The sequence below is a fragment of the Nyctereutes procyonoides genome, unplaced genomic scaffold (assembly GCF_905146905.1).
Source record: "Nyctereutes procyonoides isolate TBG_1078 unplaced genomic scaffold, NYPRO_anot_genome, whole genome shotgun sequence".
Lineage (NCBI taxonomy): Eukaryota > Metazoa > Chordata > Mammalia > Carnivora > Canidae > Nyctereutes > Nyctereutes procyonoides.
Window position 1 is genome coordinate 67,858,893 of NW_026575046.1, and position 127,187 is coordinate 67,986,079.

General features: G+C 41.1%; 2 protein-coding genes and 1 long non-coding RNA gene across 5 annotated transcripts; 1 reads left to right on the forward strand and 2 right to left on the reverse strand.

Moving 5' to 3' along the window:
• Positions 1-14,351: 14,351 nt before the first annotated feature.
• On the reverse strand, positions 14,352-45,402 carry VPS26A (VPS26 retromer complex component A). 2 transcript variants are annotated; one of them, XM_055325463.1, is made up of 9 exons: positions 45,271-45,402; positions 38,979-39,128; positions 27,841-27,916; positions 26,539-26,695; positions 25,810-25,974; positions 23,420-23,526; positions 21,025-21,093; positions 18,427-18,569; positions 14,352-16,117 (listed from the first exon to the last, which is right to left on the reverse strand). In XM_055325463.1, exons 1-9 carry the CDS (start codon positions 45,271-45,273, stop codon positions 16,004-16,006), a joined length of 984 nt encoding a protein of 327 aa, XP_055181438.1. In that variant the 5' UTR covers positions 45,274-45,402; the 3' UTR covers positions 14,352-16,003. The 2 variants fall into 2 exon arrangements, with proteins under 2 accessions (XP_055181438.1, XP_055181437.1); XM_055325462.1 differs by lacking the exon at positions 45,271-45,402 and adding an exon at positions 44,644-44,847.
• Positions 45,403-45,663: 261 nt separating this feature from the next.
• LOC129509900 (uncharacterized) lies at positions 45,664-109,735 on the forward strand. 2 transcript variants are annotated; one of them, XR_008664432.1, is made up of 5 exons: positions 45,664-45,806; positions 73,950-74,071; positions 100,795-100,950; positions 106,308-106,487; positions 107,268-107,535. It is a non-coding gene; the product is annotated as an uncharacterized LOC129509900 (long non-coding RNA). The 2 variants fall into 2 exon arrangements; XR_008664433.1 differs by lacking the exons at positions 106,308-106,487; positions 107,268-107,535 and adding an exon at positions 109,421-109,735.
• SRGN (serglycin) lies at positions 65,462-80,174 on the reverse strand. The gene is made up of 3 exons (XM_055325801.1): positions 80,022-80,174; positions 70,366-70,510; positions 65,462-66,399 (listed from the first exon to the last, which is right to left on the reverse strand). The coding sequence occupies exons 1-3, from the start codon at positions 80,095-80,097 to the stop codon at positions 66,144-66,146; spliced, it is 477 nt and encodes a 158-aa protein (XP_055181776.1). The 5' UTR covers positions 80,098-80,174; the 3' UTR covers positions 65,462-66,143.
• Positions 109,736-127,187: the final 17,452 nt, after the last annotated feature.

The following is a 127,187-nucleotide window of genomic DNA, read 5'->3' on the forward strand; positions in this document are numbered from 1 at the left end:
GCTTGTTGAAAAAAAGTTTTGAATAGGTGCCTGTGTGGCTCAGTTGGTTGCCAACTCTTGATTTTGACTCAGGTCATGATCTCAGGGTCCTGGGATTGATCTCTGAGTCAGGCTCAGTGGTGAGTCCCAGAGATTCATATTCATTCTATCTATCTATCTATCTATCTATCTATCTATCTATCTATCTATCTATCTATCTATCTATCTCTATCTCAAATAAATCTTTAAGAAAAACTGTTGGGGTCCTACTGCCACAGTTTCTGATTCAGGAGGTCTGGTGTAGAGCCCAAGAGTTTTCATTTCTAAATTGTTTCCAGGTGATGTGTTTCCCTGCTGGTGTGGGGGCCACACTTTGAGAACACTACCATGGATTATAGCTCCATCAGGGTAGGTGGGGCCAAGAAAACAGCATATACAGTCAGAAAACATGCTGAATATATGCATAAATACCGAAATAAATGGGGGAGAGGGAAAGAAGTGGAGAAAGTAAATATAACTCAGGTGGCTGGGAATAAAATAAGCAAGTTCCTCTGTCCTTTGCCTTTGGTATTAACAAAACCTGGTATAGAAGGTTTCACAAAGCACATCCTGATATATTTCTCCCCTCATATCTTGCCTATACCAAATTATGTCGTGTCTAGAATTTTTCCAATGTAAGGTTATCATGACCTAAATACTAAATTGCTTATCCTAAGTGAATTTTTAACATTTTTCTTAGAATCATGGAATATTAGAGCAACAAGGGGTCTTAAAGATGATCTGGTCTGGTTTCCCCAAACTAAGGAAAGGGCAACTATCAGATGCATTTGTGGGACTTGTAGATAGCACCATTATGGCCCTGCTCTGCTCTTTCTTGCTTTCCCTCCCAGGCCCAATAAAACTAGACTACCTAGTTTGTTTCCTTTATTCTAATGCTGAGGTGCATAATAATGCTTATCCATAATTTCATTACATTTGGACTTATTTACGGATTGTTGACCATGATGGCCAAGAAAGAATTCTTGAGATATTCTACAGTACAACATAGTAAATTTATTTAAGTAGCACAGGGACAGGACCCATGGGTAGAAAGGGCTGCACTTTTGCTGTATGAAGCTGGTGGTTATATGTGTAGTACTCAAGGGGGAGGGAATGTGCAGGGAATATTAGATCATAACTGTTTTCTTCAAATTTCTACTTGTAAAACTACTTTTGAAGATTTCTCCATTGCTTCTCATTCAACTTGGTATTAACTCCTGATGAGATGTACAGGCAGTCATGAGACCCTTTAAGAATGTAGCAGCCAGCACATATGTGATCCTTATCGAAACTGCACGCCATAGGTCAGCTTTCTGGGCTAAAGGTGAACATTTTTCTGTTTCTGTCCCTCATGATTTCCCTCCTATTAATTTTTGGTACTTAATTCTTTAAGGTGGTTGGAGGACAATGGGCTCATCTTCTGTAACTTCTTCAAGCTGACAGGGGTCATAGAAATGTCCCTACACATGGATCGAAATGAGTTACTGTCCATTTCCACATGTAACTATTACAGAAGACAATTGTAGAGTACAAAGGTGACATCGGGGTGAATTTGTTTCAAGTAGTAAGAATCATCTGCCGACTGGGCAAAGGAGTTGGGAACTGCTTGTATGTATCTCAACAATAGGAGAGAACAAGGTAAAAGACAACATATTAAGATTAATATAATAAGGGACACCTGGGTGGCTCAGCAGTTTGGCGCCTGCCCTCGGCCCAGGGCCTGATCCTGGAGTCCCTGGATCGAGTCCCATGTTGGGCTCCCCACATGGAGCCTGCTTCTCCCTCTGCCTGTCTTTCTCTCTCTGTGTCTCTCATGAATGAATAAATAAAATCTTGAAAAAAAAAGATTAATATAATAAAAATAAATGTGATAAGGTAAACTATAGTCCACCTCTTACCCAGGAATTCAACCAATCATTAAATGACAATGCATGGGGGTCTTTAAGAGCACCAATTTGATTATTCCTGTCAGCAATTCTGTTATATTTTTGTCATAATCTGGAATGTAGACACAACACTCCACTTTAATAATGGCACCTGTTTTTCCTTGTGCTGCTCTAAGACATCTAATGCCATTCTGTTTTGTAGAACTGTGTTACACAGTTGGATCATTTTAGTGTTTAATAATGCTATTTTGGGGGTTAAGGCCTTAGTTGTATATTTGCCAAGAGCTCCATGTGCGATATGACATCTAAACTTACTGATGGAAGAAAGATAGATGCCAGATGGTCAGACCAATGGAGCACAGATCTGTCATTGTCTTAGATATGGAAAATTAGCTGGATTTGTGCTAGTCTTATTACTGCTATGACTGTGCATCCAGGCATAACCTATGGTACATCTTCCAGTCCAGCCTAGTGGAAGCCATGGCTACAAATTGGGCCCACATAACCACTGCATTCCATTAGGGGCTAGCCATCTGACGCCTGGTTTCCTGTTCAGTCAGTAGCAAACTAATTGGTTGCCTGTAAAAAGGCTTCCAGGGAGAGCCATCCCACTTGGCAAGTATATTGGGCCATGAACCAAGGGTATGGTTTTTCTGTTCCCAGCATAACAGAGCCTTTGGCTTAGCTGTCCTATTATGGGAGTGAGCCACATATATCCATCCCATATTTGATATAATCTTTCCTGAGTATATTGATGAGAGGTACTATGTTTTGATAAGCCTATCACTGGTTTGGCATATTCAGTTAAAATTTTGATAGTTTAAGGATAAGAGAAAGGCTTCTTATGGCCTGGAGAGTTCCGTGGAACATTTAACATAGACCAGAAAGAAACATTCTTTTTAGTAATAGAAATATCCCTCTATGTGTTGGTGTTGGGGTGATGTGCCATATCAGCTATGTATTGATGTAAATAATGCCAATCTGTACCTTATGGTGGAGAAACCCACCAAGGGAGGTCTGAAGTGCTTGATACAGGCAGGAAGCCACAAATATAATGCAAAGATTGGTTTTGTAGCTCAGTGTAATGTTGTGGCCATTGTAAAATAGTTATTACTTGGGTAGGATGTGCATGTCTGCTAAAACTCTGGATACATCAGCAGAGTCATCTGGGATATATATAAAGCATTTAGTCTTGATATTAGCATAATAACTTTTTCTTTGACTTGCAGTCAGGATATCAAGGGTCGTTAGGTTTTGTGGTGGTTTTTTTTTTGGGGGGGGGCGGTTTGGGGAGGTTTTGGGTTATTTTTTAAAAGATTTTATTTATTTGAGAAAGAGCAAACAAGCAGGGGGAGTGGGAGCGGGAGAGGGAGAAGCAGGCTCTCCACTGAGCAGGAAGCCTGACGTGGGTCTGGTTCATGACCTGAGCTGAAGGCAGATGCTTAACCCTGGGCCATTAGGTTTTGGAGGGCAAGTTTTCAAATTTGTGGGTGACTTCATGTTGGTTTTGGTTAAAGGTAGCTGCTGTATACTTGGCTAAAGTCTCTGTTGGTAATTTCACATCAATAGAGGTGGCTCCCAGGACAAAGATGGCTAAGGGATACAACCATTAAAAAGTTTTCTTTGAAAAAAAAAAGTTTTCTTTGCCTGATGTCTAGTCTTAACAATATCCTAATCATGAGGAAACGTTGGCATGTGGGATATGACTTGTCTGGGGAGGTAAGGGTGTCCCCAAGTGTATTCTCCAATCCAGTTATAGGGAAGGTGGGGCCATCCATTATCTCCAAAGAGTAACAAGCGAGAAGATTGTCTGTATATGAGCTTTTATGGCAATCTCTGAAGTTTACCTTGTTATCTAGCTTAAGAAAACAACAAACAGTTAAAAACTAAAATGGAACATCAACAAAAGAATGTTATTGAAATACAATTTTTCTAAATTCACCTTACCTCCAGAAATAGCCAAATCAAGACTAATTCACTTGTAAAACAAGTCCAGTTTTATTTACATAAGCTCAGCAAAAATAGTGATTGATCATGTAGATCCCTTAAAATCTGCTTTGCTGGAACTTTTCATAAGGAATCTCTAGATTGAATTTTTAATAGCCTCTTAAGGCCAGACCCAACCGAAATACTTGTCATTGGACTTGCCTGTAATACCTGAAAATTAAGATGTATTCCTCTTCTTGAGGTCCCCAAAATATCCTAAAGTTCCTGGACCTGCCAGAAAGTGACATTCTTTACTCACCTGGTAAGGCTGCTGGGAACTCTAAGCAAGATATCAAACCAATATTTCCAAGGGGCTCAATGGGCTCCATAAAGTCTACTAATTCCTTAAAGCTGTCTGGTCATACCTGAGTCTATGTATGTCTCTCTCAAATATGACATTCCAGTCAAAGTCTTGGTAATATAACCAGTATTTCCAATGATGTCCTGTTATAAGGAGAATAGATTCTTACTGAACTTATGCAAATAACTGTAATTGCCATGAAAGAAAGAATACTCACTGAGAATTTCTGAATTCTGAGGGTTCAGGTAGGGAGAAAAGTTTAAGTGCTTCAATTTGTACACATTTCTGTAAGTCATGGGTACCTTAAGAGAAAATTTCTGGGACACCTGGGTGGCTCTGTGGTTGAGCGTCTACTTTTGGCTCAGGGCGTGATCCCGGGGTCCAGGGATCCAGTCCACATCGGGCTTCCCACAGGGAGCCTGCTTCTCCCTCTGCCTGTGTCTCTGCCTCTCTCTGTGTGTCTCTAAATAAATAAATAAATAAATAAAATCTTTAAAAATAAATAAATTTTTTTTTAAAAAAATCCCTTAAATCTGGAAGAACAAACATTAGAGAACCAGCAATGTTTCATACTTCAAAGAGTCACAAGGGGCGCCTGGGTGGCTCAATTGGTCAAGCATCTGACTTGATTTCAGCTCAGGTCATGCTCCCAGGGTCCTGGGATGAAGCCCCATATCAGGCTCTGTACTCAGCAGGGAGTCTGTGAGGATTCTCTACCTCTACCTCTGCCCCTCCCTCCCATGAAGTAAATAAATCTTTAAAAAAAAGTCACAAAAACTATAATCATCTTCCTCAATTCAGTTAGTGCCATATTACTAATTCTAGTGGTTTGGATGCAGCTTTTTTGTTTTTTGGTTAGTTCTGGACATTCTTACCCAGTTTATTTTTTAATACTTTTCCCAGTTTAGTTTTATGATTTTAAAGATACAAAAAACCGTCATTTATTTCTTAAGGTTTTATTTATTTATTCATGAGAGACACAGGGAGAGAGGCAGAGACACAGGCAGAGAGAGAAGCAGGCTCCCTGCAGGGAGCTTGATGCGGGACTTGATCCCAGAACTTGGGGATCACACTCTGAGCCAAAGGCAGATGCTTAACCACTGAGCCACCCAGGAGTCCCAACAACCTCCATTTATTAAAAGTCTTTTTAAAATGAATCTCCTGCGATCCCTGGATAGCTCGGAGATTTAGCACCTGCCTTCGGCTCAGGGCGTGATCCTGATGTCCCAGGATCGAGTCCCACATCAGGCTCCCTGCATGGAGCCGTTTCTCCCTCTGCCTGTGTCTCTGCCTCTCCCTCTCTCTGTCTCTCTCTCTCTCTCTGTCTCTCATGAATAAATAAATAAAATCTTTAAAAAATAAATAAAATGAATCTCCTTGAAGACAAAACATGCTCTTCAAGAGCATTAGAACGATAACTATAAATAACAAAAAATCTGAAATGAACATGGTTAAAGATCTCGTATAAGAATTAATTATAATGCAATCGACAAGGAAATCCACTTATTTCTGTGACACAACATTTCAATAGTTGAAGTAGTGACCTTATACCAGGGCATATTAAAAGTTCAGGAATTTTATATATATATTTTTAAAGATTTTATTTATTCATTTTTTCATGATAGAGAGAGGGGCAGAGACACAGGCGGAAGGAGAAGCAGGCTCCATGCCGGGAACCCGATGTGGGACTCGATCCCAGGGCTCCAGGATCACTCCCTGGGCCAAAGGCAGGCACCAAACCGCTGAGCCACCCAGGGATCCCCAGGAATTTTATATATTTTTAAAAAGGTTATAGCATTTACCCATATAACACAACGTAAGGCTTATCATCATTGGTTTGACAATGCTTCCCATGTAATTTAACATAACAAATTAATAAGCCTTAATAAGTCAAAAGACTTCATTTACCATTTAAATCTCCAGAATTTTGTTAAAAGCCTTAGAAAGTTTTAAAGCACATATTTAAATAGGATTACAGATCATTATAAATATAATATTTATATTTAACCAAGGTGACAATAAGGGATTCTACGGGAAGTTAGATAGTTGTTAGCAAAACTTAGGTCCTTTAATATTGAGAAGTTTTATCTTTAATCAAAGACCTGATACAGACAAAATGTAGAAGCTTTGGTTTTCTGGGCAGATAAAAAAACTTCATTTACATTTTCTTAACAAGAACAGGCCAACAGGGGTGCCTGGGTGGCTCAATTGGTTAAGCGTTTGCCTTTGGCTCAGGTCATTATACCAGGGTGCTGGGATCGAGTCCTGGGATTGAGTCCTGCATCAGGCTTCCTGCTCAGCGGGGAGACTGCTTCTCCCTCTCCCTCTGCTCCTACCCTGTGCTTGCTCTCTCTCAAATAAATAAAATCTAAAAAAACAAAACAAAAAAAAACAAAAAAACGACCAACAATTCAAGAAAACTTTGTCTTCTTAACACAGAGAAATACAGAGTTTCAGTCTTATTATCAGTGTACTTTTAAAATCCATTCATTTTGCAGTGCCTGCCTGCTCAGTCAGTGGAGGATGTGACTCTTGATCTTGAGGACATCAGTTTAAGCCCCGTGTTGGGGATGGAGCCTACTTTATTTTTTTTAAAGATTATTTTATTTATTTATTCAGAGAGAGAGAGAGAGATGCAGAGACATAGGCAGAGAGAAGCAGGCTCCATGCTGGGAGCCTGACATGGGACTCAATTCCCCCCACCCCCCAGGGCTGCAGGCGGCGCTAAACCGCTGCGCCACTGGGCTGCCCTGGAGCCTACTTTAAAATAAAATAATAAAATCCACTTCAACCTTAATTCTCACCATACATAAAATTCTTTTCCAAGTATTTCCCTTCATAAACCTTCTGCAGTTTTCTTTTTTATTCATATATTGTCCTAAGCCTTTTTTCTCTAAACAACTCGTCCCATCTTAGGACAAAATTACTTTCTTTTTCTCTCAACAAAAGGTATTCCCATTCCTTATAACTTTCTTATATATCTCCTACTTTCCTACAGGCAAAGTTGATTTCCTTATTTCCTCAGTCTTAATTACATTTAGTAAATTTTTAACTTTTAGAAACCTTTGTCTCTAGTGAAAATTAAGTAATAACCAATTGTGAACTGTTACCCTAGGATTCTTTTAGAGCTAAAATCTAAATTGCTAAAAACATAAGTTTTTCCATAGTACAATCAAAAGAATAAAGCACATTTACCAACAGACTCAACTTTCCTAGGTTTCTCTGCAATAAGAGGCCAAAAGCAGACAAACCTGTGTTAACCAATGCTTTTTTTTTTAATTTTATTTATTTATTCATAGGGACAGAGAGAAAGAGGCAGAAGCACAGGCAGAGGGAGAAGCAGGCTCCATGCACAGAGCCCGACGTGGGACTCCATCCAGGGTCTCCAGGATCACACCCTGGGCTGCAGGCGGCCCGCCAGGGCTGCCCTAACCAATGCTTTTGTATTTTATCTTATCTGGAAAAGACTTAGATAGATATTCAGTGAATTCAGTTTATCATTTAACTTAGCAAAACTTCAAAGTTTCAGGTTATTACCAAAGACTTTGAAAGCTATTTAGAAGTTTTACCTATAAACCTTTTTATTTAGCCTACTTATTTTTTTAACAATTATCCATGAAAACTCTGATGAAGCAAACACAATTAACCCTCATATTAAGTCATTTTTTGCTGATGACTTGCAACAGAGATAACGAGCTTATTTGACCTTTAGTAAACCTTGGTACAAGAAAAGTTTTATATTTAATGCTGATAACTCTAGAGACATGTCTACCTTAATTGAATTACCAAATTTAAATTAGCTTAAATACCAAATATACTACACCTGGGTCCACTAAAAGTCAACAAATTTGCTCCCCACTGTCAAGTTTTTACCTGGGGCACCTGTGGAGAAATTTGAAGTGGGCAGTTTAAGTCCAGGGTGGGGTGCTCTTGATAGAGCAGGAGGAGCAGGAGCCAACGGTGCCAAGGGCATGGAGGGTCGTATAGGAGCCAGTTATGTAAGCCAGCCCATGGTGGTGCAGAAACAGGGTGGGGAGGTGGAGGCAGAGTAGGTAAGGTGCTACCAGCAAGCCTGGAGGTAGATAAAAGCCCACAGGGCTGAGAATTCCTGGTTCTGTAGATCCTCAGCTCTAATGGATGAGCAGATGGACGTTTGCTTTTTTCAACCAACAGAAAGTGAAAATAGTCCATGTTGGACCAGAGAAGACAGGGAACCTTCACCAAAACAAAGGGAGTTTTGGCAGTTGCTTGGGAATATTCCATAAAGTCCCCACCCCAAGGTAAACTAACCAGACAATTGATTCCAATTATCACAGCTATTAATCTGGGAAATGAATGATGGTGAAAACCCACATGCAATAAGAGTCAGACAACATTCGTCCACTCGTCTCAAGCATATGTTCCAGATCTGACACACAAAAGAAGAAGCAAACAAAGAGGAAACTAATGACTTAGGATAAACAGGCAGGCAGGTAAGGATCTTGGCAGCAACCTGTTTAAAAGAGAGCTATGTTGGGCAGCCCGGGTGGCACAGTGGTTTAGCGCCGCCTGCAGCCCAGGGTGTGATCCTGGGGACCCGGGATTGAGTCCCACGTTGGACTGTGCATCTTGGGGGTTGGGTTTCTTTTATAGCCGAATAGTTTGGGGGGCTTTTTCTTTAAATCCAAATTGAGTTCGATATGCTAGGAGACAGCCCAAGAGGGAATCCTTTGGGATGAGGGAGCTGATCTCATAGTCCATTCCTATAAAACGAAGACAGTACATGCCTAGGAGTCCATTTCCCAAATCCCCTTCAGCTTCTGAATGGCATCCCATCAGAAATATTGCCAAAAGTTCCAGAGGTTCAGAGTGGTGGTAGGCAACCATCTTCTCGACCACTCTGAGACCTTTGTACTACCTGAGAAGGGATATTGACCTCCCTTCCCTTCCCTTCCCTTCCCCATTGCACCCTAGACTATAACAGAGGCTGATGAATGGACTGAAACACCATACAGATTGGGGCTGCCTCTTTCCATTTTGGGGGAGCTGATATATTTGGTGATCAATGATAATATCCTTTGAAAGCTTCTGGATCTAGTAGCAATGGGAGGGGTAGAGGCCCTGGCCTTTGTTAAGAAGGGGCCGCTATTTTATATTAAGTGTCATATATCTAAGCTAGAAGTACTTTTATTCTGAGAGCAGGACTGAGAATGCCAAACAGCCCATGGGTAAGGACAAATGAGGGACATAAGAAAATGAAAGTATGAAGCAACTTTGAGGGCTCTAGCCATCATCTAGTCCCAAGGGAGTGGTCCCCATCAGGTGAGTGCCCCAACTGGGTAATAGCTCTGGGTCCCTTTCAGGAAGCACACAGACCTATCTCTGACTTTCATGCTTATCAAGAGATCGCACTGAGTTATTTAGGAAGAAAACTTACATAGCAGTCTTATGATTGGCGGCCATGCCTGAAAAGAATTCAAGTATTAACAGGTAAAACAGGGAGAGCCTGATTTCTAAGCCTAGTGCCATTATGGCCAAGGTACTGGTGTCCAGTCAGGTGGCAGGAGTTTGTCCCTCCCCATAGTGTAGGCAATGGGCAAGAGGTTCTCTCCTGAGCATTCCACAAAGACTTGTTCCAAAGGGTTGTACTATTGAGGACATTTTTGGAAAGGAACAAGTAAAAAACAGACTGGGGATAAAGACGACTTACCAAGCCACATCAGGGCTCTGGGATTCACTCCATAATCCCTGTACACGCCACCAAAAATGTGGGATTGTTGAGCTCCACTGCCAAGAAGTAATTCTTGGGACGTTTTACGGTGCAACTTAGTAAGTTTAAATAGCACGGGGACATGACCCCTGGGCAGAAAGGGCTGCACTTTTGCTGTATGAAACTGGTGGTTATATGCTTGGTGCTTAAGGGGGTAGGGACATGCAGAGATCAAAAGTGTTTTCTTCGAATTTCTTCTCATAAAACTACTTTCATAAGACTTCTCCGGTGCTTGTCATTGAGCTCGATATTAACCTGATGAAATGTATGGGCAGTCATAGGACTTTTTTTAAAAAAATATTGCTTACTAGGGAGAGAGAGAGTGAGCAGAGGGAGGGGCAGAAAGAGGGAGAAAGAATCCCAAGGCAGACTCCCTGCTGAGCAGGGAGCCTGACTCAGGGCTTGATCCCAAGAACCCTGAGATAATGACCTGAGTTGAAATCTAGAGTGAGTTGCCTTGAGACCTTTTAAGAACATAGCAACCAGGGGCACCTGAATGGCTCAGTGAGTTAAGCGTCTGCCTTCAGCTCAGATCATGACCTCAGGGTCCTTGGGATCAGGCTTCCTGCTCAGCGGGGAGTCTGCCTCTCCCTCTGCTGCTCCCCCTGCTTGTGCGCTCTCTCTCTAATAAAATCTTTTTAAAAATGTAGCGAGACTCATGAGACTGTTTTCTAAAGGAGGACACCTAATTTTATAGTCACTAGGAAAATAAGGTTCAATTATTCAGATATTGAGTGTATATCATGTCATAAGCACAAAGTACACTAAAACGAGACTGAGCCAAGAGGCTTAAAATCCATAAAATTAAAGTCTTTTATAAAAGTGTGCTAAGCACAGTCCTGGAGGTATGCATACCCTGGCAGCATGATAAAGAACATCAGGCACTGACTTTGAGACGGAAATGGTGTCTGGCAAGACTGGCTAGGGGAGCCTTACAAAAAGCTGGCTGGAGTTCAGGCAGGAAAGCGGGCATTCTCCAAGGGGTCTAGAATAACTGGAGCTGTTTATAAGCATGGAATGTAAGCTTTCTCCTGGAATCAAGTCCCTAAAAGATTTTAGATAGAGACATAAGAATTATGCTCATAGAAGGCCCCAAGCAGGGTGGTGCCTGGGTGGCTCAGTCGGTTAACCACTTGCCTTTGGCTCAGGTCATGGTCCCGGAGTCCTGGAATCGAGCCCAACCCACATCAGGTTCCTGCTCAGCGGGGAGCCTGCTTCTCCCTCTCCCTCTGCTGCTCCTCTCTCCTGCTTGTGCTCTCTCACGCGCTCACTCTATTAAATAAAATCCTAAAGAAGAAATCACGTGTGTCCTTCACCTCCTTTCCCCTACCAAGATCATAAAAGGGATTCCTGGGTGGCTCAGGGGTTTGGCTCAGAGCATGATCCCAGGGTCCTGGGATAGATTCCCACATAGGGCTCTCTGCAGTGAGCTTGCTTCTCTCTGTGTGTCTCTGCCTATCTCTCATGAATAATTTTTTTAAAGATTTTATTTTTTTACAGAGAGCGAGAAGCAGAGAGAGATACAGGCAGAGGGAGAAGCAGGCTTCCCCCAGGGACCCCGATGTGGGACTTGATTCGGGACTCCGGGATCACGTCCTGAGCCGAAGGCAGATGCTCAACGCTGAGCCACCCAGGCGTCCCTTTTATGAATAAATTTTTAAAGAATCATATAAAAGGCCCCAAATTCTAACTACCCCTTTAAGTAACATTTTTGTGAACTCCCTCAGTCTTTTCTCCTGCTTGTCTTTTGTCAGCTTAATCAGCAGGCTCCCACAGAATCTAAGAAAGTACAAGAGAAGTTTTTCCTCCCCAACAATTCAAAACACTGCCAGCCACTTATTTCTATTATATATTTTCCCCCTTTTATGATTTCAAAATAATAAAACTCTTTTAGGGACTGCTTCTCAAATTTAATAGAGCCTAAGGTAGAATTGGTTAAAGTATTCTAGTTTTTAATCAGACAAGTCCACTTAAAAGGAATTGTGATTCTAGATTTCTGTAATTTGTCACTGTGGTTTCTTTAAAAGCCCAGGGTGCTGGATTTACACTCTAAAAACCTTAGTTTAGGGCAGCCCCAGTGGTCCAGCGGTTTAGCACCACCTTCGGCCTGGGGTGTGATCCTGGAGACCCGGGATCGAGTCCCACATCGGGCTCCCGGTGCATGGAGCCTGCTTCTCCCTCTGCCTGTGTCTCTGCCTCTCTCTCTTTCTCTCTCTCTATCATAAATAAATAAAATAAAAAAAATTAGAATTAACATCTTTTAGATGTTAACACAACCATGTTTATGTATAACTGAAAAACCTTAAATATGACAAATTAATGCTTTTTGGTACTTAGAATTGAGAATTGCAAGGTAAAGTAGGAAATCTGAGAGTAGGGAAAGTAGATAATTTACCAATAATTATTGAAAGAAAACTTGTATAAGATGGTGTAAACTGAGCATAACTGATCAGAAGGGTTAAGAATTACTAAAATTTTAGTTTTCCTAAAAACTGATTTGACTGTTTTTTTGTTTTGTTTTGTTTTGTTTTTTAAGATTTGGAGAGCAAGAGGGATCCCTGGGTGGCGCAGCGGTTTGGCGCCTGCCTTTGGCCCAGGGCGTGATCCTGGAGACCCGGGATCGAGTCCCACGTCGGGCTCCCGGTGCATGGAGCCTGCTTCTGCCTCTCTCTCTCTCTGTGTGTGACTATCATAAATAAATAAATTAAAAAAAAAAAAAACAAAACAAAAAAAAAAGATTTGGAGAGCGAGAGACCGAGCATGAGTGGGGCAAGGGGAGGGAGTAGGTTGGGGCAGAGGGAGGAGAAGCAAACTCTCCACTGAGCAGGGAGCCTGACGTGGGGCTGATCCCAGGATCCCAGGACCCTGAGATCATGACCTGAACTGAAAGCAGGCGCTTAACCGAGCCACCTAGCACCCTGTTCCTGGTTTTTTAAGATTTATTTTTAGAGAAGAGCACGTGTGCACGTGAAGGGCAAAGGCAGAGGGAATCTCAAGCAGACTCACCACTGAGCCCTAAGCAGGGCTCAATCCCAGGACCCTAAGATTATAACCCGAGCCAAAATCAAGAGTCAGACACTTAACCAACCAAGCCACTCAGGCACCCTCATGACTTTTTAATTCATGAGGTTCTTGCTATTAGATTCCCTAACAAATTCAAAATGACTAAACGATGTCCTGTATTTTTTTTTTAGTTCTACTTAAAAAAATAAAGTTCAGGGGATGCCTGGGTGGCTCGGTGGTTGAGTGTCTGCCTTTGGCTCAGGGCATGATTCCAGAGTTCCATATTGGGCTCCCTGCACGGAGCCTGCTTCTCCCTCTGCCCGTGTCTCTGCCTCTGAGTCTCTCATGAATAAATAAAAATCTTTAAAATAAAAAAAATAAAGTTCAGGGGCGCCTGGGTGGCTCAGTTGGTTAAGTGTCCAACTTGATTTCAGTTCAGGTCAAGATCTCAGGGTTATGAGATCAAGCCCACTGGGCTCCCATTCGGAATGGAATCTGCTTCTCCCCCTCCCTCTGCCCTTCTCCCTGTTTGCATGTTCTCTTTCTAAACTAAATCTTACAGTTCAAAACTTAAAAAAAAAAAATTACTAGTGACGGAAGCAACCATTCACTTGGTTTGGACAATGGTTCTCAACCTGGATGGTTTTCTGTAATGCTCATACCCTGGCCTCTGAAATTCTGATTTTATTGGTCTGGGTAGGAAGGACCTGGCATTGTTATTTTAAAAAGTTACAGTGATTTGAACATCAGCCAGGATTGAGAACCACTGGATTAGATATTGTACTTTTTAAAAATTAAGTAATATCTGCACCCAACATGGGGCTCAAACTCATGACCCTGAGATCAAGAGTCACATCTTGGGTCACCTGGGTGGCTCAGTTGGTTAAGTGTCTTCAATCTTCATTTTTGCTCGAGTCATGATCTCAGGGACCTGGGATCAAGCCTCACATCTGGTCCCATTATCAGCAAGGAGTCGGCTTGAGGATTCTCTCTCCCTCTCCTCCTGCTCACCCATGCTCTCTCTCAAATGAATATTAAAAAAACAAAAGCCATATGCTCTACCAACTGAGACAGCCAGGTACATCTGTCTTTTCAATAAAGACACAAATTTCTCAGTTTATTTCTAATTAATTGGCCAAGTTTTTACTCAGTTCACCAAATATTTCATATTTTATTCTTGGTTATGCAACAAAGTCTTGAGCAAAGTGAATAAGCATCCTATTTATAAGTTTTAAGCCACCTAATTAAAAGTATTATATAACTATTTGAAATTGGAACTGACAATATTTATAAAAACTTGTCACAAATATAGCTTCCTAAACTATGAGCAATCCTGTCCTCAATGATAAATCTGACCATGAGATTTGAGAATAGAACTATTTTAATCATTCAAATAGCAAGCTCAGGATCATTTCAAATTCTTTATTATACATCATGGTTGCACAATTTGAGGCTGGTTAAATACAATTGGTTTTCAAAATTTCGAATATTTCCTAGATTACTACATGCAAGTGACCATGAAAATATTTGGCATTTTTAAATTTTGAAACTCTGAACAGGCACTTACATGAAGGAAAACATTACCATTCACAGATAGCCACGTTTAAAATAGATGCTCCAGCACATCGTACATGGAACCTTTTGTCAGTAAAGTTGGTTACTGACCATTTTATCAAAGTGCCATAGTATAGTAAACAGGTTTAAAGAAATGTAATTTGGGTTACTTAGCTTACTCAGAAAGTAAGGTTAACTGACAAGACTTGCACTGAAGTGTATAAAAAAATATTGGTACAAAAACCAGTGAACCCTAAGTGAAAGTAGTTTCACACAGCAGGCTTCATTTTAGTTCCTACACTCCACATTTAGTGTATCTGGGATCAGACCCCCATGCATATGAACAGATGATTAAAATCATCTTTTTGGAGACTTTGAATAAATGACTTGAATTTAGTGTTAACAAAATTTAAACAAAATGGGTAAAATTACATTCAAATTTGAACTAGCCAAAGTTCCAGTTTAACAAACATGAAATTGTCCAGATCTAGATAAACTACATGCTTCCCAGGTCCTCCTGAGTTCCCCATCCTCAAATTTTCCCTGGAAAGAGATGAGAGTATTTATGAAGGCAAGAAAATTATATTTGTATGTATGTGGTAAAAATATGCCCTAAATTTTTAAAAAATTCAAAGTATTTATGGAAAAATTATATAGTTTTAACAAATTCTAAAATGCCAACATAGTCAACTCTACATTGCAAAAAACATACAGTGGTACCTGCTGGAAAGTAGTAGCAAAATAGTTACTTAATATGGCAAAAAAGAAAGAATGAATGAAAGAAGAGAAGGAGAGGAGAGGGGAGGGGAGGGGAAGGGCGGAGCAGCAGCAAGCGTCAACAGTGACAGGCCACATAACCTCAGAGACAAATTTTACATTCCCACCACAGAAGATTTCAAAGAGGATACAATTCAGGAAGTCATGGAATGGTAGAATCAAAAGCACCTACAGTGAAACCCTCTGTATGCATTTCTCGAACACACATGTAGAAACATAAATGTATTTCTCAAAAATATTGAGATGCCATATTTTAAATCTTTCCAGGATGTTAAGGCCCACTCAATTTTTCTATTTTTATTTGAACACAAAATATTTAATTTTTTGCATGTAGAGAATAAGAGGTAATTATTAGCATGAAAAAGAAGTATTTATAATTAACATTACGAAGAAAGCAAAATTACAAATACCAGCCTACTCACATGAAAATCTTTAATGTTTATGTTGATGCATATAGTGCTCATCATCAAAGTGTGCAGTAAAAAAAAAAAAAGAAAAAAACGGCAGCTTAAGAAATTTCCAGTGTTTCAAAGAAAGCGCTTTTTTTAATGTATATACATGAAGAACATTTAGTTGTATCATAAAATAAATGCAGCACTGTAAGATAAAGGAAGACTATTGTAAATGGAGTTTTGGCCTTTCCCCCCCCTACAAGCTGCAACCATCTTTAATCTGCTGAACTTAATGGATATAGGAGTTTTTTGCTTTTCTTTTTCTCTCCTATTCAGTTCACATTTCAGGCTGTTCAGGAGATGCCTGTGATTCTGGTGATTCAAATCGCTGGTGGAAGTTTGTTCTCTGTTTCCTCAATTTTTCTGGAGCTTTTCTCCATAAAATGATCTCCTAGTAAAACAAATGGAAGACATCAACAAATTAATATTCTCATATCATGTCTTAAATCTTCATGGATTTATGGAAATAAATGCCACTTTAATGACATCAAAATTAAATTCTTCCCAAGGAAAGCTGTTCTCTTTGTTGAGTGACCTACTTTCTTCCAATTCTAAACTTGGACCACCCGTTCTACCAGCCCTGGTCCCCTCTCATCAGCACCTATGCACACCACCACCACCAATCCTACCTATCTGGCACAAAATCCTAGCTCTCACTGCTTTAAAGAATTCCTAAAACCTGTCCTTGGTTTGCTGTTCTGCCCTTATCCACATTCAAACCTTTGTCACTTCAACCTTAGACACTCAGAACTTCTTGGTAGATGCTCTGCCTCTAGTGCCTGAGGCCCCTTTCTAATCCATCTTCCAATCACTACCAGATTAGTCTAAAACATTGCTTGGATTGTACTTCAGTAGTTCTCAGCACCTCTAGGATAAATATCAAATCAGACATTCGATATCCTTTAACACCTTTATCCAATTTACCAATATCACTGTGTTCCCCCCACCAGCCAGTTAACTCTCTGCTCCCAATGCACTCTAAATACACTTGCCCTAAAATTTCTCCTAAATATTCTTCAAATATTTATTCCTCTATCAAAATCTTGCCCTAACCAATCCATCCTGAGATCTCTTTTAAATTCCTAAAGTTAAAAAAAAAGTCCTAAATTTGCTTCATAAAGTCATGACAGGCTATCATGGTTATCAAACATCCAAATGAATGTCCATGGGAATCAATGTACTCATTTTCAACAGGGCTACAAATATGTGACTGATTGTAAAGTTTGTATAATCTTTTTTTTATAGACAGAGTTGAGGGGCAGAGTGAAAGGGAGAGGAAGAATCCAAAGCAGGCTCTACACCCAGCAGAGATCCCAATGAGAGGCTCTATCTCACAACCCTGAGATCACGACCTGAGCTGAAATAGAGAGTCAGACACTTACCCAACTGAGTCACCCAGGTACCCCTATTTCATCTATCGTGAGCTACAAATTGCCTACGTTTAATTTTACAGCATTACGACAATATTAGCAGAAAAGGTTTGCTCTCTTCTATTGTCAAACTATAAGTTTTCTGTAATTAGCTTATATATCTTTCTCTTTCCACACATATGCAATGTGAGGACCTTGAGGTCAACCTATGTTTATAAAAGATAGTTTTTGCACTCTTCACAATACTCAGTGCAGAGTAGTTTTTTTTAATTTATTCATGAGACACATACACAGAGAGAGACAGAGACATAGGCAGAGAGAGAAGCAGGGAACCCGATGCAGGACTCGATCTTGAGACTCCAGGATCACGCCCTGAGTCGAAGGCAAATGTTCAACCACTGAGCCACCCAGGCATTCCACTGCAGAGTAATTTCTAATTTAGTTCTGAATACTCAACTGACATTCAAATTTTATTAATCCGATTCATAATACAAAATACCATTCCAATCACAATCTTAATTGAAAAATTCACCAATTGCTTTTAATTGATTTTCAAATGAGAACGAGTTTTATGATAAACATTTTATATAATGAAAGTAATTATTAGATTTTGGTCATCTCAGTTACCTTTGTAACAGAATGGAAACCCCAGAATCCATCAAGTTAGTAAAATCATTCCAAGTGATAACAGAAATCTACATTTGTTGATAAAGATACTCAAAATACTACTGAATGAAAAAGCAAATTAAAGAACAACACACATAATATGATCTAAATGCACTTATGCAAGTTTGTCTGGAAAAATAACCACAATGGGGATCCCTGGGTGGCTCAGCAGTTTAGTGCCTGCCTTCCGCACAGGGCATGATCCTGAAGTCTGGAGATCGAGTCCCACATCAAGCTCCCTGCATGGAGCCTGCTTCTCCCTCTGCCTGTGTCTCTGCCCCTCTCCCTATGTCTCTCATGAATAAATAAAATGTTTTTTTTAAAAGAAAAAAAGAACCACAATGGTGGTGGAATTTTTGTTGACTATTCTTTATTGCCTGATTTTTTTAAACAAACAGTAGGTATTTTTATAAAAACAAACTTTCAAAAGAAAACTGTAGGTATTTTTTATAAAAACAAACTTTCAAAAGAAAACTAAAAGCTCTGTTAAATGACAGCTCATTCTAGAGTCCTGTGTAATGACAGGGAAGAGATCTGTCCTAACCCTATTCCATTCACACCTACTTCCTTATCATAAAAACCCCACTTGCTTGGTACTGTAAAGCTCAGAAAAGTGTTTTCATAATTGCTGTAGAACAAAACATCAGTCCAACTGGCACCATACCTGCTGCTTGAAGTACCTTCTGTCTTCCTCATCAACAAGGACTAGATTCAAAAAGTACCTTACTGAAAATTTTTTGTTCACATCTCTCATTGTTGGAGTTGGGTCATATCCCGCTAAAAATAGTCTTATTGGAATTGATTCACCTGAAAGAAAAGCAAAGTCCATTTAATTCTAAAGATGATTAAATATAGTCGCATAACACTTAAAACTAAGCATTATACAGAAGACACACTTTAGTTCTTCATTAGATGGTAGCATAAAAAAAACTTTAGACCAGGGTTTCTCAGCCTTGCAATACTGACATTTTGGGCCCAATAACTTTTTGTTGTAGGTAAGTTCCTACACACTGTAGGACATTCAGCAGCATCCCTGGCCTCTACTTTCTAGATAGCAGCATTCCCCAGCATCCCTGGCCTCTACTTTCTAGATAGCAGCATTCCCCAAGTGTGGCAACCAAAAATAACTCCAGGAAACAGCAAATGCCCAGGGGGTGGCAGGGGTAGCAAAACTGCCCCTAAATGAGAACCACTGCTCTGGAGTCAGAATGCCTAGATTCAGAGGCCAACTCTACAACTCACTGGCTATGTGAATTTGGCCAAGCCATATAACCATTGTTTCAAGTTCCTTTTCTGTGAAATGGAGAATACCAATAATATCTGTCTTACAGAGACTTGTAAGGACTATATGAGTTAACATATGTAAAAAGCTAGGAATAGTGCCAGCAAGTAAGTGCTGTTTTAATAGTTTTGTTATTCTTTCAATGAAGTTTACCATAATTTCTAATCATATGCATAAGTTCTTCAATACTTATTAACTAATTCATCCAAAGCAACAAACTGTTCCGAATGATGATTATTCCTTCGTTACCAAAAAGATTGCTATTCAGATTCTCATGGCTTCTTTCCTAAGGTAACTATTTGCATATTCTGTCTTGAAACTTTTATATGTAATACTTTTCTGATGCACATCCATTTCCTGAAAGATATATGACCCATTACTTTACATAAAACTTTGTAGCTGCTGAAATTTTACAAAGTAATGTTGTATAACAGGAGTGTATACACACACACACACACACACACACACACACAAACGCAGGTCTTGAAGTCAGAAAGGCTGGGGCTCAAGCTCCAATTCTGCAATGATTAGCTATTGAAGGCAGATTATGTCACCATAAAATCTGCCTCTTTGACGTAAAAATTATTTTGAGCTGAAGGCAATTTAGAAGCAGCAAAAAGCAGAAAAGACTCCTCATATTCTGCCTAAAGGCAGCATATAAATTCTCCCTTTAATGAAGACAGAGTCTCATCAGCCCCGGGATGGCTGGCTGGCTGATCAGGAATCAGCAAACAAACCTTACTCCAGCCATTTCCTCCCTTAGATTTAGCTTTGCACAGCTTGTCACAGCCCTGGAAGCCTACATCTGCTTTCCTTTGTCCAATTAACTCTCCAAATTTATTGTTCTTTTGAAGATGCCATACCCGCTGAAATTCTAAGCCACTATTTTGAATTATTTTCTGTTCAGGTTTCTCCTGTGTGACATGCACTGCATGCAATAAATTTTTTTTTCCTTTCCATCAATCTGTCCTTCTGTTAGAGTCCCAGCTGAAAATCTAAGATGAATAGAAATAAAGTTCTGCCTCCCTTACGCTTTACCTTTAACAAATTTTTTGAACTCTTTGTATCTCAGTATAATCTGTAGAATAAGGGATGTCATACCTAACTCAAAGGAAACATTAGAGCACCTCAGACTACAATGCCTAGTCTATAGTTGACACTCAGTAAATGATAGCTACTTTTTGAAATAAATACTAACAAAGTGAGAAAAGCCAAAGATATAATTATAAAATGATAAACAGTGAGGTGTATGGCTGGCTCAGTCAATAGAGCACGTGACTCTTGATCTCAGGGCTCTAAGTCTGAGCCCCATGTTGGGTGTAGAGATGACACACACAAAAAGGTTAAAAATCTTTCTTAAAAAATTATATATACTGGCTTCATTATCTTGGATACTGAAGATAATAACAGAATTGCTTATTTTCTTGGGGGCCAAAAGGACTACCAAATCGCACAGAAATTAATGATCAGCTACAGTGCACCATGTATTCAGCATGAGTAAAAAAGACTTACCAAGATAAACTATTGTAGCAGAAGACAACCAAAATATTACAAACTCAGAACTAGAGAGGAGATAATACAAACAAATGTGTCTTATAAATACTAAATTTAATTTTTTTTTCCTTTTCTTTTTGTTTTAAGTTGGCTCCATGCCCAGTATGGAGCCCAGCTCCGGCCTTGAATTCACAGCCCTAAGATCAACACCTGAGCTGAGATCAAGAAACCAAGTGAGCCATCCAGGCACCCCTGAATACTAAAATTTAAACTGAATAAAAAATTAAACCTTACTTCAGACTAGGAAGTACTATTACAGTCTTTCAGTATGTATCCAAAGATGATTTTAAAAATATTATCATAAGAATCAATTAAAAATCCACAAATACATTTACACTACATAAATATTTTCAAACTAAACTGCCATGAACACTACTATTTGTACTACCTATCACACAAAAGTAGTAAATGAAAAAAGTATGTTACCTTTTACGGGTGCACCATCCATTATTTCATATTTTGCAATTGTTTCTGTTTCTGTGGTGGTACTGGGTCCTAGCACAATAATGTAAATAGCATTTAAAAAAATAATGTAAATGACATTAAATATTTCCAGAATATAATTTCCAACCTTTTATCTTATTTTCCAACTACATTATTTTAGTTTATTATTTTAATTTATCCTCCCATTTTGTGAAAATGTTGGTCATTTTTTTCTCTCTCTTTTTTAAGATTTTATTTATTTATTCATGAGAGAGACAGAGAGATGCAGAGACACAGGCAGAGGGAGAAACAGACTCCATGCAGAGAGCCTGACGTGGGACTCGATTCAGGGTCTCCAGGATCATGCCCCGGGCTGAAGGTGGTGCTAAACCGCTGAGCCACCCGGGCTGCCCTTTATTCTATTTCTTGATCTACACTTAACATACTTATCACTCAACTGAATGTTTCACTCTTCTTCCCAAATATATAGTTCAGAAAGAATCTTCTCCATTGAGTTCCTTCTATCATTTCTAATATCTACTAAAATAGAAACCAGCAATACACATCAGAAATAACCACCGTCATATGCTAGGTTTCTCTGCAATATCCAAACTCTTCTTTCAGTTAGTTAACTTTAAATGGAGAAAACATCAAACTGAGTTCTGAGAACTATTGATATAGTTCTCTTAAATTTGGGTATTTGACTTTTAAGAGATTTGACCCCAGTCATCTGCAAAAACTCAATGATATGATAAATAAAAAAGCATACTGAAACATACATTAATGATCCCAATGTTGTAAAATATATAATATGCAAAGACTAATTAAACTCTGTTCTGAATGAGTACAGATTATTTTTTATTTAAACTTTTCTAGAATCAGCACAATTTTTTAACCAAAACAATATTTAAATAATTTCTTTTTAAACAACGAAAAGGAACCCGACATTTTTTTTTGACATTTGAATTTAATATCTTTAAATCATTTAAACTTTTATTAGCAGGTGAAAATGGAGATTAAGAAATCACAGATGTTTCTAATTATGACTCCAATTATAAATTCTTAAAAAGTGTTGCCTAAAATCATTTTCAGCAAAAATCCAACAAAGAAAACAAATTAAATCTATACACTAATTAAAGTTAAAAAGCAGTTAAAAATAATTCTGGGGCAACTGGTCAGCCATCTGGAAAAAACTAAAGTTGGATCCCTATCAAGATACATTCCAAATAAATTAAAAATTTAAACAAAATCTCAAAACTATATTATTTTAGGAGAATCAAGCACAAAAAAATTATATTTAGAACCTCAGTGTGAAAAAGGTCTTTCTGTGGCACAAAACCTAGAGAGTATAAAAGGAAAACCTGGTAAATTTTACTACACAAACAAAAAGAACTTCTACATGGCAAAAACCATCATAAGCAAGACAAACAAGGGAAATTTTTGCTGCTTTTAATACAGAAAAAGGAACTGCTTTCCCTAATATATAGTTTCTACAAATCAGTAAGAAAAGACCAATAATCCAATAGAGATAGAACAAAGGATATGGATAGGCAGTCGGTACAGAAAGAAATACAAATAGCTTTTATATACATGAGAAGATGCTTACCCTCATTAAGAATGAGAAAACTAAATTAAAACTACAACAAGCAATTTTTTCCCCTACCCATCAGATCAGCTAAAAAATTTTATAATGTGTTGGTAAGAACAGGAGGAAAAGAGGTACTCTTCTACATTCCTTGCTGGTAGTAATGCAAACTGGTACAACCCTCAAAGAGGACAAACTGGTATGTATCAAAGTCACAAAAGAGTATACTCCTTGAAATAACAATTCTACTTTTAAGTTTTTCATCTTGCAAACACACTTGCATACATGCAAAATGACATTATGAAGCACTGTTTGGAATAGCAAATGACTGGAAACAACCTGTAGCAGACTGGTAAAATTCTAGTAAACCCACAGAAAGGAATACTACAAAAAAGATGAGAAAGTACTCTACACACTGATATGCAAAGATCTCTAATATATTAACTGAAAAAGCAAAATATACATTGTACATAAACATTTAACTTAAAGGGGGGGAGGTATAATATAGAGATACTTTGTATACGTATAAATATCAAGAAACATTTTAAAACTTATAAACATATGACTTATGATAAATGGAGTACTACAAATAGGATGCTTTTTACTATATATATATAGTCTTTTATCATTTATTTTTGAACCATGTGAATTTATAACATTCAAAAATTAATTTTTAAAACAGCATAAATATTAAGCAATATTAAGTATCAAAGTTAGTATTAATATGTATATTTATGTTATGTCTAAACAATATTTGAAGATTTAAAAAATTTTAAAACAGGAATTTTAATTCAAATATTCTTTTTGACTTACCAATTCCTGTGATCTCTTTTTTGATCAGCTGCAACTCCATATGTTGGATTTTTATTCTTACTAATAAAAAGTATATTTTTCCAACAATCACATCCTTTAGATGATACCTTTGGGGAAAGAACATACCTCATTTACTAAAAATCAACTTAAAAAATATGAAAACATAGAGGGGCACCCGAGTGGCATAGCACAGTCAGTTAAGCATCTGACTCTTGGTTTCAGCTCAGGTTTAATCGGAGTCGTGAGATCGAGCCCCACATTGGACTTTGGGCTCAGTGTAGAGTCTGCTTTGGATTCTCTCTCCCTCTTTCTCCCTCTGCTCATGCACGTGTTCATTTGCTCGCTCTCTCTCTCAAATAAATAAATCTTAAAAAAAAAAAAAAAAAAAGGTGAAATATGTCCCGAAAGGCTTTAGCAGACATCTTTAGGGCAGTAACTAGGAACAAAATACCATTTGGGGGGTACCTGGTTGGCTTTGTTGGTTAAGTGTCTGACTTTGGCTTGGGTTATGATCTCGGGGTCCTGAGATACAGCCCTATCTCTGGCTCCTTGTCAGCAGGGAGTCCACTTGTCCCTGTCCCTCTGCCCTTCCTCCTGCTCATGCTCTCAAATAAATAAAATCTTAAAAAAAAAAAAAACCAACCCAAAACCATGTTCTTTTTTTTCCATCATTTTACTATAAAAATAGGAATCAAGCTTTTACCTGACCATCAATATACCTCAAAGAGAAGAATTAGCCTGATTAACTGAGGGGTCATTTACTTAGAGATTAGTTTCCAAAGAATTTAAGCACAGAAAATTAAGATGGTTATGCTTGCGATATTTATTTGGTGTATAAAGATGTTTCCGAACATTAAAATTCTACACAAGAGTTTAGTGTCCTGTTACTCTAAATGCTAGGATAGTGCAGCTAACAAAGCACTTGCCCACAAAAAGGAGACTCCACAGGTTTATTGCTATGATAACAAGTCATCAAAGTCCTTTCCCACAAACTCTGAAATGATGTGGTAATAAACCTGGAAATTACAATACCTAGAGGGCTTTTTAACCTTCTCCCAGGTTTGGATCTCAGAATAATATCCCAGGAGTTGACCAATGTAATTATGTCATCCTGAAGGGAGGCTTCCAGTGACAACTTTTTAGGTCCTAAACAATCTGATAATTTTATTAACGATATAATTTAAGACTCTGAAGGCATACTTATATCACATTTTTAAAAGTGACATAAACTGGCAAGTGGCAACTAAAAAAAGTCATGTAACAGAAGGCTGTCTGTCAAAAATAGATGAATAAAAGCTTTAAAAAAATAAAAAATAAAGATTTTATTTATTTATTTGAGAGAGAGAGAGAATAGTGGGAGGGGTAACCGAGGGAGAGGCAGGCTCCCCACTGAGCAGGGAGCCAGACATGGAGCTTCATCCCAGGACCCCGGGACCACGACCTGAGCTGAAGATCAAGGCTTAACTGACTGAGAGCCACCAAGGCACCCCATAAACTGAAAGAAATTTAAGAGTCAAACAACCAATGTGTCTGGATGCCATGTATTTGAACAAATTTTGTCTGGATACTGATTTGAACAAAGCACATGGGAAAAAAAGACATTTATAACAGTATTATAGTTACATTAAAAATGATACACAATCAAAAAAATGATACACAATCTTTATGGATAAAACTCTATGTCTGGAATTGGCTTCAATATTATCTCGTGGGAGTGTCGGGGCTGGATCCAGATAAAACAGATCTGTGTACTGACAACTGCTGGAGCTGAGCACTGAGCACCTGAGGATTCACTGCACTGTTCATGTACTTTGGACTATGCTTGAATTTTTTCATAATAAAGTTTAAAAAGGCATTAAACAATAAACAAAACAGGAGCCCACTTCTGTAAAAATACAACATAATACGTATCTTTCCCTCTCCCATGGAAAGATATACAAGAGATATACAAGATAATTATGACTAAGTGGTAAAAATAATAAACATATCAAATAAAATTTAAAACGTGGTTTTTTATATTGCTAAAATTTTCAATAATGAAAACGTATTGCTTATGTAGGCAGAAAAAAAGTATTTTTGTTTAGTTTTAAAGAGGTAACTAGGCTAAAGTTCTATCAACCCAGAAAGGTAAATTTTTTAGACAGAAGGGATAAGTTGCCTTTTGAGATGATAAGATCCTCTACAAAAAAATCACTAAGCACAGACTTAAGAAATGAATATGAAAGACACCTGTGCTGAATCTGAAAATACTTTTTTCACTCAGAGAGTCTGTTGGACTATTAACATTAATTTCAATTCTATCCTTACTTTGACCAATTTACAAAGACCTGCAAAGCTTATTTCTTCATTTTTCCCAAACATTTAAGTTATCTATTGTTAAAAGTACTTACTTTGATTTATTATATTCAAATTCTATGTGTAGACAATCTTCAATACCCACTTCCATCTTAATAGAGTTGTTAACATCAGGGTATGTGGCAAGCTGGTGAACAATAAGATCATATTCTTTTACCAAGTCTGTCAGTCTTCTTACTATTGTCACTTTAAGAAAATACCTACAAAGTCAAAGAAGAGATAAGTTAAATCTCGTATGATAAATTTTAGTGTTTTAAATAAGCAAAAATTAATTGCAACCCAGCTTTCTCCTTGCTGATCCTTTGGGATCAACTTACTTCATGAAAGAGTTCTAATTTTTAAATTCCCCTACCATTAAAAAAAAAAAAATACAAAGTGCAGTATTAAGAATAACGTACATACTTTTTAGATGCGTTTGAAGTGCTATGGTCATGCCTACCTGAGGAAATCTCATCGCTTCTTAAGTATATGTCAAATGAGATTTGCTGGGAAACGAATGGATTTTGAGGTAATTCTGTTTATGAGACAAAGGAAGTACCTGGAAGAGGATTCATACCAAGGAAGTATATGACTAAAACTTCTCATGATGAAAGGCTCTTATTACCTCAGATGAGCATTAGCTAGACAAAACTATTTGGCAGAATTCTTAAAAATCTGAAGCATATCAGTCCAGAATTGTAATTATAAGTTCTAATAAGACATTTGATAGTAGCCATTACTTTCTGGTTTTGACACCAACTATAGCTGTTAATACACATTCATACCTCAAGCGGACATTGGCACCGATGTAAGATTCATATGGCTTTTCAACTTGCATAAATTCAAAATCATAGCTTCTGCTCTGAGTCAATTCTCCAGGCAAGGCTAGTTCTTTCACTAGGTTTACAAATTCATGAGTATTACTCTTGTCATTGAAAAGTTCTAAGAAATTTTAAAAAACAAAAAGGACCAATTACATTTTATATCTATTTCATTAAAACCCAAACTTCTACTTCCAAAGCAAATAATTTTTACCAAAAGAATTAGTTGGACTTGTCTCTAAGATACTAGAGCTATGATATAAATTCCATTATCCTCCTCATTATGCTCCACCTAAGCATAAAAAAATTCAAGGCGCACAGCACAATGAAAATATCTATCATAAAAAATTTATTCATTCCTTTAACGTAGTAGGGTTTGTCCAATATGAAGCTGTTTTAACAGAAACATTTCCAGCAATTATCTGAACTTCCTCCCTTCAAGGCAAAAAGCATTTGTTGTTTTGCTTTAGTTAGGCAAATATGTTACCTTGATAAAACTATAATATACAAAAGACTTATCAACTATCAATGAATTATTATTATTTGCCCCTCAAGTATAATCTCATCTGTAGTAGATGTATAAACAAATATCTACCAATTCTAATTTTGGTACTTTAAAAATGTAGATCTTAGAAAGCTAGATTTAAAATCTAACTATGTACATGGTATTAGAAAGACCCATTTTCTTTTCTCTTCTTGAATGTGTAGTACCAAAAGATTTATCCAGTTGAACTCCTACTAAACCAAGAATGCCTCTGAAATACATGTGTGGAAATGTACACAAGCTGATCTAAGTCAGGAAGAAATTACACCTTTCCTTTTCACATAGAATTTTCTTGACAGGTGAGGCTGGCTATAGGCACACTAGGTTAGGAATACAAATGGCATGGGTAATTAGAAGGCGAAGGATGAAGGTGACACTGGTAATTGTAAAGCTGGTGAAAATTGTAGGCAGATGGAAATTTCAGTGAGTCGACTAATTTACTTGAATTATTTTCCAAGGCTGGTAGCTTACATAATTCCTTTCATTTTTAGTAATTAAGGTTAATAACAAATAAAAGCAGGATGAGTCAAATATCATTTAACACAACTTAAAAAAACATGATTTAGTGTTTATAAAATAATATTATCCTCTTTTTTATGCAAAATCAATTCCTTCCTTCCATAAAGCTAAGCTCTAATTCAAGTACTTAAGTGCCAAATCCAACCCTCTTCAAACTCAGTTATCATTAAGGAAAAAAAAAAGTAATACTATTTAAAACTCACCAATTTGACCTACAAATTCAATTCTAATTCCTTGGTGCTCTAGCCTCTTTCCAGGTTGCTTAAAGGCTAGGTTTACCTGCCAAAACATGAAATTGTAAGATGTTAACAATCCTTTGAGTGGGCCTAATAGATTCCTTCCAGATGAATGTGATATTTAAGTATTTCAGATACTCATTTCTCAAGTTTGAGATACCACCACATTCCTAGATCATTGTGACTTTATAGCACCAGAGAACTTATAACTTACTCATACACAATCACTCATACATGTGCTTTAAAAAGTACCTGTTTTGTTAGGAAGGAATTCTTTATAAGCTGGAGAACTATACAGACTCAAATCAAAAAAAGGGAAAATTTGCAACTAATCAAATGTATTTTCTGGTCAAATAGTTAAACAATTCTACACAATAGCATCTTAATGTAATCACTTATTTGAATAATTTACCTAAAAAATCACTTTTAGCTCTTTACAACCAAAAATATATTTTAATTCCTAACCTTAAAAGCAATGTTTATTCCACTGAATCTGCTACTAACGCTAAAAACAGAATGTCTAAAGATTTGAGTATGACTTAGCTTACATATTTTTGAAGTAAAATATATAATCTGGAAATCCCTAAATTCACATCTGCCAAATGGAAACCTTAATTTTATCATTTTTAAAAATTTTATAAATTTTTAATTTGACTAAATATCTATAAAGCACATACATATTAAAATTTTTTCCAAATGTTTAAGGATTAGCTAACATACAAAAAAGTGTACTTTCAGATTTATTTTTTTTTAATTTTATTTATTTATTCATGAAAGACACAGAGAGAGAGGCAGAGACACAGGCAGAGGGAGAAGCAGGCTCCATGCAGGGAGCCTGATGTGGGACTTGATCCGGGGTCTCCAGGATCAGGCACTGGGCCAAAGGCAGGCGCCAAACCGCTGAGCCACCCAGGGATCCCTCAGATTTATTTTTTACTATAAAAAAATATTAACATGACTCTTAAAAGCTTTTTTAAATAATGCTTCTCTAAAGGTAACAGTAATCAAGGGCCAATAAAAACAAAAATCCAATTACGTCCTTCTGTAAACTATACTAAAATACTCACTTTTCTCTATCTTCCATATCTGTACCCAGAACAAGTTAGTTACTTGCCTTCCAAATTAATTTCTCAGAAAAAAAGAAGTAAATAAATAAATTGTGGTACATCATATGATGGAATATTATTAAAGTTTAAAAATAATAAGATCAAAGAATTTTTAATGATGTGGGAAGATGTGCATGATATGTTACATGAAGGAAACATGGTCAAATTTTTTTTAAAAGATTTTATTTAATAAATTATTCATGATAGACACAGAGAGAGAGAGAGAGAGAGAGGCAGAGACACAGGCAGAGGGAGAAGTAGGCGCCATGCAGGGAGCCCGACGTGGGACTCGATCCCTGGTCTCCAGGATCATGCCCTGGGCCAAAGGCAGGCGCCAAACCGCTGTTCCACCCAGGGATCCCAGCATGCTCAAATTGTATACAAGCATAACGCCAATTAGATTTTTAAAAACTACATAAAAGAGATACTCTTAAAGCAATTATTTCTGGGATATATAATATGAGTAATTTTGTTTTCTTCTTTGTAGTTTTTAAGATTTTGGGTTTTTATAATAGGCAAATAATACTTTCAAAGTCAGAAAAATACTTAAAGGAAAAAAAAAGTATACCTGCAGGCTTCACATACACTAACAAGTCGCATTTTAGCTTTGAACCACAAATTAAACAAGCCTAACTCCAAGTTATTTCATAAGCCAGGCAGTAATTAGAGCTATTCTTTAATTTATACTAATAAAGCACATAAAAACAATATACTTTTTTAAATGCTATTTGGCAACAGTTTTGGGAAATGTCTTCATTTGAACATGGCTGTGTCTGATATTTTTAAAATATTACAGTTCTTCAAAAAACACTTTGAAATCCTATTTTTAAGGTAGAAATAAAAGTTATTCCATTTTTCTACCAAACTGCCTAACCTCTGAAATTGTCCTTGGTTTCCTGCCAATGTAAAAACACAATTGCTTTTAAGACTAATGCAAGATATTCTGGAATCTGAAGGATCCCAGAGTTGGAAGGCATAATTAAGCATTTTTATTTAAAAGCTGTTCTCCAAGGGAACACAGAAACATAAATAAAACTATGACTGTGACCTGAGTTAAAGAATTTTAATACTAACTGTTATACTTTTATAACTTTTATTGTAATTCCAAACTTACAATGTAGTTCCAGGAACAGCACAAGGAAATCCCACATAACCATTATTTAGATTCATGTTTGTATTTTGTCCCACATGATTTATCATTTTTCTCTACATATATATGCATGCATACATATACAACTTTTTTCCACAACTGAGAATAATTTGGAGACGTCATGCTCCTCTACCCATAAACACTTCATGTGCACCTAAGAAAATAATCTCTTACATAATTACAGGGGAATTATCAAAATCAGGAAACTTATAACTCTATAGTTTATATTCAAATTCCAACAACTGTCCCAATAATGTACTTTACACCCTTTCCCCCTCCTGTCCAGGCTCCAATCCAGGATCATGTTACATGTAGCCATCTCTCCTAATCTCCTTTATTATTTTTTTAAGATTTATTTTATTTATTCATGAGAGACACAGAGAGAGGGAGAGACATAGGCAGAGGGAGAAGCAGGCTCCCCAATGAGCAGGGAGTTGGATGCAGGACTCAATCCCAGGGCCTCAGGATCACGACCTGAGCCAAAGGCAGACACTCAACCACTGAGCCACCCAGGTGCCCCCCTTAATCTCCTTCAATCTCAAACATTCCTCAGTCATTGCCTTTTTTTTTTTTTTTAATTTATTTATTTATGATAGTCACAGAGAGTGAGAGAGAGAGAGAGAAGCAGAGACACAGGCAGAGGGAGAAGCAGGCTCCATGCACCGGGAGCCCGATGTGGGATTCGATCCCGGGTCCCCAGGATCGCGCCCTGGGCCAAAGGCAGGCGCCAAACCGCTGCGCCACCCAGGGATCCCTTTTTTTTTTTTTTTTTGAGAGAGCGTGTGCACAAGCAGGCAAGGCAGGGCAGAAGGAAAGGGAGAGAATTTTAAGCAGGCTCTATATACTCAGTGTGGAGCCCAACATGAGTGAGGCTCAATCTCAGATCCCAGAAATGATGACCAAAGCCACAATCAAGAATCAGACACTTAACCAACTGAGCCACCCAGGTGCCCCCAGTCATTGCCTTTCTTGACCTTGATATTTTTTAAGAATACAAGTTACTTATTTTTTAGAACATCCCTCAATTTGGGTTTATTTGATATTTTATCACAGTTAGACTCAGCTTATGCATTTTTCTCAAGAATACCACAGAAACGAAGTTGTGTCCTTTACAGTGTATATTATTATGAAGTACATGATGCCAATTGGTGATTTTAACTTTGAGTTAGGGTAATCTACCAGATTTCTTCAATACAAAGTTACTATTTTTTCCCTTTACTATTAATAAGTAATTTGAGAAATGTGAGACTATGTATACATGTTTAAAAGGCCATGAAAGGGGACATCTGGGTGGCTCAGCGGTTGGGCATCTGCCTTCGGCTCAGGGCGTGATCCTGGCATCCGGGATCGAGTCCCACATCGGGCTCCTCGCACAGAGCCTGCTTCTCCCTCTGCCTGTGTCTCTGTCTCTCTCTCATTGTCTCTCATGAATAAGTAAATAAAATCTTTAAATAAAAAAAAAGCCATGAAAGATGCCTGGGTGGCTCAGTCAGTTAGGCATCTGCCTTTGGTTCAGGTCATGATCTTGCGGTCCTAGGATCGAGCCCCACATCAGGCTCCCTGCTCTGTGCGGAGCCTGCTCCTCCCTCTCCTTCCTGCTCATGTCTTTTTTTTTAAGAAAGGCCATGAAACAAAACATAGGGAAACAATCTGGATATAAAACATATTCACTGCTCTAACAAGCCAATCTCAAAGCTCATTCTTCAGCATATAATATTTTGTAGATGTCTCAAATAATGCTGTCTTCAGAAACTGTATAAGGAATAAAATTCATCTATATTGTATTTAAGACAAACATCTATCAATGTACTACATACCATTTATAGTATCATTTATAGTGAATTGCCAAGATATTTGCACTTTATTGTTGCTGGATATTGTGGTTATCCAAAATTAATTTCCAACTGCTGCCAGAAGAATATGGTCCATATTCATTTTGGTGAAAGATACTGCAATAATATTCTTTGTTTAAAAAATTAAACTATAAATCCCTATAATCTCAGAATAAGCATATGCCTGTGTTCACTTTTGTAACAAGGAATAGAGTTTACGTTAGGTGACTTGGCACTAGCACCACCACTTTAAAACAATCACTAACCAATCTAAAAGAATGTTAAGGAATTATATCTTATGAACCCACCAAAAATATACCCAAATTACTATGAAATTTTTCACAATTATTGTAACTCAATAATTAATCAGTAAGACTTTCAGAATTACTCAGAAGGTATAGTGATACAAACTATATTTTTAAAAGAGGAAACCCAGCTTAAATATATTCTTAAAGCATAAAAAAAATTCAGGATATAGTCCAACTGTTCCAGACTTAAGGAAGATTTGCCACTTGAACATGAACCAAAGCAGTAAATAGTCTACCTAAGGGTTAAAAAAAAATCTAAGTATCTTTTAAGAATTTCTCTATCTTTTAATAATCTAAATAGTCCAATTTATCTTAAGAAATGCTCCAAAAACTCTCCAAAAAACTTTTAACAGATAGCAATTAATTCTAACTTTAAAAAGTATATGTGGGACACCTGGGTGGCTCAGCCGTTTGGCGCCTGCCTTCGGCCCAGGGCATAATCCTGGAGACCCAGGATCGAGTCCCCTGTCAGGCTCCCTGCATGGAGCCTGCTTCTGTCTCTCTCTGTCTGTGTCTCTGCCTCTATCTCTCATGAATAAATAAATAAAATCTTTATTTTAAAAAAGTGTATGCAAAAAAAAAAAAGTGTATGCTATGAGAGTCCTAAAACATTCTTTTTAACAATAGTGCTAGAACTGAACGTCAACATACAAAAGAATGAAGTTGGATCCCTACCTCATGCCATATAGAAATATTAACTTGAATGGATCAAAGACCTCAATGTAAGAGGTAAAATTACAAAATTCTCAGAAGAATGTATGGGTGTAAATCCTCACTGCTCTGGATGGGCAGTGATTTCCTAGATAACACCAATGCATGAGCAGTCAAACAAAAAGACACAAATTTGGACTTCATCAAAATTTAAACCTTTAGTAATTCAAAGACGTGATGGAAAGGAAAAAGGAAAAAGGAAAAAGGAAAGGAAAGGAAAGGAAAAGTAAAGACAATTCAGAGAACAGGAAAAAATATTTGTGGAATATAACTGATAGTGGACTTGTATCCAGCATATATAAAGAACTCTTACAACTCACAATAAAAAGTCAACCAAATAAAAAATGGTCAAAGCATACAAATAGACATTTCTCCAAAGATTTCTCCGGCAATAAGCATGTGCAAAGATGCGCAGTATTAGTCATTAGGGAAACGCAAACCAAAACCATAATGAGATGCCACTTCATACTCACTAAAATGGCAATAAAAAATACAGAATATATTTAGTACTGCCAAGAAAGCAAAGAAGCTGGAACCCTCATACATTGCTGGAAAGAATGTAAAATGGAGCAGCAGCTTTGGAAAAGATTAGTGGTTCTAAAAGTTAAACACAAAGTTAACATATGACTCAGCAATTCCATTTCTATACCCAAGAGAAATGAATACATACATTCACGCAAAAATGTGTACACAATGTACAGCATTATCTGTAATAGTCAAAAAGTAGAAAACCAAATGTCCTTACATTCTCTGAACTGTCTTCACTAAGTTATTGTTTAACAAAGGTTCTGTTTGGGGTGATGAACAAATTTTGTAAATAGTGGTGACTGTACAACCTTGTGAATGTAATTAATGCCACTGAACTGTACACTTAGGAATGGTTAAAATGGCAAATTTTATTATATATATATATATTTTTTACCATTTTTTTAAGTAAAGGAATGTACTTTTAAAGCATCACGCTAAATCAAAGGAGCCAGACATAAAAGGCTACATATTTTGATTCCATTTATATAAAATTCCAGAGTAGACCAATCCATAAAGAAAGAATCAGATTTGTAAATTAGTGGTTACCAGGTGTTTCAGTTCATTCAAGCTACTGTCACAAAATACTGTAGACAGGGTGGCTAATTAACAACAGAAATTTATTGCTCACAGTTCTGGAGGCTAGGAAGTTCTAGATCAATGTACAGCAGAACTCTCTTTCTGGTTCACAGATGGCTATCTTTTCACTGTGTTCTTATATGGCTGAAGGTACAAGGGATATAAGAGAACTAATCCCATTCATGAGGGCTCTGTCCTCATGACCTAGTCATGCTCCAAAGGTCTCATCTCCAAATACCATCACACTGAAGATTAGGTTTCAACACATGAATTTTATGATGACACAACTATTCAATTTATGGCATTAAGGAAATGAATGTTAATGGTATGGTGTTTCTTTTGGGGTGATGAAAATGTTACGGAATTAGAAGTGATGGTTGCACAATTCTGCAAATACAGTAAAAACACTGATGTGCACACTTTAATAGGGTGAATTTCATGGTCTGTGAATTATACTCAATAGGCTATTTTTTAAAAAAAGAAAAGAAAGTAAATGTTGCAAATAGACCAATGAAACAGAAAAGAGAGGTTGGAAAAGAAACACACAACCTCTGTTTATGACAAAGGTGATATTGTAGTACAGTGAAAGAAAGGATTAGAAGTTTTGGGTTTGTGAGATAGCCATACAGAGGAGTAAAAAAAACCAGCTTTAACTTCCATGTCACACAGACAAAAGCAACTCCAAGCAAACTAAGGATCTAAATGTGAAGTGTAAAATAAAAAAAAAAAATTTTTTTACAGGAGAATATCTTCATGCCCATAAGGTAGGCAAAGATTTCTTAAATAGGATACAAAACACACTAACAAAAAGGAAACATAACATTTGCAGTATATTAAATTTAAGAATCATTCATCAAAAGATACTAGTAAGATAGTGAAAAGTCATACCAGAAAGTGAGAGAAAATATTTACAAAACGTATACAAAGGACTCTATATAGAGAAGCATAAAAGCCTCTTACCAAGAACATACAAAAAAAATATTATGCATCAATGAGAAAAAAAGTCAACTGAGTAGAAAAACGAGCTCTCCTCACCATCCCCCCAAAACTTGAATAGGCACACTTCATAAAAGATATCAAATGGCCAATAAGTCTCTGAAAGGTTGCTCGACTTCAGTGGATGTCAGGGAAATCAAAATTAGTATCAAGAGAATAAGACCATGAGAAGACAAGCCATAGACTGAGAAAAAAATGTGCAGAAGACACATCTGATAAAGGACTATAATCCAAAACATACCAAGAACTCTTAAAATTCAACAGGAAAACAATCCAATTTAAAAGTAGGCAGAAGGGATCCCTGGGTGGCGCAGCGGTTTGGCGCCTGCCTGTGGCCCAGGGCGCGATCCTGGAGACCCGGGATCGAATCCCACGTCGGGCTCCCGGTGCATGGAGCCTGCTTCTCCCTCTGCCTCTCTCTCTGTGACTATCATAAATAAATAAAAAGTAAAAGTAGGCAGAAGATTTGAACAGGCACCTCACTAAAGATGATATACACTTGGCAAATAAACATAGGAAAGATGTTCAACATCGTATTACCATTATACACCTATTAAAATGGACCAAATCCAAAAGGCTGACAACACCAAATGTTGGCAAGGATGTGAAGCAACAGGAACTCTCACTCACTGCTGAAGGAATACAAAATAGTAGCACTATGCTGGAAGACAGCTTGGCAGTTTCTTACAGAGCTAAAGATAGGCTTACCATACAATCCAGCCAAGCACACTCTTAGGTACTCATTCAAATGGGTTGAAAACTTATGACTGTACAAAAAACTGCACAAAGATGTTTATAGTAGCTTCATTCATAACTGCCAAAAATTGGAAGCAATCAAGATGTCCTTTAGTAGGTGAATGGATAAACTGTGGTACTTCCTGACAATGGAATATTATTCAACACTAAAGAAAAATGAGCTATAAAGCTGTAAAAACATAGAGGCACCTTCAAAGTATATTACTACGTGAAAGAAGCCAATATGAAGAAGCTAGATACGGTATGATTCCAACTACATGACATTCTGCAAAAAGCAAAACTATGAAGATAGAATTAAAGGTCAGGGGTTTGGGAGGCAAGACGGAAGAGATGAAGAGGCAGAACAAAGAGGATTTTTAGGGCAATGAAATACCTTGTATGATATTATAATGATGGATGTACATCATTATACATTTGTCCAAAGCCACAGAATACCACCACCAAGAGTGAAACCTCAGGTAAACTACAGACTTTGGGTGATTATCATGTGTCAATATTGGTTCACCCTTGGTAAGAACTGAAGAACTGTACCATTAAAAAAAAAAAAAAAAAAAAAAAGAAGAACTGTACCATTCTGGCAAGTAATGTAGATAATGGTAGAGGCTATGCGTGTGTAGGGGCAGGAGGCATATAGGAAATACCTGTACTTCCCCTCTCAATTTTGTTATAAACCTAAAACTGCTCGAAAAAAAAAAAAAAGAATTCTTAAAAAAAAAGATCTAGAAAAAAAGTGTGCAAGCAGAAATTCACATGTCAGGAATATCATAAAAGGGATTTATTCTTGCTCTGGGTGGGAGGTCAGACTTTCAGAACTTCAAAATTATATCTAAGGTAGAAAGCATTTTTATATAGAGACATCATAATACAAAGCCAAGTTTGGAAACCAATTATTCAGTCCAACCTCCTTAATTTTAAGGTGAGATCCAGAACGTTAAATGACTGCCCAGAGTTACCTACCAAGACAGTGGTAAGGTCAAGGCTAGATCTGCCAATTCGAACTCAATGATCTTTTTATTATACTCAGATATTTCAGAAAACCTAGACTTGTTCTTAGTGAATGTTACCTTAATTGGCCACAGGTAACCAATGCTTGTTTTCTTCTCTTTCTTTTAAGCTTTCTTTTCAAAGTACTCCTAAGTCATCTAAAGGTATGCCAGGAATCAATATTAACAGCAGCTACATCACTTGCAAAGAAGAGAAAATCAAACATCATGTACCCCTCTGATAAAAAAAACAAAAACAGGGATCCCTGGGTGGCGCAGCGGTTTGGCGCCTGCCTTTGGCCCAGGGCGTGATCCTGGAGACCCGGGATCGAATCCCACGTCGGGCTCCCACTGCATGGAGTCTGCTTCTGCCTATGTCTCTGCCTCTCTCTCTCTCTGTGTGTGACTATCATAAATAAATAAAAATTAAAAAAAAAAAAAACACAAAAACACACCACCACATATACTCTTGCCAGAAGAACTGAATTTGACTCTGATCAAGCTTCTAGATACATCTACCAACTTATAGTCAATAACTGTATCATGAGTATGCAATCACAGAGAACTCTATAGTTCAAGTCTCCCAACGTTCTTCAAAGTATAAGAAAGGCATGAAGAGAAAATTCGAGATTAAAAGATATTTAAAAAGCCATATCAATCTTTTTAAGGGAGCAAGACTAAACAAGAGACACGAAGAATTTTATTATTATAAAAGCATAGTAGTTTCTTTTAAAAGGAAGAGGCTATGTTTGGATCAGACACAGGGGTAGCTGGCAAAATTCTCCTTCTTTACTTGAATGGTGATTACAAGAAGATATGTCTTATGATTATTTGTTTTGTGGTTTTCAATATGTGTTTTATTTTACAATAAGAAGGTTAAAAATGAAAAAAATATCAGGCCAATAAATAATCAGATTCCCGGTAGAGTACCTTTTGAGCAAAAGAAAATATTTATCTATAAAAGATGATAAATATAATCTAAAGGCCCACTATTTTTTTTATAAACCACACTGAAGTAGCTTTATTCCCCTTAAACATTCCATCTTCCTTTATTTGTCCTATAAACATCAGCCACAAACTCCTAACTACCCAGATAACCAGACAATGAGTGTTCCCTACTAGACTTAAAAACAACCTAAAAGGGGTACCTTGACTAGCTCAGTCAGTAGAGCACATTACTTTTTTTTTTTTTTTTTTTAAAGTAAGCTCCAGGAACAACTGCGTGGCTCAGTGGTTGAGCACCTGCCTTTGGCCCAGGGGGTGATCCTGGAGTGCCAGGATGGAGTCCCAGGATAGAGTCCCACACTGGGCTCCCTGCAGGGAGCCTGCTTCTCTCTCTACCTGTGTCTCTGCCTCTCTCTGTGTCTCATGAATAAATAAAATCTTTAAAAAATAATAAAGGAAGCTCCATATTCAGGCATTCACCCAACACTTGAACTCGTGACCCCAAGATCAACACCTCAGCTGGGATCAAGAGCTGGTTGCCCAACCAACTGAGCCATCCAGGCACCCTTACAGACTCAACTCTTAATATTAGTCAGGGTCATGAGTTCAAGCCCCGTGGAGCCTACTTAAAAAAAATTATGATTAATGAGTATTAATCATAGTCGCTAAGGTATAAGATTGTTTTTATACATCAATCAATAAGGAAAAGGGGTAAAAGTGAAACCTTACAAAAGGAATCACAAATATACTTTACCATGTATAGATACATTCCAAATGTACACTAAGTTGTCTATAGAGTACCAAGAAATGAGATCAACAGACAGAATGGTAGTAGGATAGAGAGATAAAGTACAAAGAATGAGAAAGAAACATTTAAAGGTATGCTAAAGAATTATCCTCAATCTCTCTAACCCAACTTAATGTAAAAAGAAACACAAACTCAATGAATCACAGCCCTATTGGAGAAACTGAAGCAAAATAGTTCCATAGTCACAAACATAAAATTCTGCTTGCAATTTTAGACCTTGCCTCTGTAAGCCTTCCAGTTTTAAGAGTCTTTCCTGTAGAAGTTCTAATGAATCAAGGATTTTAGCTAACCCTCGCCCCCAAAAAAACTTTCTACCTCTAACAAAATCATTCAAATTTAGAAACAGCACAACTTTGATAATTCTAATATCCTACAACTAGATACTTCTCACAAGCAAAAGATTTACCTTTCCTGAAACAGATTCTCCATCATAGAAAAGATAGTGTTTTTCTACTTTGCCATCTTCAGTTTTCATTTCAGCCATTTTTCTGGTTTCCCCATCATTAAGGACAACATCAATCTCACAAATGGGTCCAAAAAAGCCTCCAAGAAAACTCTGAAATAAAAGGAAAATGCTCATAATTATGTTTTGTCAGACACCACATTTTGTAATTCAAGGCTAATTATCTATGACCTACAGTTAAACAGACTGCAAATCTGTAAGTCCAACACAGAAATAAGAACTTACATCAAATTTTACATCAAAACTAAACAAATTTAGTATAAAAATGTACATACAACTAATACTGTACTGTACACTAAAATGTGTTAAGAGGACAAATTCATATTGTATGTTTTTTACCACAGTTTTTAAAAAGACAAAAAGAAAACTAAAATTTAAACATGCTATAATTTCAGGGACACCTGGATGGCTCAGTAGGTTAAGTGTCTGCCTTCAGCTCAGGTCAGGATCCTGAGATCAAGCCCTGCGTTGGGCTCCCTACTCAGCAGGGAGTCTGCTTCTCCCTCTCCCCTTCCCTGTCCCTCTGCCTGCTGCTTCCCCCCTCCCCGCTTGTGTTCTGTCAGATAAATAAAATCTTTTAAAAAATAAACATGCTATAATTTCAATCATTTCCATAGGTAACCACTATAAATAATCAATTACTATACACCAGTAATCTAAAAAGTTAATTAACATCTAGATTTGAAAAGTTACCTTCAGTTATACTTCTATGCTGTTATTTCATAAAGCCAAACTCATACAATCCAAATTACTTGTACAAATCCAAATGAATTATTATAACATACTGGTTACTATTAATGTACTGCTTTACAGGTCTGAACAGGATGTGTTACATTGTATAAATCCTTGGAATAAAACTGTCTCTAATGGAGGAGACTAAGTTTCTATTAATTTTTCCAAAAAAAAAAAGCATAAGCCTTGTTATGTAAATGCTGAATAGGACAGAAACATAAGGGGCAAAGATCAATTGCTTGAATGCCAAAACACATCAGTTGATTATAATATAGAATCCATTAGCAATTCCAATATCAGATATAATTGTGTATCATTTTTGTCACTATAGAAAGCTAATCTTCCAGCCTTTATTAAAATTTCCATTAACAATCTCCTATACTATCATCCTACATCCCTTCTTAGTCTGCCCTACACAACCATAGTAATCTCTTAAAAACAAAAATCTGATCATATTCTCTGCTTAAAATCCTTCAATGGGCTGGTAAGAGTACAAATTCGAACTACTTTAGAACAACAGTTGGCATTACCCAGTAAAACTAGAGATACATATCCCATGACCCAACAATTACACCCATAGATATCTTTCTAAAGAGAAACTCTTACCCACATGAAATAGGAGCAAATATAAGAATGTTAATATAAGAATGTTAATCATTGTTCACAAAGCCTCAAATAGGAAACAATCCAAATATCCATCAAGAGAATGGATACAAAAAAAAAAAAAAAGAGAGAGAATGGATAAATCTTATTCTAAAAAAATACTTTATTTTCTATACAGTACACAAAGGAGTAAAACACAACTATAGATAAGAATGACTCTCACACACACTATATAATTCCATTTATTAAAAAGCCAAGAACATGTACATTATAGCATTAGAAGTCAGGAAGTGGTTAGAAAGCACAGAGTTTCTGGGGTGCTAATTACATTGGTTTTTATCTGAGCGCTTCACACACAGGTGAATTTCACATGCTCATTTTGTGAAAATACGTCAAGTTTTACACTTATTTGTGCATTTTTCTGTACTTCAATGTTATTTTAAACACACGTGTGCAAGTGCTCATGTACACAAAAACACACAGACACAAAGACACACACTGTATTCCCTAACGTGGCTTACACGTATCTGGCTCTATCCATCTCTCCAGCCACACCAGCCTCAAATTATCCAAGTTAATCAAATCTGACAGGTTCCTTCTCATCCTAGACCAAGTATCCTTAACCTAATTCATCCTCTGAGACTCAGCCTGACTCATTTCCATAAAGAGGCCTTCTGTACCTTCCTAAATTGAAACTAGTGTCTCCAAATTTAGGCTTCACAACACCATGTAGTTTTATTACTTCACCAATTGTTATAGACGTGTACTTATTCAATACCTGAATTCCTGACTCAACTGTAAACTCCATGAGGATAGATACATCTTTTGTTCATCACTGAAGACATAATAGCTAGGGATAGTATGTGGTATGTATGTAGTAGAAAGCACTCAAATACCTTTTGAAAGTTAAATTGATTTTGAAAAAAACACATACTGCCCTAACAAAAAAAAAATGGATACACAAAAGAAATGAGTTAAATCAGAAATATCTGAAAAGACTAGACCTCCCCCAGAAAATTACCTTTGGTGCAGTAGCTAAGTCTAGAGCGAGGAACTTGCATCAAGCCTCAGTTTTGTCCTAAGGTGGCAGAATAACATCAGGCAAGCTAATGATCCACTCTGTAGGTCTACACAGTGATAACTGCCATCAAAGACAGTGTTTTCCTAAATTCTGAGCTTGCTTTTTTTTTGTTATTATTAATCCTATATTAACAGAAAGATTATAATTTCAAGAATCAACTCAAAGAAATGCCAGATTCGTACTTCTGACATACTACAAAGACACAAAGAGCATTTTTTTCCCTTTCGATATGTTTTAATCTTTCCTGGCAACATAACAAATAACAAAGTCAATTTTAACCAGAAAATTTAATTTTAATCAGAAAATTATCCTGAACTTCTAGTGGAAAAAAAAAAAAATCAATGATGGTCACATTTACTGTACCCAGTTAGCTTTCATACTTTCAAGCCTCAGTTTTAAACTCAAAGCTTGCACAAAAAGGTCTATTTTTTTCTAAAGGTTACAGATATGAGAATGTACAGCTCAAAATCAGGCTGCTGATATTTACTAATTATCAACCATGTACAAACTACAGAGCCAGTCAGGGTGGGGGGAAGTTGCTGTGGGAAGAGCAATTATAAAAGGGTAGAAGACAAGAGCCTCAATTAAGATATAAAATAGAAGCAGGAAAACAAAATTTAATTTTCTCACTCCGCCTTAATACATCCCAGAGCTGCTTCTGGGAGAAATGAGATTTGAAAACTATAAAAATTGTTCCATGGATAAAAGAAAATATTATGGTAACTTTTTCCACTTATGGATACTTAACACACAGAGCTGAACTTAGGATTTGAAAGCTGATATTAAAAGATCAAGTAGGGGATCCCTGGGTGGCTCAGAGGTTTAGCGCCTGCCTTGGGCCCAGGGCGTGATCATGGAGTCCCAGAATCGAGTCCCACGTCAGGCTCCCTGCATGGAGCCTGCTTCTCCCTCTTGCCTGTGTCTCTGCCTCTCTCTCTTGCTGTGTCTCATGAATAAATAAATAAAATCTTTTTAAAAAATAAAAAAAAAATCAAGTAATCAAAAATAACAAAACCGAAATTGCCACTAAATAAAGTGATGCCGGGCAGCCCAGGTGGCTCAGTGGTTGAGCATCTGCCTTTGGCCCAGGGCGTGATCCTGGGGACCTGGGATCGAGTTCCGAATCAGGCTCCCTGCATGGAGCCTGCTTCTGCCTCTCTCTCTCTCTCTCTCTTAGTCTCCCATGAATAAAATCTTTTTTAAATAAATAAATAAAGTGATGTAAAAGAGACTCAAGTCTTATAAAACTTCACAATAACACAATAATTGAGCAGTCTTATTTTGACACCATCAGTAAAAACGAAAAATTACTAGACGTTAAAAAATGTGAAAGCTATGTGCTATCTTCTATTACTTTCTGTATGCACAAAGCATTTCATAACTAAAAATTTAAAAATAGACTTACTTTTCAACACAATCAAAACACTAAGATGGGGAGAGATCAGAAGCTATTTTAAAAAGTCTAGTTATGGCACACACATGATACATTGACTAATAAGCCACAATACTTTAACAAGGTTAACACCACCATTAGAATTTAGCACCAGGTTAACATCCAGTTTTTCACACGAGGATACATAAAAAATGAACAAGTCTTACCAAAAGCCACAGAAAACTGTTCATGTCTTACATTTAATAAGCAAATGACCGAAAAATATCTGAGAAAAAAGTCTGTCTTTTTTGTTTTCCTTCTAGAAGGAGTTGAAAGAAAAAGATTTCTCTACCCAAAGTGCTGCTTTTTAAGTTTTTATTGCAAGATGTGCTTCTGTCATTTCAAACAAAAAGTCATAAAATTAAAATCTTTTACTTACAAATTATAATTCTCGTGATATGTAAAGAGAAAACAAAATACATAATTGACAGAATAGTGAAGACTAGTAGGAGGCGGAAAGGAATGAAAATTGTAAAGGTTAGGATACATTAGCACAAACTTCTGCTGAAATTACAAGAGAGACACTTTAAAGCGAAAGATTACCCAGTTCTGGCAAAGACATCTTCACAGGAACATATAGAATGAGAGATTTTCAGGAGCATCATTAGACAATAATACAGAAGTCAAAACTCAGGTAGACTTTAAGTAACTAAGCTGCAAATATCTATGACTATTAGATGACAGCATTGTTTTTACGGTTTTCTACTTGTGGCATAACCCCGGGACCACCTTTGGGTTAATTTAAGATTTTTCATATAATTCGTAATTCTGTATTGAGCATTACCATCCAGCAAAATTACACGTGGGTATGTTAAAAGTCCACAAACTTTCTAGCTCACACTCAAGAAATTTCACTACTTCCAGTGGATGTAAAGAAATGCAACTCAAGGTGAGTGGAAGAGGAGGCTCTCAAAATTTACACAAGCAATGAAACAGCAGATTTCCACGCATAGATTACATTTATGCCCATTTCAGCATTATTAAGCTTTACAATTTGGTTTGATGAGTAACTAAAGTGCTCTTAAACTAATCCAAAAACTCATTAAAAGCAGTAATTTTTAAAATAGACAAAAGATGGGAAGGCCTTTTGAGTCTTCTTGGCAAATCATATTCAATTAAAGAAGACTTCCCTAACTCCCTGGCTAGGCAAGGTCTCTCAATACTTCCTGGTTAGGTTTAGCACAGCTGTTAATTTCCACGTTAAATAATTACACAAAGAGATGTTTACCTCCCTCTAGATTGTAAGCTGCAAGACAGCAAGGGCTGTTTCAGTTTTGCTAGTGGCCCTTGAATACGTCTAAGTAATTATTTGCTGCATGAAAAAAAAGAGGCCCCAAGTTTAAGAATGGATATGGATATGCCTGTCTTTACTTTTCTGATTTTTAATCAAATCAACACGCCTTCTGAGTTTAAAATGTATTTACTCAAAACAGCTTTTTTTTTTTTAAAAAATAAACCTAGCTTCATCTTCAGCCAAAAGCCTCAAGCAGTTTACTGAACTGGTGAGCTCTGGGGAGGCTGACAGTCGCAGGAGCACACAGTAGGCGCCCAACGTATGCTCGCTACATCAAAACCATGGAGGGAGCCAAACGAGATCCAACCTAGAGCAGCCGGCCAACACGCAGAGCTAAGCGCACCGTGCCCCACCGACTGGTTAGAGTACTCGGACGTCCCTCCCTTCTCTCTTCCCTAGGCCATTTCAACATCCCAAAGCGGTAAGTTTCTAGAAAATGGCTTGGGGAAGGAAAGGAGAGCCAAACCTTAAAGCAGCGGGCACAAAACCAGTGTCTTTTCATTTGAAGACGTCCCCACTTCAATGTCCTTTTCCTTTTCCGCTCCCGTTCTACAAGTGTCAACCTCAAGGCTGAACTGGGGTCAAAGATATCGCAGAAATGTCACCAGAGAGAGAAAAAAAAAACAAGGCGAAAACCCGGAGTTTTATCAATCTCGTGACACGCCGGAGAGGCGTGCCCCAGGCCATCCCCGCAGCCCGGAACTGGGGGCCCCCGGGTCGCTCCACCTGAAGGGAAGCGGGGCCGTCCGGAAGGAGCGGGGGGGGGGGCGGGCTACCTTGGAAGGGGAGGCGGCGCTGCGCCCCCGCAGAGGCGGGGTCCGAGGGCCCAGCCAGGGCCCCCACAGCCGCTCGAGGAAGGCGGGGAGAGGCTCCGACATGCCCGGAGAGCGCGCCGCCGCCCGCAGGTGCTCGGGCCTCGGCGAGACCGGGAACAGGCGGCGCCGCCCGCCCGCCCTTCCCCGACCCCGCCGCGGCCAGCCAGGCCTAAGCCGGCGCCCCGCCGCACCCGCGACACCGAGCCCGCCGTTGGCCGGCCCGCCGCGCGCTCTGGGGCCAGGGCTGCAGGCGAGCGCGCGGGCCGCCGCGCACTCACCATTGTCAGCACCGCCGCCGCCGCCGCCGCCGCCGCGTCCCCACCACTTCACTCCGCTTCCCTCAGGAGAACTCCCAGTCCAGATTCCCTCCTCCCCGGCGCCCGTCACGTGACCCCGAGCCGCTGGCCGCACGTGACCCCTCCCTTCCTTTCCCTTCCTGGCCTCCGCCTGCTCCAGTCCCCTCCCGGCCGCTTGCCCCGCCCCACCGGCCAGCCTGGCCCTCGAGGAGAGGCGGTTTGGGGGCGGGGCCTCGCGCTCCACCCCGCGGCCGAGGAGGCGGGGCCGCCGCGACGCCGTCAAGTGGGCGGGGCCTGCGCCGACGCAGGCTCCCCGGGCTCGCCCCGCCTTCTCCTCCGTCACGTGGGGGGCGGTTCCCCGGCGGGCTTCTTTGCCCCGCCCAGTGCAGGTTGGAGTACCTGGGAGAGGCCGGGGGAGGGAGCGGTTGTCCCGGAGGCGCTCTCCCCGGGCGGATCACGGGGCCGTCCAGGCGAAGGCGCGCGGTCACCCGAGGCGCTGCTTCCTTCGGCCTCGCAAGGTACGTGCTCCCTTAAATGCAGGGATGAGCCATTCTGCTTCCATCTTTCTGGAACCCTACCCAGCTCCCTCTCCCGCTGAGAGCTGCTGGGTTTTGAGAACTTGCTAGCTTTATAGCCTCTGAAGAGCCGCCCAGTGGGGAAAATGTGAGGGTGCTACATCCGCTGCTTTGTAAAGTACGCGGGTAGCGCCCAACCCCAGCCACCTGAGCGCTGCAGTCCTGCGAAGGGGAGGGGCGGGGGGCGGCTTCCGACGCCAGGTGGTGCAGCTAGCCTGTACTCCGGCTTTGACCGCATCCCAGCCCTGTGGTGTAAGCCTGGAGCCCCCAGGTAAATGGGATGCAGTTTTCAGGGTTTTTTAATTTATTTTTATTTTTTTCTTTTTTATTATTATTTTTTTATTTTATCGTTCTTTAAAAGCAGTGTGGAACCACCACAGTGTATACTGACCAAAGCAGAAAAAAAAAAAAAAGATCATCTGAACTCACCATCGTAGCAAAACAAAATCAGGTTTGTGAGTCAGGGCCATAAAGCAAGTATAAAATTTTAAAAAGCCGAACGACTGACTGGGTGGTTCAGTGGTTGAGCGTCTGCCTTCGGCTCAGGTTGTCTGATCCCTGAGTCTCGGGATGAGTCCCACATCGGGCTCCCCGGAGGGAGTCTGCTTCTCTCTCTGCCTATGTGTCTGCCCCTCCCTCTGTATCTCTTATAAATAAATTAAACATCTTTAAAAAATAAAAATTTTAAAAGGGTTAAAATTGGAGCATGGTGTCTACAGTAAAATTCACCTAGAGATAACAAAAAAATAGAAAATGCACAAATATATGGTAACTAAGCAACATAATTCAAAACCTCTGTGTCAAAGAAGACATCAGTGGAAATTTAAAAATAGTTTGAACTAACAAAATTATAATACAACATATAACTTATGGCATAGAGCTGAAGTAGTGATTACAGGGAGATCTGTAGCTTTAAATGCATATATTTGAAAAGAAGAGCTTTAAACTCGGCAGTATAAGTTCACATCAGGAAATAAAATGATACTAGCATGTGCAGGGAAGCAGGGGATATTCAACTTTGCTGTGAACTTAAAACTTCTTTAAAATTAAAAAAAAAATTTTTTTTTAAGCCCTCACATGGGTAAGTGCCATGACAAATCAATGGGGAAACGACAGTCTCTTCAACAAATGGCGTTGGGAAAACTGGATATCCACTTGCAAAAAAATGAAGTTGGATCTTTATCTTACTCTATATACAAAAATTTACTCAAAATGGGTTTAAGACCTAAAACTATAAAACTTGTAGGAGAAAAATCTTCTTTGGACTTGACAATGATTTCTTTTTTTTTTTTTTTTAAGATTTTTATTTTTATTTTATTTTTTTTAATTTTTTATTTATTTATGATAGTCACAGAGAGAGAGAGAGAGGGGGGCAGAGACACAGGCAGAGGGAGAGGCGGGCTCCATGCACCGGGAGCCCGATGTGGGATTCGATCCCGGGTCTCCAGGATCACGCCCTGGGCCAAAGGCAGGCGCCAACCGCTGCGCCACCCAGGGATCCCTTGACAATGATTTCTTAATACGACACCAAAAGCAACAAAAATGGCCCATAGGACAGGCAACAAAAGCAAAGATAGAAAAATGGAATGGGGGATCCCTGGGTGGCACAGCGGTTTGGCGCTTGCCTTTGGCCGGGGGCGCGATCCTGGAGACCCGGGATCGAATCCCACGTCGGGCTCCCGGTGCATGGAGCCTGCCTCTCCCTCTGCCTGTGTCTCTGCCTCTCTCTTTCTCACTGTGTGCCTGTCATAAATAAAATTAAAAAAAAAAGAAAAATGGAATGGTATCAAACTTAAAAACTTTTGTGCATCAAAGGACACAACAGAGTGGAAGAGAAACCTATGGAATGAGAGAAAATATTTGTAAATCATATATCTGATAAGATATCCAGAATTTTTAAGTTACCCCTACAACTTAACATGCCCTTAACATCTAAAAAAAAAAAAAATCTAAAAGGTATGAAGAATGACTACAACTCAAAAAAAAAAATAACCCAGTTAAACAATAGGCAAAGGACTTGAACAAACATTTCTCCAAAGATGATAATGCAAATGCCCAGTAAGCATATAAAAATATACCTTTCAGATAAATGCAAATCAAACCACAAGGTAGCATCTCACACCTATTAGGATGATTACTATTAACAAAAACAAAAATAGCAAGTATGGGTGAGGATATGGAGAAATTGGAACCTTTGTGCACTGTTGGTGGGTGAGCCCCCTATGGAAAACAGCCTGAAGGCTCTTCAAAAAATTGAGAATAGGGAATGTCATGATCCCGCAATCTCACTTCTGGGTATATATATCCAAAAGAATTGAAAGTAAGGTCTCAGATATATTTGCATATTCACATTCATAGCACATATAAACATTTATGTTCATTCATGATACCCAAGAGGTAGAAGCAACCCAAATGTCCATGGACAGGAAAATGGAATATTCATCCATCTTAAAAAGGAAGGAAATCTTGTCACACGCTGCAACATAAACAATGTGCTAAGTGAAATGGGCCAGTCGCAAAAAAGACAAATACCATATGATTCCACTTATATGAGGTATCTAAGCCAAATTCATAGACACAGAAAATAGAATGGTGGTTACCAGAAGCTGGGGGAAGCCAGAAAGGGGAGTTACTATTTAATGGATATAGAGTTTCAGATTTGCCAGATGGAGATCTGTTTCACAAACAATGTGAATATAATTAACCACTACTGAAGTGTACACTTAAAAATGGTTAAGGTGGTGAATTGTATGTGCTCTTTACTACAATAAAAAATAAACTCTGAGAGTAGGAAGAACAGAAGTCAATGGAATAGGGGCACCTGGGTGGCTCATCAGTTGGGTGTCTGCCTTTGGCCCAGGTCATGATCTCAGGGTCCTGGGATCAAGCCCTGCATTGGGCTCCCTGCTCAGGGGTGAGTCTACTTCTCCCTTCCCTCTGAAATCTCTCTCACTCTCACTGTCTCTCAAATAAATAAAATCTTTTTAAAAAGTCAGTGGAATGGAAATAGGCAAGCAATAGAGAAGATCAAGAAATCCAGTAGTTGGAGTTTTTTTTGGGGGGATTGCATATATTCTACACAGAATTTACTCCCAGACCATAAGTTTTTGTTTCTTCAGTTTCTTCTAGGATATCTTTTTCGTCAGTGCAACCTCCCCTTCTGGTTTATGAACAATCTGCTCTTTTTCAGTAAGGATCAGATGATGTGGCAGGAAGAGCTCATGTATGGTTAATCCAGCCATGAGCCCTGTAAATTCTACACCATATCCTAGGGGCTTTGTTCACCTGGATGTGCTTAGTGACTAGAGAATCTACATCTAAACCTTTAAGTTCAGAATTACTGTCTGCATTTTTAAGCATGTGCAATAAAAATTCTATACTCGTCTTGGGCTACTGACCCTGTGTCCAGCCCCACTGTTTGGCCTGGACACACCTACCAACTCCATCATGTAGCGATGGAATGGCACACACTGCTTCTGCAAAGTGACATCTTTCAGATGGTTGGTGGATTTTCAGATATGCATACCCTTGATGGCCTGGGCAGTTTCATCTGTGTTCTTAAAGTGAACACGAAGATTTGAACCTCTTGATTTACATGATTTTGTAGGGTTTTCTGGGTTGACCAAATAGTGAGCCATTTTCAGAGGTCACCCAGGCTGCTTAGGGAAAGAGCCAATAGTTGGTTCTTTGAAAAGAGTAATAAGGCACCTGTGGCTCAGTGGTTGAGCGTCAGGTTGTGATCCCAGGGTCCTGGGATCGAGTCCCACATCAGGCTCCTGGCAGGGAGCCTGCTTCTCCCCCTGCCTATGTCTCTGCCTCTCTCTCTCTGTCTCTCATGAATAAATAAAAATTTAAAAAAAGATTAAAGTGGATAAGCCTCTGGCAATACTAATCAAGAAAATAAGAAAAAAGGTAAATTAACAGTATTAGGAATGAAAAAGAAGACATCACTTGAAATCCTACAGACATCAAAAGGATAATAGGGAAATATATGAACAACTTTATGCCAATAAGTTTGACAACTTAGGGGAAATGGACACTTTCCATTAAAACAGCTTTTTGAGGGGCGCCTGGGTAACTCAATCAGTTAAGCATCCGGCTCTTGGCTTCCACTCAGGTCGTGATCTCATGGGTTATGGAATCAATCCCCACGTCGGGCTCCATGCTCCACGGGGAGACTGCTTGAAGATTCACTCTGCCCCTCCCTCCACTTGTGTGCCTTCTCTCTTTCTCTCTCTGTCTCTCTCTCAAATAAATAAAGGGATCCTAAAAAAAAAACTTTTTGAAATGAGCATAAGAAGAAATACAGAGGGGCTCCTGGGTGGCTCAGGCAGTTGGGCATCTGCCTTCAGCTCAGGTCATGATCCCGGGGGGGTGGTATCGAGCCCCGCATCAGGCTCCCTGCTCCATGGGGAGTCTGCTTCTCCCTCTCTCCCCTGCCTGCCAGTCTCCATGCTTGTGCTCTCTCTCACTCTCTCTTGCTCTCTCAAATGAATAAATAAAATATTGAAAAAAAAGGAAATACAAAATCTGAACAGTCTTATTTCAATGAAATTGAACAGAAAATTTTATTGAACAGAAATCTTCCCACTCCAAAACTCTTCTAGACTATAGAATTCACTGATGAGTTCTACCAAAATATAAGGAGGAAATAATACCAAGCTGTTTACACAAACTTTTTAAAAGAATATACGAGGAGAGAACTCTTGCCAACTCCTTTTCTGAGGCCAGCATAACTCTGATATCAAAATCTAACAAGGACATTACAGAAAAGAATACTGCATGCCAATATCCTTCATCAACTTAGCTATAAAAATCCTAAACCAAATTTATAAAGCAGAAATTTCTGTAAAAATCATGACTTGCAGGTTGGCCCTATACTGGTTAAACGTGTTCCTTTGCATATAAAATTCCTATTGAATGGAGTGAGACAACATTTTTATATATTTTTTAAGATTTTATTTATTTATTCATGAGAGACTCACAGAGAGAGAGAGAGGCAGAGACACAGGCAGAGGGAGAAGCAGGCTTCCTGGAAGGAGTCCAATGTGGGACTCGATCCCAGATCCCTGGATCATGCCCTGAGCCAAAGGCAGACAGACACTCAACCAGTGAGCCACTCAGGCGTCCCTTTTTATATTTGTTTTAAGGTTCATTTCTGTTATTGTTGATGCTCAAATCAGTGTTAAATATAGATAAATGAAACTTTTAATCTAAGACAGCAAAGATAAACCTAAGGAGAAGGAATGTGTTAGGTTTTCTCCTTCTAGATCATATATTTATATATATTCTTCTATTAAATAACTAAACTGAGAGTATTTCCTGGAGATAGATATTTGGATTCTGGGATCCAGACAAGGATCCAAATGTTTGTTTATTAAACATATACTTATTGAGTGCTCACTAAATGGCAGGTGTTGTTTTAGGCTATGGAGATAATTAGAAAAGAAGAAGAGGAGGAAGTTGTTCTTGTCCCCAAGAATCTTATATCCTAGTGTAAGAAATGGTCAATAAACAAGTAATTAAATATAATATTTTCAATTAGAAGAAACATGGTGAAATAAAAAGAAATAAACATGGTGACATGACTGGAAAAGAGCTATTTTTAGATAGGGTGATGGGAAAGTGACATTTAAACTGAAATCTAAAAGGAGGGGTCCATCCCAGGCAGAACAGTGAATGCTAAGGTCCTGAGCTAGGAAAAAAGTTTGTTCTTTCCAGGAATGGAAAGACAGCATAATTGAAGCCTAGTGAATGACAGGAACAGTAATATAGGATGAAGAGCAGTTAGAGAACAGTTGACTATAATAAGGAGATCTAAAGATGTTGCTCTCCTCTCTAGATCCAAGGATGATTGTAGGGTCAGAATTTTAAAGCAGTATTTCCTGATTTAGCCTGTGTCCATTCACAACCTTGAGGAGAACTATATTCCATCTCTATTTCAACGGAGGACTCTGTTTATTGCCTTAGAATAGTCTCTCTTCCCCACTAGACTTAGGGAAAGTACCAAAAGCTACAACTTCATCCCATACCTGTGGCCAACTGCATTACCAAAAACCCAGTAAGCCCACAATAAATATTTTAACTTAATTTTTAATTATAGCTGTTGGACTACTTGGAGATCAACTAATCCAACTCTTTTATTAGGATTAAAAGACTATACAACTGTTTACTGTAAAACAGCTGATGTCCTGACTCCAGTTCTTTTTAACTTCTAGCCTACCCACTTGACAGTAGTAAATAAGACACTAGTCAAAGCACATTTAATAAGTCAGATAGAGGGGATGCCTATGTGGCTCAGTGGTTAAGCGTCTGCCTTTGGCTCAGGGTGTGATCCTGGAGTCCCGGGATCAAGTCCCACGTCGGGCTCCCTGCATGGAGCCTGCTTCTCCCTCTGCCTGTGTCTTCTCTGCCTCTCTCTCTCTCTCTCTCTGTCTCTCATGAATAAATAAAGTCTTTAAAAGAAAATCAGATAGAACCTGGATGGGGTCCAGTGATTTCTAAATTTCTAAAAGCTATTTTAAAGCCATATCAGGTATTAGTATATTTGTAACTGTACTAATATTGTCATTGAGTTGTGATAAGAACACTATTAAGAGATAATGCATATCTTCATGAAATAACACGTTATTAATAAAAGAGGAAGGTGATTTTTTTTTTTAACTTAGTTTTGGGAACGCCGGGGTGGCTCAGTGGTTTAGCGTCTGCCTTTGGCCCAGGGCGTGATCCTGGGGTCCCAGGATTGAGTCCCACGTTGGGCTCCCTGCGTGGAACCTGCTTCTCCCTCTGCCTATGTCTCTCTCTCTCTCTCTCTCTCTCTCTCTCTCTCTGTGTGTGTGTGTGTCTCTCATGAATAAATAAATAAAATCTTTTTTAAAAAAACCTTAGATTTGCCTGTTATCTTGACTGCTATTCTGGTTCCCACCTACTCTTGTCTGGAGGCCTGAATATCAACACATCAAAGAGAATCAATGAAAGAAAAGTAGCAGCAGCAAAAAAATACTGGAGAAGCCAAGTATAAATAAGAGCTGGCAAAAAATAAATAAATAAATAAATAAATGAAGCTGGAAAAGAAGGTCACACCAGAGTCCAATTTATACTAATGACTTGTCCTACTGATCAAAACCCAGTAACTGTGCCACTGTAATAAATGCAAGGAGCAACAGAACTGTCAAGTTTATTTACCCATCTACCTATTTGGCAAATCAGAATGTTAAAGTTAGATGCTAAGAAGTAGTGTTTTGACAGGCAAGGACTGTGACATCACTAAATTTGCCCTTTGGGGGGAAAAAAAAAGATGGGAAAAATGTGACTAACTTATAAGCATTGACTTTCATAAACAAAAGTACTAGATTTAGGTAAAAAAGTATTGGGGGAGTGAGGGGGCAGCCGGGATGGCTCAGCGGTTTAGCACTGCCTTCAACCCAGGGCCTGATCCTAGAGACCTGGGATCGAGTCCTACGTCGGGCTCCCTGCATGGAGCCTATGTCTCTGCCTCTCTCTCTCTCTCTCTCTCTCTCTCTCTCTCTCTCTCTCTCTCTCATGAATAAATGAATAAAAATCTTAAAAAAAATTATTAGGGGAAAAGATAATCTAAGTTTTTATCTACCTACCAGGAACCACTTAAAAGAAAAATAAGCACTTATTGAAATTCATGAAGACTAAAAAGTCCTATTAATAACTGTGACAGTGTAAAGGAGCAACTGTTTGCAGTTGACAACCAAAGCTAAGTAAAAAGAATCAAGTACAAATACACCAAAAGAATGAAAAAAATGTCTAAAGTATACTGAGAATAAAAATAGTTTTTCTCAGGACATCTGGGTGGCTCAGTGGTTGGGCATCTGGCTTTGGCTCAGGGTGTGATCCCGGGATTGAGTCCCATACTGGGCTCCCTGCGTGGAGCCTGCTTCTCCCTCTGCGTGTGTCTCTGCCTCTCTCTGTGTGTCTCTCATGAATAAATGATTAAAATACAAAAAAAATATATTTTTTCTCAACTTAGAATAAAATCTGTTAAAAAAAAGAATAAAATCTGTTGAATATATAATTATGAATCTATTTCTCAAGTTTTTATTCTGTTTCATTGATCTATCTACGTTTATGCAATACTACATTGTCTGGATTACTATAGCTTTATAGTAAGCCTTGAAGTAAGGAAGTATAATTACTACAACTTAGTTCTTTTCTAGAATGCTTTGGTTAAGTTCTTTGTATTTCCTCATAAATGTTTGAATTATTAATCCACCTCTTTAAAAAAAAAAAAAGCCTGCTATGATTGTTATTGAGATTGATAGCTCAGTTTGGGGGAAATTGACATCTTAACAATACTGAGCTTTCCAATCCATAAGCATGGTTTATTTCTCTATTTGAGTCTTCTCTAATTTCTCTCAGCCATATTTTTTAGTTTCCAGTGTAGAGGTCTTACACATCTTTTGTTAAATTTAGCCTTAAGCATTTATATTTTTGATACTATTTTAAGTGGAATTTTAAATTTTCATTTTCTAATTCTTTAATGTGTGTGTGTGTGTTTATGCATGTGTATGGTTTTCTATATTGACTTGTATCTTGCAACCTTCCTAAATTTCTGTGATGATTTCCTCTCATCTCTTTTCTGTCCTCTTTTCCTGGATCTTCTATTAATCATATATTGGGCTTAATAGTGATTGCTTCATTTTCATATTTTTTCTTTCCTATTTTCCTCCTATCTGGTGGTTGGTGGTGGTGGTGGTGGTCGTCGTCGTATTCTCTTTTCTAGGTGATTTTCCCCAATTTTATGTTCCAACACTTATAATTTTTTTATTGCTGTTTTATGGTAGCCAGCTTCTAAGATGGCCTCCAAAGAGCCATACATCTGTGTAGTCCCTTCTCAAATTCTTCAAGGTTGATCTGTATGCCCAACACAAAAAGGGGGAAGTGGTAGTGTGTGACTTGCAAAGCTGCTTTTGTTTTGCTCTCTCCTGGATCATTCACTCTAAGAAAAGTCAGCAGCCATATCATGTAACCCAATAGAGAGGTCCACATAGTGAGAGATGGAGGCCTCCTGTGAACACCTAGCACTAACTTTCCAGCTATGTGAGTGAACTATCTTGGAAAGATGATCTTCCCACCCCAGTGAGGTCTTCAGATGACTGCTACCAAAGCTAACATCCTAACTGCAATCTTATGAGAAGACATCCCCCACCCAGGAGTCTAGACCAGAACTATCTAGGTAATCCATTCCCAGATCTGATCCATAAAAACTGTGAAATAATTAAAGTTTATTGTTTTAAACCAATAAGTTTTGAGGTAATTTATTAACAGCAATAGTTAACTAAAAGATACTATTTTATTTTTAATTCCCAAGAGCTCTTTCTTATTCTCTGAAAGGGTCATTTTATTGGCATTTTGTCCTTGTGAAGATAAAGAAATAAAACATCCAGTAATCAACATATAAACATTTAAGATATAGAATTGTGCATAAATCACTGAGATAATTTCCTCTGTAACAAATCACATACCAACTAGCTTCATGATTGTGATAGTAAAGTTCCAAGTTTCTATGGACCAATGATAAGTAATCATACTATACCATTATAAGCTGGAAATATAACTGATAAGACTTAAGTCCAAAAATAATCATTGGTTTAGTGCAGTGGTTCTCAAGGAGGAGTATTTCTCCCTAATGGTCATTAGTCAATATCTGAAGACATTTTTGATTGTCAGGTCTGTAGGAGCACTACTGAGATCAGAAATACTGCTAAACATCTTGCAAGAACAACAACAAAAAAAAAATCTTGCAAGCACAGGACAGCCCCCTATAACAAAGAAGCATCCTGTCCAAAATGTCAATAATGCTAAAGATGAGAAATTCTGGGTTTGTATTAACCTAAGAAGACAAATAGAGTTGTGAAAGATCAATTGTATTAATATTTTAAGCAGTGACTCAAATGCTAAAACAGACTACATGCTGAGGGAATGGAGACAAAAAACCTTTTGCAAAATCAATCATTCTCTTTTGTATCTTTTTGTTTGTAATTATTATAGATTTGAAAAAATATAATGTAAAATGTATTATAGCTATTTATGTGCTTCCCCCTCTACATTGTAAGTACTCTTTTTTTAAGATTTTATTTATTTATTTATTTATTTATTTATTTATTTATTTATTTATTTATTTATTTATTTATTTATTTAGAGGGGGCGGGGGGAGGAAGGTAGGAGAGAATTCAAGCAGACTCCACACTGAGCACAGAGCCTGATGAGGTGCTCAGTCTCATGACCCTGAGATCATGACCTAAGCCAAAATCAAGAGTCAGATGTTTAATGAACTGAGCCACCCAGGTGCCTCCATTGTGAGTACTCAACTATTTATTCCTGTTCCCTTGATCCTTTGTAGGTTTTGTCGATTATATAATATGAGAAAAAGTGACCATGAATTAATTAGTCAAAAATACAAATTAGCAGAAACCCTAACTCCTCTCCCTTCAAAAAGCCCCATAATTATGATAAATTATTGACAAATAGAATCCAAAAGGTAAAAGAGTGAGAATTAGAAAAAACCTGCATGGGTCCTATTTTTCTTATGTGCCTGAGAATTTTTACTTCCACCTACCTACCTTCGTTTGTGCCAGGCAAGACTAACACATTCATTCTCATTCAATCTCTGTTAGACTCCAAGCTCAAGGACAAAGGCTATCTTGTGTCTTTGTTTCCCCCTGTATCCCAGGACCTAGCACAGCAGCTGGCACATAGATGGGATCTTTAATCTTATGAAATAGCTGTAACACATGTTTTTGTGATTATAATTGTTTTAGGGGCTTACTATGTGCCAGGCACTGAGCTAATGCCTCATTTGATCTTTACCACAACCCTATGGGCAAATATCGTTACCCTATAGTATAGATAATGATAATAACCTAGGTTTATTGATCACTTACTCAATAACATTGTTCTGAGCACGTTACATACATTAATTTATTCAATAAACCTGTAAGGGAGGCACTATCATTATCTTCATTTTAAAGAGGAAACTGGGTATGAAGAGGCTAAGTAATTCATCTAAGCTTACCTAGTTGGTAAGTGACAGAGTTTTGAATCCAGGTAATCTGTCCTCAGAGTCCACACAATTAACCCCTTCACTACATTGCCCTCCCTGGACAAGCTTAGCAAAATTAAGTAACTTGCCTTGAGCTACAAAGCTAATCAAGAGTGAAATTGATATTTGAGCCAGGACTTTGCAATTCTAAAGCTCATACTTTTTCATGTGATCTAATTATCTCTCCAAAGATAGAAATAGTCTACATTCCCTTTGTGACAAGTATAAGATCTTTCTCCATGAAAGTGTCATTTTTAAAATAAAAATCAAGCTAGGGATGGGTTAAATGGGTGATGGGTATGAAGGAGGGCACTTGTTATGAGCACTGGGTGTTGTATATAAGTGATGAATCACTAAATTCTATACCTGCAGCCAATATTACACAGGATGTTAACTAACTGGAATTTAAATAAAAACTTGAAACTACAAAAAAATTAAACTATATTCTTTCTTCAAATGTGTAAGACAGGGAGTACCTGAGTGACTCAATGGTTGAGCATCTGCCTTTGGCTCAGGTCATGATCCTGGGGTCCTGGGATCAAGTCCCATATCAGGCTCCCTGCAGGGAGCCTTCTTCTCCCTCTGCCTTTGTCTCTGCATCTCTCTCTGTGTCTCTCGTGAATAAATAAATCTTTTTTTTAATGTGTAAAACATAACACTTAAATAGAAAACTCAAAGCAGTATGTGTATTTTCTAAAACATGCCTTTTTCCCCTCTGCTATACTAGTTATAGGAGCCAAAAAATAGGTCTCATTACAGTAACACCCTACTGAACATAAAAACTCACAAAGTTCCTGTTAAACAATCACAGATTTATTAATGGAAAGAGCAGGGTATAACTTAACAACTGTCACTAAAAGTAAAATGCTATAAAGATAATTCCCAGAAGTTGGGTTCTATGAGAAGCCAGCTTACAGAGGACATTTACCAGGGGGTGTTCTTAGGATCAACACCTGTGCAGAATCAGAAGATACCTGAATGATGACAGCCATAGCTTAAAGTTCAGTAGGATTCTTATTATGTCTCCTGGTAAAGAAGTTTCCCATAAGGAACCGTAACATCAAAATCTGCAAAACACAGAGTTACAGGGATAGGGAGTACAAATTCCCCAAGTGGGTTTGATGTTAAGTATGTCCTATCCTATTTCCACATATTGTTTCCTGGAACCATGTAATCTACATATTACGGACCCAGCACAATATAAAGTTTATTGAGTTAGCATGTATACTGCATCCTGGAAGTTGGCATCCCAGCCTCAGTTTACTATATCAAAGCTGGTATCTTGGCTGTACCTTCAACAGATTATCATTCTATTATGTTGGTGGCATCTAGGAGATGTGATATGTGATAGAACCAGTGGGTCCCCTAATCATGTGCCACTGCTAACTTCTTTGCTGTAAAGTGGGTCCCTAGGTTTGATGCAATCATGTTTGTGGATCAAACATTCTATAAGCCCTTAGATATTGATGTTGCTGGAGGCCCTGTGGATAAGAAAGGCAAATCCATACCTAGAATACATGTCTGTTTCTATTAGAACAAATCTGTGGTCCCTCCAGGATGGAGGGGGCCTAATATAGTCAACCTGCCACAGAGGTCTCCTTGAAGAATGGTGCCATATCAGTGGCTCAGTAGTGAGCTCTGTTGGTAGCTTATGGGACTCTTGGAAGCATCAGTACCTAGATCAGCCTTGGTCAGTGGGAGCCCATGCACAGCCTCTATCCCTCCCATCATGGCTACTCCTTCATGAATGTACTGTGCTAGCATTAGGGTGGCTGATGACAGAAGCTGACCAACATTTGCCCAAGTCTTTCTGCTGCCTGGTTCTTTAATGTTTCTTCTACGATGGATGCTTTCTGGTGGGCATTACCATTTGATACAAAGATTTTCACACTGTATTTTACCTTATGCCATTCACATGCCTCTACCCCAGACTTCTTAGTTCCCAATATACTATCTTTCTTAGGCCCCTGACCAAAACATTCACCACAACCCATGAAACTGTATGCGTTCCAATCTTGTGCTACTTCTCTTTCCACACAGAGTAAATGACCAGGTACATCCCCTGAAGCTCTGCCCACAGGATTTCCTTCTCAGTTCTTTTCTTTTTTTTTTCTTTTATTATATCACAACTGCTTTCAATACATATTTTTTTAAGATTTTATTTTTAAGTAATCTCTTCACCCAATGTTGGGCTCCATTTATAATCCCAAGATCAAAAGATCATGCTCTACCAACTAAACCAGCCAGACCCCCCTACAACACTTATATTTTTATTTTTTTAAGATTTTATTTATTCATGAGAGACACAGAGAGAGAGGCAGAGACACAGGTAGAGGGAGAAGCAGGCTCCATGCAGGGAGCCCGACATGGGACTCGATTCCAGGTCTCCAGGATCACACCCTGGGCTGAAGGCGGCGCTAAACTGCTGAGCCACCCGGGCTGCCCATGCTGATTCTTTAAAAGAATTGCTAAGATTGACAAACCCCTGGCCAGACTTATCAAAAAGAAAAGATAGAGGACCCAAATAAATAAAATTATGAATGAAAGAGATCACAACCAACACCGAAGAAATACAAACAATTATAAGAACATATTATGAGCAACTATATACCAACAAATTAGACAATCTGGAAGAAATGGTTGCATTCCTAGAGATATATAAGCTACCAAAACTGGAACAGGAAGAAATAGAAAACCTGAGCAGACCTATAACCAGCAAGGAAATTGAAGCAGTAATCAAAAATCTCCCAACAAACAAGAGTCCAGAGTCAGATGGCTTCCCAGGGGAATTCTACCAAACATTTAAAGAAGAATTAATACGTATTCTTCTGAAGTTGTTTCAAAAAATAGAAATGCAAGACACCTGGGTGGCTCAGCAGTTGAGTGTCTGCCTTTGGCCCAGGGCATGATCCTGGAGTCCCAGGATCAAGTCCCATGTCAGGCTCCCTGCATGGAGCCTGCTTCTTCCTCTTCCTGTGTCTCTGCCTCTCTGCCTCTCTCTCTCTCTCTCATGAATAAATAAAGTCTTAAAAAAAAAAAAGAAATGGAAGGAAAACTTCCAAACTCTTTCTATGAGGCCAGCATTACCTTGATCCCAAAACCAGACAAAGACCCCACCAAAAAGGAGAATTACAGACCAAAATCCCTGATGAACATGGATGCCAAAATTCTCACCAAGATACTAGCTAATAGGATCCAACAGTACATTAAAAGAATTATTCACCCTAACCATGTGGGATTTATTCCTGGGCTGCAAGAGTGGTTCAACATCCACAAAGCAATCAATGAGATATACTACATTAATAAAAGAAAGAACAAGAACCATATGATCCTCTCAATACATGCAGAAAAAACATTTGCCAAAGTACAGCATCCTTTGTTGATTAAAACTCTTCATGGTGTAGGGATAGAGGGAATATATGAAAAGCCCACAGCAAATATCATGCCTGGCTTCAGCTTCACAGCACCGACTGATTCTCTTGTTAGAGGCTATGTAGTTGGTGACTTTAATTTGAAGCCAGTTCTCATTTACCACTCCAAAAGTCCTAGGGCCCTTAAGAATTATGTTAAATCTACTCTGCCTGTGCCCTATAAATGGCACAGTAAAGAAAACAGTCAATAAAACCAAAAGGCAACTTACAGAATGGGAGAAGGTATTTTTGCAAGTGATATATCAGATAAAGGGCTAGTATCCAAAATCTATAAGAACTTATCAAACTCAACACCCAAAGAGCAAATAATCCAATCAAGAAATGGGCAGAAGACATGAACAGATGTATCTCCAAAGAAGACATACAAATGGCCAACAGACACATGAAAAAATGCTCGTCACTTGGCATCACGGAAATACAAATCAAAACCACAATGAGGAAAAAAAAAACACCACAATGAGATATCCCCTTAAACTGTTGGTAAGAAAAAATAAAAATAAATAAAAATAAACTGTTGGTAAGAATGCAAACTGGTACAGCCACCCTGGAAAACAGTATGAAGTTTCCTCAAAAAGTTGAAAATAGAGCTACTTTATGACCCATCAACTGCACTACTGGGTATTTACCCCAAAGATACAAATGTAGTGATTTGAAGGGACACCTGCATCATCCCAATGTTTATAGCAGCAATGTCCATGATAGCCAAACTATGGAAAGAGCCAGATGTCCATCAACAGATAAATGGACAAAGAAGATGTAGCATATAGATATAGATACAGACACAGATAACATATATAGACATAGATATATACAATGGACTACTACTCAGCCATCAAAAAATGACATCTTGCCATTTGCAACGTGGTTGGAACTAGAGGATATTATGCTAAGTGAAATAAGTCAATCTATCATATGATCTCACTCATGTGGAATTTAAGAAACAAAATAGAGGTTTATAGGTAAAGAGGAAAAAAATAAAACAAGACATATTCAGAGAGGGAAACAAACCATAAGAAACTTTATCATAGAAAACTAAGTCACTAGAGGGGAGGGGGTATGAAGGAGGGCATATGATGTAATGAGCACTGGGTATTATATAAGACTGATGAATCACTGACCTCTGCCTCTGAAACCAATAATACAATATATACAATATATGTTAATGAATTTAAATAAAAAATTTTAAAAGATGTTCATATAAAAAAAGGAGAAAGCAAAATAGCCTTATGTGAATATGGAGAAAATTTGAGTGGTCTGGATAGAAGATCAGACCAGCCACAACATTCCCTTAAGCCAAAACCTAATCCAGAGCAAGGCCCTAACTCTCTTCAATTCTGTGAAGGCCAAGAGAGGGGAGGAAGCTGCAGAAGAAAAGTTTGAAACTAGCAGGGGTTGGTTCTCAAGGCTTAAGGAAAGAAGCTGTCTCCATAATATCCAAATGCAAGATGAGGGGTTGCCTGGGTGGTTCAGTCAGTTAAGCATCTGACTCTTGATTTCAGCTCAGGTCATGAACTCAGGGTCGTGAGATCAAGCCCCAAGTCAGGCTCATGCACTGGGCATGGAGCCTGCTTTAGATTCTCATTCTCTCTCTCTCAAAGAAAAAACAAAAAACAAAAAAAGGTGAAGAACAAGTGCTGATGTAGAAGGTGCAGCAGTTTATCCAGAAGATCCAGCTAAGGTATAATTCATGAAAATGGCTGGCTACACTCAATTAAAGATTTTCAATATAAATGAAACAGTCTTCTACTGGAAGAGGTTGCTGTATAGGACTTTCATAGCCAGAGAAAAATCAATGCCTGGCTTCAAAGCTTCACAGCACCGACTGATTCTCTTGTTGGGGCTATACAGCTGGTGACTATAAGTTGAAGCCGCTTCTCATTTACCATTCCAAAAGTCCTAGGGCCCTTGAGAATTATGTTAAATCTACTCTGTCTGTGCTCTATAAATGAAACAAACCCTAGATAATAGCACATCTGTTTACAACGTGGTTTACTGAATATCTTAAGCTCACTGTTGAGACCTACTTGCTTAGAAAAAAAAAGATTTATTTCAAAATGTAACTACTCATTGACCATGCACCAGGTCACCCAAGATCTCTAATGGAGATGTACAAAGAAGCTAATGTTATTTTCATGCCTACAAATACAACATATATCCCACCGCCCTGGATCAAGGAATCATTTAGACTTGAAAGTCTTAACATTTAAAGAAATATATATCTTAAGGCTATAGCTACCATAGATAGTGATCATCTGATGAATCTGCACAAAGTAAATTGAAAACCTTCTGTAAAAGATTCACCATTCTAGATACCATTAAGAACATTCATGACTCATGAGAAGTAGTCAAAATATCAACATCAATAGGGTTGTGGAAGAAGTTGATTCTGACCTCATAGATAACTTTCAGGGATTCATGACTCCAGGGGAGGAAGTAACTGCTGATGTGGTGGAAATAGCAAGAGAACTAGAATTAGGAATGGAGCCTGGAAATGGGACTGCATGACTGCAATCTCATGACCAAACTTGAACAGATGAGGAGTTGCTTCTTATTGATGAGCAAAGAAAGTTTCTGGAAGTGGAAACTATTCCTGGTGAAGATGCTATGAAGATGGTTGAAATGATAACAAAGGATTTAGAATATTACATCAACTCAGTTGATAAAACAGCACCAGGGTTTGAGAGGATGGACTCCAGGTTTTTTTTTTAAGATTTTATTTATTTATTCATAGAGATGCAGAGAGAGAGAGAGGCAGAGACACAGGCAGAGGGAGAAGCAGGCTCCATGCAGAGAGCCTGACGTGGGACTCGATCCAGGGTCTCCAGGGTCACACCCTGGGCTGCAGGCGGCACTAAACCGCTGCGCCACCGGGGCTGCCCTGGACTCCAGTTTTGAAAGAAGTTCTACTGTGGGTAAAATGCTATCAAACAACATCACATGCTACAAAGAACCATCCATGAAAGGAGGAGTTGATCGTTGTGGCAAAATTGTTTTATTTTAAGATATTGCTGCACCCGCCCAATCTTCAGCAACCACCATTCTGTACAGTCAACAGGCATCAACATCAAGGCAAGACACTTCACTAGCAAAAAGATTATCACTCACTGAAAGAGAGTGGTTAACATTTCTTGGCAATAAAGTATTTTTAAAGTGTGTACATTGTTTTTGTAGATGTAACACAATTGCATACTTCATAGACTACAGTATAGTATAAATATAACTCTTACATGGAATGGGAAACCAAAAAATTCATTGGACTCACTTTAAATTTTTTTTATGATAGTCATACAGAGAGAGAGAGAGAGAGAGAGAGGCAGAGACATAGGCAGAGGGAGAAACAGGCTCCATGCACTGGGAGCCCGCCGTGGGATTCGATCCCGGGTCTCCAGGATCGTGCCCTGGGCCAAAGGCAGGCGCCAAACCACTGTGCCACCCAGGGATCCCCCATTGGACTCACTTTATTGCAATACTCACTTTATTGTGGTCTGGAACTGAACTTGTAGCATGTCTGACATATGCCAGAATGCTGCAGAGGAAGCCCATTTGTATTCATATTCAGCCTTTAATTCATTATCCTTGATTTTTCATTGTCTCTTTTAAAAAGTATTAATTGCCTCCAGCAATAGCCATCTAATACTATTGTCTTTATGTTACTACTTCCTCATATTTCTCAATGCCTCATATACTACACCCTGGTACACTTCCTTATGCTGGTATACCATCCCAGTCCATCATCAGTGAAAATTTTAACAACCTGTGCTGCATCTATGACCAGAAATGGGGTCCTCATTGCCAGCCAGGCAGCAGGGGATCTAGCTCCAAAAATCCCATTTTAAAGATTTTATTTATTTATTTGAGAGAGAGAAACAGAGAGCGTGTACATGAGAGGTGGGGAGGGGCAGAGGAAGAGGGAGAAGCAGACTCTCCACTGAGTAGGGACTCAATCCCAGGACCCGGAGATCATGACCTGATTATGACCTGAGCCGAAGGCAGGCACTTAACTGACTGAGCCACCCAGGTGCCCCATAAATCCCATTTTAGTATCTGCTTTCTACCCCTCCGGGCACCAATTGTCAAAGGTTGGATTCTTCATGGAGCAATGTAGAGAGTTTCTAAGGGAGCACTCTCAGGATAGGTATCTGTAAGGGGAATGAAAGGAAGCAAGACTAAGTAAAGGAAGAAACTGCATGCAAAGCAGTCCCAACGAAGTATTGGCTGACCTGTGAAGAAGCTCTAAATCTGTGATGGTCCTTCTGAATTTCCTCAAGTTCGGGGAAGCACCTGGCATTCAGATGTCTACATCAACTAGTCATTAGATGCAGTTTGCCCTGGGAAAGTGTGTGGCCTTGAACAAGATGGATTTTTTCAGCAGAGATTGATTTGAATAAATCCTCAGTTCTGAATTGGTGATCTGGACTGTGCAGAGCAAGATTCATGACAAAGATGCTGGCAAGCTTTTCAGAACTCAGGGGAACAGAGATGGGAATAGCCTTCAAGAAGAGGAAGTGCTTGAACAAGAATAAACTTCTTGCTTTCCCATAATTGTTTTCTTGATTTGCTAGTTTTGGGGTTTTTTTTAAAACAAATGTTTGGGGTTTTAAGATTTTATTTATTTACTCATGAAAAACAGAGAGAGAGAGAGAGAGAGAGAGACATAGGCAAAGGAGAAGCAGGCTCATTGCAGGGAGCCCAATGTGGGACTCGATCCCAGGACCCCAGGATCATGACCCAAGCTGAAGGCAGACACCCAACCACTGAGCCACCCAGGTGCCCTACATGGTGGCTTTATTTATTTTTTATTTTTTAAAAAATTTTTATTTATTCATAAGACACAGAGAGAGAGAGGCAGAGACACAGGCAGAGGGAGAAGCAGGCTCCCTGCAGGGAGCCTGATGCAAAACTTGATCAGGACTCTGGGATCATGACCTGAGCCACCCAGGTACCCCTAGATTTGCTAATTAATAGGATGATTCTAGTTACAAACTGCTCTGTAAAATAATCTCATAGATATTTTATGAATAAGACTTCTAGAAACATCTGAACAAAAATAATTATTTCCTGAGTTTAGAACAAGAGATCCCAGACAGCTTAACACATTGGTTATAGTTCTGCTTTAATAGGGTAACGATTGAAAATACACAGATATCTAAGGAAAAAGTAAAGCAGTATGAAGTAATGAGAGTACAGCTGTGCTTTAATTTGGGTCTTAAGTTTCTCATTGTAACAGCAATCATAGTTCTCAACAAAGTCCACCAGCTCTACAAACACATTGGATGGTAACATAAGAGCAGTACACTTTACACTGGACTTGTCAAAAACCCACTCTAAATTTACTGTGTGTTTCATCTGGATTTTCATAAGAGACAAGACATATCTATAATTCACAACCAGAGTCATGTTTCTGAAGACTTACAGAAATATTGCCTGTCAATTTGCCTTTCAAATTGATTTTTTTTTAAATAGTATAATTTATTCTTTACTGCAATTTTATAGACATAGGCTTTCTGGTTCATTTCATAGTGATATTTGTTGAACATGATACAAAGGAAATACAGGTATTTTCCAGGACAATAGGATAGATAAAGGAAGCTTTAAGAATTCATGAGGGAAAAAAAAAAAAGAATTCATGAGGGGGGGAAAGGGTGATAAAACCTACACTTCTTTTTCAGATGTTTTAAAATTTCTATAAAACCTCTTGTTCCAAAATTAATCACTTAACTATGGTACATAAAATATATTGAATGCATTCCCTGACATCAAGATGGGAAACCCTCTCTTTTATATAATAAAATCCTCTTCTGGTCCATCTTGGCCCAAGTCCTGGTTGTCTGAGGGCAGATTTCTCTTAAGAGGCCTAAAGTTATCATAAAAATCATTGTTTTCATCTACTGGTTGATATTCCTGTTCAAGTTCAGGTAAGAAGCCACTTCCAGAGCCACTTCCAGATCCTGAGCCAGAGCCAGAGCCAGAGCCAGATCCAAAGTAGTCCTCAGAAATAGGAAAGATATCATTCAAGTTCTGGGATCTTGACATTCTGAAGATAGAAAAATGAAAAAAAAAAAAAGTAAAGCTTGAGACATAAGGATAATCATAATAAATTTTTAAGATAGAAAATTAATGTAGCCATCCAGTTGCTCAAATTAAAAATTAAAGTTTCCCAGTTATTCAGTGCTTTAAAACAAAAAAAAATGAAATCTTTCTACATGTTTGCCTATAGTTATTATACTTAACTCATTGCATTTATCAATCAACATCTATGCATTGCAGACTCATATAAACAGTGCTAATTTTCTTATAATTAGTATAGTTATCCTATATTTGGTAAACTTACTTTTAAGAGGTCATTTATTTTTTTAAAAAGATGATTTTTCCCATTTTCTTCCATCAAAGAAAGGACAAACAAGTGTAAGTTAGCCCAGACAGATGACATTATTTTCTAATTTAAAATTTCTACAAAACATCTAATAATTCACAGTGCTTAAACAAACTCATTCTTAAATTCTTTGGAACAAGTTAAATATTATGTTTGCCTCCATATTGACATTCAGTTTCCTCTCAAAAAGTGTATTCATTCAGCTGGGTTCAGTTTGTGGTTAGAAGTCCACTCAGCACCAAAGACCAGAGCAATGGTGCTACCCCTCAATGGTAGAACAAGGCAACTAAGTATCAGAGACAAAAATCTAGTTTCATAGTCTGTGGGACATTTTTCCCAGGGAAATAATGGAACTACGGGCCATATAACAGATTAGAGCATCATTCATGCATGCATTCAGTAAATACTAAACATCTGATCCCTGTTCTAAGTGCCTGGGATAGAATGGGGATTGATAGATGAGGTCCCTGCTCAAGAAATTTATAATTTATTGGGGCAGACAGACAATAAAAAAGGAATAAATCAGGAGAATATGATTTATGATTTTTACTTCTCTTTTGCAGAGAAGTGAAATAGAAGAATGTAATAGAGGGTGACCAGGAGATTAGATTGTGAGGTCAGGAAAAAGGCATCAGAGCTGGAAACAGATGTGGTGGTTACGCACACACACACACACACACACACACACACACGTGCACATGCACACCCATAGTAGAAGCCATGGAACAGGATGTGGCCACCTAAAAAAAACCATGCAGGGAGAGAAGAGGTCCAGGACAGAGCTGGAGCCACACCAATACATTAAACATTGAACAGAGGAGAAAGAACAATAAGGGAAGTAGAAAACTCAAGATAAGGTGGGGCCATGGAAGCCCAGAGAAGAAAGTATTTCAAAGCAGTGGGGGGAGGGAGGCAGTCAACTGTTTTTGAAGGTAATGAAGTTGACCAAGTAGAGGAGTAGGTAAGTAAAGTAAAGTGGTGGTGTTAACCAGGAGTAACTGTGGCCTTAGCAAGCATTCTGAGTGGAAGTTCAAGCAAGCAGAAGGGGTAGACGGAGTGGGAGACAGGAAGCATCCCTTTCAGTGTTACTGGGAAGAGGAGCAGAGAACAGAGCAATAGCTGGAAAGGATGCAGAGTCAAAGAAGAGACTTTACCTGGTAAACTGTACAAGATGCTAGAGAAATTCAGCACACTTATGGGAAGGAGAACCTAGGCTCAGAGGAGGAATCGCAGAACTGAAGTCCTAGAGAAGATGTGTGGGGATAGGATACCCAGTACAAGGAAAAGTGGCCTTGGAAGCTGCCACAGTCAGAGTCCAATCAGGAAACTCATCTAAGTATCTAACACAGGAAATTACTTATACGTGTGATGGAAGAGCAGTGGAAGCCAAATAGGAAACCCAGAGATGAGCGACAATCAGAAACTATTTCTCTCTGGGCTAAAGGGACAATAGAAGATGGTGGTGTTGCCTGAGCCCAGCATCTGGTGAGAGCTGAAGCCATGGATGACACAGCCCTGCCAGAGGTGCCACCCAAGGCTGGGATTGAGAAGAAACAACCAGTCTCTCCCTGCCTCCCATGCACCCCAGTCTCCCTCCTCTGCCTTCCATTCACCAAACTCAACCACAAATCTGGGATCCTAAGAAAGGCAGACGATAGGATGCCTCATCCCACCCCCAACCTAATAGAGCAAGAAGGAAAAAGGAGAAATAATGGATGGGAGGGCAAATGGGCTCAGGACCAATATAAGAGCAGGGACTGTTCATTCATTCTTAAGTGTCAGGAGTGTGAGAGTAAGAAGAAAATTTCCTGGCTGAGGAAAGGGAAGATCATAGAGATTTGGTTTTTTTTAAGATTTTATTTATTCACGAGAGACACAGAGAAAGAGAGAGGCAGAGAAACAGGCAGAGGGAGAAGCAGGCTCCATGCAAGGAGCCCGACATGGGACTTGATCCTGGGTCTCCAGGATCACAACCTGGGCTGCAGGCGGCGCTAAACCGCTGCACCACCGGGGCCGCCCAATCATAGAGATTTAAGAAGAGAAGAAATGATGTAAAATACTTGTTTTGTAAAACTTGCGTTATTCCTCTAACATTTTAGATTTAAATGAATTACTATGGAAACTCATGAGTTCAAATAATGGAGAATGCTATAAACTCAGTTTCAGGCTTAATTCTGTGAACTAAAAGTAGAAGCACAGAAGCAGGATTACAGAGTGGCATTTTGAGGATGGTGATATCCTCTCTCATGCAGCAAATGCCAGTGATGAAGAGAGTCACCAGGATGAGGGCCTTACCTGGTTTGGGCATGAGGATTTATTTACCCTGCTTCAAGGAGAGTGATTTTCTAGGTTTAATCTTCTAAATCAAAGATTAAACCTTTTATGATTATCCTTTTCATAATATATTTTTGCCGTATGTTATATAACCTTGATCTTCATTGAAATCATTGATTCTAAGACAATTCAATTTTTGTTACTTAAGAATTCCTACTGGTATCTTTTTTTGTAAGTTTAAAGCAGATTTTGTTTGATCAAGAAGGTTTGGCTTTCTCTTTGACAAGTCACGGCCCATTTATTCTTCCTTTCTCTAATTTCTTGGTTTGTTTGGTTTTTTTTTTTTTCTAATCATTGCTATCTAATCTCAGGACATTTTTTAAAAATATTGTATTTAAGGCAGCCCTGGTGGCGCAGCGGTGTGATCCTGGAGACTGGGGATTGAGTCCCACATCGGGCTTCCTGCATGGAGCCTGCTTCTCCCTCTGCTTGTGTCTCTGCCTCTCTCTCACTCTCTCTGAATGAATAAATAAATAAATCTTTTTTTAAATAAAAATATTGTATTTATTTATTCATGAGAGACACACAGAGAGAGGCAGAGACAGGCAGAGGGAGAAGCAGGCTCCCTGTGAGGAGCCCCATGTGGGACTTGACTCCAGGACCCTGGGGTCACACTCTGAGCTGAAGGCAGATGCTCAACCACTGAGCCACCCAGGTGCCCCTAATCTCAGGACATTTTTATCACCCCTCAAAAATCCTGTACCTGTATTCCCCACTCTGTATTCCTCTTTCTCCTCCAGCCCCCAGTGATCACTGATCTATTTCCTACCTCTATGGATTTGCCTATTCTGGACATTTCATATCAATAGAATCATGCAATATGTGGCTTTTTGTGTCTAGTTTCTTTCACTTTGCATAATGTTTTCAGGATTCATCCATGTTATAGCATGTCTCGGTACTTTGTTCCTTTTTTTGGCCAAATAATAGTCCACTTCAGGGATATACTACGTTTTGTTTATCCATTCAGTTGACAGACTTCTGTTGGATTCTAATGTATAACATGCTCTACTTATATAAATAGAATAGCGTTAAATCATTTTCAATACTTGTTGGTGAGGAGTACTTGATTTTTTGTCTTGCTACCATGAAAAGACCTTGCAAAAGTATAAATGAATCATGCATTCTTGCACTCATATACCAGTAAATACAGTACTGTTTTACCATGTATCATGCAATGAAAACCAAACCATCAAAGCAAGGGCCTGAAGAAAAACACTCTGGACAATGCTCCCATCTCCAAGGCAAGATCTCAACAGAGGTTGGTGAAAGTAAAATCAGAGAAAGTGTACTTACGAAGAACGGTCAGTCAGAGGAAAGATTCTGTTGGATTCACCTGGAAGTAGGTCAAACATTGGTTCCTTTTCATCAATGCAGTTTGCAGAATTACTGTCAGGACTGCAGTGTACCCACTGGTACGTGGCTCTCTTCACAGGAGAACCTGTCCAAACAAGGAACCCACATGGTTAATAAGTATCTCATACACAGCTTCTAATCACTCTGTCCCTAAGAAATTTTTGATTAAATTGATTCTGAATTTGGTAGAAGATAAAGTGTGGGCAGGTTTTATGATCATAAATATAACAGGAGTACACACTGTGTGCCAACTTTTTTTTTTATTATTATTCATGATAGACACACACACACACAGAGAGAGAAGCAGGCTCCATGCAGGGAGCCCGACATGGGACTCGATCCCTGGTCTCCAGGATTGTGCCCTGGGCCAAAGGCAGGCGCCAAACCACTGCGCCACCCAGGAATCCCCTGTGCCAACCTTTTATATACACTTGTCCTCCCAACAACCATAAAAAGTAGCCCAGAGTTTAAGGTTAGAATAGGCTTTGGCAATCAGCTGCCTGTAGTAACATCCCAGCTCTGCTACTGGTGAGCTGTGAAACCTTCACTTCTCTAAAAGAATAAGTAAATAAATCTAAAAAAAAGAGAGAGAGAAAGAAAGAAAGAATGAGGCAGCTCTCCGGATACTGATATAGATTCTCCAGGGTAAAAGAAAGTAAGGAACACTGTGCATTGTGTTATAACATTTGTGTGCTTGTGCTTTGAAGACTACACTTACATATATGCTTAAATATATGTATATTGAACCTCTGAACAGATACACAACAAACTACCTCTGTCAGGGAATTGGTAGGCAGAAGACAGTGGAAGGAAGGACACTGACTCCAAAATATTCTTTTGAGGGGCACCTGGGTAGCTCAGTGGTTGAGCATCTGCCTTTGGCTCAGGTCGTGATACTGGAGTCCTGGGATTGAGTCCCGCATCAAGCTCCCCATGGGGAGCCTGCTTCTCCCCCTGCCTATGTCTCTCATGAATGAATAAAAATCTTTTAAAATATATATATATATATATATATATATATTCTTTTCAAGCTTTTGATTTTTGAGCCATATATATGCCTTCTCTATTCAAAATTAATGATTTTTATTTTTAACAGGTTCATTGAGGTAGAAATGACATATAAAATATATATATATATTCTTTTCAAGCTTTTGATTTTTGAGCCATATATATGCCTTCTCTATTCAAAATTAATGATTTTTATTTTTAACAGGTTCATTGAGGTAGAAATGACATATTATATGCTGTACACATTTAAAGTGTACAGTTTAATGTTTTGACATATCTGTATACCTGTGGAACCTTCCTCAGGCCATTTTAAAATCCTGCCTAGTCCCCTCCTTCCTCCTGACACATTCCCGCAAGCCCCCTACAACCATTAATCCACTATCATTATAAATTAGTTTACATTTTATTTTCTATAATTTTACATAAATGGATTCATACAGCCACTCGTCCGCGGGTTTCCTGACAACGTTTTAACTCAAGGACTAATTGGGAGGACAGTCTGTTTAGATATTCCTTACATCTAGACTGCTTTTGGTTTTATTTTTTAAAATAACACTTATGAAAAAAAATAAAATAACACTTCTGTTAGAAAAAAATATGTGTTCACTCTGGGAAATTTTGAAAAATGTAGCAAACAAAAGAAAAGAAAAATTACCCCTAATCTCATTACTCAACATCCCCAGAGATCATGAATTTTGGAGTTTGGAGGGTTTTTTTCTCCCCCGAGGTATCTGTTTCTAGGAAAGTATGCACAAGTTATGTCCTGTTCTCTTCTGACAGCAGCTATCAGAGGTTGAAATGTGGAGCTTCTACCAAGGTCAAGTTCACTTTACCTCTCAATAGGATGACCAAGGATTTTGTTCTTAAGAGATTGCAGAACCACAGAACTTTTTGAAAATATCCTTCTTTTTTTTTTTTTGAAAATATCCTTCTTTATGAGTCTCTATTATGTCAATTTGTGCTCAGCTTTGTCCTAGCTAGTATCTCTGATTAATTTTATAAATACAGCATTACCACGTTATTGCATCAATATATTTATGATATATATTTAAATATCTATAGATATATAAATAAAACATAATGTATAAAAGATACATATAGCTGTTCACTTTATTATTTATTTAAAATAGGCAAACAGGAAATAACTATATCAAAACATCTGCAAATACTCAGATAATGAGGCACTCATATGAGAAAATATACACCAAATGGTAAAAAAAAAAAAAAAAAAAAAAAAAAAAAGCAGCGGTTATAGAAAAGATTCTGGAGCATCATAGGAAAATCTATATTTAAAAATAGTGAAAAATAAATAAATAAAATAAATAAATAAATAAATAAATAAATAAATAAATAAATAAATAAAAATAGTGGAGGGCAGCCCCAGTGGCTCAGCAGTTTAGCACCGCCTTCAGCCCAGGGTGTGATCCTCGAGACCCAGGATCCAGTCCCATGTCCGGCTCCCTGCATGGAGTCTGCTTCTCCCTCTGCCTGTGTCTCTGCCCTTCTCTCTCTCTCTCTCTCTCTCGAATAAATAAAGAAAATCTTTAAAAACAAATAAGTAAAAAATAAAAATAGTGGAAAAGCAGAATTACCACTCTGCATAATAGTTGTTAATGCAACTACTACAAACAGATATTAGGGGGAAATCTGAGGAAATAACACAGAAATATAATGGTGGACTCTGGTGATGTCTCATTTTGTCTTATAAACTTTTTTAATTAACAATATTCCTTTAAAAAATAAAAGATTCTAATGTAGAAAGTAAATATTCTCCCATTTTCTCTCTTCCTATCTTTCTTTCCTTTGTAACTACTGTTCTATCACAATCTTCCCCATGGTTCCTGAATATCACTTACCATATTGGTCTGGGATAGCTAGTCATTCGAAATGGGTTAACTGGGCAGCCCTGGTGGTGTAGCAGTTTAGCGCCACCTTCAGCCCCGGGCCTGATCCTGGAGACCGGGGATCGAGTCCCACATCGGGCTCCCTGCATGGAGCCTGTTTCTCCCTTTGCCTGTGTCTCTGCATCTCTCTCTCTCATGAATAAATAAATAAAATATTTTTTAAAAAATGGGTTGACTCTGTCACTGCCTGGAGACTGGAGGTAAGGTAGCAAGATGACACCCAGTCTGTCTTCTGTCCTTGACCAACTTACTTAACCTCCCTGTACTTCAATTTCTTCATCCATAGAATGGGGACAGTAATAGATCTAATAATGAGATATAAATGCTAGTTTCTTAGAATAATACCCACTACCATGGTCAGAGCTCTTTAAACGGTAACTTCCCTGATGAGGAAGAAGACCAAGGAACCAATCTCTGCTAGTGGACAGCTTATAGAGATCAAAATTTAAGTACTCATTCTACTATTCATCTTTCAAAGATGAATAATAGTGTCCCAAAAAGTTCCCATTCAAATGAGACAAAAGTATGTAAAGCATCTAGCACAAATCTTTGCGCATGGCATTTAGTATGTTTTCTCTTTCTTTTTCCTTCGCTGATCCTTTCCTGAAGCAGCCTAAGTTTGGACCTGGTTGTTACATAGAAGCCCCGCATTGCAGAGCATAAAAAAATCCAACATCTCCAGCAGAGGGCGACGGCTTCACACTCTGCTGGCTAGGACAGCGCTGCCCAGTAGGGTAAGACACCCACTTATGGAATTTTCGTGTTCTAGCAGACCTAATTTTAAGTCAAAAAGACAAGTGAAAGTAATGTCAACAATTTTACTTAGCCAGTTTATTCAGATATCACAATTTAACATATAAACAATATAAAAGTTATTAAGGAGTATCTTACATTTTTCTTTCATGTAAGTCTCCAAATCTGGGGTATATTTTGCACTTATAGCACATTGCAGTTTGGACTTGCCACATTTCAAGTGCTTGGTGGACAGAGTAGGTCTAGGCATTCTCCTTTACATGCAATTGATGTGCTGAATATCAAACTGAGGTAATATTTGCATAGATAGGAAGTTAAACAGAAAAGTAAAACTAAAACTTTGTAAGGAAGCATCCGGGTGAAAGACCATATCTTTTCACTGGTATAACAAATGCACCTCTGGCAGATTAGTGAAAACAAATTCTAAAATACAAAATTACTCCCCAGAATTCAAATTTCTTTTGAAATGTATAAGGAGGGACTTCTTGGGGTGCCTGACTGGCTCAGTTGGTAGAGTATGTGACTCTTGATCTCAGGATTATAAATTCAAGCTCCACTTTGGGTGTAGAGATTACTTAAAATCTCTTTTTAAAAAATGAGGGGCTTTGCTTCAGGGGGTGATGAAAATGTTCTAAAATTGACCGTGGTGATAGTTGCATGTATCTGTATTTTTTTTAAAGATTTTATGTATTTATTTGAGAGTGAGAGACTTGGAGAGCACAAGCCAGGGAGAGAGGGAGCAAGAGAGGGAGAAGCAGACTCCCTGCCAAGCAGGGAACAGGGCTCAATCCCAGGACCCTGGGATCATGACCTGTGCTAAAGGCAGACACTTGACCTACTGAGCCACCCAAGCGCCTCTAAATGCTTTAATGGATGAACTGTACGGTTTGTGAAGGCTATGTCAATAAAGCTGTTTAAAAACTTGTAAAGAGGGTCGCCTGGGTGGCTCAACAGTTGAGCAACTGCCTTTGGTTCAGGGCGTGAGCCTGGAGTCAGAGATTGAGTCCCTAGTCGGGTGGAGCCTGCTTCTCCCTCTGCCTAAGTCTCTGCCTCTCTCCTTCCGTGCCTCTCATGAATAAATAAGTAAAATCTTTTTTAAAAAAATAAAAACTTGTGAAGAAACCAAAGGTAGAGGTCCCCTCCCTCACTCCCACCAAAAGTTTATCTAATTTGGGGCTAATCCTTTTCAGTAGGCTTTAAATAAAGAGCATGGTTACGGACACAAAGTTCCCTGCATATCTGTTGAAGGATGTTGGCAGGATGTGAATTCAACAGTTTCTTTCAGCCCCTGACGTTGTGGGAATACCTTAACTTTATCTTGCTTGAGAGAAATGTCTTACGATTACCGTAATTGAAAAAAAAAAAAAAAAAAACTAAAAGGAGAATGCTAGCGGACACAAAGGTTATCTTTCTCAAAGGCCCCACCTACTAGATCTTCTGGATTCCAGGGAAAAGAATGGTGTTTATTTAGAATTCTTTCCCTCACCACACACACAGTTGCTAGTCCTGCTTTACAAAAATGCTTTCTGTGAATGAACATTACTCCAGTCATCTCTCTGCATCTTTTTTCAAAAATATTTTTGTTCCCTTTTTATTCTATTATTTTTTTAAATAGATCTCCATGTTCAACATGGGGCTCAAACTCAGAACCATGAGATTGAATCACATGTTCTACCAACTGAGCCAGGCAGATGCTCCTCTCTGCATCTTTTTATATCATAGTACCAAATTTCCCCTGCAACATCATCACAATTTACCAATTTCCTATTTTTTTTAAGATTCTATTTATTTATTTATTCATGAGAGACACACAGAGAGAGAAAGGCAGAGACATAGGTGGAGGGAGAAGCAGACTCCCTGCAAGGAGCCCGATGCAGGACTCAATCCCAGGACCTCAGGATCATGACCTGAACTGAAGGGAAATGCTCAACCACTGAACCACCCAAGCACCCCCCAATTTTCTATTCTTACTGGAGAGTTGCTATAGGTGTGTTACAGAAACTTAAGCAGAAAATGCCATGAGGGGGGTGGTTAAAAGACCATTTTGTTCATTGTTTTGGTAGCATTGAAACAGACATCATTGCCCTACTGGGCAATCAACTCTACAAGATAGATAAGGTTCCCCCACCCTTGTATGGTTTGACAACTATTTATGTTCTTTTTTTTTTAATTTATTTATTTATGATAGTCATACAGAGAGAGAGAAAGAGAGAGGCAGAGACACAGGCAGAGGGAGAAGCAGGCTCCATGCACTGGGAGCCCGATGTGGGATTCGATCCCGGGTCTCCAGGATCGCGCCCTGGGCCAAAGGCAGGCGCCAAACCGCTGCACCACCCAGGGATCCCAACTATTTATGTTCTAAGTTTACTTTCAATTTCTCTCACTCTATCCCTCAATTCAGTGGTAAACTTCATAACAAGTTTATAGTCAAAGCAAAGTTTTTTGTTTTAAATAAAGAAAATCTTGGGGTGTGTAGCTGGTTTACCCCGTAGAGAATGCAACTCTTGATCTTGAGGTCATAAATTCAAATCCCACATTGGGTGTGGTGATTACTTTAAAAATAAAATCCTTAAAGGTATGCCTAGGTGGCTCAGTCAGTCAAGCACTTGACTCTTGTTCTCAGCTTAGTTCTTGATCTCAAGGTCATGAGTTCAAGCCCTCATTGGGCTCCATTATTAGTGTGGAGCCTACTTAAGAAAAAGATATTTTAAAAGAGAGGAAGAAAGAAAGAAAATCTCTAATCCACCTAGAAGACAGCCAAGTTGCAGGAGAAAGTTAATTCTGCCCTGAAATCAGATGACCATTTCTGCCTGGTATTAATTAGTTGTAATGGCCTAAAGCAAATTTCAAATATTTTGCAAGAGGTTGATCTGCAGAGCAAATGAGGTGGTGAATGCAAGATCAGTTTTCTCCTCTATAAACTGTTGTTAATTCCTCCTCACAGGGAATACATGATCATTTACAAGAGAACAAACATGAAATCACTGTGCAAATAGCAGCACACATGGGTAGAATCGGTATCTACTATAAGAGTGTGGAGTGAGTGCATGATCTGGCCACACCTGCTCATGGATTTTCCATTTTCTCTCTTTATGGGCATCTTTTTAAAAAAGAGGTAATAAAAGAGTTTAGGATTCACAGACCCTATCAATAATCAGTAATCCCCTAGACTTCTACATTAAATTGGTAGCCACCTGTGCTCTCCAGCATCCCCATGCAATGCCAAATTTCCCATTCTTTGCACCTGATAGACACGATTTTACATAATGTCTTTACTTGGGTTTGACTTAGAGTAACTGATATGGGCTGAGTTATGTCCCTTCAATTCATATGTTGAAGTCCTAAATCTCAATACCTCAAAATGGAATTGTGTTTGGAGATAGGTCCTTCAAAGAGGTATTAAGTTAAAATGAGTTCATTTGGATGAGCCCTAATCCAATAAAGCTGGTGTCCTTCTAAGAAGAGGCGATCAAAACACAGACACACAGAGAAAGGACAATGTGACGACACAGAAAATGGGCTTCTGCAAGCCAAGGAGAGAGGCTTCAGAATGAAAACAGTTCCACTGACGTCTTGATCTTGGCCTTCCAGCCTCCAGAAATGTGAGGAAACAATTCTGTTAAGCTCCACCAGTCTGGGTACTGTGCAGCCTTAGTAAACTAATACAGTCACCTAAGATGTTTTGAATATGTTCAGTAAAAACAAGCCAAAAGCCTAGTTTGAGCAGTGCAGTCAAACCAATGATTTAAATATTTAAACTTTTTTTTTTAAGGTGGTGAAAGAATACTATCGAATCCTATCTGGCATCACAAGAATGTATGGGGAAATAGTGGCGTGGCTCTGCATTACTGCCTTGAGCTGCTGTCACACACGCAGCCATGGGTGGGCATCTATTCCCCTTCTTATTCAGATGTAGGCACAAACCCTTAATTCCAAACACCAAGTGCACTCCTCCTTTGGAAATACCCTAGTTTTTCAGTTCATTCATTCTATCTATTTTGGTTCCTTTTCCTTTTCCTTTTTTTTTTTTTTTTTTTTGGTTCCTTTTCCAACAAAGAGCTAAACCTACCAGATGATGACATAAATGCTAGTACTTTATACGATTTCATAATGATTTCTTCACTTCTTTCTGATGAATCACCTACTACATAAGGAACATTTTTGTCTATTTAAAGATTTTATTTATTTATTTGAGAAAGAGCATGAGCAGGGGCAGAGGGAGAGGGAGAAGCAGACTCCCTGCTGAGCAGGGAGCCCTGACGCGACAGGGGGCTGGATGCCAGGACCCCAGAATCATGACCTGAGCCACCAAGGCATCCAGGAATGTTTTTGTTTCAATTCTAGGTTTACCTACTGAATCATAGTGGGGAATGTGATATTTTGGGGAAATCTTGAATATGTAAAGACTGATTTAGTTCTGGCAGGGGTAGACCCTTCACCACCACCACCAACTGGTCACTCAGGTCTGCTACATATATAGACCTCATTACTCTGGGTCTTGTCAGAACATATTAGGGAATTATTTCATCAAGTTCAAGATTTTCCCTAAAAGATCCAAGCCTATTCCCTAAAATCAGTAATGTTTTGTACTTTAAAAAATACAGATTAGTAAAAAAGTTTCAGCAACACTTGCTGTTATTTTCAATAATTGCATAACAAGAAAATTATTTTATAAATTCCAGTACATAATGAATGTATGTGAGATTATCTGTACGACCTCATTTCCATCAGAAGTAAGAACAAGACAACTAGAAGTCACTTTGAAGAAATAAATCCAGGACATATGTTGTCACTGTGAGTCAATATTTCCTGTACAAATTGGGGGAACTTAAATATTTTTCTACTACAAATTCTCCCATCTATATATCAGGCCATGACCTTCTGCCTTATTTAGACATAATCCCTTATTTACCAAAGGAGAAAAAATTATATTTTTTTTACAAACTGATCCTTTCTGTTATCTTAGTCATAAGGATTAGAAGTTGTTTCAGTCTGACTAAACAACCCTGAATGATAAAGAAATCTAACAAGAAATTTCCAGATGTAATGTATCTCCCAGCAACAGCACAAACACTAAAATTCTTTGGTCTCTCTTTAAACTGGGAGGGTCTGTACTATGTCTAACCACAATTGAATTTTCACTAAGAACTAAATTAGAAAAAAAAAGGAAAAAATAGAAATTTACTCTGATTTTTAATATCTGTCATTTCCCACTGTTGCAGTAATTACGACACCACCATAATATATTAAAACTTGAGACTGGGATGCCTGCGTGGCTCAGTGGTTGAGCCTCTGCCTTCGGTTCAGGGTGTGATCCTGGGGTTCCAGGATCGAGTCCCACACCGGGCTCCCTGAATGGAGCCTGCTTCTGCCTCTGCCTGTGTCTCTGCCTCTCTCTGTGTCTCTCATGAATAAATAAATAAAATATAAAATAAAACTTGGGACTGATATAAACCCTTAGGGACAGGTCAACATGCCAAAACACTCAGCAGTGCTATCTTCAACAGGTCATTTTCTATATTCCTTTCTTGAGTTTTTTCAAATAGTAGCGTAAAATTCAATTCAGTTAACACATAGTGTATGATTAGTTCCAAGGTAGAATTTAGTGATTCATCAGTTGACCTTCTTGAATTTTTTTTCCTTCTTGAATTTTTAAAAGTTCATTGACTATACCTGTTTATCTAACAATAAAATAGCGAGTCGCAATCATTGTGAGAGTTTACAAGGCTACACCTGCCTCAGAGTTTCATTTTCCTTGGTACCAAACTTAACCAAACTCACATTAGGGACTTCAGCCCACCCCCCAAATCCTCTCTCTTTGCCTCCTTTCCCATAATATAATACATTCTGTACCTTAAAATGAATACAATCATTTGTGTGGATCCCCAGGGCTTACAAAGATTACAGGGGGACAAGATTCCTGGGTCTTACCTTGAACTGAAAAATCCAAAACCAGGAGGAGGGCAAGAGCCAGTACAAGCCTACTGCCCTGGAGGAGCAACTGCATCGTGACCAGTTCACTTCAGTTCTACTGCTCACACACCAACCTCACGATTAGGAAATGTAGCAGGGTGCACTCTGTCCCTTTTAGAAAAAGTTCCAAAACCTCAAACCCTGCCCAGAACACACGTCACAATTTCCTGAACAAATAGAAAGAGATCCACATCAAAACCCAGAACGATAAAAAAAAAAAGAAGAAGAAGACAGCAAACTATTCATACCCATTATGAAACTGCACTGGACTCTCCCCAGGTCTGCTTTTTCAAAAGTTTTGTTGTTTGTCACTTGCCTATTAGTAATTTTTTCCCACTAAAACGGTAGAATCAACATTCAGTACAGTCTGTTTTTCCTTTCTTCAATAAATAATCTAAACACAAGTTTGTTAAAGAGTCTGCTGTACTGGGGACGAGTGGGAGCTAAGGTGCTGCCTTTTCATTGCTGAGGACCTTCATCATAAAGTACTAATTTTCTTTTTCATCGGGCTTAGCATAACTCACTGAGTCAAGCTCAAGAAGTGAAAGTTCAAAGCTGAGTTCTCATCTACAAATAAGTCTTCTCAGATTTCAGATAACTGGTTTCTTATTGGACGCAGATGCTTCCACTGGATCCCTGGCTCTCCCTCTACCTCAACAGTGAGTGAGGATTTTGGGTTGCCAAGAGCTAGGTAAAACAGGAAAGAAAAAAAAAAAAAAAAAGATCTTGCATTTCTCTGCTCTTTCACACAAAGTATTTCTTATCAATTTGATTCCTTTTATACTTTTCATCTTTTCTCTTGATAGAATTGCCCAACTTGATCTTGGGGTCCTCCGGCCGGGAAGAAGCCAGGGAATCAGAAACAAGGTGTGTGTGTGGGGGGGGTCCTCTCAGTGGGCTGCTGGAGCTAAGAAAACACACTGGCCTCTGCCCCCTTCTCCAGGTCCTGGGGATCATACCTACACTTCTGGAGGCCAGAGGAAGCCCGGGTATAGAAAATACACACGGGAGTTTATCTTGCGTTCTGGCCCCGGGGGTGCACACTGTTTCCTTCTATTCAAGGCTCTCCCCCTGGATGTGCCTCTCCCTACAGGCCCCCTTGCCAGGCACACACTCGCCCTCCAGACCTCAGGCGGGAGGGAGGAGTTTCCCTTCTCTTGTCTTCAGCTTCCTGCTGATTCCTTTACCATTTCCTGCCAAGGACAGGCCTCAGAACCTAATCGCTGGGTGGCTGTGGTGAAGTCCATGAGGGTCCTCAGAACCAGCTAGAAGGGCGTCAGGGGGCTCCTCTTCAGTTGGAACCAGCCCCCAAATTCACAAACCCAGTGAACTCCCGACTGTGGAGAGTGGTTTCAGCTTGAAGTAACGGCCTTCATCGTCGGCCCCTTTTAACCCTATCTCCCAATTTAAAACCCTGGCAGCAGAACACTAATCCCCGTCAGTAGCTTCCGTAAACCCTGCAAAGCCTCAGAACTGGTAGAGCTCGAGCTTCACTGTGGTCATTTGGGCGGCCTTTTATATTTCCGTCCTTCATTTTTTTTCTTTTATGGGCCTTGGTAATTCTTAGAAAATGGCTCAGGGGCGCCTGGGTGGCTCAGTGGTTGAGCGTCTGCCTTTGGCTCAGGTCGTGATCCTGGGGTCCTGGGATGGAGCCCCACATCAAGTTCCCCTCAGGGAGCCTGCTTCTCCCTCTGCCTATGTCTCTGCCTCTCTCATGAATAAATAAATAAAATCTTTTAAGAAACAGAAAATGGCACAGTCTTCTCAAACATTTCTCTTCTCCCACTGACACTGACAACCAGCTGTTTCTTTTCCAAGGTAGCCATCCTTCACGTGCATGTCCGTAGTCCCTGCTTCAAGCTGTAGAGGAGCGAGACAAACTAGTGGTGGCCAGAAGTCCTGGGGCCCAGCTTGCCTCCCTTACTTAGCAACTGAGAGATGGTGGCCACCTCCTTGGTGCTGTCCTTCTAGTACTGACAGTGGTGAGGAAAGCCAACGAGAGGGGCCCAGGAAAGCTCGTGGCACACACTGTGAGGGATGCGTTGGCGGTGCTCCTCTGCGCTGGATACCTACCATCTTCTTGCCGCAAATTTCCTCCATTAACCAAAAACGATCATCTGTCTCTAAACCATACCCTCTACAGTAAGCCTCTTCTCCATAATTTTAAAAGACAAATTCTTCTCCAGACTTAATCCTTCATTTACCAGGCAATCTTTTTTTTTAATATTTTATTTTATTTATGACATACAGGCAGAGACATAGGCAGAGGGAGAAGCAGGAGAGTCTGATGCGGGACTCAATTCCGGGACCCCAGGATCACCACTGAAGCCAAAGGCAGATGCTCAACCACTGAGCCACCTGGTGCCCCCACCAGGCAACCTTAAATACACCTACTTTACTTCACTCTCAATTGATTTGCCTGTAAATTGAGCATCCTTATTCCTTGAGCATCTAAAAAAAAAAACAATCAGAGGGAAACTGAGGAAGACAAACCATGAGAGACTCCTAACTCTGGGAAATAAAGGGTTGCAGAAGGGGAAGAGGGTCGAAGGATGGGGTAACTGGGTGACCTGCACTTTAGAGGGCACTCGATAGCATGCGCACTGGGTGTTATACTATATGTCAGCAATTTGAATTTAAATAAAAATTTTTAAAGATTTTATTTATTCATGAGAGACACAGTGAGAGAGACAGAGATACAGGCAGAAGGAGAAGCAGGCTCCCAGCAGGGAGCGCGATGCAGGACTTGATCCCGGGACTCCAGGATCACACCCTGAGCCAAAGGCAGGTAGATGCTCATCCACTGAGCCACCCAGGCGCCCCTAAATAAAATATTTTTAAAGATAAAAATAAAAATAAAATAATTAAAAAGCAATCAATGTGCCTGCCCCCTCCCCTCTTCATGCAAACATGGCTTTTCACTAGTTATTAGTTTCAGGGTAGTCTTTTTATTTTTTAAGAAAGATGTTATTTATTTATTTACTTAAGATAGAGCACAAGGGAAGGGGGTGCGCAGCGAGCAAAGGGAGAAGCAGGCTCTCTGCTGACCAGGGAGCTCGGTCCCAGGACCCTGGGACCATGACCTGAGTCAAAAGGAGACACTCAATTTACTGAACCACCCAGACGCCCCAAAGGTGGTCTTTTTAAAAAGCAGATTGTTTTAGAGCACTTGAAACGTCCTTGCATCACAACTCAGCAGAACACTTAAGATGAATTGAGGTTGTCAGAGGAGATACTGAGGGCAGCACAAAACAACTCCGAGGGACGGCTCCAAGACTCATTTCTTTTTTAAAGCTCCAAGTTAAAGGTTCTGCACTCAGCAGCTGCTAGGACTTCCTTAGGTCTTCACTGGAGATCTTGACTCTGAACTGGGCACTGTGCCAAAAAAAAAAAAAAACCCAAGAGCAAATAGACCCCATACCAAATCTATGTCTCTAGAGTCTTAAAAAATGACCCTTGCGTGAATATTTGATTTCTAGAATGGGAGGAGACCTTAGAAACCAATCAGGTGGGAACAGTGCATGTCCAGAAAGGTACACGTCTTGCTTGCTGCTGGTCATACAGCTGGTGATTGGCAAAAGCAGGTCTAGAACTCAGGGTTCCTAATTCACAGTCAGTGACAGATGAAGATTTGTAAGTCATCAGAGGTCTTCCTTTTAATCTTTTTCTTTTTTTAGAGGTACATACTGAGGTACTTCTGTTTGGAATGAGAAAATGATTATGATTTGCTTCTAAATAATCCAGTTTCAGGAGGGGGATGAAAGAGGGATAGCAGTGGATTGCTGAAGCTGAGCAATGAGAAAAATCAAGGTTCATTACACTAGTATCCCTACCTTAATATATTTTTTAGAGTTTTCATAACAAAGTGCTTTTTAAAGAAAAAAAATCAAACTTATAAAAATATCTTTATCTTATTCAGAGTTCATATAAGAAAACATCACCTTGGAGGGAAAAATTTATTTTATTTTTTTAAAGACTTATTTACTTGAGAGAGAGAGAGTCGAGCAGTGGGGAGGGCAGAGGGGGAGAGAGAGAAGCAGACTTACTGCTGAGCAGGGAGCCTGGATGCAGGACTCCATCCTGGAATCCTGGGAACATGACCTGAGCCAAAGGCTAATGCTTAAACAACTGAGTCACCCAAGTGCCCCCCCCCCCAAATTTTTTTAAAAATTTATTTACTTATTCATGAGAGACACACAGAGAGAGGCAGAGACACAGGCAGAGGGAGAAGCAGGCTCCATGCAGGGAACCCGACGTGGGACTCAACTCAGTCCAGGTCCTCCAGGATCAGGCCCTGGGCTGAAGGCGGAGCTAAACCGCTGAGCCATCAGGGCTGCCCCCCAGAATTTTTCTTTAAAAAATGACCTCTTTAGTCATGGATACCAGGCACCTTTGAGTTTCCCATTCTTTCAGTTCTGCTCTCATTCCATCTCCACCCCTTAAGCGGATGGGGAGTCTGTGACCAAAACAGTCTTGGTCCCAAAGGAGTGGTGACTATTGTATTCTTAATCCCTTTATAGAGTATCAGTGGATGGGTCCCTGGAGAGTGGTGCTCTGAGAGAGGGCACAGGCTCCCAGGCATCCCCCATTGGGCTCCTTCACTAGCTCTTCCCTTCTTATCACTAAAGCCACACAACTAGAAGAGGGTCCCTCCTTGTTGAAGATCTCCATTGTCCTAAACAAGAAGCTTGCCCAGGTGTTGTTATCTAAAAGTTTAATAACTTCAGGGTTTTCATCTTGGACTAGAAAGAGGGGTGGGGCAGAGCTCCCCCATCATAGTTTGGGTCTATAATTTGACAAGAAGAACAAGGGGCAGCGGGTATATAGGCAATCTCTGTACCTTCTGCTCAATTTTTCTGTGAACCTAAAAATGCTCTAAAAAATAAATTATATTTTAAAAAGGCATAAAAGAACTTCTCAGTTGCTACCTGAGTCTAGTAGAAGACATTCCAGCTCCAAAAATTATAGGGCTTTAAAGAACCAAAATTTGCAATGAAAGAGCCATGTGAAAAATACTATTAATATAATAGCTGGGGATGGGGGAATGTGTTCCTTCTCTTGGAAATATTTTCACAGAGTTAAAAATATTGGAAACAAATCTTTTAGAGAAAATTTCAAACATAAAGAAAGAGGAGTAGGCATGTGGGTAAGAGGGAACCAACCAGGCCCTGGATGGTTCAAGGAATGACCAAGAAAGATGGTCCTGGGCTCTGGGGTGTCTTAGTTGGTTAAGCGTCTGCCTTTGGCTCAGGTCATAATCCTGGGGTCTTGGGATCGAGCCTCAAGTCGGGATCCCTGCTCATTTGGAAGCCTGCTTCTCCCTCTCCTCTCCCTCTGCTTATTACTACCCCTGCTTATGTTCTCTCTCTCTCTCTCTCTCTCTCCCTCTCTCTGTCAAATAAATAAGTACAAATTTTTTTAAAAAAGAAAGAAAGGAGGTCCTTATTTGACTTCTTTTCCGCAAATCATGCTATCTATCAATAAATACTATTTATCTTTAGGAGATTATATTTTCTAATTAAAAATCAATAAATGCTCATTATGGAAAAGCAGGCAATTGGGGAGGAGCAATGGGGGGAGGGATGCAAAAGAAATGACAAATTCCTCATCACCTTCCATTCAGAGATTACCACTGTCATGATCTGCCTTTGGTAATTCAAAGTGGCACACACCACTCACTTGAACACTGGGTTCCCTCTCATCCCCCATTATGGCCAGTATATTATATCCTACTCTATGGCACCTAGCCCCATGTGTTCCCAAAACCTAGTTGTCAATTCTAGCAAATCGCATAACGCACCATCAATTCACCACCTCAAGGCTCTGAGCTTCCTCTGCAGAGAAGCAAGCTATCCAAGTTCCCAAACCCAGTGACAATATTTCCTATGCTTCACAGCCCAACCTCATTCCTACTCCCCCAAACACACACACTGAAGTTCCATTTACATACCTGTGATTATGTTTAACGTTATTGGTCACTAAGGAAGAGGGAAGTTCTTCTCCCTTAATTTGTAACCACAGAATATTAACCAGATATTCAACGGCTTTTTGATGTCAATCCTCTGAGGCTGACCGCATTTACCAATTAAGTTACAGCACTTTAGTTTGTTCTTATTTTTAGCCAAACTCCATGCACCACCCCCCACCTGCTTTTTTTTTGGTTTTGGTCATTAACATGAAAAATGAACAGAATCACTTAATAAAGTTCTGTTTAGAAATTTCACGGCATGGTGAGGTTATTTATTACATTGACGTGGTAAAAATTTTTTTTATGGTCAATCTTAACTTTTCACCCCCTCCTAAAGAATGAAGGGATACTGCTCACCCTCCACCAAACAGATAGAATCTGCTGGAATCAGCTGTTTTTCTGACATCAGTGATATGTCATTTGATGACCTATATTTGATTATATCCTTAAATGGACTAAACATCTAGACCAGTTTAACATGTTTCTGTACATCACCCATGGCACTGAATGAATGAGTGTAGGAATTCATTCTGTATTGAATAATTCTTATTTTTTGCATGTGCTAGTCTTGTCTTCTCATCTAGATTACTCCAGGGATATAGTTTCAGTTTTGGCTGTATAGAATATAATGGGGCTCAAATAACTGTTGATGACCAAAAAGTTAGTAGTGGTATTTCCTAGACAGTCAGATAATAAGTGTTTTTTCTTCATCCTTCTCAGAGTATGCCAAATTTGGTAGACTAAAATTGTATATCCTGTTAGTAATCAAGGAAAAAACACTCAATAAAAATATTTTGATTGTTGACATAAATTTAACTTTAAAAATTACTAATGGAGAGCATTCTTCGGATAATTTCCCTAGGGACACAATAAGACCAAAGAAGTTGAATCAAAGTTTAGCATTCAAGAACTACCTGATAAAAGCAATTCGCCTCTAGGCAATGGGGCTGGGAATACTAAAGACTGGTAAAAAGTAGTAGTCTGGAAGGCTGAAGGAAAATATGATCTGTGGGCTAAACAGGGCAATCTCATCACAAATGAAACAAGAATAGAGTTTCTTTTCAGATTTAAGAACATCCATGGAAGTAACAATACTACTACCTCATGGAGATGAGAGGCCCCTTCCACTCTTTCCAAAGCTTGAAAATAAGGACATGAGGCCCTCTTCAAACAAACTTGTAACGACAAACTGGAGGAAAGACTTTCAAATTCATGTCTGAAGAGGCAAAGAGAAGAGGTCTTGTCCTCAAAATCAAGTGAGCCTTCCCCAAGGCATATCCTACTTTGAACACCAAACTGAAATTTCCTTGAATTGGACAGAAGGGCATTTCACCAAGGGGAGATGGGGTGGTCTCTCCTTCCTGGCTGGTGAGAATGTAGACAAAACAATTCAGCAAAATTCCTACTTCAGGGGACTCCTGATACAGTTTTTCAGATAGGATGGGGCTGGTGGGGAGAAAGGAAAAGACGGTTAGAGGCAAGCAAAGAGCTTGCTCAATAGATCACAATTCAAAACCACACTCTTGAACTTGCAGGCTTTGCATCAAGAACCTCTTTGTTCCATATGACTAGAAGACCCCCATCCCAGAGGCCTTTTTGGACATATCATAGTGGTGACTGGGAGGGACTCAGGGCCCAGCCTGACTTGCCCATCCCAGTTCACTGCCAAGAACTATCCTCCCATTACTTAGAACTGCACTGTCCAATATGGTAGCCGCATGTGGCGAATCTGAATTGAGATATGTTATATTTGTAAAATATACATTGGATTTCAAAGATATAGTAAGGAAAAATGTAAAATCTCATTAATAATTTTTATATTGACTATATGTTGAAATATTTTGGATATATTGGGTTAAAATATATTAAAATTAATGTCACTTGTTTTACTTTTTAAAATGTCACTACTAGAAAATTTGAAATCACATATAATAGTTATGTACATTTATGGCTGTGTAGGGGAGGAAAAATGTCCCTATACTCTTCAACACTTTTCCAACTAGTCTACGAATTAAATTGACATCAGATAGATTAATAGGAGGAAAAAACCCCAAAGTTTAATTATGTGTACATGGAGGCACAATAATGAAATTGAGACCCAAAGAAATGACCAAGGCAGGCAGTTTTTAGACCTTTTAGACAGAGAGACAATAAATCTGTGAGGAATTGACAATACAAAGAAAACTTTGGAATCTTCAATTAGTAAGGAATACTAACTGGAATCTGGGCTGGGATAGTAAATTAGTAAAGTAACAATGGTTTCTTAATACAGCCTTCTTGGCTCTAAATTTCCCATCCCTGATGATAAGATGTCTCTGTGCCGCTTGGTACAGGGAGGGAATCTTTCACATGGAAGATTTATTTGTTGCTTTCTGGAGACAAAGATAGTTGTCAGAATGTTCTTTTTGCTTTGACTCTCTCTTAAGTGAATTTTATTTAAAACAATCAACATGTCAAAGTGGCACATTTTGAGGTGACCTGCCCTTGCCCCCTACACCATTTCTACAACATTGGCTTAAAAAATAATGACTCAAGGGATGCCTGGGTGGCTCAGCGGTTGAGCATCTACCTTTGGCTCAGGGCGTGATCCTGGAGTCTGGGGATCGAGTCCCACATCGGGCTTCCTGCGTGGAGTCTGCTTCTCCCTCTGCCTATGTCTCTTCCTCTCTGTGTGTGTGTGTCTCTTATGAATAAATAAAATAAAATCTTAAAAATAAAATTAAATTAAATAAATAAATGATGCTTCAAGATTAAGGAAAATCTGGATTAGAAAGAAGAGAGCTACATAACCTGAAAGTATGCTTACATGGAAAACATTCCCTGAATAAGCAACCTCAATGAAAAGCACTCAAACATTGCTTAGAAAGAACTCATACAACCCTGAGCATCCACTGTTGGCTATTTCATTAGGACATAGGTACTAGGGATGCCTGGGTGGCTTAGTGGTTGAACACCTGCCTTCAGCCCAGGGCATGATCCTAGAGTGATCCAGGATCCTGAACCACATCAGGTTCCCTGTATGAAGCCTGCTTCTCCCTCTGCCTATGTCTCTGCCTCTCTCTTTCTGTGTCTCTCATGAATAAATAAAATCTTAAAAAAAAAAAAAAAGGACAGAGGTACTAGACTAAGGACGTTATGTGTGTTAATTTACTTGCATATTACAACTGCCTTGTGAAGTAGGCATCATTTGTATATCTATTATACAGATGAGGAAACTGAGACACAGAGGTGGGATTTGACTTTTGGCAATCTGACTTAAGACCCTAACTGTTACTTCACACCCTATACCCCAACCTACTTCCTTCGACCCCTCACATGAGCTCTCCTTTCTGGATGTACTTTCTGAGAAGGATCTTTTCTTTGTTACTTCTATTTCCCCAGCAAGCCCATCCCACTTCCACCTTGGCATTAAAAAACCAAATACTACCATCTGTCCTGAATAGGGAAAGCCCTTCCCTAGAATCACAGGGTCCCGAATCCTGGAGTCTGGGGCAAAACCAAGTGTCTGACAATATGGTGCTCTCAAATTTCTCCTTTTAGCACCTCAGTGAATCATGAGAACACAGTTTTATATTTCTGGCCCTTACAACCTAAAGGCTAGGAAAATTTACCAGGTTGTATCTTTTTAACGGTCAAAGACTGGGTTGGTTTTTTGGGGTTTTGTTGTTTTTTGTGTTTTTTTTTTTTTACCTTTTGCATAATACTTCCCAAACCTTCCCAAACTGACAGTTGGCTGTTTGCGGATGTTCTGAACCTCAGCTAAGGAAATACTCTAAGGAGCAGCCAAGAGGGGCCCTCTTGGAACACAGTTCCCACAAAAGGAAGACGGTTAAATGCTGGTCAGATGAAGCCTTTTGCCTCTTTCACCTCTTTTTTTTTTTTTTCCCTAACTAATGGCCATGCTCTTTCTCTCTTTTCCTCAGAAGCCATGGAAGTTAAATGGTTTTGCTTTTGGTTTTTAAAAGTCTCAATAATAAGAATAATTAACTTATTCATCCCAGAAAGATGCTGCAATGGCCATCTTATTTGTGACATTACTGCAATTATTACTATTAGTACTACAAAGGGCACTCAGGGAATGAGGAGGCAGGACACCAAAGAGTGGTCACATGTTAGCTGTCTTCTTTTGCAGATGAGGCCACTAAGGCCCCAGGGGTATACAGCTCAACACAAGGCCATGTCCCAGTTATGAAAGAGCCTGGGTCAGAGCTGATTTCTGTTGGTCCAGAGGTTTGGGCAGAGCCTGGTCCCCAGGGTCGGATAAATCACCCCACCCAACAGAGCCACCACCATGTGATTAGCATAGGCATGCAAGCCCTCCTGCCTCCCCTTGGCCCTTTCTCAGACTTCTTATCTTTCGGGTGGCCCCTTCCTGATGTTTGTGTTGGATTTTGTTTATTTGTGATTTTAACTATTCCTGCTGCCTGAAACACTCTATTTTCAGATACCCACATGGCTAAATCCCTCGTCTTTTTTCAAGTCTTGACTCAACTCTGTTTTTTTGGGTTTTTTTTTTTTAAGTAAACTCTACACCCAATGTGGGGCTTAAACTTATGATCTTGAGATCAAGAATCACATGCTCTACTAACTAAACCAGCCAGGCACCCCAAATCTGACCTTAAGAAGGCTAATCCTGACTCCCATTTCATACTGCAGCCTCTTGCCACACCCTGTACCCCAGCCCACTTCCTTTTCTTTCTTCTATAGAATTTATCAACTCATTGTCTGCCTTCCCCACTAGAACATAAGCTGTAAGCTCCACGAGGATAGGGATCTTTTGTTTGCTGATGTACACCAAGCACGCAAAAGAATCCTTGGTCACAGCAGATGCTCAGTAAATACTGGTTGAAATGGAAAATGTCCAAAGCTGTTCTCCACGTTCATCAGCGTAGACTGTAAGAATATCAGGACAAGGATTGGGTCTCTGCCACAGGCCCTTGCAGTGCCAAGCATATAGGCAGGCCCTCCCTCAGGTTCAAAGTCAAGTCTAATTCATATAAAAATGTCAGAAGACTCCTCTGACTCCCTAAAATAATATTAGGGATTATTTTATTTCCCTAGTTCTTTACACTTTTATTTCATTTCTAACTGTTCTAGAAAATGAAAATAACAAATTAAGGTAAAATAAAATTCTGAGGAAGGAGAGAGCCTGAAAAACTCTGAGCAGGTTTCTCAGGGATGTGGACTGGAAACCAATCTGGTGGGAAGGAGCCAGGTCCTTTTTGCATCAGAGAACTGGCTCCAAGAGATTTTGAGACATCATAAGACTATTTTCCAGCACATAAAGAACGAGGTGATTAGCAGTTTCCCATCTCTACAGAGCAAGAGAATGTGTCTCTTTCTGAGTATAAGAGAGTTCAATGAAATTTAGGAAGAATGCCTTCCTTAGAAGGAGATGCAATGCTAGAACAGAACCAGGAGAAATTTGAGACTTCCAACCTTATTTATTTATTTTTTAGATTTTATTTATTTATTCATGAGAGACACACAGAGAGAGGCAGAGACATAGGCAGAGGGTAGAAGCAGGCTTCCTGCAGGGACCCCATGCAGGACTCGATCCCAGGACCCCGGGATCACACCTTGAGCCAAAGGCAGATGCTCAACCACTGAGCCACCCAGACGTCTCAAGATTTCCAACTTTAAAGTAATCTTTTGACTTTTTAAAAACAAACAAATAAAGCTCCATCATCCATAGGACAAAGTCGGTGTTTCCTTTCCCAATTCCTATGGATTCTAAACATTAGGGTCAGGGCGCCTGGGTGGCCCAATCAGTTAAGTGTCTGTCTTCAGTTCAGGTTGTGATCCCAGGGTCCTGGGATGGAGCCAGGCTCCCTGCTCAGTGGAGAGTCCACTTCTCTCTCTCCCTCTGCCCCTCCCCGCCTGCTTGTGTGTGCTCGCTCACTCTTTCTTACAGAAAAATATGTAAAATCTTTAAAAATAAATAAATAAATATTAGGGTCTTACAGTAGCAAGAAAAATGGAGTGGTTGGGGGTCAGGGCTTGGCCCGAGACTTCGAGGGTTCCAACCCGCCACTTCCTAGCTGTGATGTCAGGCGTGTTGGTTAACCATCCGTGCCTCAGTTTTATCATCATTAAATGAGATGATGATTGCACCAACCTCCTAGGAACACTGGGGATCAAACAAGTATCCTTGTGAAGAGCTGGCACATGACAACAAAGAATAAAGTCAGCACCCAGTCAGCACCCAGCAAATAAACTCCCTCACCATTGGGTGTGGTATAACTGGAAGTCCTTAAAAGCCTACATTACTTCCCCGAGGCAGAGGGCTGGAATAGGGACCGAAAGGGTAGTCTTAGTTGAGGCAGAAGCTATAAGGAGGCACACTGGATCTGGGAGCTGAAGATGGGAAATTGTGGGGAGAGGGTGGACAACTGGGAAGTCAGGATGCGAAAATGGCAGGAAAAAATCTGAGAATTTTAAACCCATTTTCCTTGATCTTGGGTGAGGAGGGACCTACAATGTGTCAGGAGGCCATGATGGTGAGGTCAGATCCTCACATACTTCTGCTAGGTTGGCCTTACCATCCCCTCCCCACATCCCCTCGGTGAAAACCAAGGCACAGGGCTCCGTTGAGGGGAGAGTAAAGGGGAGGGAGCCAGGACACACACATCTCTGTTCATGAGGCCAGGCGGAATTACAATTAGTAGTCCAGGTAGACTCTCTAGAAAAAAGATAGAATTGCTCTGAGCATCCCTTGCTATGGGCACATCATGACTATCTCCTTTGCTCTGCCTTGGGTGAATTTTTTCACTGCCTGTGCCACTGGCTCCACCCAATAGGGATGCCCCACAGCTCCCAGGTCCAATATCCCCCAGCTTGATCTGTTGGTTAATTTTCCCAGAGCTGAGTCACCTAGTAGTTCTTTTTCCACTGGAGAAATGTCTCAGAGAGTCTTCTTTTCCAGATCGGGAGCCTTCAAAACCTTACCCTCAAGGAGGAACTAGTTAGTGGTTGGATTTCAGACAGGGTGTGGTTTAGTAAGGGAATATTCTGAGGCAGGACCTTTACCAGTTTAGCAAATGCCAAACCAAGCCAAAAACACCATACTCATTCTTTGTTTACAAGTCAAGTCGTCCCACGTGCTGACAAAAGGGCTCCCCTTGACACTGGCACCGGGATCCCAGGAAGGGAAAGGTGACAGCGAATGCCCTACCTGCCAGTTCCACAGAGGCGCATACTTGAAGCAAGATGGAGGTGGAATGGAAGACCAAAGAGGGAAGTCAATTAGGCAACCACTCCTCCCTAAGGGAGGCCTTTATCACCCTCCCTGAACTCTGAACCTAGAATGGGGTTCCCATGTGGACAAAGGGGTCTTCCCTCTTTTTTTGTGATTTTATTCACACTCACAGAAAACTAAAGATAAAAAAAAAATAAATTTTTTTCACTTAAACCACTTTAGCTGAAAGGAACAAATTTACATGAAATCAAGCCAAGAGGTTACAGTACTTAAACTTTCCCTTTGGTTGGTGGTTTGTGGATCAGATGTGTTTCTTTTCCCAAGTCTTTTTCTTCTCGAATCAAATTACTTCGGACCCCTGTGAAAAATACCTCAACCTCTGCTACAAGCTGCCCACTGAACCACTAGTTGAACAAGTATTTATTGAGCACCTGCTATGTGCTAGGTGTGGGGCCCTGGGTGAGGCATGAACAAATCGAACCAGGCCCTCGAGAAGCTCTGTCTAGCCAAGACAAGTAAAGGACTTTCAGCCACCCACACCCTGGTTATGTCTATCATGAACACTACCGCAAAGGTTTGGTTTTTATGCTATAATGCTGTTGCAACAAAGTTTAAGAAAAACCTTCGCCAGTCACTGTCCATGATCTCACTGCCTTAGCACAACCATTTCCATCTGCTTCTTCTTCCAACTCCTTACTACAACATACCCATATTTTACAGCAGAAGCAATCACAATACATTTACCAGATAATATTTTTGCACCATTTAAATTTTTGTATATTCCTGCCTAGTCTTCATCATTAGCCTTTCCAAAAGGCTACGTGCTATCCTATCCTGATACCTGTGCCAGAGTTACAAACTATTCCCCTACTGTTGGACTTTCATGTTTTTGTGGGGTTTTTAGAGTTGCAGTGTTCACTGACTTAGCAATGCCTGTGGAGCACGTCCTCCATCCGAGGTCATGTGCTGACAGCATCGGGGCCAACAGCATCGGGGCCCAAGGAGCCACAGGCCAGCCATGGTCCTCACAGAGCTCAAAGTCGCATTGGCCCTTAAAGTCCTTAAAGGAACACCAGCAAACTGTTTCAATAAAGTGCAAAGACCCCTTGAAGGACATACCAAGTGCATCATGCTAAAAAGCCCCCCTAGAAGGAACCAGAGCCTGAGAGGCTCTACATTTTCACAATGACTGAAGTGTTCAAGGAAGTCCCAGCTCCCAAGGTTCGGTCCCTAGCAGAGCTGAAAGCACCTCCACACAAAGCTGTGTTTCTAAGTGGCCATTCTTTGGATTTCACTGGCAATAGAGGGAAATCCCACATGTATTTCAGAAGGAACTCCCTAACCCTGTGGACCATCCTGGAAACCCCAGACCCCCTCCTACTCATGGGAGAGTCTGGCATGTGGGGCTGCTTCACAGTCTGGCCTGGCTGTGGACCTTTCTTCTCTTCTCCACTTCTCACTCCAGGTGGGATGGAAAAGGAACCTGGAAGGTGACCCATGGCTTGGTTTCCCCACTGACTGACTTTCCTTCCTACTCTTTCCTTAGAAATAAGCTTTCTAAGAACTTTCTTTTCATTTACCCTACCCCACCAACACTCTCTTTCCCATAAAATCCCATTCTCTGGTCCCCACCCTACTCTAGCTGCCAGAAACTGATGTAGAAGAAAAACCAAAGGTACACAGACCAGCTGGAAACCCCAGCCCCCAGGAAGCCTTGGGTTCAGTTTATGTGCCTGGGGGTTCTCCCTTTCTCAAGACTTTCAGTTGTGTCTCTAATGGTGGGAGGAGAGATGGTTACTGGTCAAATTTGCCCTTCTGCCCTTCTGGCACAAGAGAACTCCTCGTGTTCTCCCCCTCCAAGGTTGGCTCCAAAGGCCCATCTCCAGTGCTTGGCAAATTTTGGGAGGTTTGGCAAAGCACTTATCACATAAGATCATGCTGTATTGTGAAGAGCAGTTCCCTTGCCCCTAACGCCTCACAAGCAGGCACAGATCCCACAATGACAGCCTGGCTGGAATAGCAAATAAGGAGTCTTCTCTGGAAGCTTCAGCCTTTCCTAGTCTTTGTGAGACAGGGGATCCGAGACAAGTCATATCCAGACCCAGTCCGGCCTGGTGATGGGATGACAGAAGGACCCTCCCCACCAGCAGAGGGCCACATACCAAGTACACTAGGCATTTTGGTCTGGATTCCAGAACTAGCAGCAGACCTGAATTAGGCTCCAGGAGTCTGGTTTTTTTGTTTTGTTTTGTTTTGTTTTGTTTTGTTTTTAAGTAGGTTCGATGCCCAGTGTGAAGCTTAAACCAGGGCTTGAACTCATGACCCTGATCAAGACCTGAGCTGAGATCAAGAGTCCAATGCTGGGCAGCCCAGGTGACTCAGTGGTTTAGCACTGCCTTCAGCTCAGGGCCTGATCCTGGAGACCCGGAATTGAGTCCTGAGTCGGGCTCTCTGCATGGAGCCTGCTTCTCCTTCTGCCTGTGTCTCTGCCTCTCTCTCTCTCTCTCTCTCTCTCTGTATGTCTCTCATGAATGGATAAATAAAATCTTAAAAAAAAAAAATAAGAGTCCGATGCTAACTGACTGAGCCATTTAGGCACCTCTGGAGTCTTTTTTATAAGCACCCCAGTGATTCTAATGTTAACCAAGGCTTGGGCCCAAGCCCCTCCTCATGCCAGCCAGGAGCTAAGCCTCTGGGAGGGCTGTGCCTTGGCCACAGCAGCACAGCGTCCCGGAGGGGAGGGGGGGGGGAGGAGGGGGAGGGGGAGGAGGGGGAGGGGGGGAGGGGGAGGAGGAGTTCTCGGCTCCATGCTCCACAGCTACTCCTTGGCGTACCACCTCCTGTATAGTATAGTACCCATTATTTATCCTGTATAGTCCCCGTTATTTATGTCAAACAGCTGTCCTTGCGGGACCCCAGGCTCCCCATCTCCCTTACTGCAGCCTCCTAGTTTTCAAGCTTGGCTGCATATTGTAATCACCTGGGAGCGTTAAAAACTCCAGAAAGCCTTCAGTGGAGTACAAGAATCATCCTCTGGTATTGATGAAATTTTGGAATATAGGTGGGGTCTGGAGCCGACAACCAGGAAAGAATTCTCGAGACGTCTGGTGCAAAATGGTAGTTTTATTAAAGCACGGGGACAGGACCTGTGGGCAGAAGGAGCTGCTGCCCTGGGCCTGTGAGGAGTGGCTGATTATATACCCAGGAGTTGGGGGAAGTAAGCAAAAAGGAGATTCCAGAAGGATTTTTTTTAAGATTTTATTTATTTATTCATGAGAAACACACACAGAGAGAGGCAGGGACATAGGCAGAGAGAGACGCAGGCTTCATGCAGGGCACCTGATGTGAGACTCGATCCTGGGACTCCAGGATCATTCCCTGGGCTGAAGGCAGATGTTCAACTGCTGAGCCACCCAGGCATCCCCCAAAAGGATTTTCAAATGCTAAGGAGGACCTACAAAATCCTGGAGGCCTTGCCATTGTCAAATTAAAGATGGCTTTTCCCTCTGGCAAGGCATTAAGACAATTGGAAACTTCCCGAAGACACATATATCCCACTCTGAGGTATGGGATTGTTTGTGGGATATCAGCTGTGCTTTGTCCTCAGCCAGCCCTGCTCCCTCATCAATATTCCATCTCCACCATAACCCCCTTCCCCCAGGGCTACCCCCAGCCTCTGGCAATAGGCTAGAAGGGATTTCTGTGACTGTCTGAGATTGAATGCTCATTTTGCTCCGTCCACTTTATGAACCAGCTGCATCAGTGGGATCTAAGCTTGAGAAGGACCGAAGACTTCAGGGGAAGGGAGATAGCACTTCACTCTCCTAGGCCCCCAGCTCGGGCAGGAGGCCTTAAGGTTAGACAAACACAGCTATCCGCTCCAGAAGCAATCGAGTCATGCACTGCCCTCGGGCCACCCAGTGGAAAATGGGACCTTCCCGCCCCCTGAACATGTTGCCAAATACCAGGGGAAGGAGCTAACAGGGTGGTAGGAGCTACAGCAGGCAGAGAGAGCTAGTGTCTGAACCCTGCTCTGTCTGCCAAGATCGGGCCCTTTCAGCTTCTAAAGTAGCCAAGCTAGGACTCAGATCCAAGCTTCCAGATTCCACATCTGGTGCTCTTCCCCATTAGTTGCTGTTGAATAATCGCATGAAGATCTCAGAGCTCCCCATGAAAGTCATCGCCAAGCTCTCCTCAGAAGAGGGGTGCTGACAGTGACACCTCCAAGTCGGCAGCCCCCAGGCCCCCGTGCACTCTCTTCCTCTCTGTCTCCCCAGCTCTGGGTCTAACTTTTCCTTTCTTCGTTATTCCAGATCCTTGGTCTCGGTATTTCTGGGCCAATGTGACTGAGGTCTAAAACAAAACATGCTTGAATTTTTTAAGAAATAGACCCTACTGTGTCCCAAACCAAACCCCCAACCCCACCCCCACCCCCACCCAAGGAGAATCACTAGTCCATGCCCAGAAAAGGCGGAAAAGTTTGGACTTGTAGCAGCAACTCATCTCTATCTCTCTTTCTCTTTCTTTCTCTCTCTCGCTCTCTCTCTCTGTCTCTCTCTCTGGCTCCTGTCCCAGGCTGTGTCCCGGCCCTGAGCTGCATCTCCAAGGACAGGGAAATCTTGAGTGTTTTACATATAATAAGACTATCTTCAGGTCAGCTGACAATCTGGTCCAACAGAGGACTCAGAGATTGCTTCCCAAGGTCTGCTCAACCTGGAGAGCACTAACACGCAGCCAGCCTGGGAGATAGCTTGGAGGGGTGGGGCAGTCAGGCTAGGCATCCAAGGTCCTTGGTCCTTGTTGGTTGACTCCTTGCCATTTGTGACTTGGTCAAAAGAGCACTGAAATTAAATGGAGGAGATGGGTTCATTTGTCACTCCATTAATCTATTCACTCCTCATCCATTCATTCATTTGCTCATTCAATAGTTTGGGGGCATCTGCTATGAGTCTGGCACTGCTATGTACTAGAACAGTAACAAGACACCCCAAGGAGCTTAGTTATGGTTTTCTCAAAGGAGTCCATGACCCTTAAAGGGTGCTTAACTTCTAAGACCATTAAAGAAACCCCTTAAGACAATGATGAACTTTCTTCTGAGAAAAATGACTGACCATAAAATTATTTGTGTAATTTTAGGGATCTCAATGAAACTCCCTCCCTCAGGTTACATCTCCCTGTCTGATGACTTCTCCCTGGGATCTGCCACCAATTCTCATTCATTCCCTACTGTAGGCCTAAGTTTCCCCATTTGTAACATGAATTCTCTGGACTCCCTTGGCTAAATGATTCCTGACCTGGTCAAATCTCAGAAATCACAGATTTTAGAAGTGTCCATCTAACCCTCCAATTCTTAGCAGGGCCGGGTGAAATGGGAACAGGATGAGGAAAGTATGTATGATCTTGGAAGTACCTGAGAGTGAATAGAAGGTAGAAGACAGAAAGCATTGTCCTTAAAGAGAGATAGAAGGAAAGAATACTCCCACCCCAGCCCACCGTATAATTAATCTTCCCCCAGGACAAAGGTTGTCTGGATGGAGTAAGAGTTAAATCCCTCTTAGGTGCTAAGCTTGGGTGCTAAGATGACACCCAGAAGCCACCCCTTTAATCAGAGGAATTCCCAGGAAGATGAGGTCACCAAATCCCTCATTCATTTAACAATTATTGAGGAATGGTCCAAGGGAGACCCGGGTGAACAGGCTAGAGGAGACCCCTGACCTGGAGGGGTTTCCTTTTGGGAGGAGTAGAGACAGACCACTTGTATGTAAAACAAGCAAGATCATTTTAAGTAGTCATAAATGAGGAGAGAATAGAGAGTAATGGGATAATCAAGGAGTGGAGGCTACTTCACACCACTCAAAAAGTGATGTTTGAGATTAGGCCAGAATGATAAGAACAAGCTAGCCAGGAGAAGAAGGGGGAGGGGCTTTCCCGGCAGAGAGAGCAGCAATGGGAAAGCTCCTGTGGTAGGAAGGAGTTTGGCAAAGCAGCAACAGGGAGAGTGGGAGGCAGTGGTGTCTGAGAGGCAGGGCGGCCTTAATAGCCAGGAGCTGGAAGCCACTGGAAGTTTTCACAGAGAGGCAAGAACGGAGGCCTTTAAGTGGGTCCTCCTCCCCTTCTCCCTCTGACCTCATCGCTTCCCTCCCTCCCCCTCCTCCCCCAGCCACACTGGCCTCCTTGCTTTTCTACAAATAGGACCATTCCAGGCCACTCAGTGGCTGTTCCCTGTTCCCGATCACCTCGCCCCCAGATATCCACGGGTGCGCTCCCTCACCTGTGCCAATCTTTGCACAGATGAAGGCAATATCCTCTCACCTCCAAACTGCAAATTGTACTTCCTCCACCTACCACTCTCCACTTTCCTCTGTTGTCTTCAACATAATCATTTTCTCACACGTGAAATCATCTGCGTATTCATGGGTTTATTGCTGTCTCTCGGCCGAGATGTCAGCTCCTGGGGGCAGGGGTTCTGTGCTGCTCCCTCCTACTCCCCAGCACCTGAACAGTACCTGACACTAGCAGGTGCTCTGGAACTATTTCTAGGATGAATGAAGCACTTAGGAGGCAGTTGCAGTAGTGGCTGACAGTAGGATGACAGTGGGCTTGGAAAAGGACGGTAACAGATGAGATGGAGGCAAAGGGCAGGAAAGTGAGGCTGAGCAAGTCCAGAGCTGGCTGGTCCAAGGTCCAAGCTCTTTTGCTGTGCCCACATAGTAGGCCTGCAAAGCTGAAAATGCCAGACCCCCCATTATTAGCATAGACACCTGAACTAGATCAGAGACAAAAAACCAACAAACTAATTTTTAAGACTATGCCCAGACCCCTAAATTCCTACAAAATGTCAATAAGGGGGACCTAGGTGGCTCAGTCGGTTGGGCATCAAACTCTTGGTTTCAGCTCAGGTCACCATCTCAGGGTCAGGGGATGGAACCCAAGGTCAGGCTCCAGGCTCAGTGAGTGGGGAGTCTCCTTGAGATTGTCTCCCTCTCTCTAAAATAAATAAATCTTCTTAAAAAATGTAAATACGTAGCTAACCTAAATTTACAATAGAACTTAGTATATTGTTTTCTTTTTCTTTTGAGATATAATGCCCATACCACGATATGCACCCTTTTAAATTCAGTAGTTGTTTTTTTTTTTTTTTTTAGCATATTCACTACTATCTAATTCCAGAACATTTGCATCACTCCAAAAAGGAGCCTTAAACCCATTAGCAGGTGCTCCCCATCCACACTCACACTACCTCAGGCCCCAGCAAGCACTAAATCTGCTTTCTGCCTCTATGGATGTGTCTATTCTGAACATGTCATATAAATAAAAACATACAATAAGGAGCCTCTTGTGGCTGGCTTCTTTACCTAATATAATGTCTTTGAAGTTTGCCCGTGGTGTAGCATGTACTTGTGGCTGAATAACATTCACCTGTATAGATGCACCTCATTTTGTTGATCCATCCATCCGAGGATGGACATTTGAGTCATTTCGACTTTTTGGCTATTACGGTTGTGCTGCTATGAGCATTCTGTACAAATGTTTGTGTGGACATCAACTGTATTTCTGTTTTTCAGCATATACCCAGGAGTGGAACTGCTGAGTCAGACAGTACCTCTGTTGTGGAACATTTTGAGGAACTACCAGACTGTTTTGTAAAGCTTCACCTCTGTTATCATCCTCTGTGTTGCTGAGGTGGGGAGGAAGTGAGATGACTCACTCATGATCACCAGGTATGAATGGTGCACCGGGGTGGGGTTGCTGCTCTTACAAAGGAATCCTCTGCTTCCTTGTGGTGCATTTCACCCATGCTTCAAAACTTTTGGGTGCTTTCTGGATGCCAGTCACTAGTCTAGGTGCTGGAGATACTAGAGGTATTTGAGAACAAGAGAGACATGACCCCTGCCTTCTTGGAGACACAGTCCAGTGGGGAAAACACAGTGACCAGATAATTACAGTTTTGACAGTGCAATGGGGAAGTCCGGGAGAGGATGTACCTCAACTTAACCAGTCCTTTGTGCAGTAAGAGCCTGGGCTCGGAGCCAGCCAGCCCAGGCTTAAATCCCCGCACCCCACATGCCAGCTGGAAGACTGGGCAAAATCCCAAGCCCCCATGCTTCCATTTCTCATGTGGGAAACAGAGTAATAGTATCTACTCTGAGGGTATCAGGTGGATTCAGCACATCAAAGCTTATAAAACACTTCAAACCTGGTGCTGGTAAACCCCAAAAAAGTACCAGCTGTTGACATTGCTGTTAGACTCTCTACACCTTACCCATCACTTGGGAACATGAATCCTGGTCCCTCAAACTGGCGCTGTTTCAACTGTTCCTATTTGCAGCACCACCACCCCCCACCCCACATGGTCCTGGCTGCAATCAAACAGAATTCCCACAATGCTCTGTTCCAGCGTCCTGCAGTGTGGCTCATCTGGTTTGATGCTCCAGTTAGAACATTTGACTACCAGGTTCCTTGTTGTACAGGAAAGAAATGCTTTTTTTCTGTTCTTTTCTCCCTACCTAGATTATAAGCTCCTTGAAGCCAATCTGTCTCACTCCTGCAATGCTAAAACATGCTGGCAAGAAAACAAATGGAGGCAAAGTCTCAGAGTGGGTGGTAGGGGCTTCAGAGCACAGGCTCTGAAGCCACACAGACCTGGTGATGAGCCCTGCTCTGCCCCCTTGAGCCACCTGACCTAGGGCAGTTTGCTGAGAGCCTCTGGGCCCCCTTTCCTCATCTGTGAAATGCAGCCAGGGGCAGCTGCTTCTCAGAGCCATGTGGGGGGATCAGCAGTGGGCTGTAGAAGTGCCTTGTTGGGGCTCAGTTGATAACCCATAGTGAGTGGTTGCCACTAGTCACATCATGGCAGAGCTGCACAGGAGCCAGAGCCCTGCCAGGGCAGCACACCCTGCAGAGGCAGCTAAGTACAGGAAGTACACAAGGTCAAAAGGAAAATGAGCTCTCAGAGATGTCTTCTGATCACTATCATGTATACTGGGTAGAATGGAACAGAATTTGCTGTTTGGGCTTCTTTTTTTCTCTCCTCTCCTTACCTCATAGATGCTTCTTTTGCTATTTTTATTAAGTAAAAATGGTACCAGAAAGTATTGATGTAAACCTACCCGGGAAATTATTAAGAAATGCACAAGAGCAGGGATTATGTAATCCCCAAACTGCCAGGCCTCCTCATCAGCCCACCAGCTGGAGAAATACTCTTAACTCCTGAGCTACACTCTTCCTAACAAGTGTCCTGGGTTGGCTTTAATACATTATACAAGAGTTATGACAGAGCATAGTTAAAAATTCCTCCAACTAAAAAATACAAATAAAAATAAATTCCTCGGGATCCCTGGGTGGCGCAGCGGTTTGGCGCCTGCCTTTGGCCCAGGGCGCGATCCTGGAGACCCGGGATCGAATCCCACATCGGGCTCCCGGTGCATGGAGCCTGCTTCTCCCTCTGCCTGTGTCTCTGCCTCTCTCTCTCTCACTGTGTGCCTATCATAAATAAATAAAACAAACAAAAAAATTTAAAAAAAAATAAATAAATAAATTCCTCCCACTCCGTGGTGTCCTACAAAGGTGGACCACACATCAGCAGTGCCTGTCACATATTTAATCTTCAGAAATTTGTGAGGAATAATAACATGTTGCCTTTGAAGCATGTCTTTTCTTCAAGTGGGCTTCATTAAGGATGAGCTGTTTATTTGAATCTAAAGCAGTCACAGAATTTGTCTATTGCAATAAGCAAGGATCCAGAAATATAAGTTTTGCGTGTATATATATATGTGTGTGTGTATGCACATTTAAAATGCATATATATATATATTATTTTTCAAAAGATTTTATTTATTCATTTATTTTGAGAAAGAGAGATAGTAGAGGAGGGGCAGAGAGAGAGAGAGAGAGAGAGAGAGAATCCCAGGCAGACTCCTCAATGAGTATGGAGCCCGACTCAGGCAGATCCCACGACCCCAAGATCACCACTCAAGCAGAAACCAAGAATCAGATGTTCAACTGATAGAGCCACTCAGGTGTCCCTTTATATATATTATTTTATAAGTGGCTTCCCATTTTTTCCCATGGCCATTCCAAGAGGCAGCACTCATGTGGGGAGGGTCATTGCCCCTGCAAGTCTCATTGTGGTACCTGAGCTTCTTCAGGTATCCAAAAGAGGCCCCAGTGGCCCCGGCTTCATGTCCATTTTATATTCAGAAGCACTTATAAACCAAGAGAATTCTGCACAGGAGGAACTCCTAAATATAATTCTGGACTCAGAGAACTCTCTTTTTGGTAGGGGTGTACCTGAAACTCACGTTTACTTAGCAAACCCCTGAGGTAGAGTGAATGAATTGTGCAGACGAGGTCAAGTGTGTGTGCTGGGAGGGCGATGGCAGGAGTGGGTGGTAGAGAGGTCTTTAAAGATTTAAGAAAACTTAAGAGAACAAACTCTTCTAAGACCCCAGTTTGGTCAAGGCACATGCTAATTATAAACCATTCTTATCTAGATTCCCTTCTTCAAATATACACTCAGACTCTTCACTAATCTGTATTTTGCCCCAAATTGATCAATTTTTTTTCAAGATTTTATTTATTCATGAGAGACACACAGAGAGAGGTGGAGACATAGGCAGAGGGAGAAGCAGACTCCCTGGAGCCAGATGCAGGACTTGATTCCAGGACCCCAGGATCATGACTTGAGCCAAAGGCAGACGCTCAACCACTGAGTCACCCTGGTGCCCCTGCTCTAATTTGACTATGAAATAAAAAATTGGTTGGAGGCAGGACAAGAGAATTGGCTTCCCTTTGGTGGTGCCTTGAGCTGGGCAATAAAAAAGAAGAGAAGGAAAAGAGAAAACAGAGAAGAGGAATACTCTGGTCCAGACTGAACTGATATTAAAGGAAACCTGAAGAGAGGACTCTGGAATCCATGCACCGCTAAGCCCTACCCATACCAACACCCCAAGGCTTTGCCCCCAGACTTTCTGAATCAATAACTGAGGAGAAATAGCATATCTGAAATGCACCCTGACTCAGATGACTCAGGGCCTGTGGGCATAGCTCTCTCAAACCCCAACCTCAGATGCCTGCATCTTGAATCACTCTTGATCTCTTTGGGGATTTGAGTTTGCCCTGACTCTCAGAGGGATTTATGAGAGGCACATTCCCCCCACATTTCCGCCCTGTTTGTAGGTGGAGGCAGTTGAGAGATTGTAGGTCATCCTCTACTTATTTCCAGTAGGTTCCTTTGGTCACCAGCAGCAGGCTCTCCACCACTGCCAAGAGGTATTTGGGGAGGGGAGTCTAGGCCCACTTCTGGGGCTGCTCAGCTCATGACCGGAAGACTCCACTTCCAGGCAGCCTGGATGCAAAAGCCTTTGGCCTACTTTCCTTTCGATTTCAGCAAGGGTGAACACTCTGTGCGTCTCTGCAGTTTGGTTCTTGTTAAAATCCTGAACCTTTTCTCTGATTGAGGAGGAAGGTCTTGGATAAAGAAGAGGCTAAAAAAATCCTGGGACTTCCCTAGGTTATGTCTCAGGGAGAAAACCTGTTCTTTCACAGTCAATCAAGAGTTAGGAGGGAGGGGACACCTGGGTGGCTCCCTTGGGCTTGGTCGTGATCCTGAGGTCCTGGGATTAAGTCCCAAATTGGGCTCCCCTCAAAGAGACTGCTTCTCCCTCTGCCATGTCTTTGCCTCTCTCTGCATCTCTCAAGAATAAATACATAAAATCTTAAAAAAAAAAAAAAGAATTGGGAGGGAGGATGAGAACTGGGAAGGATTCAAGGCCTCCACTGCCTTCACCTTGGGTGCCTATTGATATCCTGTGTTTATTTCTACCACTTGGTCTCCTGGTTAGATGTGGAACCAGAAGGCCTGCCCTCCATCCCACTTCCTTCTCTCCAAGGTTGATGCTGACACAGAGGGGAGAGGGCATCAGACTAAGCCAGCAGGGACCTGGGGTCCTGGCTCTGCCACCTGCCATGCGATGGGCCTTGGGGGATTCACTGCACATTTCTAGCTTGATTTTTTTCTCCCCTAAACACGGGGCTTCCACCCCGGGGGTGAGAACCTCTGAAATGGCACGCAGAATTTGAATGATACACATGCATTCTCCTGAAGAGAAGAGTCTGTGGCTTTCCCCAGTGTCTGAAAGCGTTCCCTGACCCTCATGTCTGAGGACACTGTTCTCTGGCTCTGGGCACCATGGGGGCCATTTCCTGGGTTTGCCATTTTTCAGAGGTTTTTTTTTTTTTTTTCATTTGTCAGAGATTTATGCAGGCTCTTACCTCAGTGACTTCCCACTCAGACATCTGCCCAGAACCCACTCGGGGTCTCCTGCCACCCACAACTACTATTCCTTTGCTTAACAAGTCTTGTTCATGGCTGCTGAGCCAGGAGGTCAAGTTCTGCAGGCTGACACTGTCACCTCTCACCAGCTGGTCACCAGAATATGTGCCTTCCACAGCGGGCACATCTGCGGGTGGGGGGTTGGGGGCGTGCACCCCAAGGACACTGTTAGGGGCTGGGCAGCTAACACCCCAGCCATTGCTCCACCCAAGACCTTCCTCTTGGAGCAGAGAGAAGATTCAGGATTTTAACAAGAACCAAACCACAGAGACTCACAGAGTGTTCACCCTTGCTGAAATCTGAAAGGAATGTAGGCCAAAGGCTTTTGCATCCAGGCTGCCTGGAAGTGGCGTCTTCCCGGCAAAAGCTGAGAGAGCTGAGCGGTGCAGGAAGTGGGCCCAGACTCCGCTCCCCACCCCTTCCCTGCATCCTCCAGACTCAGCCCACAGAGCAACCTATGGAGAGCCCACTCTCCACAAGCCCACAAGCCGAGCCGGTGGGAGAAGGTGGTGGAAACTTCATTTAAAACGAACCCAATTGTTTCTGATTTGCTCTATGCACCTATACCAGCTCCAACCCCAAAGCTTCCCAAGGTGTTATTCTCTTCTTCCTCGGAGGTCCTAGCTCTGCTTCCCCGCCAGGGCTGGGGCGTGTCTGGGTCAGGCTTGGGTGCCGCGAGCCTGATTAATTGAAGAAGGGAGCACCGACAAAAATCCACGGGGCTCCTGTGTCTTTCTCTGACAGGACAGAAGGGCCAGAAGGCAGCGAGGAGCCAGTGGCTAGCAGGTGCCAGCCCACCGTCCTCTCCCCCGGTCCCAGAGACACAGAAGGGCCCCCCAGGCTGCCACGGGAGGCTCTCAACACAAACAGAGGCCAGACAACTCTAACCAAAAACCGTGTGACCTTTGTCTGCAGACCAGACAGGTGAGAGAGGGAGTTACTATTTCTACTAGATGCCATTTGTCTTCTCTTGGGGTCAGCAGGGACCCTCCTCTTAAAATACATCTTCACCTGGGTTGGGGAGCATTTTGGCCATCTAGGGCTGTCCAAGGAGCCCTCCTCAGAATCGTGTTTTAAAATACATGAAAGAGAGGCACCTGGGTGGCTTAGTTGGTTAAGTGGCTGCCTTCAGCTCAGGTCATGATCCCAGGGTCCTAGGATGAGCCCTGCATCTGGCTTCCTGCTCAGCGGGGAGCCTGCTTCTCCCTCTCCCTCTACCCCCAACTTGTTCATGCTCTCTCTCTCAAATAAGTAAATAAAATCTTTTTAAAAACACATAAAAGATACATAGAATTTCAATTAAAACACTCATATTGAATACCAGTAATCAAAATATCTATTTGTGATATTGTGACTCATGCTTTTTTTTTTTAAAGATTTTATTTATGTATTTGAGAGAGATAGCAAGAGAGAGCATGAGCAGGGGGTGGGGAAAGGTGAGAACAAGTCTAATACTTCCCTTAATTTTGATGGGGGGGTGAACTTAAATGATATTTCAAGATACACACAACAACCATAAAGTAATATGAACATGCCTGTGATTTCTATGGATACAGAGTCACTGTTCACATTAATGTGGTTTGACACCCACATCAATAACGGAAGAAAATGCTCAATTTCAGTTAGTGGTTGGTGGAAATTAAGGTGTAATTTATTCCCAGGCCAAATTTACATACTCCTTTAGATTTAATCTTGTATCTTCAGGATTAAGTATCCTCAGTCCAGATCCTTCCACAGCACTGGTTCTCAGCCCCTTGCAGCAGTTCTCAAATCTGGCTGCATAGTAGAACAGCTGGTGAGCTGGAAGCCCAGACCACGCCTGACCACCTAGAATGCAATCTCAGGGACACCCAGGGTTGCTCAGTGTTGAGCATCTGCCTTTGGCTCTGGTTGTGATCCCAGAGTCCCAGGATCGGGTTCTGCATTGGGTTCCCTGTGAGGAGCCTGCTTCTTCTCCCTCTTCCTGTGTCTCTGCCTCTCTCTCTGTGTCTCTCATGAATAAATAAATAAAATCTTAAAAAAAAAAATAGAATGCAATCCCTGAGGTTGGGGCCCTGGAATGCTGTTTTTGTTTTGTTTTAATTTTATTTTATTGAAATTCAATTAATTAACACATAGTATATTATTAGTTTCAGAAGGAGAGTTCAATGATTCATCAGTGGCATAGAACACCCTGTGCTCATTCCATCATGTGCCCTCCTTAATGCCCATCACCCAGTTATCCCTTACCTGCAGGGATTGTCCCCACCCCCCTCCACTTCAGCACACCTCATCTTGTTTCCTAGGATTAAGAGTCTCTTAAGGTTTGTCTCTCTCCTGCTCTCTGATATCATCTTGTTTTATTTTTCCCTCCCTTCCCCTATGATTCTCTGTTTTGTTTCCTAAATCCCACATATGAGTGAAATCATATAATTGTCTTTCCCTGATTGATTTATTTCACTTAGCATAAAACCCTCTAGTTCCATCCCTGTTGCTGCAAATGGCAAGATGTCATTCTTATTGGTGGTTGAGTAGTAGTCTATATATATATATATATATATATATATATATATATATATATATATATATACATATATAAACATATATATCTCCCACATCTTTATCCATTCATGTGTCGATGGACATTTGGGCTCCTTCCATAGTTTGACTATTGTGGACATTGCTGCTATAAACTTTGGGGTTCAGATGCCTGGCATCCTGTTTTGCCTTGTTTTATTAATTCCCCAGATCCTACCATGCAGCCAGGATGAAGAGCCACCAGCTAGAAGAATAGTACCAGGGGAGTGAGCCTCACTGGGTTAGAGAGATGGGCACGACAGCAAGCCTGAACTCCGCTCCCATGACTAGAGTATGGGCATTGCTGCTCACTCACCGTCTTTAAAGACCTACTGGGTGCTAGCCCAGGCTAGGTGTTGTGTTGGGCATAGACAACACCACAGAGGCCATCCTAGACCTGCACTCCCCCCAACCTTCGGCTCCTGATGCTCTTTCTTGGGTTGGGCCCTCCCTCCGAACTGACAGACCCTGCAGGGTTGCATCCACTCTCTCTTTCAGCTCCATACCCTGGTCCATGCACAATCTCTCCCCACCTACCTCACCCCTAGGCAGCTGCCTTGAACAGTTGTTCAAGGGGCACCACTTGCTTTGTGTTCTATGAAAATGGCACCCACTGGAATTGTGCAAGGACGGACACTGCCTGCCCAGCTCTGCACCCAGCTCTATTCCCCACTGCCTCTCTGCTTCTGGCACCAGGCCTGGCACACTCTAGAAGTCATCTGAAGAATTCCTTTTTGGGAGCACCTGGGTGTCTCAGTCAGTTAAGCATCTGCCTTCGGTTCGGGTCATGATCTCAGGTCTTGGGATTGAGCCCCACGTTGGGCTCCCTGCTCCTTGGGGAACCTTCTTCTCCCTCTCCCTCTGCCCCTTCACCCCCATTCAAGTGCTCTCTTTCTCTCTCAAATAAATAAATAAAATCTTAAAAAAAGAAAAAGAAAAAGAATTCCTCCATGTTCTCTGTATCTTAGGTCCTGTGTCAGGAACGACACAGAAGAGCAATCCATCATTCTGGACTCTCCCAGTTCTACCATCTAAGATTCTTCTTTACAACCTATTCACTTGTTTATTCATTTCAGTTTATAGATATTTGAGTACCTACTACGTGCCAGTCACTATTTAAAGTGCTTGGGCTATCTCAGGGCAGAAAAGGCACAAATCTTTGCCCTTGTGGAGTTGGGCTGGGAGTGGGGGTTGGGAAGACCTGAGCAGCACGTGATGCTTCAGAACTTAAGGGCATGCTACCTGGGGGAAGTGAACTAGAGTGAAGAGGACATCGGGCAGTTGGAATGCATTCCTCTTAGATAAGGCAGTTGGGGAAGCTCACCCAAGAAGCGAAGCGGACATCTGAGGGAAGACTTAAAGGAGGGGAAGGAGTGAGCCAGGTGGAGAGCCCACCTAGGCAGGAGCCTGGGGCGACTTACCCCCTTGCAGAGGAAACCAGAAACCAGCCTCAAACTCTGGAGAGACAGAGTTAAAAGCCTCAAGCCTATCACTGCAGGAAGCGAGAAGACATGGAAGAAGGGATTTTAGGACCTTGAGCTTCAAGAGTAAGTAGTAAAGAAAAAAACCAACTCTGTTCTTATTGGGACAACAGCACTGGATCACTTTGGCAATAGCCACAGATAGCCAGCCTCCCCCCAGCCAAACAATGAGGGAGGGAAGGGGGCTGGAGGAAGTGAAACCCTTGAGCTAGAAATCTTGGAAGGCCCCGCCCCACTGCCACCCCACCCACCCAAGGCCAGAGCTCCAGAGGGACAGCCCAGGCCTTCTCTGCTTGGGCTGAGCCCTGGCACCTTGGGTGGGTGGGTGACCCATGTCACTTGCGCCCTTCCTGCATACTTTGAACTCATCAAGCACTGTCCTAATTTGGGGGCCTTGTGCTTGCTCTTAGCTCTGCCCCGAATCTCTGAGCCCACAGGCTTCTGTAACTCCCTCTGTTCTCAAGTGTTTTCTCAGAATTGTCTTCCCTGCCCATCCTCTCCTATCAAACATAGCCCACCACCTCTACCACCTGCCCTCTCTATCCCCCCACACGCAGTGCTTACCACGACCCGACATTATATTGTGTACCAATGTACTGATTGTCTATTTCCATCACTAGAAAGCGAGTTCTATGGGGGCAAAAACTGTGTCATATTCATCATTGTGTCCCTAGAGTCTAGACCAGTGCCTGGCACACCCTAAGCACTCTGTTCTGCCCTTTCCTGGCTTAGGAGATGCTGTGGAAACTACCCAAGGACTAACCAGATTCTTTGGAGATACCTTTCCTAGCAAAAGATACTCCCCAGTTGCACTGGGTTGAATAGTATCCTCCCCCCAAATTCACATCCACTGAAACGTCAGAATGAGATTTTGCTTGAAAATATGGTTTTTGCAGATGTCATCAAGTAAAAATGAGGCCATACTGGATTCAGATGAGCCCTACTCCAATTGTCCTTATAAGAAGAGGAAATTTTGGACATAGAGGGAAGATGTGGGTCAGAAGGAGAAGGCCACGTTTTCACAGTGGTAACGATTAGAGTGATGCATCTACAAGCCAAAGACTGCTGGCCACTTCCAGAAGTTAAGGAAAGGGAAAGAAGGATCCTCTCGGAGAGCCTTCAAGGGCTGCATAGCCCCACTGACACCTGATTTTTTACTTCAGGTCTCCAGAACTGTGAAATAATACATTTGTTTTAGCCACCCAGTTTGCAGAGCTTTGTTAGGGCTGCCCTAGGAAACGAATACACCAGTGTTACCTGGAACTCTGATCTCAAAAGTGGCACTCCATTTGCTGGGTGCCTGTCTCTGGAGGGACCCAGAAGCATCAGACATGTCCCTGGCCTCAAGCTTTCAGTCTAGTTTTGGGAAGACACAACTTACAGCCTGTTCTTGCAGATTTCCCAGCAGATTCTAGTAACCACTTCCTGAAAAAGAGGAAGTGCCCAGCTTGCAGTGAAGCACCCACAGTTGTGAGGAGCACCCGGGGAATGAGGGGGAGAGGGGGTGAGTCCTTGCCAACAGGATGTCATCACAGAGCAGCGCTATCCAATAGATACAGCGTGCCAGCCACATATGTCATTTTAAGTGTTCTAGCCACATTTTAATTTTATTAATTTTTTTTTTAAAGTAGGCTCCATGCTGGGCGGGGCGCCCAACCAGGGCCTGAACTCACAACCCTGAGATCAAGACCTGAGCTGAGATCAACACACAGCCGCTGAACCGGCTGAGCCACCCAGATACCCCTCTAACCACAGTTTTAAAAAGCAGAAACAGGTGAAAGAAATTTCAATAAAATATGCTATTTAGCCCCAAACAGCCAACATATCTTTTAACATCTAATCAATATACAAATTACTAATGAGATCTTTTCCTTCTCTCATACTCGGTCTTCAAAACCCGGGGTGCGGTTTGCACTTAGAACCCATCTGAATCTAGACCAGCCAGAGTTCAAGGGCCCAGGGACCACCTGCGCTAGAAGTTGCCCCGCGGCCAGCACCGCCACGGAGGCTTCCGGACCGACCAGCAGGGCTGCCCGCGGGGCCCACGGACCCCAGGGTTCACCAATGAACTCTGGGAAGTCCACCGAGTTCCCTGAAACCGAGTCAAAATTTGAGCGTCCTTGCTTCCCTCCAGCCACCTCCCTCCCCGCGCCCCCGGAGAGGGCTGGAAGTCCCGCGGGAGCGCCGGCCCCTCCTGCTGCAGCCGGGGGTCCGCGGGCGGGGCGGGGCGGGGCGGGGCGCGCGGTCCCCGGCTCCGGGTGACGTCAGCGGCGGGGGCGGGGCGCGCGGTCCCGGGTTCCGGACGCCCCCCCCCTCCGCCCCGGGTGACGTCAGCAGCGAGAGGGCGGGGGCGCGGGCGGGAGCTGAAGTCCGCGAGGCCCCAGTTCCCCGACCTTGTGCAACACGTGTGACACACTGCCCCGCGCACGTCCTAGTTCTCACACAAGTTTCCACGGAAAGAACAGCTCCTCGGCTCCGGCCGCTCCCTCCTCCTCCAGAGCCCGTCCTCGGTCGCAGCCCGGCTCTGGGAGCGAGGCTCCCTCTGGATACCCTCCAGCCCTCCCCAGGCGGACCCAGGAGGACGGGTGTGGACAGTGCAGGTCGTCGCCTCGGAGTCACCGGGGGCGGGGGGTGCTGAGAATGTCGGTGCCTGGGCCGCAGGGCCGTCCGTCCCCGGGGGCGGGGGACAGGGCCCAGGGCTCCTCTGCTGAGTTGTTCCAGGCTGCCCTTCCCTTGCTCTTGCACTCGCTGCTTTTTCCGAAGGAGGGTGACAGGTCAGGCACCTGACTTTTCAGGCTGGACTCCTGCCAGGGTCTGGTGCTCTGACTTGGGCAAGTGGTTTTTAACCTCCCTGCTTCTTCATGTCCTTTCATGCAGCATGAAGATACCACAAGAATAAGTCATGCCCAGCTATGGCAGCCCTGCTGTCAGCCCAGCCCTCCCCCTCACTCACCCCTGCTTAACCCCGTTGACTTCCCACTCTTCCCCATCCAACCGGGAAGTTCCTTTCAAGTCCAGTGGCTTGAAGAAGAACCAAATGTTTCAGCACATATACCGGTCAAGATACTTACCTCCTTGAGTTCCTCCAAAGATGCCAAAAATAGAGCCATACTTATTTTCCCCCAAAGGATGGAAAGAGAATTTTCCTGCCACCAGTGTCGTAGTCTTTACATGATTCCAAGCAACACTACACACTACAGACTTCCCTATAATCTCCATCCACAGAAATGTTGACGCTGACCATCAGCCACACGTAGGGATGATTTCACACATGGGGATGATCACATGTGGGGATGATTTCTTTTTAAAGATCTATAAATTCTCAAATAACATACTGTTTCAGAAAGACCCCTGAGGGCGTTGACATGAGGACTAAGCATGGATTCTCCTCTTGCTGGGTGGACAATGGGGGAGCAAGGAACAGCGCTAGCAGGCTTGACCCCCTGGAACATCCTGACGTCCTCTCTCTCTTCCTCTTTCCCCCTTCGTGGACCTTTACTCCAAGCAGGCTGGGCTCCTCCTGGTGACTCAGCACCACTGGACTATCCTAGCCTGAGCCCTTACCACCACCCATCATCCCATCCCCTTTCCTCTTTGTCCTGTCTCAGCCTCCCCACCCCACCTCCTCCAAGAAGTTCCCAGGCCTCTCCAACTTTTCAGACTTCCCAAAGCCTGGAAAACCTGCCCCTCCTCCTTGGCCTCTGTGCTGGAAGCCTGGGTTCCAAAGCAGGGCCAGTATGGGGGCCTTGCACTGAGGAAGTGCTCAACACAGTTTTACTCATCACTGCTCAATAGGCTGCTTCAATGGTTAGAAGTGAAAATTCAGATAACTTAGGGCCTAGACTAAAGTATATCAGACTAAGAACTGGCCTGTATGACTCATGTTTACATCCAGTCCCACTGAACTTGAAATTGCAAAAGAGAGGAAACAAGGGTTACTACAAAACAGCCTAACCACAGCGCGCACTCATCTTGTTTGTTATCTTCATGTGACGCTTTTGGTTTTAGAAACATGGGCCTATTGCAAGATGAGTTCTCTGGGCCAGGAACTAGGTCTTCTCTATTAGATCAGTGGGTGACAGAGAGGGTGAGCCTCTACTAAGGGCTAGGGACTTCGTCACATTCAGAAACACCTTTCCATAAAAGGGCTTCCCTTCAGTAAAATGAATAACAAAGTCAAGGAGGAAATATATGGAGAAGAGAAAAATCCTACCCAGGATTTGTGTGTTTCTCCTGAGTTATCAGTCTCTTTTACGGTCTTCAGACACCGTATTGAACTGTGTGAATGATCTAGTTTCCCCTTTCTCATTGGCCACTGGGAAGCTCAGAGTCAATCCCAGGACCTGCCAAAGTGAGGATGTCCATTTCTTTTTTCTTTTTCTTTTTTTCTTTTCTTTTCTTTCTTTTTTTTTTTTTTTTTTTTTTTTTTTTTTTTTTGCGGCTGTCCATTTCTGTATTAGTCTCTTGGCTGGCTCCACTTCATGTTTCCATATTCATTTTTTCCTCCATTTTTCTCATCAATCTGCTGAAATTTACTTTAAGTTCTCTTAAGAATAAGGAGGAGGGTAAGAAAAGGGGGAAAAATGGTCCTTACCCTTGAGGAATCAAGAATAGACAGAGATAAGTAACAATAATGACAATATTACAGAAGTGAACATTTATGTAGCACGTATGCAAGGCACTATGGTATATGTCATCTCACTAAATTCCCCAACAGGCCCAGCAGGTAAGTACAGAACTATTAATTTCCCCAAATTAGGATTACGGATGCAGAAAGGGTAACTGAGAGAGGTCAGGATTAGACCACTGGGAAAGGGTGTGGCTGAGACCAAGCCTAGGTCTGGGTGACGCCAAAGCTTGGGCTCTTAAGCGGCAAATCTACAAAAGCACATGTAAGCCATGTGGGGTTCCCACGGAGTCTGTGGAATTAAGGGTTAGAGAGGTCACTTACGGCCAGCCCACTAGGTTCTCGGTACCTGGGTTGTTATGACAAACAGCTAAGATTGAAAGAGACTGTGGGTCCCAATTCTAATGCCACTCATTGCTCCCAAACCCAGACCTCGGGGGTGACACTGGGACAGCACACCCCCTGAGGGCAAGGCCTGCATCTTGTTTCTGTGGGTCCCCAGAGCCCAGCATGGTACCTGGCCCAAAGGAGGCCCTCATAATAAGTGTTAAACTAATAAATGAATAAACAAGTTCACAGATGCTTCACAATCATTTTTGGAACTGTGCACATGGGGACGCCTTGGTGGCTCAGCGGTTGAGCATCTACCTTTGGCCCAGGTCATGATTCTGGAGATCCAGGATCAAGTCCCACATCGGGCTCCCTGCGGGGAGCCTGCTTCTCCCTCTGCCTGTGTCTCTTCCCCTCTCTCTCTCTCTCTCTCTCTCTCTGTCTCTCATGAGTAAATAAATTAAAAAATCTTTAAAAAAAAAAAAGAAAAAGAAAAAAAAAGGAACTGTGCACATGAAGAGAGCAATGCCCAAACCCACACAGATGTATTCTGATCGCATACACAACACAGACACACAGACACATTCAGGCACCAGTTTCCTACAGAGGCCCTGCCTTTTCCACAGCAATGCTTACATAAGTGCTGCACAGTTTTTCAAATTCTAGTGAAAAGGGAAAAAAAAGTAAGTTGTCTTGACTAGTTTATATCTAGGGTAAAGTGGAAGATTCCAGGGGCCTAAGTAGGTCATCACATTTAGATGACTGAGACGTTGGATTCTGACAGCAGGGAAAGCTGGAGTTGACGTGGAATCAGTAAAACATGGAGGTCAGCCCCTGGGTGCCCCTCACCAGGCAAGGCCATGGGAGTCTCTGGTCTTTTCAACTCCCCACATCTGTGCTCAGTTGAGGCCTGGATTGTTCTTTTTGTCAATAAGCACTATCAGCAACTGGAAGGCAGAATGGATAATGAGGAAACTCCAGGGTACTGGAGTCCAAACTGGGCTCCATCCCATCTCAAGCACTGTACTTGCAAGGTTCTCCAGAGAAACAGAATGTGTGTATATATACAGAGAGAAAGAGAGAGAGAGATTGGGAGAGAGAGAAACAAATAAAATAAATTTTATTTATTATTTTTTAAGATTTTATTTTTTATTTATTCATGAGAGAGAAGCAGGCTTCATGCAGGAGCGCAACGTGGGACTCGATCTCAGGACTCCAGGATCAAGCCCTGGGCAGAAGGCAGGGGCTAAGCCATCCAGGGATCCCCAGAGGCTGTGTTTAAGAGCAGTCTGCACACTTGAAACTAATACAGTACTATATGTTAATTATACTTCAATAAAAAAATAAAAAAGAAAAAAATGAGCAGTCTGGAAACAGAATTCCTTCCTCCTGGTGGACATGTTTTTTCTTTTAAGACCTCAATGGATTGGTTGAGGTCCATCCACATTACGGAAGGTAATCTGCTTTCCTCAAAGTCTACTGATTGATTGAAGGTTGTTTGTTTTTTTTTTTTTTTTTCATGAGAGACACAGAGAGAGGCAGAGACACAGGCAGAGGGAGAAGCAGACTCCCTGCAGGGAGTCCGATGTGGGACTCGATCCCAGAACCCCGGGATCACACCCTGAACTGAAGACAGACATCAACTGCTGAGCTATCCAGGCATCCCAAAGTCTACTAATTTAAATATTAATCTCATCTGCAATCAACCAATGGTGTACCCCCCCCCAAGATCCCCCAACATTCAGATGTGGAAACCCTATTGTCGGTGTGACAGGATAGGAGTACTGGGAGGTGGGAACTGTGGGAAGTAAGTGAATCACCATGGTGGAGCCCTCATGAATGGGGGGCAGAGAGTGGCCTTGCTCCGAGGAGGCTGCCAGAAAATGGCTGCCTGCAGCCTGGAAGAGGGTTCTCACGAGAACCCAACCCTGCTGACACCCTAATCTCACACTTCCCGCCTCCAGAACTTTGAGAAATCAATTTCTACTGTTTAGAAGCCATCCCCAAAGTAGAAGTGGTACTTTGCTACAGCAGCCCCCCACTGACTGAAGCATCGTCTTTAAAATACTGTCCCAACAACGTGTCGTCACTGGTGTCTGACCAAACAACTGGGCACCACAGCCTAGCCTAGCTGATGCATAAAGTCAACCATCCTGGGCACTTACTAGCTTTGTGACTTGGGCCTCAGTGACAGTCGTAGAGTTGTTGGCAGGGCGGGCATGGGCGCATACACGAGTGCTTTGCACAGCGGCCAGCACATGGTGGTGGGGGCGGGTCCACACAGGGCCCTGGCAGCTGAATTAGGATGGGGACCCAGGCCTCAGGAGTCTCGTGTGCATTAGTGGCACCTGAGCCACCTTTTCAACCAGGTACGTACTCCTGCCAGGCTCAGTAGAAGACAGCAGCATGGCAGCAGGGACACATCCCGACTCACTCCTTCTGGCAACACAGAAGCCATGGGTAGGAGCTCCCTCTCTCTACACGCTGGACCATGGGGTCACTTTTGAGTTCACCCTGAGGGCAGTGATGCTAATGGACTAGCTGAGGGGAGACCGTATTCCATTCTGAGGAGGGCCAACTCCAGTGACTGTCTCTGTGTGCTCTGTCACCCTACAGGAGGGACCAGGTATCAGAGACACCCATCGAGAAAAGATGACCAAGAGTCTTTCAGCAGAGTTCTCATGACCCTGAGATCATGATCTGAGCCAAAGAGTCCAACAGTTAACCGACTGAGCCACCCAGGTGCCTCCAAAGTCTTCACTCTTAATTGCCAATGACGGGAACTCGAATTGATCTAGGCAGAAGAGGTAATTTGTTGGGCCAGTGGGAGCTTCAGGCACACCTGGATCCAGGTGTCATAATCACCATCAGGAATCTGTGCTTCTCTGGTTCTGTTTTCCCATCTGTGAAGAGTTTGTGCTGTTGTGCTCAACCTCACAGTTTCATCAGAAAAATGCAAATTAAAATAACAATGATGGGGCACCTGAGTGGCTCAATCGGTTGAGCATCTGCTTTTGATTCAGGTCACATCTCAGGGTCCTGGGATCGAGTCCCATGTCAGGCTCCCTGCTCAGCAGGGAGTCTGTTTCTCCTGTCCCCTTCCGTGTGCTCTTTCTCTTAAATAAGTAAATATAATCTTTAAAAAAAATAAGATCCCATTTTCATCCACCCGGTAAGCAAAAAGTTGCACAAAGTGACATCTAAAGTTAGAGAGGATGTGGGGAAACTGATACATTTGTTCATTACCTGGGGGGATGTGAATTGCTACAATGCTTGGGGAGAATAATATGGCAATGTCTTAAAATATGTGCATTGTTAGAGGTCAGGATAGGGGGTACCCTTGGGAGGGTACTGCAGGGGCAGGAGGCAAGCTCCTCGGGTGCTGGCAATGTTCTGGGGGTTTGTTGTTTTATTTTTCAAGAACAGTTGAAGCAATGTTACATGACTTTCAGGTGTACAGTGTAGTGATTCCACAAGTTCATACCTTCTGCTGTGCTCACCACAGGTGTAGCTACCATCTGTCACCGTACAACGCTATTACAATACCTCTGACTGTTCTCTGTGCTATACGTTTCACACCCATGACTTATCCATCCCTCATCTGGAAACCTGTATCTCCCACTCCCCTTCACCCATTTTGCCCATTCCCTGCCCCTGACAACCATCAGTTTGTTCTTGTATTATGTCTGTTTCTGCTTTTCCTTGTTGTTGTTTGTTTTGCTTTTTAGATCCCACATATGAGTGAAATCATGTGGTATTTGTCTTTCCCTATCCGACTTATTTCACTTAGCATAATACCCTGTAGGTTCATCCATGTTACAAGTGGGAAGATCTCATTCTTTTTATGGCTTAACAATATTCCATTATTGTGTGTGTGTGTGTGTGTGTATCACATATTCTTTATCCATTCCTCTACTGATGGATGCTTAGATTGCTTCCTTATCCTGGTTATTATAAATAACACTACAGTGAACATAGGGGTGCATTTATCCTATTTTTGTTTTCTTCGGGTAAATACACAGTAGTGGAATTACTGGATTGTATGGTATTTCTATTTTTAATTTTTTGAGGGACCTCCATACTGTTTTCCACAGTGGCTGCACCAATTTACATTCCCACCAACAGTGCATGAGGGTTCCTTTTTCTCCATCCTTGCCAACACTTGTCTTTTTGATACTAGCCATTCTGACAAGTGTGAGGAGATATGTCATTGTGGTTTTGATTTGCATTTCCCTGATGGTTACTGATGTTGAACATTTTTTCATGTGCCAATTGGCCAGTTGTATGTCTTCTTTGGAAAATGTTCAGGTCCTCTGCATTTTTTTAAAATTGAATTCTTTTTTGATGTTGAGTTATAGAAGTTCTTTGTATATTTTGGGTAATAACCCCTGATTGGATATATCATTTGCAAATACCTTCCAATTCTGTAAGTTACCTTTGCATTTCATTGATGATTTCTTTTGCTGTGTAAAAGCTTTTTATTTTGGTAGTGTCCCAATAGCTTATTTTTACCTTTTTCCCCCCTTGTCTGAAGAGACCTATCTAGGAAAATGTTACTAAGGCTGATGTCAAAGAGATTACCATCTGTTTCCTTCCAGGAGTTTTATGGTTTCAGGTCTCATGTTTAGGTCTTTCACCCATTTTGAGTTTATTTTTGAATATGGTGTAAGAGAACAGTCCAGTTTCATCCTTCTGCATGTAGTTGCCCAGTTTCCCCAACACCATTTACTGAAGAGACTCTCTTTTTCCCATTGCATTTTCTCACCTCCATTGTCATAGATTAATTGACCATAGAAGTATGAGTTTATTTCTGGGCTCTATTCCATTGCATTGATCTGTGTCCACTTTTGTGCCAGTACCATGCTGTTTTGATTATTATAGCTCTGTAGTATATCTTGAAATCTGAGGTGGTGATACCTCCAGTTTTGTGCTTCTTTCTCAAGATTGCTTTGGCAAATTGGGGTCTTTTACAGCTCCACATAAATTTTAAGATTATTTGTTCTATTTCTGTGAAAAATACTATTGGTATTTTGATAGGAATTCCAATGAATCGATGTTCTGCTTCCTGATCTGAGTTCTGATCACATTTTTGCGTTCTATTCATGAAAATGCATTAAACCATACTTTTTTTTTTTTAGATTTTATTTATTTGAGTGAGAGAGAGAGAGCAGAAGGGGAGGGGCAGAGGGAAAGGGAGAAGAACATTCCCTACTGAGTAGGGAGGCTGATTCAAGACTTGATCCCAAGCAGGACCCTGGGATCATGACCTGAGCTGAAGGCAGACACTTGACTGACTGAGCCACCCAGGCGCTCCAAACCATACATTTCTTATGATGCACTTATATATGCAATTCCTTTGATCCAGTTATTCTAGTTTTAGAAACTTATCCTATAAAAACATCAATATGTATTGACATGTGAGGATTCATTCACAAGCATGTTTATTGGTTTACACTTACATAAAAACTGAAAATAACATGACTTCATCCATGGAAATAGGTGAATAGATAAGATATATCAATGCTACAGAATCAGAATCTACTTATAAGAGAAAATTATATCAAGGGCACCTGGGTGGCTCCATAGGCTGAGCATCTGACTCTTGATTTTGGCTCAGGTCATGATCGCTCGTTGTGCGATCGAGCCCTGTATCAGGCTCCATGCTCAGCAGAAGTCTCCTTCTCCCTTTCCTTCTGCTCCTACCGCTGTTCTCTCTCTCTCCATAAAATAAATAATTCTTTTTTAAGAAAAGATTTATACCAATCTATGTTGGACTGGAGAGAAAGGTTATGATAAATGATTAAGTTGGGGGGAGGAGCAAGTTGCAGAGTAAGATTATGATTCCATTTTGGTAGAAGAACAAAATGAAGGAACTCATATCTGTGTTTATATGTTTGAATATATGTATTTGAGTACAGATACAGGTGAAGAAGGACACCTCCAACACTGTTAACTTAGATTCCCTCAGGGGTGCAAGGCTGGAGAAAAATGAGAAGAGATTTTTGTATATCTCCACACTTGACTGCTTATAACAAGCATCTATTACTTTTTGAATTAAAGAATTGAATAAACCAAGAAAAAGGCAGATATGGGACCTAGGAGAATACAGCTCCATCCTGAAGAAAAGCATCAAAGGAAAGTTCAGGGATGAGAGCTGAGCGTGGGATCCAGAGAACAATCGTGAGAACCGAAGCAGGAAGAAGCGGTCCTTTGAGGGGGAAGAGGATCGATAGAGATTATGATATGATGGTGAGTCTGACAACCAGAATCATAAGGGCAGATACTGAAGGGGGAAAGGGCAGTTAGAAACCCAAAATGAATATAAATCCATAGCTCCCCAAAATGAATATAATCATAGTATATTTTACTTAATTCTGCAGTGGGTGATATTTACATAATATTGCAATGTAGTTTATTAACTTTTAGAATCTTACAATAATATAAGAACTTGAAATGATGGGGGTAAAATGTGTACATATCAGGGCTGCCAGTGTAGAAATGAATGTATAAATGGTTTGTGAGGTCCATGAAAGTTAAAAGGGAAGGGTGAGAACACCAATATCCTTATCTTAGCAGGTGGTCAAGACATGGGACACACGTGTATATGCATATATATTTATATTGAAATAGTGAATGCATATTAATTACATGTTTCTATGTTCATATTCATTTCATATTGTTATACATACAAGCATACCTCATTTAATTGTACTCTGCTTTACTGCACTTCACAGATAATTGCATCTTTTACAAACTGAAGGCCTGTGGCGACCCTCCCCAAGCAGGTCTATTGGAGCCATTTCTCCAACAGCATTTGCTCCCTCTGTCTCTATGTCACATTTTGGTAACTCCCACAATATTTCTAACCATTTTCTTTTTTTTTTTAATCACTCTTGAATGTTTATTTTTTTTTAATTTTTATTTATGATAGTCACACACACACACACACACACACACACACAGAGAGAGAGAGAGAGAGAGAGAGAGAGAGAGAGAGAGGCAGAGGGAGAAGCAGGCTCCATGCACCGGGAGCCCGACGTGGGATTCGATCCAGGGTCTCCAAGATCGCACCCTGGGCCAAAGGCAGGCGCTAAACCGCTGCGCCACCCAGGGATCCCAACCATTTTCATTATGTTTGTTAAGGTGACCTGTGATCAGTGATCTTTGATGTGACTGTTGTAATTGTTTTGGGGTGCAAACCATGCCCATAACAACACCGTGAACTTAATCGGTAAATGTCATGTGTTCTGGTTGCTCCACTAACCAGCCTTTCCCTCATGTCTCCCCTTCTACTTCAGCCTCCCTGTACCCTGAGGCACAACACTATTGAAATTAGGCCAGTTAATAACCTGACAATGACCTCTAAGTGTTGAAAGAAAGAGGTGCATGTCTCTCCAGATCAAAAGCTAGAAATGATTTTTTTTTATTTTAAAGATTTTATTTATTTATTCATGAGAGACACAGAGAGAGAGAGGGGGGCAGGGACACAGGCAGGGGGAGAAGCAGGCTCCACGCAGGGGTCTCCAGGATCATGCCCTGGGTTGAAGGCTGCGCTAAACCACTGAGCCACCCAGGCTGCCCTAGAAATAATTATTAAGCTTTAGTACAGAAATCATGTCAAAAGCTAAGATGGGCTGAAAGCTATGCCTCTTGTGTCAATTTGTGAATTTAAAAAAAAAATTACTGAAAGAAACTAAAAGTGCTCTTCCGGTGAACACATGAATGATAAGAAAGCAAAACAGCCTTATTGCTGACATGGGGAAAGGTTAGCAGTCTGGGCAGAAGGTCAAACCAGCCACAACATATCCTTAAGCCAAAGCATAATTCCGAGTTCTCTTTAATTCTACGAAGGCTGAGAGGGGAGGGAACTGTAGAGGAAAAGTCTGAAGCTAGCAGGGGTGGGTACCTGAGGTTTATGGAAAGAAGCCATCTCCGTAACACAGAAGTACCAGGCGAGGCAGCAGGTGCTGACAGAGAAGCTGCAGCAAGTTATCCAGAAGATCCAGCTGAGATCACTCATGAAGGTGGCTGCACTAAACAACAGATTCTCAATGGGGATGAGACCGTCTTCATGAGAAGATACCATCCAGGACTTTCCTAGCCAGAGAGAAGTCAGTGCCTAGCCTCAAAGCTTCGAAGGCCAGACTGAGGGGCTAACGCAGCTGGTGGCTTTAAGTTGAAGCCAATGTTCCTTTATTGTTCTGAAAATCCTAGGGCCCTTAAGAATTATGCTAAATTGGGGGCGCCTGGTGGTTCAGTCAGTTAAGCATCTGCCTTAAGCATCTGCCTTCGGCTCAGGTCATGCTCTCAGGGTCGTTATCAAGCCCCATTTCAGGCCCTCTGCTCAGTGGAGAATCTGCTTCTCTCTCTCCCTCTGCCCCTCCCTCCTGCTTGAACTCTCTCTCAAATAAATAAAATAGAAAAAATAAGAATTATGGAAAATCTACTCTGCCTGTATAAATGGAACAAAGCCTGGATAGCAGCATGGTTTACTGGGTTTTTAAAACCCATTATTGAGATCTATGGCTCAGAAAACGATTTCTTTCAAAATATACTGCTAATCATTGACAAGGCACCTAGTCACCCATCATCTCTGATGGAGATGAAAAGGAAATTAATGTTATTTTCATGCCTGGTAACACAACATCCATTCTGCAGCCCTGGAACAAGGAGTGATTTATACTTTCAGGTATTATTATTTAAGAAATACATTTCTTGATGCCATTGATAGTGATTCCTCTGATGGATTTGGGCAATGTGAAAACTACTGAAAAGGATTCACCATTCTAGATGCCATTAAGAACATTCTTGATAGGAGCATCTGGCTGGCTCAGTTGGTAGAGCATGTGACTCTTGATCTTGGAGTTTTATTATCATTACTTTTTTAAAGATTTTGTTTATTTATTCATAGAGACACAGAGAGAGAGGCAGAGACACAGGCAGAGGGAGAAGCAGGCTCCATGCAGGGAGCCCGACGTGGGACTCCATCCAGGGTCTCCCAGATCACACTCCAGGCTGCAGACGGCGCCAAACCACTGCGCCACCTTGGGGGCTGCCCCGAGTTTTAAGTTTAAACCCCTCATTGAGCATAGAGATTACTTAAAAATAAAAAATATATATTTTAAAAATATTTTATTTTTTTATTCATGAGAGACACACACAGAGAGAGAGGCAGAGACACAGGAGAGGGAGAAGCAGGCTCCTTGAGGGGAGCCCAATGCAAGACTTGATCCCAGGACCCCAAGATCACACCCTGAGCCAAAGGCAGACGCTCAACCACTGAGCCACCCAGGTGCACCCAAAATAAAAAAATCTTAAAAAAAAATATATGATTCATGGGAGGCAGTCAAAATATCAACATGAACAGGGATGTGGAGGAAGTTGATTCCAGCCCTTACGGATGACTTTGAGAGGTTTGAGACTTCAGTGGAGGAAGTAACTGCAGATGTGGTGAAAAGAGCAAGAGAACTAGAATTAGAAGTGGAGCTTGGAGGGCAGCCCCGGTGGTGCAGTGGTTTAGCGCCGCCTGCAGCTAAGGGTGTGATCCTGGAAACCCAGGATCGAGTCCCATGTTGGGCTCCCTGCATGGAGCCTGCTTCTCCCTCTGCCTGTGTCTCTCCCTCTCTCTCTCTTTTTTTATTTTTATTTTTTTATTTTCCCTCTCTCTCTCTATCGCTCATGAATAAATAAATAAAAATTAAAAAAAAAAAGAAGTGGAGCTTGGAGATGGGATTGCCTGGCTGCAAGCTCATGGCCAAACTTGAACAGATGAGTTGCTTTTTGACGAATGAGCAAAAAGTGTTTTCTGGAGATGGAATCTACTCCTGGTGAAGATGGCTGAAATGACAACAAAGGATTTAGAATTTACATCAACTCAGTTGATAAAGCAGGAGCAGGGCTTGAGAGGATGGACTCCAGTTTTGAAAAAAAAGTTCAGTTATGGGTAGAATGCTATGAAACAGCATCACATCATCCATGAAAGGAAGATTTGATCAGTCAGACAAAATGTACTGCTGTCTTAAGAAATCACTGCAGCCACCCCAACCTTTAGCAACTACCACCCTGGTCAGTCAGCAGCCACTGATATTGAAGCAAGACCCTCCCCCAGCAAAAAGATTACAACTCGATGAAAGCTCAGATGGTGGTTAGAATTTTTTTGGTAATAAAGTATTTTTTAATTAAGGTGTGGACATTGTGTTTTATAAACATAATGCTACGGCATACTTAATAGACTACAGGACAGTATAACCATAACTTTTATACTGCACTGGGAAACCAAAAAATTCATTTGACTTATTTTATTGCAACATTCACTTTATTTTGGTGAATCCCAGTATCTTTGAGATATAACTGTAATACATACAGTTTAGCCAAAAACAGTAGTAATATTGAGAGATATTAAAGAGGTAAGGAGGGGTAGTTGGGAGCTGTAAGTGGAAGAGCCAAAAGATGATGCTATCAATTGATAAATCAAGAAATGCTGATATGAAGTATTATTACCACATATCTGAGTAACCACCAAAAGACAGTTAAACAGGTTCCCTCTTGGGAGTGGTTGAAGGGGATGTGTGGGGAAGGACAGTACCAGGAACTGCTACTTTTTATTTTAAATTCCTTGAAACTATTTTTAAATTAAGCATATTTCTTTATTTTTAAAAACAGTATTTAAAATAACTTTTTAAAATACTAATTCAAAGGGATACATGCACCCGGCATTTATAGCAGCATTGCCTACAATAGCGAAATTATGGAACGAGCCCAAGTGTCCATCGACTGACAAGTGGATAAAGAAGATGGTGTATATACACACAATGGAGGGATCCCTGGGTGGCGCAGCGGTTTGGCGCCTGTCTTTGGCCCAGGGCGCGATCCTGGAGACCGGGGATCGAATCCCACATCGGTCTCCCGGTGCATGGGGCCTGCTTCTCCCTCTGCCTGTGTCTCTGCCTCTCTCTCTCTCTCTCTCTCTCTCTCTCTCTCTCTCTCTCTCTCACTATCATAAATAAAAATAAAAAAAAGGTATACACACAATGGAATATTACTCAGCCAAATAAAGAATGAAATCCTTGCCATGTGCAATGACACAGATGGACCTGGAGAGTATAATGCTAAGCCAAATAAGTCAGAGAAAGACAAATACCATATGATTTCACTCATATGTGAAATTTAGGAACCATAACAAGTGAGCAAAGGAAAAAGAGAGGCAAACCAAAAAACAGACTCTGAACTACATAGAACAAACTGATGACAAGGTGGGAGGTAGATGGGGCGATGGGGGAAATGGGATGGGGATTAAGGAGTGCACCTGCTTTGATGAGCACCAGGTGTTGTATGGAAGTGATGAGTCCCTAAATTCTACACCTGTAACTAATATTGCACTGTATGTTAACTAGCTGGAATTTAAAAACGTGGAAAAGAAAAATGTTAACTTTAAAAAGAAAAAAAGGAAATGAATGCAATTGTGAGTACAAGTAACATTTGGCAATTAGAGAACTAAAAAAACTAAGAACTACACATTGATGATAACCAGTACCTTACGAATGGATGACACTGCCCCAGGGGAGCCTGCAGTGACCTACATCGAGAACCTACATCAAATCCTCACAAGGTAGAAGTAGTGCAGTGTCGTGGAGGGATGGGAAAGAAACGTTTCAAGGAAGGAGTGTCAGCCTGTCGAATGCCACACTAGCAAGAGGTCAGGAGTGACGAGGACTGAAAAGCTTCCACTCCAAGGCATGGCAGCACGGAGGTCCGGGATTTCTGGTCAGTGGCTAAGTCCGCCATATGCTACATCACATACGCTGCTATATGAGATCATGTGCCCCGAACGTACGAACACTGGCATCTTGGACTGTCTGGCTGCTGAAGTAACAGGGGAGGATTGTACTTTTCTCATTCACAGAGTTGTAAATTCTCATCCACCCAGCATGCGACTCTCCTCCAAAAAAAAAAAAAAAAAAAGACAGTATTAATGGCAGGCCCCAAGTTACAAACCTAGGTCTCTGTTCTGCAGGTGGGAGGGGTTCCCAAGGGAAGGGCCAGGCTGTCTACTATTTGAGAAAGGACTGCATCTTCATAAGTAGACACTCAATTTTTCTTTTAACCATAAGTCACCAGAACACAGGCTTTCTTAGGGTATGAGGGCGAAGACATCGGTGTATTTGTTTCACCCTAAACTTGTCAGTTTCCTGAGAGACAGTCCTGGCTCTCACACCACTAGGAAAACAATTTGGGTATTTCCATTCAAATCTCCCAAGAACTGCTGCTTGGCAAATAATCTCCATTTCTTCGCCTCCCTTCAGGCATTCTAGAACATTTTTCAAGGGTCATTAGAAAGTCCCTAACTCTCATCCAGGAGGCTTCCCCTTTGGCCCCAAGAGACCTTGGGTTGTGGTTACCAGTCCAGGTGCCTCACTGGCAGGTTGGACCAAACAGATTTCTCCTAGTGCAGGGAGATGCTCAGGGAAGTGGGAAAAAGAGAGAGTTGCAACTTCTTAGCCATCTAAAACTGCTGGGAATGTTCATTTTGTCCTCTGTCCCCAGGCCGGGTTTTCCTTGGGATCCAGGAACTTTCTGGTTCTGGAGGCTTCTCCCTGAAAAGCTGCTCCAGTACACTCTAGCTCTATCTCT

Coding starts and splice junctions, on each gene's coding strand:
- VPS26A (XM_055325462.1), bottom strand. CDS start 44,679: ATGAAAAGACACTGGTTTTGTGCCCGCTGCTTTAAG. Junction 26,696..27,840: donor TGAATTTGTAGGTCAAATTG/GTGAGTTTTAAA, acceptor AAAATTTCTTAG/AACTTTTCAATGACAAGAGT. Junction 18,570..21,024: donor GGATGGTGCACCCGTAAAAG/GTAACATACTTT, acceptor CTTTTCTTTCAG/GTGAATCAATTCCAATAAGA.
- SRGN (XM_055325801.1), bottom strand. CDS start 80,097: ATGCAGTTGCTCCTCCAGGGCAGTAGGCTTGTACTGGCTCTTGCCCTC. Junction 70,511..80,021: donor TTTGGATTTTTCAGTTCAAG/GTAAGACCCAGG, acceptor TTGTTTGGACAG/GTTCTCCTGTGAAGAGAGCC. Junction 66,400..70,365: donor CCTCTGACTGACCGTTCTTC/GTAAGTACACTT, acceptor TTCTATCTTCAG/AATGTCAAGATCCCAGAACT.